A 106,829-nucleotide genomic window follows, 5' to 3' on the forward strand; every position below is an offset into this window, starting at 1 on the left:
TTACAGAATAACTGGCCTATATTCTTCAAAGGCATCAATGTCATAGAAGACAAACACAGATTGAAGAACTGTTTTCAGATTAAAGAAGAACGAAGTACAATTGAGTGGATTTTAGTTTATTCTCAGAGGTTTGCAATCCTCATTACTCTCTGATTCCAGGACATTTCCATCATCCCCCAAAGAAACTCTCAAACTCATTAGCAGTCACTCCCCATCCCCCTCCTCCCAGCCCTGCAACCACTGATCTACTTTCTCTATCTATGGATTTGCCTATTCTGGACATTTCGTATGAACAGAATCATAGAGTATGTGGTCTTTTGCGACTGGCTTCTTTCACTTAGCATGTTTTCATGTTGTAGCATGTGTCAGTACTTTTCTCCTTTTTATGGCCAAATGATGTTACACTGTATAAGATATACCACATTTTGTTTATCCATGCATCAGTTGACAGATTGTTTCCTTTTTTTTCGGATATTATGAACAATGCTGCTATGAACATTTATGTATAAGTATTTGTGGGAACATTTGTTTTCACTTCTCTTGGGTGATCTATCTAGGAGCAGAACTGCTGGGTTTTAAGTTTTTGAACTGCTTTTGGAAGTGGCTACACTATTTCACATTTCCAACAACAATGTATGTTCCAATTTCTCCACATCCTCACCAACATTTTCTATTGCCCATCTTTTTTATTATAGCCATCCTAGTGGGTGTGAAATGGTATCTCATTATGGTTTGACTTGCATCTCTAATGACTGATGACGTTGAGCATCTTTTCATGTGCTTATTGGTCATTTGGATATCTTTGGAGGAACTTCTGTTCAGATCCTTTGTCCATTTTTAAATTGGGTTGTCTTTTTATGGTTGAGTTGTAAGCGTTCTTTTTATATTCTGGATACTAGACTTTTACCAGATACGTAATTGCAAATATTTCCTCTCACTCTGTGAGTGATCTTTTAATTTTCTTGATACTGTCTTTTGATGCACAAAAGTTTTTAATTTTGATGAAGTCCAACGTATCTGTTTCTTCTTTGGTTGCTGTGCTTTAAGTGTCATATCTTAAACCACATATCTATGTAAGAAACCATTGCCTAATCCAAGGTCACAAAGATTTATACCCATGTTTTCTCCTAAGACTTTTTTTTTTTTTTTTTTTTGGCGGTACGCGGGCCTCTCACTGTTGTGGTCTCTCCTGTTGCGGAACACAGGCTCCGGACGTGCAGGCTCAGCGGCCATGGCTCACGGACCCAGCTCCACGGCATATGGGGTCTTCCCGGACCGGGGCACAAACCCGTGTCCCCTGCATCGGCAGGCGGATTCTCAACCACTGCGCCACCAGGGAAGCCCTCTCCTAAGAGTTTTATAGTTTTAGCTTCTTTGGATTTTGAAGGCAAAATTATACCACCTTTGAATGTGCTGCTCCAGCCCACTTGCCTTAAAGAAGCCAGTTTTAAGTGGGGTCCCAGAGCAATAAAACTCTGCAGTGAATCCAGGCTGCAGTACAAGCCACCCTGCCACTTGGGTCTTTTGACACAGCATAGCACTTGAATGTTTTTGGTAAATAAAAATACCAGACAAAGCCCCAGTAGGAAAATCATAGTCTAAATAGGTACAATTTTGGAGCAAAGCCTTGCCCTCTTCTGCTATTAACTTCTACTTTTGAGAAAAAGTTTCTGGTTGGTTACTAAGCCCTGATAGGACCAGATTCTTGGCTGTGAGAAATCTGGTAACTCTATAGACTGGGTGCTCTCTGATCTGCCAAGCCATGAGGTCAGGCGTGTGCAGCAGCATTGTATCCTCAGAGGGTGGTGGTGCACGTACACATGAGAGCAGATTGGAGCAGGTCTAAAAGGCATATGCAAGGTGTATAAGCATATGGCTAGGACTTATTCAACAGCTACTTCTCCTTTGACACCCACTCCTGTTGCATTGCCGCCCCTCCATCAAGCCACACCATGACCTCGTGGAGAGTTTCCTAGGACCAGGTTTGGATAAAGAAAAAGCTCATACCTGGTTTACAGATAGGTCTGTACAAGTGTTGACTGATTTGTGAAGATCCCTTCCAGAATTCCTTCTCCCATATGTACATTTCCTCTCAAGGCTGCCCACTCCAAATCTTACTCCACTATCATTTCTTGCACAACGGTCTTGCTTGAAGCCACCCCAGTGTAGTGAGCTGTAGCTGTTTCTGTCAACAGAAAGCCCCAAGTGGACACAGATGGCACATGACAAAGGCATATTTACCAAAGTATAGCCAAGGCAAAGGCTGGAAGAGTCTCTACTCTGAATGATCTCAGGTACAAGCCTGGCCAATAAAATTTCTGTTCAGAAAACACCTTGAACCAATTAGCTTCTACATGAGTCAGGCATACACCTGGGGTATTTGGTAAATCCACTACTCTCTAGTATTTGACCTTTTTTTAAAAATTGAAGTATAGTTGATTTACAATGTTGTGTTAGTTTCAGGTGTATAGCAAGCATTAGATCTTTTTAATCTATACAATGTTGTGTTAGTTTCAGGTGTATAGCAAGCATTTGATCTTTTTAATCTATATCTTTCTGGTGTATAATTATAACCACAGGCTAAATTAAGCAATTCATCACTTTCACCACAGTATCCTCCTAAAAAAACTATGGTTTTCTACCAAATAGTTTTGTGATCATTGGATTTTTGAGCAATTGTTGGTAAAGGATAGTATTTTAAACACGGTAAAATCGTGACACTCATAAAAATATAAAATAATAATAGGTCAAAGATTTATTTAACTCGTTAACAAATTAGAGGACTAATAAGATATTATAATTGGGTCAAAGGAGAATACAAAGAACCACATATATAAGCAATCGGTAATAATGAACTTACAAATTGATACACAATTGTAAGAACGCAGGGAGAGAAAGAATTCAATTGCATTTCCACCTATCAAACTTTACTTGCATGCCTATGGACAAGAATCATTTGCATTGCCATCGGTTATCTACAGTTTATGAATTTACAAAAGAGCTCAAAGACAAGGAAGGGCTCAGATACTCCATAGAATTAGATGACCCAGCAGGGTGTGTGCAGATAAAGTCTGCCTATTTTTCCACTGAAGACACCCAGTAATCATTTTGCTCCATTTCAATGATTTTCACAGTTTCCCCTACATTGTCTAGTTTAACCTCCTTATTTCACAGATAAAGAAAAGGAGGCCCAAACAGACTCGCAGATATGGAGAACGAACTAGTGGTTACCAGTGGAGAGAGGGAAGGGGGGAGGGGCAAGATACGGGTATGGGGATTAAGAGATACAAGCTACTGTGTTTAAAATAAATAAGCTTCAGGGATATATCGTACAGCACAGGGAACATAGCCAATATTTTATAATAACTATAAATGGAACGTAACCTTTAAAAATTGTGAATCACTATGGTGTACACCTGAAACTTATTTAATATCGTAAATCAACTATGCCTCAGTGGAGTTCCCTGGTGGTCCAGTAGTTATGACTTGGTGCTTTCACTGCCGTGGCCCAGGTTCAATCCCTGGTTGGGGAACTAAGATCCTACAAGCTGTGCCGTACAGCCAAAAATTAAAAAAAAATTTTTTAATTAAAAAAAAAATTATGCCTCAATAAAAAATAAATAAATGATTTTTTGTTTGTTTGTTTGCGGTACGTGGGCCTCTCACTGTTGTGGCCTCTTCTGTTGCGGAGCACAGGCTCCAGACGCGAAGGCTCAGTGGCCATGGCTCACGGGCCCAGCCGCTCCACGGCATGTGGGATCTTCCCGGACCGGGGCACGAACCCGTGTCCCCTGCATCGACAGGTGGACTCTTAACCACTACACCACCAGGGAAGCCCAATAAATGATTTTTTTTTTTTTTTGTTTTTTTTTTTTTTTCTTTTTGCGGTATGTGGGCCTCTCACTGTTGTGGCCTCTCCCGTTGCGGAGCACAGGCTCCGGATGCGCAGGCCCAGCGGCCATGGCTCACGGGCCCAGCCGCTCCGCGGCATATGGGATCCTCCCAGACCGGGGCACGAACCCGTATCCCCTGCATCGGCAGGCGGACTCTTAACCACTGCGCCACCAGGGAGGCCCCCAATAAATGATTTTTAAAAAGAAAAAGAAAAGGAAGCCTCGATGAAAATAGCAGTCATTATAATATGTTTGCCACAAAGAAGGACAATCATGTTGGAAGCACTGGCTTCTCCAGGCAGTGCTGGACCTGTGCTTCTGACCTTATAGCCTCCTTCTGTCACTGTGTTCGTTTATTTCTACATGGACTCTAACCCCTCCCATTGACCTCTTCCTTTTCATTTCCTAATATCATCAGTTAACCAGCCTCCATCTTACTCTGGGTCAGGGTGACAGTCTAGTTTGCCTGGTGACTTCACATAGCTAAGCTCAACCACTGTCATTTTATTTGCCAACTCTGGATAAACCCAAAGCCTTATATCATTGCTGCATTGTGTATATGAATTACTATCTACAGATAAACCTGAGGTTTATGATCAGAAAACAAGAATTGATTTTAATCCCACAAACCAACAGTAGGTTAGCCCTCAGTATCTTTTCACACCTTGCTGGTTTCTCACTTTCTGTTTTCTCTCAAAATAGTTAAACAGAATACAAACCAGCAGGGGTTGCCCACAGTTGTTAGCAGGACTGCTATCTCTCACTGAAACTGACCTGTCAATCCTTCCCTCCCCTTTCCCTACTTTAAAGTCCTCTGCCTCCTATAATACCCTGCTGGGGGCAAAGTCCTTCACAGAGTGGCCAGTGTACAGTACGAACAGAGCCTTGACACATACTGCAGGCTGAAATCAAGAATGGTAGGGACATGAAATGCAAATCAAAACCACAATGAGATATCACCTCATACCTGTCAGAACAGCTATCATCAAAAAGACCATAAATAACAAACGTTGGCACGGATGTAGAGAAAACTTGAAAATCTTGTACACTGTTAGTGGGAATGTAAATTGGTGCAGCCACTGCGGAAAACAGCATGGAGGTTCCTCAAAAGCTAAAATATAACTACCAGGGACTTCCCTGGCAGTCCATTGGTTAAGACTCTGAGCTTCCATTGCAGGGGACATGGGTTCGATCCCTGGTCAGGGAACTAAGATCCTGCATGCTGCACAGTGCGGCCTAAATAAATAAATAAATAAGAACTACCATACGATCCAGCAATTCCACTCCTGAGTATATATCCAAAAAAAATGAAAACACTAATTCGAAAAGATACATGCACCCCAATGTTCATAGCAGCAGTATAGCCAAGATATGGAAGCAACACAAGTGTCTATAAACAGATGAATGGATAAAGAAGATCTGGTATATATATATATATATACAATAGAATACTACTCAGCCATAAAAAAGAATGAAATTCTGCCATTTGCAACAATATGAATGGATCTGGAGGACATTATCCTCAGTGAAATAAGTCAGACAGAGAAAGACAAATACTGTATGTCACCACGTATATGTGAAATCCAAAAAATAAAACAAACTCATCAATATAACTAAACAGAAGCAGACTCACAGATACAGAGAACAAACTAGTGGTTTTTACCAGTGGGGAGAGGGGAGAGAGAGCGAGGCAAGAAGGGGTAGGAGATTAAGAGATACAAACTACTATTTATAAAATACATAAGCCACAAGGATATATTGTATAGCACAGGGAATATAGCCAGTATTTTATAATAACTTTAAATAGAATATAAGCTATAAAAATTTTAAATCACTATATCGTACACCTGAAACTAATATAATATTGTAAATCAACTATACTTCAATTTAAAAAAAATTTTTTTTAATGGTAGGGACATGAAGTAAAGCAAAATTGTCAGGACAGGAAATCAGATAGCAAGCCTTGTCCATTTGCAAGTGCACAGGACAAGGTATATATAGAGAGAGCTGGGTCTGATTTCCCAGCATTTGCTGCAATTGAGCGAGGTCCAGCTGCTGGCAGCGTTTATAAAATACGGCTACAATCACCAAAGGAAGTTAAACAGTAGCCAGGAGCCAGAACAAAGTTACCCACAAGAGAAAATATCTTGATTTATTTCCGTTTGCATTACTTGCTATAAATGGCATGGCCTTGGCCTCCTTGTACTGCCTAAGGAAAGGGATTTGTGGCCCTATTGTTCTTCCTCCTGTTTTATTGATAAATGAAAGGGCAAAGGTGGAAGACATACTCCCAGTTGGCAAAGCTATGAGACTAAACCAGCTGGACTGAGGAGAGACTTGAGATTGGCGTGCACCAGGGTCTCTGGTACTCCGGAGAGAAACAAGTCATAGAGGAGATGTTTCTATATAAAGACAGTGGCTAATCCATGCAACAGATACATCCTTTCAACAGATACAGACTGAATGGAGGAGCAGAGTGAGAGATCACAACCAGTCTCTCTATATGGTTACTTGTGTATGTCGTTCAGTCAAGCTCTTGAAATTCATACTGGAACTGAACCCACCATGTTTAAACTTGACAGTCCAAAGGGAGCTATTATCTTGGTCAGATCACATATTCTCAAAGCAAGCAGTCTTAAAATGCTGAGCCTTAATGTATAACTTGTAATGGGGTGTCACCTAGCGGATGTGGGAAATTTCTGTTTTCAAGTTAGGGGTGTAGGCATGTACACAAATCCCAAAGGTCTAAACTCACGCTAATACACATGTAATGAGAGCCACATATGTGGGAGGTGTGTGGAGAGCCAGGGACCACGAAGGCCATGTCCAAGGCCAATTCTGAGGCTTAGTATGATGAGGTCTTGGAAAAGGTGCAGCAGTGGCTGTGGAAATGGGCAAAGGTTGTAAGAGGCATTTCCCAAGAATGGATGGTGAAAGATGCTTCTAGCTTTTGAACCTGTATGCCTGCAGCCAGGCCGTTCATCTGGTCTAAGGATCTGCTGGACGATCCCAGAGACTCCAATGCACTGAGCCATGTTCTGTGTCCACAGCTCTGAGTTCAGGAACGTTGTAGACCAGGCGGCTTACCTGAGGTCGGGCAGGGTGATGATCAGTCATGCTGAGGGTACGTAAATCAGGTGGCTTACCTGAGGTCGGGCAGGGTGATGATCAGTCATGCTGAGGGTATGTAAATGGTGCCCCACAGTGAAACCCCATAGTGTTTAGCCCCAGGATTGGTGAGGGTCGCCTGGCCCAGCACATACCAGGTTGATACATACACACAGCAGTCTGGGCCCAGGAGGGGGCAGTTGAGCTTCCTGGAGGCTGAATGTGACCCTGGAGACTCAGACGTTCCCATCTGCACCTCACCCCACTACCAGCACACGCACATTTATGGTGAGATTGTTTAGGTTCTGAAGCTTGCACTTCTGTCCATCCCAAAGATTGCTGCTGATTGATTTGTTTTCTGACTGCTTGCTTCCTTATGGATCCCCTAGGTATGTAAAACCTGTTTGATTTACCCAAGGGGGTGACTGGGCTTGACTTTCCTTCCCTCGGAGCCAGGTACTGACACTCATCAATACAGCTGACAAACCCGGGTGAGGAGGTGAGGCTCTAGAAACTCCTATGTGCTGTGGTCAGAACGGCCTCCTCTTCATCATAGAAGGTTCAGGGACATTTAAAACAGTTGCCTAGGGACTTTCCTGGTGGTCCAGTGGTTAGGGTTCTGCCTTCCAATGCAGGGGGCGCGCGTTTGATCCCTGGTTTGGGAATTAAGATTCCCAAAGATTCCACATGCCTCGCGGTGTGGCCAAAATTTAAAAATAAAATAAAAATAAAAATAAATAAAACAGTTGCCTAACTTTACCTCTTAACTGGCAATGGCCGAGCAGTCCTAAACACGAAGAAGGAACTTGAAACAATTCATAACAGGGGTTTACAGGTACTAACCTACTTAGTAAACTGGGCTTTCCCGAAGGCGGCTGGCCTGGAGTGAGAGACAGCAGGTTCTGGAAAGAAAAGTGACCATAAGAGAGAAGTCTTGTTTAATTTACCTAAAGGGTGTCTGCATTTGACTTTTCTTCCATCATCCCCTTCTATTGACAAATTGTGTCTGCACAGCTATCATGCAATGGAAGAGAAGGTGCATGTGTAAAGATGTTGGTTGTAACACTATGAAATAGCAAAAAATTAGAAAATATCTCAGTGATCACCGTGGAGGATTGGTTGTATAAATCAAGACACATCTATACCATGAAATACTAAGTAACCATTAGAGGAAAAGGTAGAGAAAATATATTTCAAAAACATATGAAAAATAATGGTTTTCAAAACATTGGACATCAAGTGATAAAAAACAGTGATCCTTGTGGGAAAAGAAACAAACAGCACTCTTTAACATGGCCTGTATGACCAGGAACAGTCTGGCTCCTCCCTGCCCCGGGGACCTCCCATTGCCCCTCGTTCTCTCTGCTCAAGCCACACTGAACATATGTTCATCCCTTACACTCAGCAGGATCCCTCTCACCACAGGGCCTTTGTACCTGTTCTTCCCTTTACCTTGTTAATTTCTACCTTCAGATCTAGCTTCTTCAGGCTTTCTCTGAGCCTTCTGACTCCCGGGCTAGGTCACATCCCACAAAAAACACTCTCAGCATCGCATCTTTCTGCTCCTTCTACCTCTCATTTGTCATAACATATTATATAACATAATAACAAATATATACAATCAAATGTATATACATACATACAACTCTTTGTTAATATCTATAGCCTCATTGGTTTGTAAATAGACAGGGTCTGTGTTCATTTTCATTCTCCATTGAACTGATACTTTAGCACAGTACATTCCATAACTATTTGTTAAATGTGAAAATCAGTGAATGCAATTCTTATTTGGGGTGACTTTTGAAATATTTAGTAGCAAATATGGCATAGGCACTTTTTATTCAGTACTGGAGTCATCTGTAAACAACCAGCATAACCATATGCATGAACACTAACCATATATCAATATTAGCCCTTACGACATCACAATACCAAAATTTCTAATGCAAACTTACGGTTTCATTCTGAGTTATTACAGGACTTACATGGGACTGTAAATAATGAAATAATAAATTTAAATGACACAAGCAAAAATAAAATCAGATCTATTTGCTTAGTTTCATTTAGAAACGTAAGCAGTTAAGATTAGTTTCAAGGGGCTTCCCTGGTGGCACAGTGGTTGAGAGTCCGCCTGCCGATGCAGGGGACACAGGTTCGTGCCCCGATCCGGGAGGATCCCACATGCCGTGGAGCGGCTGGGCCCGTGAGCCATGGCCGCTGAGACTGCGCGTCCGGAGCCTGTGCTCCGCAGCGGGAGAGGCCACAACAGTGAGAGGCCCGCGTACCGAAAAAAAAAAAAAAAAGATTAGTTTCAGGGACTTCCCTGGTGGCACAGTGGTTACGACTCTACGCTCCAAATGCAGGGGCCCCGGGTTCGATCCCTGGTCCGGGAACTAGATCCCACATGCATGCTGCAACTAAGAGTTTGCATGCCACAACTAAGGAGCCCTCGAGCTGCAACTAAGGAGCCCAAGAGCTGCAACTAAGGAGCCCGCTTGCCACAACTAAGACCCAGCGCAAGCAAATAAATTAATTAATTAAAAAAAAGATTAGTTTCAGCTTTATGTGATATAACACCCAAATTAACAATGAATAGGGGCTTCCCTGGTGGTGCAGTGGTTAAGAATCTGCCTGCCAATGCAGGGGACAAGGGTTCAAGCCCTTGCCGGGAAGATCCCACATGCCATGGAACAACTAAGCCTGTGTGCCACAACTACTGAGCCTGTGCTCTAGAGCCTGTGAGCCACAACTACTGAGCCCACTTGCCACAAGTACTGAAGCCCGCGTGCCTAGAGCTTATGCTCTGCGACAAGAAAAGCCACCGCAATGAGAAGCCTGCACACCGCAACAAAGAGTAGCCCCTGTTCGCCGCAACTAGAGAAAGCCCGTTCGCAGCAGTGAAGACCCAACGCAGCCAAAAATAAATAAATAAAATAAATACATTTTTAAAAAACCAAAAATCAATGAATAAGCCTTGCATGCAACACACAGACAAATGCAGTCTGGAACTGGTATGGAGCGTCTACGATATCATCAGGAATGCAGGCTCTTTAAGCTTTCCACTCTTCTATCCCTCGGACTCTTGTCTTCAGGATCTAAGATAGCTGTTAGAGCTCCAGCCATCACATTTACATTCCAGGCAGCAGGATGGAGAATTGGAAGAAAAAGAAAAAAGAGAAAAAGAAGACATGCAAAAACCTTTTAAAGCAGTAGTCCTGTGACTACACCTAGCTGCCAGGGAGAGTAGGAGAAGGGAGCCTTTGATAAGTGAAAATTATAGATTGTATGACTTTTTTTAATATTCAATGTTTTATTTTTTTATTGGACTATAGCTGATTTACAATGTTGTGTTACCTTCTGCTGTTCAGCAAAGTGAATCAGTTATACATACACAAATATCCACTCTTTTTTTAAATTCTATTCCCATACAGCTCACTACATAGTATTGAGCAGAGTTCCCTGTGCTATACAGTAGGTCCTTTTTAGTTATCTATTTTATACATAGCAATGTGTATATGTCAATCCCAATCTCCCAATTTATCCCTCCCCCCACCACTGACTGTATGACTTTGGAAGATGAACTCATTTGGGGTAGGTGGCTAAGAGTCTCTACTTCAGAAATGTTCACATTTTACATATTTCTAAAAGGTGAGGGGAAACTGCAGTTCTCAGGAACTTAAGAAGTTGATTACCAGGGGTGGGTGGGTGGAAAAGGGTAAAAAGAGAAGATAATGGGAATGGGGAGTGCAGGTGAGGATAGGGCTACAGTTCTCTGAGAATGCCTTTTTTTTTTTTTAATTTTTGGCTGCATGGGTCTTCCTTGCTGCACGTGGGCTTTTCTCTAGTTGCTGCGAGCGGGGGCTACTCTTCGTTGCGGTGTGCGGGTTACTCATTGCACTGGCTTCTCTTGTTGTGAAGCATGGGCTCTAGGCGCACGGGCTTCAGTAGTTGTGGCACTTGGGCTCAGTAGTTGTGGCTCATGGGCTCTAGAGCACAGGCTCAGTAGTCGTGGTGCACGGGTTTAGCTGCTCCGTGGCATGTGGGATCTTCCCCAACCAGAGCTCGAACCTGTGTCCCCTGCATTGGCAGGCGGGTTTTTAACCACTGCGCCACCAGGGAAGTCCACACATGGAATAATTTTTATTTCAAAAAGATAAGGACTGCAGTTGATTAAAACATATTGAACATATAAAAAATATATGAGTTCATATGCCGCGGAGCGGCTGGGCCCGTGAGCCATGGCCGCTGGGCCTGCGCATCCGGAGCCTGTGCTCCGCAACGGGAGAGGCCACAACAGTGAGAGGCCCGCATACTGCAAAAAGAAAAAAATATATATATATATGAGTTCAGAATAATTTTTTAGAAAAGAAATAGTCCTAGAGATTGTTGGGACATAACCTTACTCCTTGGAACATCAATAATTATAGGGAAAGAACTAAGCATTCATCCTACCTTTCCGATATAAACTGAATTTCAGTGTAACCAAATATCACTGTGGACAAGGGAAAGTTTTTCAGTGCAGAAGAAGTCTAGCTAGGGCTAGGACTAAGGTAAGGCAAGGGAGATGCCTAGTGTATAAAATTCACGGAGGCTCTCAGCCCTGATTCTAGTTAACAGAGGCAGGAGTGTCGAAAGTCGAAAATTATTTCAACTATTAGTGAAATAACTGATTAAGGCAGTGGTCATTAGTGCTTCAGAAACCACTAGGAGAAAGGCTGGTAGGAAATGTATAAAAATCAGATTGTCAGGGACTTCCCTGGTGGTGCAGTGGTTAAGAATCCACCTGCCAATGCAGAGGACATGGGTTCAAGCCCTGGTCCGGGAAGATCCCACATGCCACAGAGCAACTAAGCATGTGCGCCACAACTACTGAGCCCAGGTGCTACAACTACTGAGCCCAGGTGCTGCACTACTGAAGCCCACATGCCTAGAGCCCATGCTCCGCAACAAGAGAAGCCACCACAATGAGAAACCCGTGCACTGCAACGAAGAGTAGCCCTCCGCTCGCCCCAACTAGAGAAAAGCCTGCGCACAGCAACGAAGACCCAACGCAGCAAAAAAAAAAAAAAAAAAAAAAAATCAGACTGTCACTATCTGAACCCAAGGATCAATCTTAATGTCACTAAAAATGAGACAGAAAGTATAACATGCCTCCAGACAGTGATGCAAAAAGTACACAGCACCACCTAGGAAAGATTCTCAGGGAAAAGTTTTTTTGAATCATAATATTATCAAGCCTTTAAAACTGATCTCCAGTCCACAGGAAATATTGAGCATAAAGGATGTAGTCCACAAGGAAGCAATATACCAGATCTCAAAGGAGGGATCTTATATTGGACTCTAATTTCATCAACCAGTCAATGAAAGAAAAAATAAAAGGGTAGGGGACTGTTCTAGATTAAGAGAAACATAGGACTTAAAAGACTTAAAAGAAACACAAGAGACATAACCAAATAAAAGAGATCTTGTTTGATCCTGATTCTAAACAGAAATTACAGAAGGAGTATTTTTATACAATAGAGGAAATTTGAGTATGGCTTGGTAATTGAATGATACTAAGGAATTATTTTGAATTGTGTTAGATGTGATAATGGCATTGTGGTTATGCAAGAAAGTATTTGGATATTCCTTTTGGGGCGCATACTGAAGTGTTTAGAAGTGAATGGTATGATGTGTGGGACTTGCTTTAAAATATTCCAGCAACAAAAGCATAAGAAGGGGACAGGGGAGATGAAATAAGTCTATGACGAAATGAAGCTAGGGGATAGACACATAGGATTTGTTATACTTTCAAATAAATTCCACCTATAGTATGTATCCTAGAGAAGCTCTCGTAACAGTGCACATGTCCAAGGGTGGTTCTGCAGCTGTGTTTGTAAAATGAATATTGGAAATGAGTCTGTCAATAAGAGACAAACAGTGATAAAGTGATAAGGGACTGTCCTTTCAGCAGTCCATTCCTGCTCCTCCTGTTTAATAAAATCCTAATTTTATTTATCCCCCACATAAATGTTTTATGGATGCATTGTGATGAATCCAAGGCATAAGTTGGAATCTCTTTTGCCAGTAATTGATCCAGTGGTGGGCAGGCAACCAACTTCACCGAGGAGAACTAAGGGGAGATTTTGGTGAGAGACTTATGGGAAAGATTCACTGTACTTCATTGATTCTAAGACACACACTCTTTCTTTTGTTTCTGAAATTATCAGGCTTCTCACAATCTCTGCCAGATGGCTGCTATGGTGTGTTTGTCGTTCCCCATGTGTGTGCACACTTGATCTGAAAACCTACCATTCGTGACTTCTGGTAAGATCCAGAAAGTGCCAGAATTAAAACCTGCAGAATGGGCCTTCTTGAGACAACAGTGGTGATTCTGTGAGGAGATTGCTGTTCTGCCAGTGTTCCTGAGGGCACAGAAGGTGATGAACACAGACAGGGAAGGCACTGAATTGAAAAGTAATTTAGAGTGGAACTCTGGTGGGAAGACGTTCTGAAAATACCTTAAACAATTTAGTTCATTTCTATTTTCTTGTTTTGTATACTCAGGAGTAATATGTAATTTTAAAAATTTTATGTCTAGGTCTCAAAGAGCTATTTATTTAAACATAAATTCTAAGGGATAAGAAAGCATTAAGTCAGTTTAATTATCAGCACTCTTTTAGTAGTAAATTGATAGGATCTTGGGTTTGATGAAATGTGGTACCTATTTGTTAGAGAATAAGGCTGGAAAAGGAAAATTCTTTTCCCCCTTCCTCCACTTCCTTTGGATACCGCGACAGGCAAGGGTATGATGCTCAGAGCTATGGCCATTATCTTGGGACCACAAGAGGAAGATAGAATCCCAGGGATGCCAAATTGCATCTTGACATTGCTGAGTCACTGACTTAGCAATGGAACAGTCTACCTGCAGATTTCTCATCAGTGAGATATTTAATGCCTTTATTATTTATGAGACTTTTCTTTTTTGGCTGCACTGCGAGGCATGTGGGATCTTAGTTCCCCGACCAGGGACTGAACCCAAGCCCCGTGCGTTGGAAGTGAGGAGTCTTAACCACTGAACTGCCAGGGAAGTCCCTATGAGACTTTTATGTAGGGATCATGCTACAAAAGTATACCTAAGTAATCATCATTTAGTGGAATACTATAAACTATATATGTTGTTTAATATGTATATAATACATTTATAATATGTTTATATAAATATATATTTAAAATAAATATGATATATTATGGATATATACTTCAATCTCAAACATGTAGCATTGAGTTGAAAAAGCAAGTTTCAGGGAATTCGCAGGCAGTCCAGGGGTTAGGACTTGGCGCTTTCACTGCCGTGGCCAGGGTTCAATCCCTGGTTGGGGAACTAAGATCCCGCAAGCCTCATGGTGTGGCAAAAAAAAAATTTTTTTTAATTTATAATTTTTTAAAAAACATTTTATTTTTATTTTTAAAATATTTATTTATTTACTTACTTATTTGTCTGTGCCGGGTCTTAGCTGCAGCACGCGGGATCTTTGTTGCCATGTTCAGGATCTTTTAGTTGCAGTATGCAGGCTCTTAGTTGCGGCATGCGGGATCTTGTCCCCTGACCAGGGATCAAACCCATGCCCCCTGCATTGGGAGTGCAGAGTCTTAACCACTGCACCACCAGGGAAGTCCCTTTTTAATTTTTTTAAATAAAAATATTAAAAAGGAAGTTTCAGAATGATACTGTCAGTGTGATATTTAAAGTTGAATGAATAATAATAAATGTTGTTTATGGGTATATCATGTTTTAAACATGGACTACAAGGACACATACCATCTTCAGAGAAGTGGCTACCTCTGGGAAGAGAGTAAGGGAAATGCAATCAGGAAGGGAATATAAATTGGACTCATCTGTACCAGTAACAGTTTTCAAAAGAAAGATCTGAAGCAAATGTGGTGAACGTTGACATTTGTCAAATCTGAGTGGTAAATAAACTTGTCATAATATATCTGTACTTTTCTGTGTTCTGAAATATCTCATCATGATGATGATAAAATTTTAACTACTCAATTTTCCTATTATTTATAGTTGAATAATCTTTCTGAATTCAGGTTTTAGAGAGTAATAAAAATATGTTTAACATACATATTTTTTCTTCACTTGTAAATTGGAAATGTCCTCAAGGAGAAGGCACCAATGAGTCATTAAAAAAAAAAAAAAAAACACAGGACCGGTGGTCCAGTGGTTAAGACTCCATGCTTCCACGGCAGGGGGCACCAGTTTGATCCCTGGTGGGGAAAGATCCTGCATGCCACAAGTTATGGCCAAAAAAAAAAAAAAAAAAAACCCAAAACCCCCACTCTACTTTGCTGGTTTGACACAGAGTTAGATATTGGTAATGTCTGCACAACTTTGTGAATATATTAAAAACCATGGGGCCTCCCTGGTGGCGCAAGTGGTTGAGAGTCCGCCTGCCGATGCAGGGGATACGGGTTCGTGCCCCGGTCTGGGAGGATCCCATATGCCGCGGAGCGGCTGGGCCCGTGAGCCATGGCCGCTGAGCCTGTGCGTCCGGAGCCTGCGCGTCCGGAGCCTGTGCTCCGCAACGGGGGAGGCCACAACAGTGAGAGGCCCGCATACCGCAAAAAAAAAAAAAAAAAAAAAAAAAAAAAAAACCATGGAATTATATACATTAAAATGGTGAATTGCATGGTATGTGCTTATATCTCAATTTTTTAAATTAGTCATTGTCCAATAACAATAATTTATTATTTTTCACCATTCTGGGAGTTGACTGAGCAGTTTTTCCTTTTCTTTTCTTTTTTTTTTTTTTTTGGCTGCATTGGGTCTTCATTGCTGCGCGCAGACTTTCTCTAGTTGTGGCCAGTAGGGGCTACTTCTCATTGTGGTGGCTTCTCTTGTTGTGGAGCACAGGCTCTAGGCACGCGGGCTTCAGTAGCTGCAGTATGTGGGCTCAGTAGTTGTGGTGCACGGGCTTAGTTGCTCTGCAGCATGTGGGATCTTCCCGGACCACGGATCGAACCTGTGTTCCCTGCATTGGCAGGTGGACTCCCAACCACTGCACCACCAGGGAAGTCCCTGAGCAGTTTTTCTGCTTCATATGATGTTAGCTAGGATCACTCATGTGACTGCATTGAGCTGGCAGCTGGATTGGGCTAGAAGGTTCAAAAAGGCTTCATTCTTATGTCTGGAACCTTGGTGCTGGTTGTCAGTTGGGACATCTTGGCTCCCCTTCTCATGGTCTCGCTCCAGCAGGACAGTCTTAGAGCCTTACAGCATGGTTGCTGAGTACAAGGGAGGAAAAGTGGACACTGCCATGCCTTTCAAGGGCTAGAACCAAAACTGGCTCAGCATCACTTCTGCATTCTGTTGGTTGGAGCAAGTCACAACTCATATTCAAAGGGAGGGGAAGAGCATCAATGTTCATATTGGGATGGGAGGGACTGGTGACAACCATTCTTGGAGACAGTCTTCCACAAGTGGCAAGGACCACATTGGGTTTGAGGCACTGTGGGTACACAGTGGTACCATCACTAGCTGGATGCTAACTGACTCGCCATGGCTGGTGATCAAGCAGAGTCCCACTGAGATTTTCCACCTCCCACTTCTTTTTTTTTAAATAAATTTTTATTTATTTATGTATTTATTTTTGGCTGCATTGGGTCTTCGTTGCTGCGTGCGAGCTTCCTCTAGTTGTGGCGAGAGGGGACTACTCTTTGTTGCGGTGCACAGGCTTCTCATTGCAGTGGCTTCTCTTGTTGCAGAGCAAGGGCTCTAGGCCCTCAGGCTTCAGTAGTTGTGGCGCACGGGCTTAGTTGCTCTGCGGCATGCGGGATCTTGCCGGACCAGGGCTCGAGCCCGTGTCCCCTGCATTGGCAGGCGGATTCTTAATCAATGCGCCACTGGGCAAGTCCCACACCTCCCACGTCTGAATTAACTCTTCTCCCTCCCTGTAAATGAGGGAGAGCTGCCGATATGGAAAGGTGAGAGAAGAGACCCAAGATGTTTTCCACATAGGTGAATTCTAGAACCTTTAAAGCTGAATGTAACAGTTAAGATAATAGTTGCTTACTAGTCTTGTTACTTGGGAAAATGGGTTAACACCTCATTTTCCATATCCGTGAAATGGATAAGGTCCAACAGGTGGGACCACATGTGAGAAAGTGAAAAATGGCTCTGCTGACAAGCCTGGAGACTAAGAGAAAAACAATTCTGCTAGCAGAACACTCCCAGCGGGACATACACTACACTCACAGAGAAGGTTACACCATAATTGTGTTTGGGACAAGACAGAAATGAAGCCCTCCATAAGCACAAAAATGGGGGAACACCTCCTTCTTCTAACATGACTGATGCAGCTCCTTGACCAATGACAACTCTCTAGCCTTGCTTTAATCCTCCTGCCTCCTAGATAGAAACTACTAGATAAAAACTAAGACACTCAATCACTGAATTGTCTGTTTCCCGACTGCCTCCAATCCAAAATTGCCAACCCCTCAACTTCCCTAATCCCTCTTTAAAATCATCCAGGAAAAGCCCAAATTCTCTCAATTTCCTTTTAATTCCTTTTTTATTGAGAGGCTCCTTACAGTGGCAAGATCAATAAACACTGCAGGTGTCTTTTTATGTGGGCTCTAACATACTCATCAAAGACTACTAGAGGGGCTTCCCTGGTGGCACAGTGGTTGAGAGTCCGCCTGACGATGCAGGGGACATGGGTTCGTGCCCCGGTCCGAGAAGATCCCACGTGCCACGGAGCGGCTGGGCCCGTGAGCCATGGCCGCTGAGCCTGTGCTCCGCAACAGGAGAGGCCACAACAGTGAGAGCCCCGCGTACCACAAAAAAAAAAAAAAAAAAAAAAAGGCATACTAGAATATTCATATTGGGCTTATTCAATATAGACAAAATACCCAAATACTCAACAATAAAATGAATACACAAATTACGGTACATTCTCATAATGGAACATTACATAACAATGAGAAACTAATTTCACTCAGTGACATGGATGAATCTTGTAAGGTTGAGCAAAAGAAGCTAGACTCTAAAGAAAATATATTGTAATCCATTTTTATTGAGTTTAAAACTCAATCCAATGGTGTTAGCCATCGGTTAGTAACTACCCTTGTGCAGGGATGGGAGGAGACATGAAGGGGCCTTCTGCATGCAGGTAATGTGTTGTCCTTCCTCTGGGTGCTAGTTATGTGGATATGTTTAGTTGATGAAAATTCAAAAAACTGTGCTTATGCTTTGTGCATTTTCTGTGTATATGTTAATATGAATTTTTTAGAAGGTTTTTTAAAAACATGAGCTACCATGTCAAAGGGACATAGGAGCAAACCTGAAAAGGTTCCCAATTAGCAAAGCTGAAACAATTTGAGCAAGAAAATAATGTAGTATTGGATTATAACCACAATATAAAATAAATGTCCATGTAAAGAAGATGTGGTGTATATATGCAATGGAATAATATTCAGCCATAAAAAGAATGAAATAATGCCATTTGCAGCAACAAGGATGGACCTAGAGATTGTCATACTAAGTGAAGTGAGTCACAGAAAGACAAATATCATATGATATCACTTATATGTGGAATCTAAAATATGACATAAATGAAGTTATTTACAAAACAGAAACATACACACAGACATAGAAAACAAAGTTATGGTTACCAAAGGGGATAGCAGAGGAGGGATAAATTAGGAGTTTGGGATTAGCAGATACAAACTATTATGTATAAAATAGATAAACAGCAAGGCCCTACTGTATAGTACAGGGAACTATATTCAACATCATGTAATAAACCATAATGGAAAAGAATATGAAAAAGAATAAATATATGGATAACTGAATCACTTTTCTGTACACCAGAAACTAACACAACATTGTAAATCAACTATACTTCAATTTAAAAAAATAAATAAACATACATCCATGAGTCCATAAGGACATAAATATATAATTGAATAAGTAACTAAATGGAGAAGAGACAAATCTCCCTTAGAGAAGATAATTTATGCACAGACTCCCCATGGCAGGAGGCAGAGCTTAACACCCCCCACCATTCGACTGTGAGCTACATTTAATGATTCCAAAGAGTAGTGTGTGGAGGTGACTTAAGAGCAGAGAAGCTTAGCAAACACTACCTGAGCCAGGTGATCAAGGTCAACATCATCAGTAAGTCATTCTGTTAGCTCGTACTCTTGATTTGATGTGATGAGAATGGCAAGTCACCTCTGTGGTCTTTCTCCTAAAAACCTGTAACCCTAGTCTAACCATGAAAAACACTGGATACACCCAAATCCAGGTCCATGCTTCAAAAATCTTGACCAGTATTCTTCAAAGCTGTTAAAGTCATCAGGAACAAGGAAAATCTGAGGAGTGATTACAGACTAGAATAGCCTAAGGAGGGAACTCCCTAGCGGTCCAGTGGTTAGGACTTGGATGCTGGCCCAGGTTCGATCCCTGGTCGGAGAGCTAAGATTCTGCGATTCTGCAAGCGGCGCAGCAGGGCGCAAAAAAAAAAAAAAAAAAAAAAAAGCCTAAGGAGACATGAATAATTTAATGTGGTACCTTGGACAAGATGCTGGAACAGAAAAGCGACATTGACTGAAAAAAGTTTTTTTCATTTTTTAAATGTTGAATTTAGTTAATAGTAATGTACCAACCAAAGTTGTTTCTTAGATGTGACGGATGTACCACAATAATGTAATAATTATTCAAGATGATCACAACAGGAGGAACTAGGTGAAGAGTATACAAGAACTCCATGTATCATTTTGCAATTTTCCTGTAAATCTAAAACCTCTAAAATAAAACGTTTCGTTTTGTTTTAAAACGGGGAATTCCAACTGTGCCTTCTCACAGAGCTGTGAGAAATCATTAAAAGTGTACCAGCCAGGGCTTCCCTGGTGGCGCAGTGGTTGAGAGTCCGCCTGCCGATGCAGGGGACGTGGGTTCGTGCCCCGGTCCGGGAAGATCCCACATGCTGCGGAGCAGCTGGGCCCGCGAGCCGTGGCCGCTGAACCTGCGCGTCCGGAGCCTGTGCTCCGCAACAGGAGAGGCCACAACAGTGAGAGGCCCACACACGGCAAAAAAAAAAAAAAAAGTGTACAAGCCAAATGCAAGGCTCAATGCTTACCACATAGATGTCAGGTGTAGTTACTGTGGTTTTATGTAAAATGACGGACAAGAGCTCGGATACTCGAGAATTCTAACCAGGATAAGCACACGGCGAAACTGCACCCAGCCCACCCAACACGCGCGCAGACGCGCGGGTGAGCGCACGTCCGGCCGGGCGCGCGCGCTCACGCCGCAGGGGGCGGTCCGCCGGGGACGCCAGCGTGGGGCGGGGCCAGCTGCAGTTCCCACGCCGGCCGCGGCCCCCGGAAGTAGTGTGTCAGGGGACGCGGCAGGACGGAAACCGTGCATGGCTGGAGGTAGTGGCGCCGCCCGGGGCGGAGACGCTGCTGCTGTTGCTAGACTACGCAAACTAGTCTTCGTCACTTCCTCAGCCCGCCGTCTGCCCACTCCCCAGGCCTTAACCCAGGGGCCCGGAGCCGGGGTGGGCTCAGGGTCGTCCTCCGAGGTCCAGGATAGCGGTCAGCCGGGCAGCTGGAGTGGAGGCCACGCCACCTGCGGGGAAGGACCCGAGCCGAGGCGGGAAGATGGCCGCAGACAAGCCTGCAGGTGAGGCGCCCGCGCCTCGCGCGCTGGGGCGGCGGGACCCGCGGGAGCGGGCAGACCCTATGCTGCGGTGGCGGGGCCCCGGGTGGGGACGAGGGGTGGGGACTCCGGGGAGACTCTAATTGGGGCGTGCATTTCTCTCCCCCATCCCCTCCCTCGGCCGTCGCTACTGTGAGTCTTTGGGCCCAAGGCCCGATAGTTTCTTACCAAGTGCAGTATGAAGCTGCTTCTGGCCGCCTTTGCCCGCCTCTCCGGAATATCTCTGGTTTAAAAAGCTTAAATCTAGGTGGCCGCTTCACAGACTTTTCGACTTCCCACTGAGGAAGGCAGAGCAAGGAAAGTTCACCCCGGAGATGCGGCTACCTTGATGCCCCCGGCTCGGGCTAGGACTCATCTGGGTGATTTCGGCCACATCAGCCTGCCTGTGGTCAGCGACGTCTTGTGTAATTAGCTTTGTAAAAACAACTTATTGAAATAGGCATAACATTATCGTGTATCACTTCGAGCTGTGCTCTCTATAATATCTTGCGTTTCGAACCTCTTTTCCCCTCAAGTTTAATCTCGACGATTTTCTTTATGGATTACTGCTCCATTCCTAGAATCTTCTCCATTGAGGAATATAAAATTCTTTCCTGCCTACTCTGGGACGGTCTGACGTATATTTCCTGTAAGAAAATAATGTTCTCTCTGGCATCCATCCAGGTTTTGTTGGAAGGAACTTAAATGACAGAGCTTAGAAGTGGTCAACAGTTAGACTTTTTACAGTAAAATTAATTTTTTTTAAAAAGGAAAAGAAAATCTCAATGTGCTCTAAGTTTTTTATTAGGTCCTGATCTCAATAACTGACGAACTTGATTTGAAATTAAAGTGAGCCAAGCCTAATACAGGTACAGATGAATGAAATTGTCAGAGCATCTCGTCAGTAATCTTACTAAGAAGAAAAACAAGAGAAAAGGTTTAGAAAGTGAGGCTAAACCTTTAGAGGGCGCTAGAGAATTTTAGGTAGACTGGTCAGGGAAAGCCTCTGGTGAGGTGATATTTGAGCAGACACCCCAATGAAATGAAGGGGTGAGCCATACTGAATGAGGAGGGATGGGTGGGAGAAAGTTCCAGGCAGGGAATAAGCATGGCCTATCCAAGGCTGGACCAAGAGGACCAACATATTCCATCTTAGTTTACGACATTGTCTCTCCCCCAGGTTTACCATTTCTATTCACCCGTACCATTGCACTTGCCTGGAATGACCTTTTTAGGCCTAAAACCTATGTCATTTTCAAGTCCTACCTCAGTCATAAAGCATTCTTCTACTTATTCATTCGTTCATAAAAATTGAGTGCCAGGCACTGCCTTGGATATTAAAGAAATGGATATGATACACTCCCTGCTTTTGAAGACCTGCTATTCAGTCTGTTAGAGTCAGCCCTATTATAGTGGCACTCCCATTTGGGAAGAGCTGTGTAATATATGTAGTAGAAGAATAAGGTCCAGAGTGATTTGGGGCCTATTTCTTTGATTGGTTTATGCTTATAGGCCACAATGTAGGAAATTTCCTACCTAGATAATAAGGTGGAATTTGTATTAAGTAGATGCGTGTTTAGTGTGGCCCCCATGAATCTCTCCACTCCTCCTCTCCATCCCCATTTCAAGTGCTGTTGTTCTGGCCTTTATCTCTCTCTTTTTTTTTTTTTTTTTTTTATTGGAGTATAGTTGCTTTACAATGTTGTGTTAGTTTCTGCTGTACAGCAAAGTGAATCAGCTATACGTATACATCTGGCCTTTATCTCTTGATGGGGTCTGTTTCACATTGAGCATCCTTCTGAATGGTTTTGTCTCTTCCTATCCAGTCCATTCTCACTGCTGCATTTTCACTTTATTTCTAAAACACTATTTACCATTCCTTGCCTATAAACTTTCTAAGACTGTGCCATTTTTTGTGCATCAGAGCCTCACTCCTTAATGTCATTTGTGAGGCTCTTTACAGTCTTTTTCCATCTGATACTTCTATATCATCACATCTAGCTCTTCACACCAGAAATGATTCTTAGAAAGTATCATGTTCTTTTGAGTTTCTGAGCGGTAACGCCCTTCTTTCTCTTCTGTATCTGGTGAACATGCTTCTCATTCAAAATCTAGTTTATATGCTGCTTCAACTACAAGCTCCTGAGCCCAAGACCCTTTTCATGGAGCTTGTTCTTCATTAGGTAAGAAAGAGGCCCATGAAAGGACTTAAGAAGGTAAGTGGCCTGATCACACTGACTGTGGTAGAGAATGGATTTTTTTTTTTTTTTTTTTGGCCTCACCTCTTGGCCTTTAGATCTTAGTTCCTCGATCAGGGATCAAACCTGTGCCCCCTGCAGTGGAAGCGTGTAGTCTTAACCACTGGACCACCAGTGAAGTCCAAGGATGGATTTAAATGAAACAAGACTAGAAGCTCAGAAACTAGCTGAGACCATCTAATGTTGTGATATTAATTTATCCATTAAATATTCACCAATAGCCTGCTCTGCCAGACACTGCGAAGTCTCTGTCCATGAGGAGCTTGTAATGTAGTATGAAAGGCAGATAAACGTAAACAAAGTAAGAAGTAATTCAGATTTCAAGCTGTGATAAATATTGTGAAGAAAAGAAAAAACGAGTAAAAGGATAGAGGATAACTGAGAGCAGGGACCCTACTTTGAGTGGATTGGTTAGAGAAGGAAGGGCTCTCTTAGAGGTGACATTTGAACAGTGTCCTTGCTCCTTGGGAAAGGTTCTGAGTTAAGCCTCAGTTTCTTCATTTGTAAAATGGGGGTCCTAATAATCTTCTTATTTATTCCTAATAGCTTTCTAATTTATTTACCTCCCCAGGTTACAGCTTGTGAGGATCAGCTGAGGTGAGGTGTATGTTTTAGCCCACATCCTCTGGGAAGTAGAACTCGATTAAGGTGTTCACTTTTTGGAAGGTGCAAGCCCAGGATAGTGAAGGTGAGGGAGAGAAGGAAGGCAAAGGAAGATGAACTACACTACAGCCCTAGCTACTGTTCCACCGTGACCTGTGAAGAGACGTAGCAGGTCATTTGCATATGGGACTTCTCTGTAAGGTTTTCGAGGAGAAATTACACTTCAGAATAGTCCATATGAGAGAGAAAGAAGGGATGATTTATTTGTCCAGCTTTCTCCCATTTCCTGTTTCCAGTTGGTCAAGACTCACCTCCTGGAGAATTAATTTACCTGTGCTTCTAGGTTACGTGGCTTCTTAGTGATTGATCAGCCAGCAGTTCTCACACCCTGATTTGTATTTCAACCAAATCATAAAGGGAGGGGGTTCCCATCCGCCCTGATCCCATCCTCCCTTTGTGATTCAAAGATAAACATTGAAGGGGCAGTTGAAAGTTCCAAGGTTCGTGTCCCTATGTAACATAAAAGTGGTGTGAAACACCAGCAATATTTTAGGGTGATTTATTTGACTTTACTTTTGATAGTTATTTGAAAGGAGAAAGTGGCTGGAGTTAGGATGCAAAATCCTAGATTTGAATTTATCTGAGAATTTGGACTATGAGGATGGCAGTAGTAGGCTTAATAGGAAAAGGTTGATGACATTATGAATATGGGAAAGACAAGACCAGATGAGTAATATGAAATCGGGAGAAGAGTACTTGAAGATGGCTTTGAAATTTTGAGCCAGGATGACTGTAAAAATGGTAGGAAGGGGCTTCCCTGGTGGCGCAGTGGTTGAGAGTCCGCCTGCCGATGCAGGGGACACAGGTTTGTGCCCCGGTCCGGGAGGATCCCACATGCCGTGGAGCGGCTGGGCCCGTGAGCCATGGCTGCTGAGCCTGCGCGTCCGGAGCCTGTGCTCCGCAACGGGAGAGGCCGCAACAGTGAGAGGCCCGCGTACCGCAAAAAAAAAAAAAAAAAAGTTTTAAGGTTGTAGTTAAAATGAAATATATTAAATTATTTAAGGTAGTTATAATTTTGTTTGAAGGTGTAAGTGAAATCAAACATTCATCACAGCCCTTTAAAATGAAAACTCCAGATAGAGTAAGATGTCGACGTTGAATGTAAAAGTTTGAGGAAAATCTAGTCATTTTGAACTTGTAAATTGATAAGTGTTAATATTTGAAAACTAGAGTAAATCTCTTCTCCATGCATAAAAACTACTCTCAGATATGAAAATAAAAACAGTCATCAGCACTGGTAGCGTTCTGCTTTGCCTGTCTTTCCCAAAGTGTGCTGATATTCTTGAAGTTTGGTATTCTGTTCTTTGTTTCTGCACTGCTGGACAGGGTGCTCAAGTCTATAGCATTGCTGGTTACATGTTAGTCCTCTGAGCTGTGGAGAAATCGGCCATCGTATGTAGGGCTTTGCTAAGGCAGGTGTACTTGGTCATGTGATAGAAAACCACACGTGAGGTGTGTGAACCTTAGCTGGATGGTGGCTTTAGTAAACCTGAATTCTTTTTCTTTGAAATGGCATCCTCATTTAAACTTTTCCTTCACAAAGGCATCAACACTATTTTGCGAGAGTAGCAGTAGATTTCCTTAGGCCTGCATTTCTGTTACTTTGGGGAAATTTTTCTTTTCTTGAACATCATTGGAGCTGTATTTTGAAAAGTGTAGCTTGTGTGGAAGATCCTCCAATCAGATTTTTTTTAAAATAAATTTATTTGTTTTATTTATTTATTTTTGGCTGTGTTGGGTCTTCCTTGCTGTGCATGGGCTTTCTCTAGTTGCAGCAAGAAGGGGCTACTCTTCATTGTGGTGTGTGGGCTTCTCATTGCAGTGGCTTCTCTTGTTGTGGAGCATGGGCTGTAGGCGCGTGGGCTTCAGTAGTTGTGGCTCACAGGCTCAGCAGTCGTGGCTCACGGGCTCAGTAGTCGTGGCTCACGGGCTCTAGAGCGCAGGCTCAGTAGTTGTGACGCACGGGCCTAGTTGCTCCCCAGCACATGAGATCTTCCCAGACCAGGGCTCAAACCCATGTACCCCGCATTGGCAGGTGGATTCTTAACCACTGCCACCAGGGAAGCCCCTCCAATCAAATTTGAATTAACATTCTGTGTTGGAATGTGTCTGGGCTTTCCATTAACTGACTTTTTCCAGTTTTGGAAAAGCAATGTGTTTCTTTTCTACTTAGTTTAAACCTAATTGTTTGGTTAGAAATGAAGCCTGTTGGCTTAAAAAGCGTCAAAGTCTGTGCGCCGAAGAGCTCTGTTCGCCTAGATGGTCAGCCCTGTTCATTAGGCCAGAGTAGAAGGAAGGTCAGGCTTATGGATGAATGGTCATATACTCTTTTTTTTTTTTTTTTTTTCTTTTTGCGGTATGTGGGCCTCTCACTGTTGTGGCCTCCCCAGCTGCGGAGCACAGGCTCCGGATGCGCAGGCCCAGCGGCCATGGCTCACGGGCCCAGCCGCTCCGCGGCATATGGGATCCTCCCAGACCGGGGCACGAACCCGTATCCCCTGCATCGGCAGGCGGACTCTTAACCACTGCGCCACCAGGGAGGCCCCATATACTCTTTCAGTTGGCAATAGAGACTATTTTTGGACAAATAAAGACACGTTGTGGAATTATGTGCAGCCTCTTTCTGGTAAGAAGTCAGTAGTTACCAAGAAAATGAATGTTTTAAAGACTGATTGTGAAAATAATACCTGTTCCTTGCAGAAAACTTGAAAAGCGCAGAAAGATAAGGAAAATAGGAATAGTAATCCTATTGGAGTGGAGTTTTTTTCCCCTAGTTTTATCTTGAAGTAAAAGAATGTAGGTAAAATAATAGCTGGTTAACATGTAAAAGGCTGTTTACTGAGCTCAGTTCTCTAAAATGTCTATTTCAGAGACTCTTAGAGTCTAGCTCATCCTTAGAGTCTAGCTTATTAAAGTTGGCTTCTTTCCTTATTTGGAAGATTTTAGGAGACTTTTACAGTTCCTAGAGAATAATGATAGCAGTGGCCACATAAGCCAATCTGCTTCTGGTGGAAAGCAGAAGCTTAAACTCTTCAGCGCCTTGGTGAATTGTTGGGTGTTTCCCTCTGCCTTGTATTTATAATCACAATTTATAAATGACAGTTGGGCCAAGAAGTCCCATTAAAGAATGTCATCTAATTTAGAGAGGCTATATTTTAGAAGAAGCTATGGAGATAACTTGATGGCAAACTAAGAATTTTGGGCATTTGGTTTAAATTTAGTGTACTTCTTTATGAGGGGAGATAAAGTTTTTAAACTCTTTAGGTTTCCTAAAAAATTTCAAAGAATTTACGTTCATTGTTAAAATTTTACGGTGAATATACCTAGAGTTGAGGTTCTGTCTCAATCTAAACTCATACCTGGCTTTCTGGGGTCCTGAAATCCTGTGTCCCCATTTTTACACATTTTAAAGAAAATGGTCCTTACTGTTATCGTGCACCTGAAAGTTTTGCAAAGCAAGTGTATTGTGTAAACAGTTGAGTTAACAGTAACTCACTGTTATTGGCTTTCTAAAGAAAAAGCTGTTTGACAGGGTCCTCTTAAACCAATGAGCTCTCTCACTGGTTTAAACTATTAAACTGTTAGTTTAAACTATTAGTTTTTGTCCTCCCTGTTACGAATCAATTCTTATTTATTTGTATGCAAAAGTGGAAATGAAATACTAATTTATCTAACTTTAATTATCAGAGGTAACACTTCTAATAAACCCCAATGCCAGGGACTTCACTGGTGGTCCAGTGGTAAAGAATCCGTCCTGCAATGCAAGGGACGCAGGTTTGATCCCTGGTCAGGGAACTAAGATCCCACATGCTGCGGGGCAACTAAGCCCATGCGCCGTAACTACTGAGGTGGCACACCTCAACCAGAGAGCCTGCGTGCCTCAAACTACAGAGTGCTCATGCTCTGGAGCCCACGCGCCACAACTACAGAGCTCATGCACCCTAGAGGCCGTGCACCACAACTAGAGAAGAGAAAACCCGCACACCACAACTAGAGAGGAGCTCACGTGCTGCAGTGAAAAGATCCCACATGCCACAATAAAGATCTCGCATGCTGCAACTGAGACCCAACGCAGGCAAAAATAAAAATAAATAAATAAATAAATAAATAAAATATTTAAAAAACCCACTGTGAATAAAATTTACCTCTAAAAAAACAAAAACACCCCAAAAAACCCCAAATACCAGAATACCGTTTTTTTTGTAGGGCAGATCTAAGTCTTAGATAAGTTCACTTAAGCACAAGTTATATTTTGTTTTTAAGTGTAAGTGGTGATTCTCAAGAGTATTGTAATAATAGGGGTTTTGCAGTGATCTGTGGAGCTGTTCACACTAAATCTAATTTCATTGTTTATTTGTATGTTTAAAGTGCAGAAATAAGTATTTTATTAAAAAAAACAAACAGGGGCTTCCCTGGTGGCACAGTGGTTGAGAATCTGCCTGCCAATGCAGGGGACAGGGGTTCGAGCCCTGGTCTGGGAAGATCCCACATGCCGCGGAGCAACTAGCCCCGTGAGCCGCAATTACTGAGCCTGCGCGTCTGGAGCCTGTGCTCCGCAACAAGAAAGGCCGCGATAGTCAGAGGCCTGCGCACCGCAATGAGGAGTGGCCCCCACTTGCCGCAACTAGAGAAAGCCCTCGCACAGAAACGAAGACCCAACACAGCCAAAAATAAATAAATAAAATTTAAAAAACAAACAAACAAACAAAAAACCACAATGGAATCCTTAGTTGTTCTGTCAAAGGAAAGGGGGAAGGAAGCTCATATTTAGTTAAGAGAGTTAGATGGTCAAGGGGAGACCAGACTGAAGATGTGACTGATTCCAAGACGTATGTTTTCATTATACCATGATGTCATCTTGACAGAGGGAAATTGGGGGTCTTTGCTTACTGCTTATATGTGCCAGGCCAGGGCTTCCCAAAGTCAGCTCTACTGAGGGCTCATTCGTTGAAATGATCCTGGAAAACAGGTTTCTAGGCAGTTATCAAAAAATGCTCACATCATAAGTGTACATACAGTTTAATGAATTCTCACACACCCAGAAGCACCCCCCACTCTCCACCCCATGCATCTTGCAGTCACTAGACTCCTGGAGGTAACCCCTTATCTGAATTCTAAAACCTTGTATTAGTTTTAGGCAGGCATTTAAAACTAAAACTTAAAAAAAAAAAGTAACCCATGTAAATTATAAAAATTTAAACAAGTGTTGTCAAATGCAAGTTTATGTGCCTGAAGCACAGTGAGGCCAAACAAACCAAAATGTCAGAGTTTGGAGCAGGGAAAGGTTTACTGCAGGGCCAAGCAAGGAGATTGGGTGGCTTGTATTTAAAAAACCCAAACTCCCTGATGGTTTTTGGAAAAAAGTTTTTAATAGGCAAAATTTGGGGTGAGGGCTGCAGGGTGTGTGGCTTTCTTCTGATTGGTTGGTAGTGAGGTAACAAGGTGGTGTCCAGGAATCTTGTGCTCAGCCTGAAGTTACTATCCTCCACCTGTGTGGGGGCCTTAGTTCCTGCAGAAGAACTCAAGAGATGTGTTATATATATTCCTTGAGGAGGAACCAGTACTCTGCACTATTGTTTCTTGACTGCTCCACCTTTGTTTCTGCATTCCCTCCCTTCTCTAATTACTGTTTGAATCTGCCCTTTGGTACTCAGGAAAGGTCTAGGAGCCTGAAGCTTTTTTCTACAAAGAAGAAAATGGGGTGGGAGGGGTGTTTGGAAGGGTTTTTCTATTCAGGAGGGCCCCACAGACAGGGTCCTGCTCAGTTTCACGATTGAGAAGAATAGGAAGGGAAGTAAAATCTCTCCCTCTTCCATCCCACTCCCTGAAGGTAATCACCGAGTTTGATGTATATCCTTCCAAAGTTTATTCTGTACATATTCAGAAGTACATATCTATGTATATATCTTTACAAAACATGAAGTTCAGTTGTATAATACTGTTTTCAGGACTTCCCTGGTGGCGCAGTGGTTAAGAATCCACCTGCCGGGCTTCCCTGGTGGCGCAGTGGTTAAGAGTCTGCCTGCCAATGCAGGGGACACGGCTTCGAGCCCTGGTCTAGGAAGATCCCACATGCCGCGGAGCAACTAAGCCCGTGTGCCACAACTGCTGAGCTGCGCTCTAGAGTCCGTGAGCCTCAACTACTGAAGCCCTCACGCCTAGAGCCTGTGCTCCACAGCAAGAGAAGCCACTGCAATGAGAAGCCCGCGCACCTCAATGAAGAGTAGCCCACGCTCGCCACAACTAGAGAAAGCCCGTGCGCAGCAACAAAGACCCAACTCAGCCAAAAATAAATAAATAAGGAAGGAAGGAAGGAATCTACCTGCCAATGCAGGGGACACGGGTTCGATCCCTGGTCCGGGAAGATCCCACATGCCGCGGAGCAACTAAACCCGTGCACCACAGCTACTGAGCCCGCTAGCCACAACTACTGAGCCCACGCTCCTAGAGTCCATGCCCCACAACAAGAGAAGCTACTGCAATGAGAAGCCCGCACACCGCAATGAAGAGTAGCCCCCACTTCCCGCAACTAGAGAAAGCCTGCCTGCAGCAACGAAGACCCAATGCAGCCAAAAATTAATTAATTAAAAAAAAAACTGTTTGCAATCTGTTCCTTTAAGATGTTGAAGATATTTTTCCATGTCAACACATGTAGGCTCAACTTCTTTAGCAGTTGTTTAGTGTGCCATTGTATTCCTATACCATGCTTCAGTTAGCAATTTTTTTTAAATTGGAATATATAGTTAGCAATTTCTTAACTGAGGGATATTTAAGGATATCTCTAGTTGTGTTATTTCTAGACATTCACTTTTATAAATAGTGCTGCAGTGAGCATCTTTGTGTATTTGTAGAGTGAATACCTAGAAGTGGGATTGTTTGGTCAAGGCTATTTATATAGACAGGTATTGGCAATTCCTCACCAGGATTGTCTTAACCAGTTTACGCTCAGACCCAACAGGTGTTGTCCTTGAGTAGTTTAAGACTTGGTTCAGCTGAGATTTTTATGTTTATTTTTTAAATTTAAAAAATCTAATTTTTAAAAGAGTAAATTGGGTAGAAATTGTGAATATTAGAATGTACATTGACAGTTCTGTTAAGGAAGCTTTAAAAAAAATTTTTTTTTTTGGCTGTGTCGGGTGTTAGTTGCAGCACACAGGATCTTTTCATCGTGGTGCACGGCCTCTTTGTTGGGCGCATGGGCTTCTCTCTAGTTGTGGCATGCAGGCTTCTCTAGTTGTGGCACACGGGCTCCAGAGCGTGTGGGTTCAGTAGTTGCAGCGTATGGGCTCTCTAGTTGTGGGGTGCGGGCTTAGTTGCCCTGCAGCATGTGAGATCTTAGTTCCCCAACCAGGGATTGAACCCATGTTCCCTGCATTGGAAGGCAGTTTCTTAACCACTGGACCACCAGGGAAGTCCCAAGGAAGCTTTTTAAATGTATTAATCTTGGCTTTTGGATTTCTTTGCCTGGAAATTACCTATGAGTTCTTATCAATGTAGTTTTCTCATTGTTAAATGTTGCTGTGTTCCAACTGGATTATAAACTTTTTGAAGGCATTGTATATGTATTTATAATCTCCTTGTGTCTGCAGGGCCTGGCATATTTTCTTGAATATGTAGGATTTTTGGTATATGGCTGGGGGACAGATCTAATATTTTTAAGAGAACACAATATTCTCAGCCTGAATGACCTGACGGACAGAGCTGTAATCCTTACATAAGGATTTCCACAGCAAAAGGAAACATTTCTTAAGTTTTCGAAGGAATGGCTTCTTCCTCACTTATGACACTAATAGCCATTGTGGTTGAGAGAGGTCTAACTTTGGCAACTTCATTAGGAAGAAGACAATTAAGAAGAAAACTAGGGACACATTCACTGCATTACTGTTATTTCTAAAGAACTATAAAACTTGTGTGTTTGCAGATCAGGGATCAGAGAAACATGAAGGGACAGGTCAGTCCTCTGGGATCACTGATCAAGAGAAGGAGTTGTCCACCAGTGCTTTCCAGGCTTTCACAGTAAGAAGTGGTTTCTCTTAATCTGTTCCATTTTTAGTAACTGTCAAGCATGAATATTTTCACAGTGAATTTTTTAATTTATAATTTTTGTTCTGTACTAATTCAAGAGTTTTAAGTTTATAGAGTAGGTTTAGGTTTAAAATTTTTTTTTAATTATAGAGTTTAAATATGGTGAAAGGAATGGGAGTAATTTGAGCCATTTCCAAATTTTTGTGTTTCCATAAACATATTTTAACTGTCATAATGTTGTTTTTAAGTCTCTTAAATTTAGATTTGTAAATATGTGAGTCAGTCTTTTCATTTTACTGCTCTCTTCAGTTCTCTTCCTTGACTGTACTTTAAAATGGAACCCCAAAAGTTTATTGTCAAAACTTTAACTTCTCTGACATTAAACGATATGAAAGAAAACATTATTTGATTATCAAGTTACATACATGTAAGTGGAAGAACTTGATACTTGGGTATTCCAAGCATACTAGAAATTAAAATTTGGAGTAATTAATCATATTACCTTTCTTGGCTAGCCTTGGCTATTATACCTTGCTAGCAATATGTACTAATATATATTATATCTAATTATAATATATATTATATATAGGTATATTACATACCCATATATGTGTGTGTGTGTGTGTCTTGTAGATATAATGCACATGTATCACTGTTAGAGTTTCATTCTTAGGAAATAAATATCCACAATTTTTTTTTCAGTTTTATTGAGATATAATTGACATATCACAGTTTCTTAATTGGCATGACTCTTACTTCAACTAGTGACTTTAATTAGTATATTTAGGGGAATTATATCTGTCTTTGTAAGAATTTTTAAGTAAAGATCAATGAAATATATTTGGAAATGAATGTATAGTTCTTAAAGTTGGTGTGTAATTTTGTTTGTTTTTGTTTTAGGCTGGAAATTATGATGTCTGTCTGCAACATCTTGCCTGCCTACAAGATATAAACAAAGACGATTATAAAATAATTTTGAATACAGCAGTAGCTGAGTTTTTCAAAAGTAACCAGACAACAACAGATAGTTTAAGACAGACACTTAACCAGCTGAAGAATCAGGTGATACATAAATGAATTTCATTATAAAAATATTGTGGTGCTGTCTAGATTGTGAAATAAAGTTAGTTAAGTAAAATTAATTTCACTTCCTATCTGATATTAATAGCATAATTTCTAATATAAAACATTTGTTGGTATTAATTTTATTTGTATAAAATTCTTATTCCAGGAAATGAAAGGTATGTTGTGTGATTTTATTTTCTATTGGTTTTTTTTTTTTGGCTGCATTGGGTCTTTGTTGCTGCGCACAGGCTTTCTCTAGTTGAGGCAAGCGGGGGCTACTCTTTGTTGAGGTGCACAGGCTTCTCATTGTCGTGGCTTCTCTTGTTGCAGAGCACAGGCTTTAGGTGCTCAGGCTTCAGTAGTTGTGGCACATGGGCTCAGTAGTTGTGGCTTGCGGGCTCTAGAATGCAGGCTCAGTAGTTGTGGCGCATGGGCTTAGTTGCTCCGCGGCACGTGCAATCTTCCCAGACCAGGGCTCAAACCCGTGTCCTCTGCATTGGCAGGCGGATTCTTAACCACTGCGCCACCAGGGAAGTCTTTCTATGGGGTTTTGAACTTGAACAGAATAAGCTAATACACAAAATTTGAATGAGCTTTGGAGTTTTGAGAAAGAATTAAAATAGAAATATATGAGAAGAGTAGCTGCCGAGATTTTATCTTATTTATAACTGCAAAGATCTGATCATTAATAATAGTGTCAAACTGTTTTAGCATTTCGGATTAGGAGATGATTAACTGATCAAATAGAAGATATTCTGATTTATATATGGTTTGGGACTTGCCTTGGTCATTGGGCATAACAGCATCGCAAGGGTAGACCTTTGATATTCAAGAGGGCTAATAGCAGACCTTTAGTGCTTACTGTGTAACAAGACCTTACGTAACTAAGAACCTCGTATAGGACATCTCACTTATTCTTCCCAGTAGTCCTGTGAAGTAGCTACTATATTTTTTCTCATTTTACAGATGGGAAAGCTGAGGTACAGATGGCTTGGATAAATTGTCGAAAGACACAAAGCTTTTAAGTAATAAGAGCTACATGAACCCAGTTCTGTTTGTGTTTTTAGTTACTGCTTCATGCTGTACAAGGTCTTGAGACCTTTTTGAGCCCCCGTCCTGGATTCAAGAGTACCACCATACTGTGGAAGCATTACCTAAAATGTGACATGGTTAGAAATAAGAGACCCCTTCAGGCTCTTCATGACTTTATAGGAGTAAAGTAATTTTTCAACCCTATTAAAATTCATCAATGAAAAGGAGAATAATAGCCAACATTTATTAAATGGTTATTACTTGATTCCATATTTCATATTAAGTGCTTTTTATGTCATATCTCATATAATCCTCACATTCAACCCTTGTGGTAGGTATTTGTTATCTCAATTTTTATTTTTTTTTATATTGTATTTATTTATTTGGCTGCATTGGGTCTTAGTTGTGGCATGCAGGATCTTGGTTGCAGTATGCGGGATCTTTCCTTGCGGCACACAGGCTTTCTACTTGCAGCACATGGGCTCTCTAGTTGTGGTGCACAGGCTCCAGAGCACGCGGCTTCAGTAGTTGCAGCGTGAGGTTTTAGTTGCCCCTCGGCATGTGGGATATTAGTTTCCCGACCAGGGATCGAACCCGTTTCCCTTGCACTGGAAGGCTGATTCTTAACCAGTGGACCAGCAGGGAAGTCCCCTATCTCAATTTTAAACTGAGGTTTAGAGGGCCTACTAATTTTAATTTTTACAGCTAGGAAGGGGAGAAGCAGGATTTGAACCAGACCTTCTGACTCTTGAGCCTCTTCTCATAACTGCCTCAGTCTTTGTAAATGTGTATGTCATCACATTACATCATTGCTCTAGTCTTATTAACCATGATTTATCTGGAGCTCCAGAATCAAAGGAAAGATGATGTTTGCTGATGTCTAGTACTTGTGCCCTACAACCCCATAGACAGTTTATTGCAGGGGACATTAATTTGGGCTTTGAGTACAAGTTCATCCTGAAAACTTTTTTTAGAATAAGAGGCTCCTGGGGACTTCCCTGGTGGCACAGTGGTTAAGAATCCGCCTGCCAGTGTAGGGGACACGGGTTCGATCCCTGGTCCAGGAAGATCCCACATCCCGCAGAGCAAGTAAGCCCGTGTGCCACAACTACTGAGCCTGCTCTGTAGAGCCAGAGAGCCACAACTTACTAAGCCCGTGTGCCACAACTACTGAAGCCCATGCACCTAGAGCCCATGCTCCACTATAAGAGAAGCCACCACAATGAGAAGCCCATGCACCGCAACGAAGAGTAGCCCCCGCTTGCCGCAACTAGAGAAACCCTGCACGCAGCAATGGAGACCCAGTGCGTCCAAAAATAAATAAAATAATTAATTAGTTAAAAAAAAATAAAGAATAAGAGGCTCCTGCAAACTTCCTGTTAAGCCAAGACAACTGTTTTTTGAAATCCTTTCATCAGCCTTTCTTCTTTTTTTTTTTTAATTTTTGGCTGCATTTGTTGCTGCTTGTGGGCTTTCTCCAGTTGCACCAGGCGGGGGCTACTCTTTGTTGTGGTGTGCGGGCTTCTCATTGCGGTGGCTTCTCTTGTTGTGGAGCACAGGCTCTAGGCATGTGGCCTCAGTAGTTGTGGCACATGGGCTTAGTTGCTCCGCGGCATGTGGGATCTTCCTGGACCAGGGATCAAACCTGTGTCCCCTGCATGGGCAGGCGAATTCTTAACCACTGCACCACCAGGGAAGTCCCAGCCTTTATTCTTAATAAGATTTGTTCAGTAACTAACACACACACACACACACACAACCCCAGTGCCTTCCAACTCTCTTGAGTTTCCTACAAGTGTTTGTACTTGTGTCTCCTTGCTTTCTGTAAATCATACTTCTGTTCAGTAACATGTTCTGGGCATAATGACACACCTTGTCAATCTATTCCACTTTCAGTGACTTTTTATCTCATTTAGTGAGTAGTTTTTGTTCTGGCTGGAGCAATTACTAGATTATTTTGGTGAATAAGTTCAACCTTTGCTGAAACCAAAACTCCTTAATTTGTCCAAAACCCCTTTTTCTCGCTGAGAATTATCCCTTTCTTAGCTTATTCTCTCTTCATTGCATAACTACCTAGAAGTGTTATCTTTCTTTGGAAATTGAGTTTTCTCTATTTAAAGAGACTATTTTTAATCACTTGAAGATAGAGACTTGATAAGTGAAAATTATAAAGACCCCAAACTCATTGAGATGCACATGCTATTAGCTAGCTAGGACCAATTGTTAACAATTGAACCCTCCTGTCAGGCTCACCACATGGGTGATTGAAATCTGCAGAAGTCTGATTACAAATCACTATGTATCATGAACTTTCTGTTTCTTATCATTAGCTAGACCAAGGTTGTTAAGTCCCTGTACAGTTGAACCTGGAGGTCCACGGGGGTTTGATTCCGGGACCCCCCCCACCGTGGTAGCAAAATCCACAGTTCAAGTCCCTTATATAAAATGGCATAATATTTTTTTTTTTTTGCGGTATGTGGGCCTCTCACTGCTGTGGCCTCCCCCATTGCGGAGCACAGGCTCCGGACGCGCAGGCTCAGCGGCCATGGCTCACGGGCCCAGCCGCTCCGCGGCATATGGGATCCTCCCAGACCGGGGCACGAACCCGTATCCCCTGCATCGGCAGGCGGACTCTCAACCACTTGCGCCACCAGGGAGGCCCCAAATGGCATAATATTTTGATATAACCTACACGCATCTTCCTATCTTCCTGTATACTTTAAATCATCTCTAGATTATTTATAATACCTAATACAATGTAAATGCTATGTAAATAGTTGCCAGCGCACAGCAAATTCAAATTTTGCTTTTAGGAACTTTATGGAATTTTTTCCCCCAAGTGTTTTCAATCTGTGGTTGGTTGAATCCACAGATGTGGAACCTGTGGATACAGAGGGCCAACTGCATGTCAAAATTCCACTGCTTAATTTAGGAAAATGTCAGTCTTAGAATTAATTACTTAACATTCCTCATTAATTTATTGCCGTCTTTGTGGTGGCAAAGAAAGATAAATTTTAATACAGGTAGAATTCCATTTTAATGTGTTCCATGGGATTACAGAATGGTTGTAAAACTTGATAAAAATTTAAAAGCCTGTTACAGAAAGTGGGTATACAGATAGTCATTAGCTTTAAAATGCTAAGTGTTGTGACTTTTCTTCTTTTGGTATTGGATGTGGATGTTAGGGTTCTAGTAAAGCCATTAAAAGCTGATTTTCACCACCATGTGTGACAAAGTGTATTTTTGTTGTTCATTACTTTGAAAAATCTTTTTTTTTTAATTGTGAGAATAAAACCTGAACATAATAGGAAAATCAGAAAATATACTTTCTAGCCATATGACCTCAGGCAAGATAATTAAGCTATTTTTCGCTTGTTTCCTTATTTATAAAAAGGAAATGATAATATCTATGTCCTTGAGGTATGAGAAGGATTAAATGAGGTATTCTCTGTAAAGGGTTTAATGTAGCAGGCCTGGCACATAGTTAAATAGTATTATTTGTTAATGTTTAAATTTACTTTGGTTTTTACAAAATGGAATCAAGCTTATTATATGTACCTCATAACATCCTCATAGGAAAGGTCGTTTTGAGTTTTGCCCACTCCCTATGTAGCCTCTTGCTACGTGAGGCTGGAAAGTGGGAATCCAACTCAGAAGCCACACTGGCTTTTAGAAAGCATTGAGGATACCTTCACAGTGGCAAGGAAGAGACTCGCCTTGCCTTGGGCGAGGTACTTAATAAAGTCCCATCAGAATGTTTTACTTAGCAGAATTTTATATGAATGAAATAATTTTTAGTATGTGAGAGTAATTAAAATCTAGAGGTCCTATTAAAAATGTGGAAAATTTTAGAGTAAGAAATGTTGGCCTGTGTTCCTGTTTATTCATTTAGATTCTTTCACTTTTGCTCTTTAGTACTGTTAGAACATAATCCCTGTTGATTGTTTAATAGGTGCACTCGGCCGTTGAAGAAATGGATGGATTAGATGATGTTGAAAACAGTATGTTGTATTACAATCAAGCAGTCATCCTGTATCATCTCCGGCAGTATACAGAAGCCATATCCATTGGTGAAAAACTTTATCAGTTCATAGAACCTTTTGGTATGTTATCTGTCAAATCAGAAATTTGCCTATCTTCTCATACCTGTGAAGGTCTCTGATACTTTTATCTAGATAATAACCTGAATCAGAATTACATGTGAGTGTTCAAAGAAAGAAAACAAGCTGTGTCGAGTTTTCTTAATGGTTAGAAAAAATAAAAATTATATCACTTTTAGATGAATCCAGGTTTTCCTTTAATATCCCAGTTACCCCCACCCCAGTTTTTGATGATAACCGTTAGAAATGCTATTTCTAATTGAAAAGATTTACTGATTTTTTTTCTTTGATGTTTAAACACTACCTCAGTGTACTTGATCCTTTCTTTCTTAAGTAGTGTATTAAGGAAGGAGTGTTTTGGAATGTTAGGGGACAATGTAGTATTTTATTTTGTATATTGCCTAATTGAAATTTTTGTGGGTAATCATAGAGTAGATAGTATAGAACACAATTAGCTTTTTTGTTAACTAGCTTACAATTACTAACCTCAAGTGAGAGTAGTAAGACAAGTAAGGGCAAAGAAAGGAGAGGGAGCAAATAAAGCAGCAAAGCTGGACCCAGGAAATGTTTGAGGGGGCCGTTGGTTTCCAGCCTGCAAGCAATCAGATTTCAATTTTCTTTTTCTCCATGGCTCCTTTCTTTTAAATTCAAAACACTGGGGCGAATTCCTGATTTATAAACCCCTTATTGCTGTTATGGTCACCACGGGACGGGTGGTGGTCTGTACTTGCTCTGGTGCTTTGGGAAGGTCCCAGGGTCCCTTGTGCTGACGGCTGGCTGGAGAGCTCTCACTGTGGCTCCAGGGAGACCTTTTCTGGGTGCTCTTCTGCCCCTCAGCCCTGAGGGTGCAGTGGCTGACAGACTAGGCAGGAGACATCAGTGGTGAAGGATTGTGTGCTAGAGACCAGTTCCTTTCCCCTGTAAAGCTGGAAATCAGTTATACTTCTAGGATGGCACAGATGTGCTTTTGCTAGAAAGCTGGTTTTTAGAATTTCCAGAACAGTTAATGAAATGAAGTTCATCTTTACTATGGCTGAGCAGAATATAGCAACCAACTAGTCAGTTTTTAGATCCACTTTTCCTCCTTCTTTGAAAACCTTTTTTTTTTTTAAACTTTATTACTTGGCTCTTCATACAACGTAAATTTATTGAGCATACCCTATGGAGCAGACACTGTTCTAGGGTCTGAAGATAATACAGTGAATGAAAGAGAAAGTCTTTACCCTCATTAAGCTTATGTTCTAATGGCAGAAAGAGGCAATACGATAAATACATATGGCGAGGTAGTTAAATGCTACAAAGAAAGGCTAAAATTGGGTAAGAGAATTGACTGGGGATGTTATTTTTAGATAAGGTAATTGAGGAAGGCCTGGGATAAGACAGTATTTGAGAGAGGCTTGAATGAAGAGAAGAGGTGAGCCATGCAGCTGGGGGAAAGCATCACAGCCAGAGGTAATAGTGCGTGCAGAGGCCCTGTGGTGAGCGTGGTCCTGGCACGTGAGAGGAGCAGCAGGAGTGCTGTGGTGACTGGAGCGAGGTGGGAGCACAGGGTTAGCATTTTAGCCTAGGGAAGGACTCACTCTTTTTCAGGTGTGGTGGGCAGCCCTTGGAGATGTGTGACCTTTGCACGTCAACTGCACTGACTTTAGTTCTAAATGGATTCTACTCTGACTGCTGTGTAAGAGCGAGAATGGAATCAGGAAGACTTGTTAGGAGGCTCTTAAGGGCTTTTGAAATGTTCAGTTCTTGATTATAGCAGCCTTCTTTTAGACCCTTTCCATTTATCTTCTCTTTTGAAAGGAAAGGAAAATACTGTTATGTCATATACCAGATTAACCCTCCTCTCTTCGCTGGGCTCTTCTTCCTTTGAAGTTCTTGTCTTTATATTTTCCTCTTGGCTGTTTCAATTTTCTGGTATACTCCAGTCCACACCTTGTTTCTTTTGTGTCTGTAATCACCCTGTTTCTTTTCCTCATCTCTGTGCCTAGAAAGGAAGTCTTTTTCCTAGAGTCATAGACCTTTTTAGAGTTAGAAGGAACCTCAGGGGATTGCCTGGTCCACCCCCTGCCTTCAGGCATGTGAAGTATTCTCCCCATTTTACAGGTCAGCCAGCTGAGGTCTAAGTAGTTAAGTGATGTGCAGAGGCTGCACATCTATTAAGTAGCCAAGCAGGCACTGGAACTAGGGTTTCCTTCCATCTAAAGTAACACTCCTCATTTCATGTGCTGGTATTTGGTAGATATCTTGCCAAAGGAATTTCAGACAGTAGAATCCCTGATATGAGAGGCCTTGAGATGCCTAATAGAATGACATTGTCACTTCCATCCACAGCTCTAGGTAATAAACATTCCTTTAAGTCAAGACTCAGGCTTTGCTTTTAGAGCTTTTCTGTGGGGAATGGTCTGAGATACTTGCTTCACTTTGGATTGTGACTTTTCTTTTCATGTTTTTTCCCCCCAGAAGAAAAATTTGCCCAAGCAGTGTGTTTTTTGCTCGTAGACCTGTATATATTAACCTACCAAGCTGAGAAAGCTTTACATCTTCTTGCTGTTCTAGAAAAAATGATTTCACAGGGCAACAATAACAAAAATGGAAAGAATGAGGTGAGTGTTCTGAGGTGATCAGACTAAAGTGTAAAGTATGATTAATATTTATGGTTATTAAATATTATTTTAACAGCTTCATTAAAATATAATTTACATACACAAAATTTATCATTTTAAAGTGTACCATTCAGTGGTTTTTAGTATACTCACAGAATTGTGCAACCATTACCACTATATAATTTCATCACTCAGGAAAGAAACCCTGTACCTGTTAGCAGTGATTCCCTTTCCCTCCTTCCCTCAGCCTCTGGCCACCACTAGTTTACTTTTCTATCTCTGTGGATTTGCCTCTTGTGGACGTTTCATATAAATGCAGTCATACACTATGTGACCTTTTGTGATTGGCCTCTGGTATATTATTTTCAGTTTACCATGTGTAGCCTGTAGCATTCCCTTTTCATGTATTTCATTCCTTTTTATGGCCAAATAATATTCCGTTATGTAGATATGCCACATTTTTTAATCCATTCATCAGCTGATGAATGTTGGGTTGTTTTGCTCTTTTGTGTGTTACAAGTAATGCTTCTATGAACACTGATGTACAAATTTTTGTGGGGGCATATGTTTTCAATTCTCTTGGGTGTGTATTTAAGAGTGGAATTGCTGGATCATTTGGTAACTCTATGTTTAATTTTCGGAGGAACTACCAGACTGTTTTCCAAAGTAGCTGCACTATTTTATATTCCTACCAGCAACTTTTGAGGGTTCCAGTTTCTCCACATTCTCACTAGCCCTTACCCGTCTTTTAAAAATTGTAACCATCCGTGGGCCTCCCTGGTGGCGCAGTGGTTGAGAGTCCGCCTGCCGATGCAGGGGACACGGGTTCGTGCCCCGATCCCAGAGGATCCCACATGCCGCGGAGCGGCTGGGCCCGCGAGCCATGGCCGCGGGGCCTGTGTGTCCGGAGCCTGTGCTCCGCAACGGGAGAGGCCACGGCAGTGAGAGGCCCGCGTACAGCAAAAAAAAAAAAAAAAAAAAAAAACAAAAATTGTAACCATCCTAATGGGTATGAAGTAGTACCTCATAATAGTTTTGATTTCCCTAATGACCAAGGATATATGTTCACATCTTTTCATGTGTGAGATATTAGTTTTACAGAACGTGAAGATTAGAATGAAGACAACAAAATTCCATAATCTGGGAAAATTTCATCATTAAAGTTCTTCAAAAAGAGGACATATTTATTACAATTAAGCTTCACCACGTTCTGGAGACACTTGGTGTAAATTAAGAATACATCTTCGTTCTTGTGTTTTTCATTTTGCTTATGCTTCTGGCCGCCAAGGGATGATCCTTCTTTCTTCCTCTTCCTGCTTCTTTGTTGAAAAAGGAGTGTTTGTAGAAAACAGATTATCAATACATTTCTTTCTGCCTGTATAAGTTCTTGAGGTTTAAAAATAAACATTTAGCATTACTTTTTACAAGTGTGTGTATCTGAGAGTTCAGTTAAATAATCTTAGCATTATTCCCAAACACTGTTGTGTAGTAAAATATTTCATTTTTATATTCAGTACTTGTAATAGTTGATGAAATATAACTCATTTCAGCAGATGCTGTGTGCTCTATGAGGTGGTACTAAGGTGACAAAAATGAAAACACTGCAGCTGTTGCTTTTCAAGGAACTCACGTCTGTGGGAAGAGAAAGATGGAGCAAAATCTGTTCATGACAAGGAGGAAGGAGGTTAGGGAACGTTTCAGAGCAGTTTGGATGTTTGATTTGAGCCTTGAAAGATGTAACAGTTCAACAAGTCAGAAGAGGAAAGATGGAGCAGGATGACCATCCTGGTAGAGTAGAGAGTACAGAAGGAGTGAGAGTGGTGTGTGGGAGGATTTCTGGTAATCTGACCTGGGGAGTACCTGAGGAATGTGATGGAGATCATTGGGGTGAGATTGGCAGCTCAAATATGGGTCAGATCGTGAAGGACTTTGAATACCTTGCTAGGTATTTAGGGTATGATGTTGTTGGCAGTGTTGATACCAGAGAAAGTTTTGTTTTGTTTTGTTTTTTAATTTATTTACTTATTCGGCTGCGCCGGGTCTTAGTTGTGGCACTCATTATCTTCGTTGCTGCATGCAAATTCCTAGTTGTAGCATGTGGGATCTAGTTCCCTGACCAGGGATAGAACCCAGGCACCCTGCATTGGGAGTGTGGAGTCTTAGCCACTGGACCAGCAGGGAAGTCCCCAGAGAAAGTTTTTAAAGAGGGAATGACATGATCTATTGTGGGTTGCAGAAAGACAATCTGAGTTCTGACCAAGTAATATCCAGGCTTTTTTTTTTTTTTTTTAATATATTTATTTATTTATTTTTGGCTGCATTGGGTCTTCGTTGCTGCGCTCGGGCTTTCTCCAGTTGCGGCGAACGGGGGCTTCTCTTTGTTGCAGTGCTTGGGCTTCTCACTGAGGTGGCTTCTCTTGTTGCGGAGCATGGGCTCTAGAACACGCGGGCTTCAGTAGTTGTGGCACGCAGGCTCTAGAGCACAGGCTCAGCAGTTGTGACACACAGGCTTAGTTGCTCCACCGCATGTGGGATCTTCCCAGACCAGGGATCGAACCTGTGTCCCCTGCATTGGCAGGCGGATTCTTAACCACTGTGCCACCAGGGAAGTCCAATATCCAGGCTTTTTAAACCCAGCCCATCACTATACTAAACTATGAGCCTCTTATAAGTAGAGTTTCTTGTCACCCACTCCAAACTATTTTTTTTTAATTTATTGGAGTATAGTTGCTTTACAATGTTGTGTTAGTTTCTGCTGTACTGTAAAGTGAATCAGTTATACGTGTACATATATATCCACTCTTTTTTAGATTTCCTTCCCATTTAGGTCACCACAGAGCATTGAGTAGCGTTCCCTGTGCTAAACAGTAGGTTCTCATTAGTTATCTGTTTTATATATAGTGGTGTATATATGTCAATCCCAGTCTCCCAATTCCTCCCACCCCCCCGTTCCCTGCTTGGTAACCATAAGTTTGTTCTCTACATCTGTGAGCCGCTCCAAACAATTAAACCTGAATCTCTGGGACCTGGGATTCCGAATTTTGAAAATGTTCTCTAGGTGATTCAGATTAGCTCACTTGGAAATCAGTGATTTCAATTATGGTCAAAAATAATTTTGATTAACTTTGTTTCACCACCCTACAGACTGGTAATAACAGCAACAAAGATGGGTCTAATCATAAAGCTGAAAGTGGAGCTCTAATAGAAGCTGCGAAGTCAAAGATACATCAGGTAGTATAAATTTTAAGAGAAGTTATATGTGACATGTATTTACTAGTAGTTATGAATGATGAAGAATGTGATAGATCATTGAGAGCAGTAAATAATTCAAGGCATGTATGTTTATTTGGCTTTGAAGTATTACAGTTTAGAAGCACATTTATCCTTCTAAATATATTTTGCTCAAGATGATAATGCAATGTCATTTCTTTTACTTCTCTATAGAAAATTGAGAGAAATGGCCTGGGAATGTATTGGATGATAAAAATCGGTTTGTAGAATTTTAAAATTCATTGTTAGTTAGCCATATGCAGTTAAGAATTAATAGGATTTTTGCTTGGAACTTAGTTATAAATTTCATCCTGCCATGTTTTAGTTTTTAAAAGTATATTCCAAGAGTACAATAAAAATAGATTATTTAAGATAATTTTAAACTCGCTTTTGCAAGTAACTGGTATAACTGTTGTGGACAGATTGGGTTTAATTTTCTTAACTAGAAAGTAGAATTGCTTCAGCATCTGTAAATCCACTACAGTTCCTACATACTAACGTTTTTCCTTTGACAGTATAAAGTAAGAGCGTATATCCAAATGAAGTCCCTGAAGGCATGCAAAAGGGAAATCAAGTCTGTCATGAACACAGCTGGGAATGTAAGTTTCTTCTTGAGTTTTCTCTTTTTTTTTCAATTAGCAGCTTTTATGTCCTAAATTTTCTTATTTGGACAATAGGTATTTTCAGTTTTAAATAATTTATCACAGTCTATTATAGTGTATATATACTGCCAGCTGTAACCCTTTATACTGAGTTGTGAAGTAGTTATCATACTGTGTCTATAATTTAACATCGTACTTTTCTCACTTAAAATTATAACAAGCATTTCCCTTTGGTATATAGCCTTCAAAACCACCATTTTGAATAGCTGTCCAGAATTCTTTGAGTGGTTTATCACAATTCACTTAAACACTTACTGTTATTAGACACTTCAGGATTTTTTTAGATTATACTCAAAACATTTATTGAAGATAAACAGTTTGGTTGTAGCCCAAACCTGCCCCTTCCAAATGATCTTTGGCTTGACAATACCTTCAGTTTGATTAGTGCCAGAGTACCTGAGTTATAATTACTCCTTCATTTCCCTCCACCCCATCCCTCCACTAATAAGTAATTTTTTTAAAGACAGTAGAGGGAAGAGACAGATATGTTTAGGAAAACTGTTAATTGAAAGTGCGAAATCATAAAGAGATACGGTTTATAGAAGGAATAGTTCAGGAAAATTGACTCTAGAAATCTCAGGCAGGATCCAGATTGGCCACTGGGTCAGTTTTACTCAAGTGATTTTTGAGAACAGTTGTTGCCTAGACCTGAAGGGTAGACTTGAGGCTAAGAGGGAAAGGCTTAAGTATAAGTAGCCAGCCAGCCGTTATCAAACCTTTTTTGGGAGAAAAGACATGATTCCCTTCCTTAAAGGATGCCATCGTCAGAGGGGAGAGACAAACAGGAAAATAAATAATTGTTAGTCATACCCAAATCAGGGAAAACTTCAGGAGGAAGTTTTAGGAGAAGCAAAAGGTGGTCTGTGATCTAAAGCATGATTTTTGTAACAGCAAGATTAGCCCTTGAAAATAAGGAATTCTGTTAGGGAATTTTTCCATTCATAAAATGACACTTTTTTCCCCCACTTGGAAAAGCATTTGATTATCTGTACTTCTTTGGGTTCTAATGGAGGTGTATTTATATCCTAAAAAATAAGGGAGATCACCAGTCTCTATAATAACCATTAAAATGAAGGACTTAGTTTCTGCTGTTAAATTGGCTTTCAATTAATAGTGTAATAGATGAAGACAGTCAGTGGATATTTTGCAGACTGTATTCTTACTCATATATGTTGTATGTATTTTTTTAGGTAGACCTTTAATAATTCAGTTTGTAAAGTGCTCTCTGCCAGGTTTCATTGTTTTAGATTGTGAGAGCGATGGAAAGCTCAGAGACCATAGTTTTTGTGACCGTGGCTTAAGTGACTCATGTAAGCTCTTGACCACATGCCGGTGCAACAGTCTGATTATGATCTCACATTAGGCATCTGAGCACAAACTGTAAGAAACTTATGTTTTCTTTACAGTCTGCACCCTCCCTGTTTCTTAAAAGCAATTTTGAGTACTTAAGAGGCAATTATCGAAAAGCTGTGAAGCTGTTGAATAGTTCAAACATTGCTGAGCATCCAGGATTCATGAAAACAGGTAAAAGAAAATTGTGAAGTTTTGGTATTTTCTTCCTGACTCTTGTGCCTTGTTCCTTGGTTTTTTCCCCTAGACTGCTCTTCAGAGTGATTTTTGCTAATTTTTTAAATGAAAATGTTTTATTACTGCTGCTTCAGAAAATTCCTGGTATTTTATTACTCATTTCCATTTTAAAAGAAGCCTCCCTTCTTATTTTACTTTTCTTTCACTTCATATGCTCTTTCTATCATTTTGTTTTTAATACCAGCTTAGAAATTATGTCTAGGGCATAAGGTCCTTGGTCTTTTGCTTTCTGAAATGAGTCCTTTTAAGGAAATGAGATCATAATGTTTTTACTTTTCCCTTCTCTCCCATAAAAGCAGTGAATAATATGATAGTAAAATGAAAGGTAGAATTTGTAGCTGTCATTTAAGTTCATATCATTGCTGTTTTATGGGGAAGAAGGAAAATCAGTTTATTCAAGAAATGAGAAACTATTTTTTTTTAAGATTTTTTTTTTTAACGTGAACCATTTTTAAAATCTCTATTGGGACTTCCATGGTGGCGCAGTGGTTAGGAATCCGCCTGCCAATTCAGGGGACACGGGTTCAAGCCCTAGTCCAGGAAGATCCCACATGCCGCAGAGCAGCTAAGCTTGTGTGCCACAAATATTGAGCCTGCGCTCTAGAGCCTGCATGCCACAACTACTGAGCCCGCGTGCCACAACTACTGAAGTCCGTGTGCCCTAGAGCCTGTGCTTTGCAACAAGAGAAGCCACCACAATGAGAAGCTCGCACACCGCAATGAAGAGTAACCCTCGCTCGCCGCAACTAGAGAAAGCCCACACACAGCAATGAAGACCCAACACAGCCATAAATAAATAAATAAATAAATAAATTTTCCCTTTTTTTTTGTTTGGCGGTACGCGGGCCTGTCACTGCTGTGGCCTCTCCTGTTGCGGAGCACAGGCTCCGGATGCGCAGGCTCAGCGGCCATGGCTCATGGGCCTAGCCGCTCCGCGGCATGTGGGATCTTCCCGGACTGGGGCACGAACCCGCGTCCCCTGCATCAGCAGGTGGACTCTCAACCACTACGCCACCATTTCTTTTTTAAAAAAGAAATCTAATTAAAGTCTCTATTGAATTTGCTACAATATTGCTTCTGTTTTATGTTTTGGTTTTTGGCCACGAGTCATGTGGGATCTTGGCTCCCCAACCAGGGATCGAACCCACACCCCCTGCATTAGAAGGCAAAGTCTTTAACCACTGGACCACCAGGGAAGTCCCCAAGGTTAAACTATTGAAAATATTTTGTACCAAGTTCAGAATGCAAAGAATTAATATGTTTGTTTCATTTGAGATTCTATTCAGACCAATGCACAGAACACACATGCAAACATACTCAAGCCTTCCCACATTCATTCACCCCTTCAATTCAGTGGAGTCACAGAGGATAGAGAAAGTCCGTTTTTTCCATTATAATTCTCTTGGGTACTCCATTTGTTCTGAGTACCCATTTCTGATTCTGTTAAATTTTTATTTTTCATGTTTTTATTGTCATAGTTTCCCCTCAGAGACCCTCTAACACCCAAACTGGAACGGTCTCTCAGACTATAAAGGTAGTATATACATTGCAGAAATTTTACTTAGAATTGTCTTGACACAGATTTCAGAATTTCAGATATTGTCAGTCTTTAAAATGGAGCAGGACATGTAGTTGACTAGTCAACAGTTATGATAATCTAATAGGATAGATTTTACATATAGTTATATACTTTAATGTATTGATATTTTTCATAGTATTAATTTTAAAATCTTTAATTTGCTTCCCACACATAAAATTCAGTGTTTGCTGCTGATAAAATAGGCTTATTAGAGAAGATTTGGGAATAGAATTTCTCCTAAATTGTTCATAATGCCACTCGCCAGAAGCAGCCTCCTTTAAAACATATTAGTGTATTTCTTACTCTTTTTTCCTCAGCCTAGTTTTTTTTCTTTCTTAAATATTCTCATTGTTTAATTTTAAAACATATCAGAGGCCAACCTTTAGTTTTTAGCATTGAATGAATATTCTGATTATTAATTTTATCAATCTAGTTGGGTGTTTTATATCATTGAGGACAAGACAGACTACCAGTAAATTGTTTTGGAATGTTCGGGAAACCATTTAGAAAAAGAAACAATGTAGAAAAACCTGGATTTCTTTCATTACACCAAAATAAAATCTAGAGAGATGCAGGATTATAATGTAAAAAGAAAATCATAAAAACAGCAAAAGAAAACTTGGATGAATATTTTATTTTGTGGTGGGGAAGCCTCGATTAAACATTATCCAAAATCTAAGAACCATACAGTTTAGAAAAGATTACTAAATTTGACCACATAAAAATGTAAAACTTTTGGGCTTCCCTGGTGGCGCAGTGGTTGAGAGTCCACCTGCCAATGCAGGGGACATGGGTTCGTGCCCCGGTCCAGGAAGATCCCACATGCCGCGGAGCGGCTGGGCCCGTGAGCCATGGCCGCTGAGCCTGCGTGTCTGGAGCCTGTGCTCCGCAATGGGAGAGGCCACAACAGTGAGAGGCCCGCGTACCGCAAAAAAAAAAAAATGTAAAACTTTTTATGATTGAAAACATAAGCACACACACACACTCTGAACCAAGTCACAAGACAAATGACAAACTGGCAGTGGAGGGAAATAATTGAAACAGATGTGACAGAAGGTTTCTATAACATACACACTCGCAGGTAACCAATAGGAAAAACATCTGTAACCAAATTTTTTAAATGGGTAAAGAGCAGGAAGAGGCAAGTGTACAGGATAAGAAATACAAACGCCCAACACACATGGGAAGATAGATGCTCAGCCATAGTCATATTTAAAGGAGTGTGAACGGAAAGAAGAGTGGAGACTTAGAGTTGAACAAAGCAAAGCAGGATTTTACATGTTCTGTTTACATACACTTGCTATTCTTCACTTAATATATTTTGACTGTTTCTGTAGCTTGCTGCATTCCTTCCAGTTTGTACATAATATTTTGTTGTGTGGATGCAGTGCATACATATTATGTTACTAATAAATACTTCTTGTCCTTTGCATTTTTGTATCATTTGCCTATGATTATTAAAAGTTAAATCAGAAGAAAAAACTAAACAGGCTAACAAAATCAATATGCAGGATTGATTTATAACGTTCAATAAGAGATTTTAAGAGAAAAGGAGTTTACAGAATTTTCAGATGTTTCCTAAATTTCAAATGCCTTGTAAACTGTTCTGTAAGGACTGAGTAGAATTGCACATATAATTAACTCTTGCTCGCTAAGCCTGATTCTTGTATGATGTGTATCAACAATAAAATGTGTGGATAAACTTATGTATGTTTTTCTCAGGTGAATGCTTGAGGTGCATGTTCTGGAATAATCTTGGTTGTATTCATTTTGCCATGAGCAAGCACAATTTGGGAATTTTCTACTTTAAAAAGGCTCTGCAGGAGAACGACAACGTCTGTGCACAGCTCAGTGCAGGTAGCACTGATCCAGGTAAGCCCATTAAAGCGGGACATTTTATATTTTACTACTTGAGGAAAATATGATTTTAAAGAGCAAGCATCTGGTTATAAAATGCATGCCATGTGTTCTTACATACACTTAACACTGATCCTGCCCAAAAATTTGACTCTGGGGATTTTTAGTAGATGTTGCTCCTTTGAGTAATAATTAAAGAAGTTTAAGCTACATTCACTTTTTCATGGATTTGAAAGTCAGTAATCCCATATGGTAACGCTATAAAGCAAAATATTTTGCTGAGATTTCTTGACTGTGCCAAACTAGTTTTATTCTAGCTTCCTTTCAGGGTTTCAAATGTGATACTGTTGACAGCACCTAACAATCTTTAAGCAAATTCCTGGAGTTTATTCCTTTAATATTCATAGGATGTGGATCCTTGATCTGAAATGCTTAAAATCAGGCAATTATTTAGCTTTTTAAAATATTTAAATTTTTTTTAATTTTTAAAAAATTATTTATTATTTTAAAAAATATTTATGTATTTATTTATTTGTCTGCGCCTGGTCTTAGTTGCAGCACACGGGATCTTTGCTGCCTCGTGTGGGCTCTCAGTTGCGGCATGCAGGATCTAGTTCCCTGCCCAGGGATCGAACCCAGGCCTCCGGCATTGGGAGCACGGAGTCTTAACCACTGGACCACCAGGGAAGTTCCGCTTTTTAAAATATTTTAAAGACTATTTAATTGATGGAAAATGTATCCCAAAAATCACAGTCTCTTTTTTTCTTTTTCTTTTTTTTTTTTTTTTTTGTGGCCACGCCACTCGGCTTGTGGGATCTTAGTTCCCTGACCAGGGATCAAACCTGGGCCCCAACAGTGAAAGTGCCAGGTCCTAACCACTGGATTGCCAGGGAATTCCCTAGTCTCATTTTATTATGGCCTGCAAAAGTTAGAATAAGTGAGTGGGACTTCCCTGGTGGCACAGTGGTTAGGAATCTGCCTGCCAATGCAGGGGACACGGGTTCGATCCCTGGTTCGGGAAGATCCCACACACGGCGGAGCAACTAAGCCCGTGCACCGCAACTACTGAGCCTGCACTCTAGAGCCCGCGAGCCACAACTACTGAGCCCACGAGCCACAACAACTGAGTCTGCGCACCTAGATCCTGTGCTCCTCAACAAGAGAAGCCACCGCAGTGAGAAGCCCACGCACCGCAACGAAGAGTAGCCCCCGCTCGCCGCAACTAGGGAAAGCCCGTGTGCAGCAGCCAAGACCCAACGCAGCCAAAAATAAATAAATAATTTAAAAAAAAAAAAAGAATAAGTGAGTGAACAATAGTCATTGTAGGTATAGTACATAAATTTTTTATTTCCGTGGTAAAGTTCCCTAACACCCCAAGATTAACTGAATGCTTCTGGTTAAGAAAACACATAATGATAACATGGCTAACTGAACTGAAAGTGAAAAAGAGTGGAATCTTCTTGCAGGCTCTAAAAGTGTGGAAAGGTAGTGTAAGGTTCAGTGGAGTAAGAGTGGGTCTTTGCCTTCCTGGAACATTGTTGCCTGAGGAGCTGGTAATGAGAAGACACATCTCTGGCCCCACAAGCACAGACAACTGAGATGCCTCTGGAGGATATTTGTGGGGTTGGGGATGGAGATCATCATTGTGGTGAGAGCTGTTTACAACTTCAAATTGGGGATTGGGGTCATTGGTGTCAAAAAGGCAGTAGTTGAGTACTTTGTGGAATAAATGTTTTCAGTGGAGCTGTTATTTTAAATCTGATGATTCTCATCTGCTTTTTATCATCAGGCAAAAAATTTTCAGGAAGACCCATGTGTACATTACTAACCAACAAGAGGTATGAGTTGCTGTATAACTGTGGGATTCAGCTGCTTCACATTGGAAGGCCTCTTGCTGCATTTGAGTGTCTGATTGAAGCTGTTCAGGTTTACCATGCAAACCCCCGCCTCTGGCTGCGGCTGGCTGAGTGCTGCATTGCTGCCAATAAGGGGGTGAGTCTGTCTTTTTGAACCCCCACCCCACCCCAACTTGTTGCATAGAGAGCAATAAATACTTGGTAACATAAAGACCTCCTCCCCTTTTTAACTCTCAGGGAATTTGTAAAGATAGTCTTCTGTTCTTTATCAGTTGGACAAAACTTAGTTTCACGAAGTCATGTGTTCACTTTCTAACTCTTGGTGAGCACAGCAACATGTGTCAGCAGTCACGTTGAAAAGTTGAAGCCATTAAGAAGGTCATATCTGTTGAAACAGTGGTCTGCGAGCTGCTGGGGCAGGGGCCACGCCATCAGCTGGTGTGAGAGTGGTGTGTGCGCCCAGTGATTAAAGGAGGGCTGCTGATAACGCAGTGAGTGTGGAAAGAACCACATTATGCTGTGCTTCCTCCAGTGCCTGCAGGGTTTACTTTTGATTCAGTAAATGTTGTCCAGTTAGTGGATTACCAGGCTGTTTCTCTCTGACATGTGTTCATCCACGGTGGCCGTGAGAAATAGGCCAGTTTACAGTAGTGTCCATGCCTAGATTATCTCCAAACTGCAGTTGGTGAAAGCCTTTTGAATCTCAAGTGGGGAGGGGTCAGTGGGAGGTAGGGGAAAGACAGGTTGTATCAGAATCACCAGATGTCTGTACCACCCCATTTCCTAGCCACCCCCTACCCCCCGCCGTTGCGGGGCTCAGGCTCATCAGGTCTGTGGAGGTGGGGGGTATGGCATCCTGAGGTTTTGGCTGGCATGCTTGCCATAGGTGATAACACTTCCTGAAAAGCAACTACAGGAACTAAAGGGATTAAAGAGGTGTGTTTGCCTGGCAGTTTTCACACTTGATACTTAAAGTAGTTTATGATTTGAGTATGCCACTGGGGGAAGAGATGAATGTTATCTTTGAGGCTTTAATGGTTTATTTCATTGTCCCTTTTAAGGGACAACATTCTTACTAGATAATTCTTAAATTAGCTGATAAACAACTCTAGGCAGAATTTACACTTTTTTAAAACAAAAGAATCTGTAGAAATTGCTTATTCTGTTTAATGTGATGAATTTAATCAGTGTTGGAGGCCTTAGTAAGGTTTAACATTTTCTGTTAAAATTACTTATTTTTAGAAATAGTACTTTTAGGATTGTCTTTCTTCTGTGGATTTCATTCTGAAGGTTTTTTCCTCCCGTTTTTTCTAGAAAGTTCTAAATTTGTAACTTTTAAACGATGGTAAAGATGACTTGGTTGCCATAACTTGGTGGATACCAGAACACTCACAGTCTGTGCTACTAATAGGAAATTTGCTATAAATAATTATCTGTTTATCTTTGTGCTTCTCCTCTTTCTAAAACCTGAGGTGGGGAACTCCCTGGCTGTCCAGTTCTTTCACTACCAAGGGCCCAGTTTCAGTCCCTGGTTGGGAAACTAAGATCCTGCAAGCTGTGCACAGCACGGCCAAAAAAAAAAAAAAAAAAAAGATTGAGAAAAATAAAGTAAAATAAAACCTGAGGTGACCGAAAAGGCAGTAAAAACAACCCCAAAATACACTTGAGGAAAATCCCAACAGGAGAAATTTTGAACTCCAAATAAAATTTCGTAACATTTATTTACTCAGGACAAAAGGGATGCTGAACAGAGCAGTTTGTACCTTCCAAAATAAATTCATTTTTTAATAAACAGAACCAATTTAATTATTAAATTGGTGATGCCAAAGAGGTCATTTTGTCCTCATTATCTGATGCATGTTGTTTCAGACCTCTTCTGGCAGATGCAGGGTTTATGTTTACCTGGTCAGTGTATGATATATAAGAAAAGATTTGCTAGATAAAAAACATAGACTCAGGGACTTCCCTGGTGGCGCAGTGGTTAAGAATCCGCCTACCAATGCAGGGGACCACGGGTTCAATCCCTGGTCCGGGAAAATCCCACATGCTGCGGAGCAGTTAAGCCTGTGTGCCACAACTACTGAGCCTGTGCTCTCGAGCCCGCAAGCCACAGCTACTGAGCCCGCACACCACAGCTACGGAAGCCCACGTGCCTAGGGCCCGTGGTCCACAACAAGAGAAGCCACCACAATGAGAAGCTCGCATACTGCAATGAAGAGTAACCCCCGCTTGCCGCAACTAGAGAAAGCCTGCACGCAGCAACGAAGACCCAAGGCAAGGCTACTTAGGACTTCCTGGTGGTCTAGTGGTTAAGAATCCACCTTCCAAAGCAGGGGACACAGGTTCAGTTCCTGGTCGGGGAACTAAGATCTCACATGCAGGGCAACTAAGCCCACGTGCCGCAACTATGCCGCAACAGAAATCCCACGTGCCACAGCTAAGACCCAATGCAGCCAAATTCATTCATTCATTCATTAAAAATAGTAGAATTTCCTTCCTTCTAAAAAAAAAAAGAGAGAAGGCTACTTAAAAAATCACCATGGGGCTTTCCTGGTGGCGCAGTGGTTGAGAGTCCGCCTGCCGGTGCAGGGGACACGGGTTCGAGCCCTGGTCTGGGAAGATCCCACATGCCGCGGAGCGGTTAGGCCCGTGAGCCATGGCCACTGAGTCTGCACGTCCGGAGCCTGTGCTCCGCAACGGGAGAGGCCACAACAGTGAGAGGCCCACGTACCGCAAAAAAAAAAAAAACACCATGAACCATTTACTTTTCTGAAACTGTGCCGTTTATTTTTCTGAGTTCTGAAACTCGTATTTCTTGAGTGCAGTTCCTACTGCCAAGATACTATAAAATTGCAAATACTTTAATTACATATCATTATTTTACATTAAGACTGTTCTGGGGGCTTCCCTGGTGGCGCAGTGGTTAAGAATCTGCCCGCCAATACAAGGGACACGGGTTCGAGCCCTAGCCCTGGAAGATCCCACATGCCACAGAGCAACTAAGCCCGTGTGCCACAACTGCTGAGCCTGAGCTCTAGAGCCCGCAAGCCACAACTACTGAGCCCACGTGCCACAACTACTGAAGCCTGCACGCCTAGAGCCTGTGCTCTGCAACAGGAGAAGCCACGACAATGAGAAGCCCACGCGCCTCAACGAAGACCCAACACAGCAATGAAGGGAGGGAGGGAGGGAGGGAGGGAGGGAGGGAGGAAGGAAGGAAAGAAAGAAAGAAAGACTGAAAGACTTCTGGCACACTTTTTTGGCTACTGATCTGTTATTGAAGCTATGGTATATTATTGTGGATTTTTAGTTCCATCCAGATCTAGCCGTCTGATCAGCTTCTACAGCCTTAAGGATCAGGGAAGAGAGTATGGACAAACCATCACAAATTTATCACCCCACCAGGAAAAAAGGTCAGAAGAGAAGGCCTTCCAATCATGGTTCAGAATATCCACTCTTTCTTATTTTTCACTAATGTTCCTTAGCCACCTCCTCAAGACAAAATAGTTCCAGTCAGTTTTATTGTATTTTTTGTGTTACGTAATACTTTCTTTCTAAAATGAATCTACAAGTGAATCCTTGTTTTGTTAAAAGTCATACATATATGGAAGTACAACTATATGAAAGTTCAGTTATGGAGCAAGAAGTAATAAATAGTACAGAAACATTTGTGTTTAGAGATGGACTTTTTGCAGGGCAGAGTTTATCTCTGCAAGTTCCTATGAATTGGCTCCAGTTTGTTCCTGTGTATGAGAATCTGCAGGACTTTACAAAATGCAGGTAAATCGGAGACTTAGAGTGAAGGGGGAAGATAAAGGAAATTGGCACCACCAGTCTCCTGTAGTGAGATGATGTATTGTAGTGAAATATCAAAAAAAAAAAAAACTATGTATATGTGTAAGTAGCTTTTACTATTTTCAGTTTAATGTTTACAGGGCTTTAGAATTTTAATTTTCTAGAAGGTAAGAATTGTGCCCATGTAAATTTTGACATATATAGCTTGTTAGTGTGTATATATTGTTGACACTTTAATTAATACTTTCAATTAAGAAGGAAAAGATCCGTGTTTTATAGGAAGTGTAGCTGCTTCCCTTCTCTTGTTCACTGTGTTTCTGTGGCTTTTATTTTCCTTACTCTGACATCAACGTGCCCATCACATGCAGCATGGTGCCTGGGGCACAGAATGGTCCAAATAAATCATTCTAAGTAAATGCTTGAGTCATTCTTTTTTTTCTTTAATACATTCTTTTTTTATATATATTCTTTTCCATTATGGTTTATCATAGGATACTGAATGTAGTTCTCTGTGCTGTGCTATATAGTAGGACCTTGTTAGTTGAGTCATTCTTTTTTTTTTGGACGCACCTTGTGGCATGTGGGATCTTAGTTCCCTGACCAGGGATCGAACCCACACCCCCTGCAGTGGAAGCACAGAGTCCCACTTGAGTCATTCTTGAATTGCTTTTTTTCCTCAGAACTACCTCAGACGTTATACTAATAAAGTGTAGTGTATATTGCAGACTTTCAGACTCATGTACTCTTCTCTTCACTACCAGACATTTCCTGTATCACCCAAAACTCCACATTGATCGTAAGAATCTTAAGGATCTTAAGAATTTTCTTAGAGTAATTGTAAAAGGTACTGGATTATTTTTCATACCCCATCTTACAATTCCATTAAATTAATTGGAAATTATTTGTATTTTGTAGACTTCTGAACAAGAAACTAAAGGTCTTCCAAGTAAAAAAGGAATTGTACAGTCTATTGTTGGTCAAGGCTATCATCGGAAAATAGTTCTGGCATCACAGTCCATACAAAATACTGTATATAAGTAAGTATTTTGCTAAGAGAAAGTGTATAATAATATTTCATAGTAATGTTATGTATAAAAAATATGCTTAGGAATTACTTCATAGGAGGAGCCACTTTGTAATTAGATTTTATTGCTACTTCAAGAAATAGACTCCTAGGGAGGGGATATGGAAACATATGTATATGTATAACTGATTAAATTTGTTATAAAGCAAAAAAAAAAAAAAAATTAAAAATTAAAAAAATTTAAAAAAATTAAAAAAAAAAAAAGAAATAGACTCCTATACATAGGTATGTGGTGAATGTTATTTGACATATGATTTTGGTTTATTACATCCATGGGTGCTGAAATTGTTGATGCCCTAAGAAACCCTGGTCTATTCAGTGCCATTATTCAGAATGTCCAGAAGAGGGCATCTTGATGTTTCCTTTTTATATAGTTTATCATTGATACTTTTCATTTAGTTATTTTTATTTTCTCATAGTCCCTAAAGCTAATTCTTAGTATCAGGAGAAAAAAGTACTAACACATATATAAACAAAAGTATTATAAAGCTGTCACTTGTAGAACTACTTTCCAATTGAACAACTTTTAAATATGAACATCTTTATGTTTTACAAAGATTCCAATTTGGAGTTGCTCTTATTTCTAAAGCAGTAGGCTTTGTAAGAAACTTGCTCCTTTTTTTTCTTTTCCCAAAAATAAAATTGTTCACTACCATTTAAAAGTTTTCCCAAAGTTTTAAAAAAGTATCTGGCACACAATATTTTGCTCTTAATTTATTTCAACAATAATGCAGATTTCTTTCAAAAGACAAGTTAAAGCATCACTTTCCTACAGTTTCAAAATTGTTACTACTTTTCACTTTTTTCCCCCTAATAAAGCTGACTTAGTTTGATATATAAAACCAATAGGAAGTTATATAAAATCTCAACAAAGTTATAAGACAGATAACACTGCTTTTTCAAAATGTGTAAATAAGGTATTTCCAAAAGCAAACATCAACCAAAACAAGGCTCAAATGTGAAAAATCTACTTTCTTCCCTTCTTTACAGTTCTGACTGTACCTGTCCTGGCCTTCACTACAATTTTCCTTGTCTATAACTCCTTTGTTAGTTTAACATTGACGTTGCAGATATCCTTCAGGATATCAGGGCTCCTAGCCTCAGTCCCATTCCTATAGACACAATGTGGTGTCTAATGTATATACTTGCAATCTATTATTTATACTTTTTATATCTTATACACAGACATACCTCCTTTTACTGCACTTTGCTGTATTGAGCTTTGCAGATGTTCCTTTTTTTGTTTTTTACAAACAAGGTTTGTGGCAACCCTGCATAGGGCAAGTCTGTTGGTGCCATTTTTCCAACAACAACTGCTCACTTTGTGTCTCTGTGTCACATTCTGGTAATTCTTGGAATATTTCAAACATTTTCGTAATTATTTGGTATGGTGATCTGTGATCAGTGGTCATCAATGGTACTATTGCAAAAAGATTATGACTCGCTGAAGGCTTATGATGGTTAGCATTTTTTTTAACAATTAAGTATTTTTTAAGGTATGTACATTGTTTTTTTAGACATAATGCTATTGCAAACTTAATAGACCACAGGGTAGTGTAAGCATAACTTATATATCCACTGGGAAACCAGAAAATTCATGTGACTTGTTTTATTGCAATCTTTGCTTTATTGTGGTGGTCTGGAACCGAACCTGTGATATCTCCAAGGTATGCCCGTATAATATTTAGGATTTGGGTTCTTTAGCATTCTCTCATAACTGCTTATATTAAAATTTCTATCTCTTAGATGGCAAAGTTTTTATTTACAGTTATATTGGTTTTATTCCTGATAATAGAAAAGTTTTATTTATTGTTTTTGTTTTCTCAGCTAACTTGGTTTTGTTCTTTTAGTGATGGACAGTCTTCAGCCATTCCTGTAGCCAGTATGGAGTTTGCAGCCATTTGTCTCAGAAATGCCTTGTTGCTGCTACCTGAAGAACAGCAAGATCCAAAGCAGGAAAATGGGTCTAAAAATAGTAATCAATTGGGTGGCAACACAGAGAGCAGCGAAAGCAGTGACACTTGCAGGTATTCTGACCCCTTTGACCTCCCTTGGTGAAATCTTTAGGACTTCATTAGTCAGCCTCTGTCTTGTAGTTGAATTCCTGAAATCTGCACCCTGAATTTCCAAAGTTCTCTGTTTTGAGTAATAAGAAAGGAAAGTATGAATGTTTAAGTATTTCTGGAAGAGAGAAATAAGGTGAAACCTAAGTGAGGAAAGAACCTTAAACGAGACAAGTTGAAAGTCACAGCTTTTTACGGCCAGGAGGAATCACTGCAAGAAATCCGGTTGCTGTCAGAGATGACTTTTTTTTTTTTTTTACTTTTATTAAAATAAATACTTAAGTCCCTAAAACTTCTCTTTTCTTACTATCTTCTGCCTTTTCTCTTAACATACTGTAAACCACTGACCTCCAGAACATTTCTATACATTTCTGGTTTCCTACTATCAATTAAATATTATGCCAATCTATAGAAATTGGGAGAGTTTATCTAGTAATAAAACAAACACCATTATATGTAGAGAGTTCTTTTTACACATGGCACCTTTAAACTCAAGTCTTCCATCTCAGCATTTTTTCTTGATTATAGTAGAAAAACATGTTTATTATAGAAAATTTGAAACAAAATTGTGGAATGTTTTTTCCTCCATCAAGGGGTTATGCTTTACTATACTTAGTAAAAGACAGAAGAATGAGAAATGTCTGAAAATACTAGAGTGGTTTCCTTTGTATAGTAGAGATATTTTTTCTGTTAGAGACTTTTTAAAGCCGTATCATGTACTGGGAAAAAGAAACTCATATGCAGTGTAGCTTTAACATGTTAGTGATACCAAGTTACTATGCATTTTTCAGTGTTTTGGTTCTTTTACACTTTTTTCATAAAAAGTTGCATGGGAGTGGGTATAGGGAAACAAAATTTTACATTTAATTGTTTATTCGTGTGCTTCATAATTAGCAGTCTATCTTTATTTTAGCAGTAAAAGCCACGATGGAGATAAATGCATTCCAGCTCCACCTTCTTCCCCATTGAGAAAACAGGAATTAGAAAACTTAAAGTGAGTATCTAAACAAAATTAGCATTGTATCTATTAAGTAAGCACATTGTTTATCTCCTTTATTTTGTTAATGTTATGAATTATGTTGATTAAATGTCAAATATTAAACCAACTTTTCAATCTTGTGACTAAACCATACCAGTCAGGATTTATTACCTTTTTTATAAATTGTTGGATTGGATCTGTTAATATTTTGTGAGGAATATTTGCTTCTGTGTTCACGAGGAAGGGTGGTCCATGCTTTTCTTTCTTAAGGTGTCTTGGTTAGGTTTTAGTTTCAGAGTTATGCTGAACATATGAGCGAGTTGGGAAATGCTTCTTCCTCTGTTCTCTGAAAGAGTTTATATAAGATAGGTATTGCTCCTTCCTCAAACGTTTGATAGAATTCACCAGTGAAACCCATCTGGCCTAGGTTTTCTTTGCGGGAAAGTTTCGATAATGAATTCAAGTTCTTCAATCGATGAGTGCTCTTCAGATTTTCTATTTCATCTGTGTCAGTTTGGTTAAGTTATATTTTTGTCTGTGTAGATTATAAGCCCCATTATTTTTGCTTTGAACAGTCATATATATGTTAAAAGGAACAGAGTAGTCTTTTATGTTTAGCCACATGAGTACCATTTCCTCATGATTCTAGTTTTTATATAAGATAGCAAGCATTTCCCTTCCGTCTGAAGATCTCCCTTCTGCATTTCTAATAGTACAGGTCTTTGTTTTCCTAAGGTTTTGTGTTTTTTTGTTTGTTTTTTCTTTTTTAAATCTAGAATTATCTTTATTTCATCTTCATTCTTGTAGGATGTTTTCACTGAATACAGCATTTTAGGTTTTGTTTTTGTTTTCTTTTCAGTCAGCTCTTTCAGGATGTCCCTGCATTATCTTCTGGCCTCCACTGTCTGATCACAGCCATTGTATTGTAGGTGCCATTTTTCTGTCAACATAGATTGTCTTTGTTTTTCAGCAGTTAGACTATGATGAGTCTAAGTGTGATTTTCTTTTTTTTTCCGTACGTGGGCCTCTCACTGTTGTGGCCTCTCCCCTTGCGGAGCACAGGCTCCGGATGCGCAGGCTCAGCAGCCATGGCACACGGGCCCAGCCGCTCCGCGGCATGTGGGATCTTCCCGGACTGGGGCATGAACCCGTGTCCCCTGCATCGGCAGGCGGACTCTCAACCACTGCGCCACCAGGGAAGCCCTAAGTGTGATTTTCTTTGTTTTTAATCTTCCTTGGGGTTATCTGACTTTCTTAAGTCTATAAATTTATCTTTCAACAAATTTGGGATATTTTGACCATGATTTTTTCATATTTTGGAAGTAGGATTGATTAATGGTTCAGCATTACTTTTAAGAATGATTTCAATAATAGGACTTCAAATTAAAATGGAAAGAAAACCATCATTGCTTATTTTTTCACCTATTAAGTTGCAAAAAGTGACAAGAGTATAGTTAAGACATTTATATATTGCAGGTAGCATTGCAGCTATTTTATTCACGTTTTTTCCAACAAACATTCTTGTGCTAGTTGCAGGGGATTCAGAGGTAAAAGAAAAAGCACTGCCCTCAAAAGCAGATGGCAAACACTTAGGAGAAAATTATATTACTTAGTAGATTAGCTACTAGGTGGTGAGATTCGGGGCATCTTTTCTTCTTATGATAATTTGATCACCCTGATAAGTGGAAAATGACCTCACTTTAAAATTTTGCATTTCTTTCAGTCCATTCAAGGTGCTTAGTCTGATGCCAAGGTTTATTGATCACCTATATTACTTTTTCTGTGAACCTCCTGTTTGTAGGATTTACCATTTTCGTATTGGGTTTTTCATCCTTTTTGTTTTTATAAGAGTTTTTCTATATTAAAGAAATTGGCCTTTATCATTTGTCTTGTAACATTGTTTCTGGTATTTAGTTTAGTTTTGTTTTGTTTTGGCTGCACTGGATCTTCATTGTGGTGCACGGGCTCAGTAGTTGTGGTGCACAGGCTTAGTTGCAGTATACAGGATCTTAGTTCCCCGACCAGGAATCGAACCTGGGCCCCCCGCATTGGGAGCACGGAGTCTTAACCTCTGGACCACCAGGGAAGTCCCTCCAGTATTTTGTAAAGCAGAGTTTCATTTATTAAGTATCATATTTATCAATCTTTACTTTTTTTTTCCATTTTGTGCAATGTTTGGAAAGGCCTTCTTGCCTCTAAGATTTAAAAAATAATTTAGCCATGTTTTCTAGCACTTTTACTGATACACTATCACAACCACCAATCTAAATTTTTGTTTTATCTAGAATTTATTTTATATAAACAAATAAGGTATGGCTCTATCCATAATTGTATAATTTTTCATAGTATAGTTCATTTGATTAACGTCATTTAACTTTCCAAATAAATCTTGGAACAGAGCTATAAAATGCTAAGATTTGTGTCTAAACAGTTTAAAATTACATTTTTATAAAATAACGTACATATATGTCTGTTGGCATAAAAAAAAGTCTGGAGGGATCGATGTCAGAACCTTCCTAGTAGTGGGATAACTGATGATTTTTATCTTCTTACTGGATATCTGTTTCTTCCAACTTTTAAAAAATGAAGTAACTTCATTAATCTTAGTGAATCCCTTTGGAGGAAAGACTGGCCAGCAGATGTGCCCTTTTCTGGTCATGTATTGTCAGGTCAGTGTGTTCATGGCACTGCATTGCTGTCAACGAGCTCAGGGCTCCAGGCACCCTGTTCAGCAAAACAGCAGCTTTTTATCTATTTTATTCTGTCAGATTCCTACTTTGCAGTAATAACCTTTCTTTCCTGGGTTTTATGTATGTGTATATTCCCACTGTATCCTATTGTCAGGAGGAAAGCATTAATCTTCTGATTATATGGAGGAAAATCTAAAATCTCAAATTTAGTTAGAAATGAGGAGTTGGTCATATAAGGTTTTTTTTGTTTGTTTGTTTGTTTGTTTGTTTAAGATTTAAATCAGGTATTTGCTCAGATTTTGGAACTATTTTAGGCTAAGCTTTTTTTTTTTAAGATGTTGGGGGTAGGAGTTTTAGTAATTTATTTATTATTTATTTTTGCTGTGTTGGGTCTTCGCCTCTGTACGAGGGCCTCCTCTAGTTGTGGCAAGCGGGGGCCACTCTTCATCGCGGTGCGCGGGCCTCCCACCATCGCGGCCCCTCTTGTTGTGGAGCACAGGCTCCAGACGCACAGGCTCAGCAGCTGTGGCCCACGGGCCCAGTTGCTCCACGGCATGTGGGATCCTCCCAGACCAGGGCTCGAACCCGTGTCCCCTGCATCTGCAGGCAGACTCTCAACCACTGCGCCACCAGGGAAGCCCCATATAAGGTTTTGAAAGCAGTGTTTTGATTTTTTAAAACTTGACAACAGTAATTGTTTTTTTCAATAACCTTCAGTTATATTAAAATTTCTTGAATTCTTATTTCTTGTTTGAGTCATAAGATAGCAAGAAAATAAAAAAATACTATGACAAATTACTGGTGAAACAATGGCAAAAAAAAAACATACAAAAGAATATTGTGGGACTTCCCTGGTGACGCAATGGTTAAGAATCTGCCTGCCAATGCAGGGGACACAGGTTCAATCCCTGGTCCAGGAAGATCCCACATGCCACAGAGCAACTAAGCCCATGCACCACAATTACTGAGCCTGCATTCTAGAGCCTGCAAGCCACAGCTACTGAGCCCACATGCCACAATTACTGAAGCCCACACACCCTAGAGCCTGCGCACCACAACTGCTGAGCCTGCATGCTGCAACTACTGAAGCCTGAGTGCCTAGAGCCGGTGCTCCGCAACAAGAGAAGCCACCACAATGAGAAGCTTGCGCACGGCAACAAAGAGTAGCTCCCACTCGCCACAACTAGAGAAAGCCCACGTACAGCAATGAAGACCCAATGCAGCCAAAAATAAATTAAAAAAATTTTTTTTAATTCCATTTTATTTCACTCCACAGCAATATTTTTTTTCTTTCTTTTTTTTTTTTTTTTTTGGCTGCGTTGGGTCTTCATTGCTGCCCACAGGCTTTCTCTAGTTGTGGCGAGCGGGGGCTACTCTTCATTGTGGTGCGCAGGCTTCTCATGGTAGCTTCTCTTGTTGCGGAGCGTGGGCTTTAGGCGTGCAGGCTTCAGTAGTTGTGGCATGAGGGCTCTAGGGTGCACAGGCTTCAGTAGTTGTGGCGTGTGGGCTCAGTAGCTGTGGCTCGTGGGCTCTAGAGCACAGGCTCAGTAGTTGTGGTGCACAAGCTTAGTTGCTCTGAGGCATGTGGGATCTTCCCAGACCATAGCTTGAACCCGTGTCCCCTGCATTGGCAGGAGGATTCTTAACCACTGCGCCACAGGGGAAGTCCCTAAAATGGAATTTAAAAAAAAACAGTCAAATTTGGGGATTCCCTGGCTGTCCAGTGATTAGGAATCTGCCCTTCCACTGCAAGGGGCACAGGTTCGATCCCTGGTCATGGAACTAACATCCCACATGGCACGGGCAAAAAAAGAAAAAAATCAAATTCCAACCATATAACTAAAATAAACTCACTATGCTAGATTTTCATCCGAGTGGAAATGTGTAAAAACAGAGCAAGTTAAGTAAAGCTAAACTGGGTTTGGTATAAAGTGAGCTGATGGGAAGGGGTGGATTGTAAATTTCAGCCAGGACCATATTTGGGAAAATGCTTTAATTTGCCCAAAAAATGTACCATTTCTTCCCCAATATGCCTGATATTTTCTATGCATTTCTCTGTTTATGGAGCCACCTGCATTTTATAGCTATCTCCGGGTTCATCTATCTTTAATAGGTTATTTTATATGGTAAAAATACAAGTAAGACAAAAGGTTCTGCAGTGTGAAGTGAATATTGGCCAGTCCCAGTCCTCTGCTTCCTCTCCCTTGAGGGGCAACTGCTGACCAGTTTCCTATGTGTCCTTCCAGTGAGATTTCTCATTATCATCCCAGTATATGTATATATGGGAATTTTACACTACAGCTGCAGAGTTCCACACTGCTCTATACCTTACTTTTTGCATTTGACAATATGTCTTTAGAGATTGTTCTATTTCAGTACAGAGCTCTGTTTCATTCTTTCTAATGGGTGCATAGAATTGCATTATATGGATATGACAGTTTATTTAACACTGATTTATATTTAGCTATTTATAATGTTTTCAGTCTCGGCTATTACAAATAATGCTGCAGTGAATATCACTGTGCACAGTTTTTAAGGGGAATCCTTAATGATGAAGGTATTTGAAACGATATTTAAGGTTAACTTAATTTTTACAAATATATTTAAATGAATACTAATCTTAGGGTTGCTTTATGTATGCATATGCAATTTAAGAAGTTTATGATTCCACACTGGTTGAACAGCTGCAGAGTTGTGTAATTTAACTTTACCTTCTGTAAGTGGCATTAAAGAGAAGGGTATGTGCAGGGTGGCATACCTCCTCTCAAAGAGTTTTGTGCCTTTCACAACTCTTTTCTTTCCACACACCCTAGTAGGAGGATTGGTGGTTTTCAGAGGAGATAAAACTACTTCCCTATTTTTGTGGAAAGGGGCAAAGGGTCTCCATAGGGAATTCCGTCATCATAAAGTGAGGTAAAGATGGGTTTGCTGATATATATTAACCTTTTTTTCTTATGGAGCAGATGGGAGAAGGGAAATGGAACAAGACAGAAGGAGCCTTAGGGTAGATTTATAAAAAGAACCGCTCCACAGGACAGTAGTAATGGTAATGTGGAGACAAATGGTGTGGGGGAAGGAGTCGTAAAAGATTTGTGTCGTAATTTTCAAAGCTATAAAAGCTCCCAGCGCAGTTGGGTGTGTTAAAGGGCAGTTCCCTGGCAGGAGCCAGCTGTCTTCTACAGAAAGGGGTCTGAGCACAGTGGTTCTCCGTTGAGATCCTGGAATTCTTAGAGATTTCATCCATTTCTGACCTGAATTCCTTTATGTGACTGGAAATGTGTGTGACTAGTGTATAGTTTAGTTTTTATGGACTATTATATTTGACCCCTCTGCTCTATAATACCCAAGACACCAGTGCAAAACCTCATTTCCTATTTCCAGCATAACTAATATGCTGTAAATTATCATGACTGTTCTAATGGCCACTTCTTAGCATATGGTTCAGAGCTTCTTGACTATTTTTTTTTTCATTTGTATGTAAAAGAAGATGGGGCCAAAAAAAATTCATTCTGAGTTACAAGTATGTTTTCAGAAGGCATAGGACACCTGAAGCAATTATGAGATTCTGTATTAAAATCAAGGTAGCTTTCAGAAAAATATTCTCACAATTAAAACAGAAATGTGTCCTCCAAACAGGAAAATGTCTCAGAAATCAACTAAATAGTTTAATTGTGAGGCTCAGATGAACTTAGAGATACTGATATAATGGATGAAGGAAAGCATATGTATAATGACACTGTGAGAATATTGCTTCAGTTCCTGAACCAGCTAAAGCTCTGCAAAGCCATTGGTTTCATTCAATTAAGAAAACACACACAGGGACTTCCCTGGTGGCGCAGTGGTTAAGAATCCGCCTGCCAGTGCAGGGGACACGGGTTTGAGCCCTGGTCCAGGAAGATCCCACATGCCGCGGAGCAACTAAGCCCGTGTGCCACAACTACTGAGCTCGCGTGCCACAACTACGGGAACCCACGTGCCTAGAGCCTGTGCTCGGCAACAAGAGAAGCCACTGCAATGAGAAGCCCACACACTACAACGAAGAGTAGCCCCCGCGCACCATAACTAAAGGCTGTGCACAGCAACGAAGACCCAACACAGCCAAAAATAAAATAAATAAATAAATTTATTTAAAAAAAAAAAAAAAAAGAAAAAACACACACACTCTGTAGCCTTGAGTTAAATAAATGCAATGACTTTAAATTTTTAAAATAGAAGATTGTATTTCTAGGTTTTGTCTAAGAGAAATGAGAACTTGTCCATACAAAAATTTCATAGCAGCTTTACTTGTGATAGACAAAAAGTAGAAATATCCCAGTCATGCATCAGTGGGAGAATGGATAACTAAGTTACAGGGCAGGAATTCCCTGGCAGTCCAGTGGTCAGGAATTCACGTTTCCACTGCAGGAGGCACAAGTTCGATCCCTGGTCAGGGAACTAAATCCCACATGCCCCGCAGTGCAACCAAAATTTTTTAAAAAGTTAAAAAAAATAAAGAATAAAAAATATATTGCAGGCAACTCCATGTATTGGAATGCTACTCAGCTGTAAATAGGAACAAGCTGCTGATGCACAAGTCAACATGATATGAAACTCAAAACATTTCGTGTTTCTTTTTTTACTCAATATAAGGTACATGCTGTATGATTTTATTTATACTATTTATACGACAGGCAAAACTATACAAAACTAACTTACGTTCACAGAAATCAGGTGAACAGTGGTTGGGGAACTGACTGGAAGGAATATTTCTCGGGTGAAAGAAATACTCTGTATCTTAATTGGGCTGGTGGCTACTTGTGTATATTCAAACTTATCAAACTGTACAGTTAAAATGATGTATTTTAAGGTATAAAAATTATACCTAACTTAAAAATTTTAAGGTATTTTGAAATTTTTCAAAATTAATATAATTTTAAATATATTATTTGGGGAAATATAATTTAACCACTAATGATTGATAAATGGTCAGTTTCTCTAACATATATGTCACTTATGGGGTGATATGACATGGAAAACTTGGTTTCTTGACAACAACAAAAAAAACCTTTCTTTGTATTTTACATGTATTCCTTAGACCCTAAGGCCGCAGTGTCCGGTACCAGAACCACTCATCACATGTGGCCCCTGAGCACATGAGACGTGGCTGGTGAAAGGTCAGATGTAGGACACACACTGTATTTCAAAACTTTAAAAAATGTAATATATGTCAGTAATTTTTTATATTGACTGTATGTTGAAATGATATATTGGATTAATTTAAATCTATTAAAATTAATTTCACCCGTTTCTGCTTTTTTTAATGTGTCTACTAGAAAATATAAAATTACGCCCATGGCCCCAATTATATTTCTGTTGGACAATGCTGCCTCTAAGGTTTTAGAACTGTTTGAAGTGTTTGTATTTGTTGATACATGGTTTCTACAAATGTGTAATATTGTTCCTATGCCAGTTTTCTCACATGCCACAAAATATAGCTGAATATCTCTTCTGAAAAATTTGTCTTTAAAAGGCCTAAGGTCCAAATGAATCTTAGAATGTAGAAGCATGTGTGGGATTGATATGTTTGTTGGCCATTTGCTTTGATTTAAATATTAATGTTGCCACATGCATTTGGGAGATAATGATTGTCATATAGTGATTGGTTATAAGGATGTACTTTTTTTTTTTTAATAAATTTATTTATTTATTTTTGGCTACATTGGGTCTTCGTTGCTGTGCCCGGGCTTTCTCTAGTTCCGGCGAGCGGGGGCTACTCTTCGTTGCGGTGCACAGGCTTCTCGTTGCAGTGGCTTCTGTTGTGGAGCACGGGCTCTAGGCACGTGGGCTTCTGTAGTTGTGGCTCACGGGCTCTAGAGCGCAGGCTCAGTAGTTGTGGCGCACGGGCTTTAGTTGTTCCACGGCATGTGGGATCTTCCCGGACCAGGGATCAAACCCATGTCCCCTGAATTGGCAGGTGGCTTCTTAACCACTGTGCCACCAGGGAAGTCCCAAGGATGTACTTCTAATATTTTTTTTTAAGTCAAACATTTATTGACTGTCACTCATATCTTATATTTTTAAAACAGCTTTATTGAGATATAATTCACACATACCATACAATTCACCCATTTAAAGTGTACCATCCAGTGTTTTTTAGTATATTCACAGCATTGTGCAGTCATCAGCACAGTCAATTTTAGAGCATTTTCATCACCTCAAAATGAAACCTTGCACCCTTTAGCTGTGACCCCTTTATCTCCAGTCTACTCCCCAGCCTTAATCTACTTTCTTTCTTTATAGATTTCACTGTTTGGGACCTTCCTATGAATGGGATCATATAATACATGGGCTTTTATGACTGACCTCTTCCACTTAGGATAGTGTTTTCAAGATTTATCCAAGTTGTAGTCTGTATCAGTACTTCATTCCTTTTTATTGCTGAATAATATTCCATTGTATGTATATACTACATTTTGTCTATCCATTCATTGATAGACATTTGGATTGTTTCCATCTTTAGGCTATTAAGAATAATGCTGGGCTTCCCTGGTGGCGCAGTGGTTGGGAGTCTACCTGCCAATGCAGGGGACACTGGTTCGTGCCCCGGTCCGGGAAGATCCCACATGCCGCGGAGTGGCTGGGCCCGTGAGCCATGGTCGCTGAGCCTGCGTGTCCAGAGCCTGTGCTCCGCAACGGGAGAGGCCACAACAGTGAGAGGCCCGCGTACCGCAAAAAAAAAAAAAAAAAAAAAGAATAATGCTGCTGTAAACATTCATGTACAAGTTTTTGTGTAGACATACGTTTTTCTTTTTCTTGGGTGTATACCTAGAAGTAGAATTGCTGGGTCCTATGGTAACTGTCTAATCATTTGAGGAATTACCAGGCTGTTTTGTAAAGTGGCTGCACCATATTACAATCCTACCAGCAGTGTAGGAGGGTTGCAGTTTCTTCACATCCTCACCAACACTTGTTATTCATCTTTTTGAATATACGTTGTAGTGGATATGAAGTGGTATCTCACTGTGGCTTTGATTTGCATTTCCCTGAAGACTAATGATGTCAAGCATCTTTTCCTGTGCTTATTGGACATTTGTATCTCTTCCTTTAGAGAAATGTGTATTGAGATCCAAGACCCTTATCAGATATATGACTTGCAAATATTTTCTCCCATTCTGTCGGCTGTCTTTTCACTTTTTTGGAGGTGTCCTTGAATCGCAAATATTTTTCATTTTGATGAAGTTCAATTTATGTTTTATTCTTTTATTGGTCGTGCTTTTCATGTCATATCTGAGAATCCTCTTCCAAATTCAAGGTCGTGAGGTTTACCCCTATATTTTCATCTAAGAGTTTTATAATTTTAGCACTTAAGTTGAGGTCTTTGATTCATTTTGAGTTAATTTTTGTATACAGTATGAGGTAAGAGTTCAACTTATTCTTTTGCATACTAGTGGTATCTTATGATAAAGAAATAAGTTCATAGGATTAGTCACATACTAACATTTTAGGGAATTCCCTGGTGGTCCAGTGCTTAGGACTCGGTGCTTTCACTGCGTGGCCCGGGTTCAATCCCCAGTTGGGAAACTATGACCCTGCAAGCCAAGTGGCGCAACCAAAAAATTTTTTTTCATTGTCGCATAGTGTTTTAATAACTGTCATGGATATGTACGAAGTCTTATATGTTGCATAATATAGGACATCTTTGTTATTCATTCTGAGATTGTGATATTAGCAAACTTTTAGTTTCTAAAACTAAATTGGAGGCTTCTCTAGAACCTGGAAAAGAGTATAACAACTAGAAAAGGGTAGGAAATAACACTGGGGCCACAACTACTGAAGCCCACGTGCCTAGAGCCCGTGCTCCACAACAGAAGCCACTGCAACGAGAAGCCTGCGCACCGCAACGAAGAGTAGCCCCCGCTCACTGGAACTAGAGAAAGCCCGGGCGCAGCAACGAAGACCCAATGTAGCCAAAAATAAATAAATAAATTAATTAATTAATTATTTTTAAAAAAAGTACATCCTTATAACCAATCACTATATGACAATCATTATCTCCCAAATGCATGTGGCAACATTAATATTTAAATCAAAGCAAATGGCCAACATATCAATCCCACACATGCTTCTACATTCTAAGATTCATTTGGACCTTAGGCCTTTTAAAGACAAATTTTTCAGAAGAGATATTCAGCTAAATTTTGTGGCATGTGAGAAAACTGGCATAGGAACAATATTACACATTTGTAGAAACCATGTATCAACAAATACAAACACTTCAAACAGTTCTAAAACCTTAGAGGCAGCATTGTCCAACAGAAATATAATTGGGGCCATGGGCGTAATTTTATATTTTCTAGTAGACACATTAAAAAAAGCAGAAACGGGTGAAATTAATTTTAATAGATTTAAATTAATCCAATATATCATTTCAACATACAGTCAATATAAAAAATTACTGACATATATTACATTTTTTAAAGTTTTGAAATACAGTGTGTGTCCTACATCTGACCTTTCACCAGCCACGTCTCATGTGCTCAGGGGCCACATGTGATGAGTGGTTCTGGTACCGGACACTGCGGCCTTAGGGTCTAAGGAATACATGTAAAATACGTGGGGCATACAAGATAAAAATGAAATTTCAGTTTGTCTTTTTTTTAAATAAGAGGCTCAAAATGGATAAAAGGAAATGTTCAGACCAAATTTAATTAGGCCCAGTTATTCCACAGGTATAAATTATGGAACCTTAATTAGTTCTTTTAGACTCTGATGTGACACTCAGTGAATTATTTCCCATTCAGTTAAAAGGGACCTCCCTTGGGCCAGTGTTTATAAAAGAAGATGAGTCAAACAAATGGTTGATAACATTAATATTACAGGCAGTTTTAGTGTACTTAAGGAATCATATTTCTTTTGGTCTTACACAAGTGGTTCTGTTATAGCTCATGAGACATTCCTACAACAGGTTTATAGCTAATAATCTTTTGAATCTCATATTGCTCTTGCTAGAGACTTGACCCCATTTCAGTCTTACAGCTGTGTCTGGTCCTACTGAAACTTTTTTATCTAATAACTCTGCCAAAGCGGGAACCTGCCCATGTGACATATCCTTCACCTTATCAGCAGTTTGGGTTCACATCGGCATGATTCACACCTGAGTCCCAGGACCCCATTCAGCTGAACTGATGATCACATTGATCACAAGCCAGGGTTAGGATAATTCTTCAGTGGTCTCCCACTCTGAAAAAACCCCACAGGGCTCCTGCTGACATTAAACAAATCATTTAACCCCTTTGGGCCTTTCATTCCTCTTCTGTCAAATTGGATTGCATGATCTTAAGGTCCTGTCCATGTATAAAATGCAATGTCTGTGACTGTTGCATTTTATTTGCCACCAGGGGTAAGACTGGGTTCCTTGAGATGCTAGATTTGGTTGAGGAGGAAAACTTCTTCAGCTTCTTTGAGCTGGGCTTATATTAGTGTTGGATTTGGGGTGTGTTTGTCAGTAAGATTCTTTTTGCACAGAACTGTTATTAGAAAGCAAAATGTTAAAAAAAAAAAAAGCAAAGTGTTTACAGAAGACATGAAGTGAAAAACTTATCTAATTTAACTTTTTAATTTTCTTGAATTGGAAGTTGACAGGTTTAACATTTTCTAGATTTTTGTAGCTAAATGGGAACAGCTTGTATATTTTTTTTAAATTTTAAAATCCAGTACCGGGCTTCCCTGGTGGTGCAGTGGTTGGGAGTCCGCCTGCCGATGCAGGGGACACGGGTTCGTGCCCCGGTCCCGGAGGATCCCACGTGCCGCGGAGCGGCTGGGCCCGCGGGCCATGGCCGCGGAGCCTGTGTGTCCGGAGCCTGTGCTCCGCAACGGGAGAGGCCGCAGCAGTGAGAGGCCCGCGTACAGCACAAAAAAAAAAAAAAAAAAAATCCAGTACCATGTTCAGGTTATTGGAAAAAATTCTTTATAGGATTTTTTTAAGCCAGTTTTTCAAATAACATTTGCCATGAAGTTACTTTGAATTTATTTTCCTTTGACCGATGGTGACTGACTGGATTTACCCCCATTTTAGCCTCTTTTGATATGGGTTGAGCTATTTCAGACACTTGGTTCATTTCACTCACAGAATATATGGCTTGACAAATTTTAATGCCCAGTCTTAACATAGCTTGTTGCTATAGTTTGGTCCTTTAAGGACAATTATTTCCCCATTTCTCTTTCTTCTTCTTCATCTTTTTGTTCCTTTCTTTTCCAAGGGTTGGCATTCTGTGGACCTAAAACCAGCTCCTCCAGCATGTGGAGGAGAGGGTGGGGCTGTGTCAGATCCGCCGCAGTGGTGGGGAGAAGCTAGCGTGTCCTTTCCCTTGAGGTATAGTTCTTCCAGTCTGATGAACTGTCAGATCCACTGAGTGGCTGGTAAAGCAGATTGGACAGTGACTCAAGGAAGTAAGAAAGTAGTGGGGCAGGCTGGTGGGTGGGGGTCAATATTTTAAGTAGCAGCTATCAGAAGTAAAGTGATTTCTCCAGAGGCTCAGTAGAGACAGCCGTGCGTGTTTCTACTGTGAGTGGTCTGCAGGAATTATGTAGAGTGGAGTGTTGTTTTCTAAGAGGAAAAGGAGGATGAGTGAGAGGGTGGTGAGAGATGAGTTAGGGTGGGTTGGAAGGCACTCTGAGAAGAGGAGCATAAATGCCCCAAAGTTTTGCATTCACATATTCAAGTATTTTTTAATAGGAGGCTTGTATTACTAGTATAAATCTTTCACCCTGTTCTAATTTGATATGGTATCTTATGGGGAAAGAGGTAAAAGCTAAGGAAAACAAGATTTTTACCTTATACATAATTATAGTTGGGAAACAGAATCCTGCTGCAAATCTTACATGACTGATTTCTGGACCCAAAGTGGGCTTGACAGTGGGATGGAGCAGTAATAGCCCCCCTACTGTCAGGAGAGGCCGGGGCAGGCTTTTCCCAGCAAGCCTGCCCGAGGTGAGACCTGTCCTAGACTCTAGGACCTAGAGTGTGCAGGGTGACTCCCCTGTGTTTGGGAGCCGGGAAGGAGCTGGCCTGGTCAGCAGGGTGGCCTGCCAGCAGGACAGGTGGGGGTCTGGGTGCCTGGAGAAGTAAATCTAAAATGTTGAAAGCTGTGGTCTTCAGTGATTACCTGTTGAGAAATTGCTCTCGTCTTTGTGTAGGAAACAAAAGATGCAGGCTTCTGCTTTTAAGGAGCTATGTTTTACCCTGGCCTTTGGCAAAGTCACAGATGAAAACGGATATTAAATTGTATGACTGCCATGAGCTGATGATGGTGGTCTTGGGCCTCTGGAGACTTAGGCCTTTAAACGTCATTCTTTGTCTTCATAATGCATATCTGGCTGATGAATGAATGTTTATTGCCATTTAAAAATAAAACTACAAATAAACCAAAAGAGGAAATTAAGTCACCTAATCTCACCACACAGAGCTAACCACTGAAGTGCTCCTGAAAATGGGAGATAATTAGCCAGTGCCTCCGTCCTGTGGGCCCTGGAGTCTTCCATCAGGGAGAGGACTCCCCCCGGGGCCGTGGCTACAGGGTAGCTTTGCTAAGTGAAGACAGCTCTTGGAGACACAAGGATGACAGTCGTCTTGTCAGGAAAATCCCTTTGGAAATAACACTACTTGCCTGCTCTTAAATTACTCTCTTCTATGAACAGGGTTCAGATTTTACATTAGGTGCTCAGTAACAAAATTTAAACTTGTAATGTTTCAATTAAATTCTGTTTTCTTCCTTTTTAAAAAGACAGATTACATATGCGTGCATAGTTATGTATGCATTAGGGAAATCATAATGTAATCTTTTCTTTCTACTTTATTTTTAGGGCCGTCTTATGAATTGACAGAGAAGCAGTGTGATAGGATGGGAAGAACTGTGAACTGAGAGTCCACAGTGTTGCCTGTTAGTCCAGACTTTAATTACATACTCTAAGCGAGTGAATATATTTAATCACTTTGGATCTCAGTTTCTACACTGATATAAAACAAGGACCCACAGTGGGCCATCTTCTAGCCCTTATCATCATAACCTAAGGCCATAAATACCAATTTCCTTGTGCCAGTCTACTTTTCTGTGTTGTTAGGAGTTGAGGGGCTGCTTTTCGTTTAGTAGATAATTTTCTAAGGTTCCAGCAACCAGGAGTGAGCCAGTAAGGAGGAAACAGCAGGCTGCTTCTGATTTTGCCTGGCTGTGCTTTTACCAGAGGGGCATTTCTGGTCAGAGGATTTCAGAGTGTTAGAAAACTCTGTGTTTGTTGCCAGGATGGTTACATTCTTCCTTAGACTGAAATTACAACCCAAGTGCACTTCATGATATACATATGTATTGTAATTTGTAAACATAACTCAAAACCCTGCATCTAAGTCAGGTCATTTGTGGTCGGCCATTCAGACCTCATTTCTATTTGACAAGGGTTTATTTTAAGATTGCTTTGTGGAGCGGTTGTTTAACATTCAAATGATCTATTAGTGTCAAGTCTTTGGCTAGACTTGTTTTAAATGAGCTGCCCCTTAAGTAGAAAACAAAACAGAAATTTAGGTTTCCAACCCAACCTAGCAAAATTGGTGTAACTTAAAATTTTTTATCTTCACATGTATTTATTCAGCCTGTTTTTTTTCTTGAATACTCATTTAGGATAATAGTACCTATGTGAATGAAATTCTTTTAGTTACCCTTGATACTGTTGCTTAGCAAGACCTATAGACTTCTTAATAGTTTCAGAGGAGAACACTTTACAGTAAGCTGAGCTAAATGGATTTTTTGTATTTCTTAGAGTCGCAAATGTGCTTCCATAGCATTTCTAGGATGTTAAAAGAAATGTTCTATGGAAGTAAGTTCTCACTGGGCCATTAACTATATTCTCTTTTTACAGGCTAAATATATATTGTAACTCTCTTTGGTTATTTTGTTGGAGATGGGATGGAAGCTAAAGATGATTTAGGTAAAGAGCTAAACTGAGCCTCAGCTGGTAGTTTACACATCATTCTAATTCTTACCATTAGTACCATGGCTTCCTCTCTCCTTTCCTGGTGTCCAGATTGCCACAGCTATAATTAGGGAGTTTAACAAATATCATCATTGTCACTTTGTAACTCAGGTCTTCAGCCCTTGCCTTTTGTGTTCCAGGTGCTCCATACTCGCCTGTAGTGCTTACGTGGCTCTGGCTTTGGGTGATAACCTTATGGCTTTGAATCATGCAGATAAACTTCTTCAGCAGCCCAAGCTGTCAGGATCCCTGAAGTAAGTGTGACTTGCCTGTGTGTCCCTGGTTTGTTTTCTTTGGAGGGTTTCCGTTAGTTTGTGATGCATATTGCTTCTTTTACTCCCCCAGTGGAAAGTTATCTTAGGGAAAGCAAAAAGTTTTTCTTAATTTGGTAATTGTGTGTTTGGTAGTGAAATTTTTTTCACTTGTTGCACCTCAAGGGTTATTGGAAATGGCATTTGCTGTTCTGAGCATTGGGAAGCAGAATCTTTGGGCTCTGTAGTGTCCACTGCTGGGTCTGACTGGAGCATGTTATCACATATGAGCTCCCAAACAAGCCGAGTCCTCAGGGAGAAGACCCACACAAAAAGGAGTTTGGTCAACAGGATAAATCTGCTTTGAAGAATGAAATTAAAGTAGACAAATAAGAATTTAAAAATATTTTTCCAGACTACTGTACCATTTCCTGAGTACATGAGTTTTATTTAAACTCTTCAGATGCCTTTTCAATATAAGTGTCATTGTCATTCTAAAATTTTTCTAAAGCACATCATCTTTTCTTTTATGGAAATTGAGGAAGATGCAGCATTCTTTGAATCTTTGTATGATGCTGATGCTAGAAATTTTACCCAAGACCACAAGTACTCTGCATAGCATTAGGACAGTTGTTTTTTCATTCATCCTGTGGGTATATAGTTATAATTTCCAAAATATGTTCTTTTGCCTTTTAGCGCCCTTTGTTTGTAACATGCAACATTCAGAACTGTGAGATCGTACTCTGAGGAACAATTCTATAAATGTTTAATTATTTTTGTCGTTTAAAAAAATATTGCTTTATACAAGCATCTAAAATTAACATTGATTAAGGTTGTTTCAGGTCAGTGTTCCCCAAACATGCCTTGTGTTTTATTATTTTTTGTTTTTTTCATGCTTTGTGTTAAAAAAAAAAAAATTAAAAGAGCATCCAGGAACATAGGAGACTTTGTCACAATTCAAGTGTGAGCGCTCCTGCTTGCCTGTGAGAAAACCTTGTCTAATATGCAGGCCTGGAGGGTCCTGAGCTGGAGGTCAGGGTGGTCGCGTTACCTCTCAGGCGCCTTCCCTCCTTCCCGTGGCCCAGCCCCGTGAAATACCAGTCAGGAACATCAGCCTGAGCCCCACTGGACATGCGCTGCTCAGATGTGGTGTGCATGTCCGTCAGTAGAGCAGAGTTGTGTGTGTGTTTTTTCTTTTTAACAAAAATGAAACACGAATCCTCTCTGCTTTTTTTAATCCTCTGGCTGACATTGTGATCACTATTCTCAAATAATCCCAGTTAGATTCTTTAGTTGGCATTTATTGGAGGGTTTTTAACCTCATTTATCAACGTCTTCCCTCTGAACGTCAAAACAATAAAATTCTTAGATTTTATGATTTCTTAGCCAACCCTGAGGGGTTGGCCAAGCCATGTCTGATAACTTCATCTTTAATTCTCTTAACTATTCTATCCTATGCATTGGTTTCTAATTACTGGCCAGACCACTATCTTTCCAGTGAGGATGAGCATTTTCTGCCCGTGGCAGCCCAGATACCACAGCAGCTTTACCCAGCTGCTTGTTGCCTTCCACACACCTCATCTGGAGTTCTGGGCTCTGAGTGTCATGAAGGCATTTAATTTGGCTTAAAAAAATTTTTAAGTAAATTCACAGAAAACAATTTGAAGTAGTTCTTTGAATTTGTGTGTTTGTGTTTTATAATGATTATTGGCTTATAGATACTGCTTTAATGAAGTTTTTAAAAATATCTTATTTCAAAATACATTTGAGGTTACTGATTTTTTTTAAAGCTGTCATTTCTTTTAGGGTATGTGGTGGGGAAGCAAAATAGAAGGGCATTACAGCTCCTGCTAGTTAGAAGAAAGAAATTGCTTAATAAAGAAATAGCTCTTGAGTGATTAATGTGCATAAATCCCAGAAAATGGTCAAACTGAAAAGAGCCTAAGATTTGAGGACCCAAGATCCATGTGGACAGACTCAGTTGGGACAGGCCAACTAAAGGAGGTGAGAACTGAGCTGGCCTTTAAAAGGAGTTGGATTTTGGCCTGGCTTTGCACCCCAGGAGGCAAGGCCACAGGGAGCACAGTGGGGTGTCCCACCCAGGACACTGTGTCTGGTGGGAACAGAAGAATCTTTGGGGGAGTGAGAATGTTGACTAAGTACAGGAAAGTGGGACCAAATTGTGGAGAGCTTTAAATCTATAAGTTTAGCTTTGTTTGTCTTATTTTGTTCTCAAGTAGAAAAAGTCATTAAGATTTTGAGCAAGGGTGTAATACGGCTGAGGCTGTTTTAAATTTTGAAAAATCAATCAGATGATCATGGGGAAAATGGCTCAAAGGAAGACACTGGAAGAAGCAAGCTGTTGTAAACCTGGGGAAAGCACATCTGCCCAACATCAGTGGACATAAAATAGACGATGTGAAAAGGAGGACACCTTTGGAATAGAAGTAAAGCTGATCCAACCCAGATCTGGTCTGGCGTCCCGGTGCCTTTTGACTGTTCCAGCAGCAGAGGCTGGAGGACCCTAATTCTTTTCTTTTTTTCTTTCTCTCTTTCTTTTCTTTTGCTGTGCTGAGCAGCTTTCGGGATCTCAGTTTGCCGACCAGGGATTGAACCCTGGTATAGCAGTCAAAGCCCAGAATCCTAACCACTAGGCCGCCAGGGAACTAACTCCCTGGAGGACCCTAATTCTGATCCTCCACTCCCGGGGAATCCGTGCTCAGATCTGCCTCTTATTTTAGAACTTCATTACCTTCTTATGTTATTTTCTGTATAAACAGAACAGCGTAAATTTGCCAACTTTATTTTATTTTATTTTAAATTTTTATTGAAATATAGTTGATTTACTGCCAACTTTAAACTGCTCTCTCTTTTTTAAAATTTATTTATTTTGGCTGTGTTGGGTCTTTGTTGCTGTGCGTGGGCTTTCTCTAGTTGCGGCGAGTGGGAGCTACTCTTCGTTGCGGTGTGTGGGCTTCTCATTGTCGTGGCTTCTCTTGTTGCGGAGCACAGGCTCTAGGCACGCAGGCTTCAGGAGTTGTGGCACGTGGGCTCAGTAGTTGTGGCTTGTGGGCTCTAGAGCTCAGGCTCAGTAGTTGTGGCGCATGGGCTTAGTTGCTCCACAGCATGTGGGATCTTCGCAGGCCAGGGCTTGAACCTGTGTCCCTTGCATTGGCAGGCAGATTCTTAACTGCTGTGCCACTAGGGAAGCCCCTAAACTGCTCTCTTAATTGATATGTCATTTGTTCTTACTTAGCGAACATAAAATTATTGTATATTTAAGATATTTTTGAAGAGATAAAATTTAAATGACTCTTAATCAATTCAGTTATAAACTTAAGGATTTCAATTGAAAGACTTGAAATATGTGAAACACACATACACCAAATTCTATTATACTTGGGTATTTTTGTGATGACCTACTTTTCAGTTTGGAATCTGGTTGGTTTTTTTTTTTTTTCATTTTAGGTTTCTGGGCCATTTATATGCTGCAGAAGCCCTCATCTCTCTGGACAGAATCTCTGATGCTATTACTCATTTGAACCCGGAGAATGTCACTGATGTCTCCTTAGGGATCTCTTCAAATGAGCAGGACCAAGGTTAATGAGGACACATTTGATCAGAACTATTCACCATTTCCACTGCCTTTCCGTTGTAACTCAGGATGTGTGGAAATTTAAGAGCACGGTTGTAAGGGAAGGGAGTTTTAGGTCGGCACTGTACGGTTTTGGCTGTACTTACTTTATACTAATTGTTTGCTGAGGAGACCTAGGAGTTGATAATCACATGGTCTAAATTCTAACTTTTGAAAGGCTGATAGTGTTAGAACAGTTTGTTTTTGATTCTTATATTTTTCTCTTCAGAGGGATTCCACAATCCAGGGGAGAGTAAAAGTATCGCATTCAAAAGTCAGTTTTAAATCATGGCTAAGTTTTTGAGGGAGTGAGACTAGTTTTCACTTTATTCAGGGTTATTTCTCAGGCCGTGGTGGTGGTGGTAGGTAGAATTCTCATATCTTTTATTAGAACCTCTACTACATGAAAAGGAAATACTGTGGTAGATTGCTTTAATATTAAGATTTCCATTTCATAAAGAAAATTAGGTTTTTAGAAAATAAACTCTGTTGTCCGACCCCCTCAGATTTATTTTCATTTCTTTGTAGGATCAGACAAAGGTGAAAATGAAGCAATGGAATCCTGTAAGTAAGACGTTTTGTAAAGACTTAAGTAGCCTGGCCGGCTTCCCAAAGACTCACCCTTGAGCCTCTGCGTCCTTCCTTTGTCCGCCTGAGGAGTAGAGCTAGGCTTTATTCTGGGCAGCTTTTCGGGCAGTAGAGGGGGTTACGCCCTGGCCCGTGGCCTGGCCTCTTCACATGTGTTTGGTCTTCTCCCCAGCTGGGAAGCGGGCCCCTCAGTGCTACCCCAGTTCCGTCAACTCAGCCCGGACCGTGATGCTGTTCAACCTGGGCAGCGCCTACTGCCTGAGGAGCGAGTATGACAAAGCCCGGAAGTGTCTCCACCAGGTGAGGCTGGGCCAGTGCCAGACCATCTTGCGAGGCAGCCAGCAGAGGGTTTGGAGTTTCTAGGCTCTGTTATTTTGTTTGAGGCTTCTGATCAGTTTGTTAAACTTTGGAATATTACTCCTCCAGACATGTTCTTGGAAGGTACACAACTGATTGTTGTTGCAAATGAATCTAGGCACCTAATGGAGAGTTTTCCTGAAGATTTTAATCATTGAAATTTCAAAAGATTGGAAACCATCTAAATAAGGGCTCACAAAAATTAATAATGGTGTGTCCATATAGTTGAACACAATGCAGCTGAAAACCCTATATACTAAAATGGTAACATATCCAAGACATATTAAGTGAAAAGAACAAGATGCAAAACAGTTTTTATATAATCCTGTATATGCAGAAAAGATCTCCAAATGAACACACCACAAACTGTTAACATTGGCTGTAGGGCTGGCAAGATAAGTACTGTGTAGATGGAGCACTGAAATGGGAAACTTTTCACTGGATACTCATATGCTTTTTAGCTTTGAATCGTATGAATCTCTGTCCACTCAAAAAGTTAAATTACAAATACATCTTTTAAGAAGAAGGGTTCACAAAGTCAGTACCAAAGAAACTCCATATACAATAAAGAAAGCTCCTGGCAATGTGTAACTAAAATAGACCTCTGACTTCTACCACTGAGAGGGGCCTCATCAGCAGGTCTCAAGGAAGGTTCTGATTGGGCCTCTTTAGGTCACCTGCCCATCCCTGGACTGATCATGGGCAGGGACCCATACCTGTAGTAGGAGAACAGGTACTGCCATTGGCAGCCCCAGAGGAGTTTCCCAGAATTGGAAAGGGATAATTCCTCAGAAGGATATTAATTCAGGACTTCCCTGGCAGTCCAGTGGTTAAGACTCCACGCTTCCAATGCAAGGGGCGTGGGCTCGATCCCTGGTCGGGGAACTAAGATCCCACATGCCGTGCAGCACGGCCAAAAGAGTTAAAAAAAAAAAAAAATTAGGGGGAAGAAAAGGGTATTAATTCAGCACATGTACTTCAGGGCTAAGCCAAGGGAATAAGACAGTAGTAAATAAGTGGACATGATACAACCTTGCCCCCACGGACCTTACAGTTAGATGTCTTCCTAAAAAGGGAATTGCAAGACCAGGGGTTATGCAGAATTTTCAGACTTGTAATATAGTAAGTTTGTGCCAGGGACTTCCCTGGTGGCACAATGGTTAAGAATCCGCCTGCCAATGCAGGGGACACAGGTTCGAGCCCTGGTCTGGGAAGATCCCACATGCTGCGGAGCAACTAAGTTCATGCGCCACAACTGCTAAGCCTGCGCTCTAGAGCCTGTGAGCCACTGAAGCCCATGTGCCTAGAGCCTGTGCTCCGCCACAAGAGAAGCCACCGCAGTAAGAAGCCTGCGCACCGCAATGAAGAGTAGCCCCCACTTGCCATAACTAGAGAAAGCCCGCGTGCAGCAACTAAGACCCAACGCAGCCATAAATAAATAAATTTATTAAAAAAGAAAAAAAAAAGTTTGTGCCAGATGGTGTATTCACCAGCAGCACATAAGAGAACCCACATCCCCATATGTTTGCCAGAGTAACTGAAACTGAAATTAAACCTATTCTCAGGAGGTAAGGCAGCTTCCTATGAAGGTGACCTTGTTGTGTCTAGAAGTGAAGATTTACCACGTGGAAAATAACCATGAGTGATATTTAGTCGACTTAGTGGCATCTGGTCAGCATTTCTGATCTAAAATCAGCAAAGTGAAGTGATGGACTGTCCAGGGAACACGTTTGATCTTATCTAGGAGTTGAGTGCAGGAGTTAAACGGGAAGAGTTAAAATGTTGCACTGTTCTCCGTGGCAAGGCTGGGCTGTTGAACAGCCCTTTGGAAAGTGCCCCTGGACCTCAAGGCCTGCAGCACACAGGCTTTGGATGTGAAGTTGCAGTGTGTACACTGTAGCTCAGGTTCTTGTGCAGCAGGTGGCCATGGCGGCAGCCACGCTGGGAGAGACAGATGGGGTCAGGCCTGGTTTGGGGTCTGAAGGGGGTTTTGTTTTGGTCCCTTGGTTTTTAGGTTAATCCAGTGGCTGGACCTTGTTAATGGGGAGGCCCACCATGCCTGGGAGGGAGAACAATGATGTGTGAAGAGTTGGAAAGGGCTCAAGTAGAGGTTTCCTAGGTTGCCTGCCCACCACTAACCATTATGAACAGCCAGTAAGCAAAATACCATTCTGTCATAAAGTTGTTGCCATTGAGTTCTTGTATTTTAGAAAAGGCTGCAGTCAGTGCAAAGAACAATAGATGACCTGTGTTAACTAGCCAGTTGGAAGGAAAATGGAGATTTTAATATCCACAAAATGATGTAAAGGTGGTCTTGCCTATTTAAAGCTAGGCCAAAAGTATAAAATCTCATTTTTTGAACTGAGCTGTGGTATATCGGTGATGTGGTAGGAGGAATAAAAAGCCTCCTTCCTTCATTCACGAGGAACCTGGGAGCATGTGCTCTGGACGAGAACCACCACTAGTCTGAGATTTCTTCTAATGCTGCCCGGACCCGACCTTGTGACCGTTTCTGGTCCCCCAGATGTCTCCCACACTCACCCCGTGGCCTGCACTGCCTTGCCTCCCCGCTTTCTGCCTCTCAGGTATCCACCCCTTGGAGGACAGAGACAGGCTTCCCTTGCCCAAAAGCTCTGCATTCGAAGAAACTCTTCTCTCTCTTCGTATTCATACTACGTTCACTTTCCTCTCTCCCTAACAATAAATTTGTTTGGATTACTGTTAGTTATTTGCATGCTGTTTATATCAGGGTAAGTCCCTGTCTTACACCCACCTTTGGTCAATAAATATTTGTAAAGGACACTTTCTGATTAGATTAAGGGAAGACGCAAAGCAGTCTGGAAGCATGAGCACCTGAACCTAGATGAGGGAATACAAGTTGATGGTAAGACGCGGAAGAGGCTGCGGCCCAGAGGGGCCCAGACTGAGGGAATAAACCTACAATCTCAGCACCTTCAACCAGAACAGGACTAAATCAGAAAACGGCAGGCTGGTGTTATGGCTCTCAGATCTAGGAAATGACAGCATGTTGCCTAAACAATTTTATTTGACTAAATTGTACTATTTCAGTCCTTAAGAATGGAGACATTGAACATGCTTTTTTTTTTTTTTTTTTTTTGGCTGCGATGGGTCTTCGTTGCTGCACGCGGGCTTTCTCTAATTGTGGAGAGCTGGGGCTACTCTTGGTTGTGGCACGCGGGCTTCTCATTATGGTGGCTTCTCTTGTTGCGGAGCACGGGCTATAGGCACGCGGGCTTCATTAGTTGCAGCACACAGGCTTCAGTAGTTGCGGAATGTGGGCTCAGTGGTTGCAGCCCATGGGCCCTAGGGCACGCGGGCTTCAATAGTTGTGGTGCGTGGGCTCGGCTGCTCTGCGGCATGTGGGATCTTTCCAGACCAGGGATCGAACCCACATCCCCTGCATTGGCAGGTGGATTCTTAACTACTGCGCCACCAGGGAAGTCCTGAACATGCTTAGTGGTATATTTTTTTTATATTTCCAGCCTTTTAAGTTTGAATTCTTATTCCTGACATTGGGAATTTGCAGCTTACAATACTAAACTGTTACTTAGGGAAAAAAAATAGACATGCAGATTTGGATAGAGGTGCAACTGTGTCTGGTGAAGAACTACCAGCAGACCTGGATGGCTGACTGGAGTGCAGAGTCAGGAGTGTCTGATCACCCATCTCAAAACCAAATACAGCCAAGAGATAGAAGAAAACCAAGAGGGAAGGAAAGCTTTCTACTATTAAGAACTCATTATGGATTAGGCAAGGGAAGATAAATATTTAACTAAAAATAACATGTCTAGTTTAATCGAGAGGGATCAAGACAAAGACAGCTGGACTTCCGTGGTGGTCTAGTGGTTAAGAATCCACCTGCCAGTGCAGGGGATACGGGTTCGATCCCTGGTCTAGGAAGATCCCACATGCCGCAGAGCAACTACTGAGCCTGCGCCACAACTACTGAGCCTGCGCTCTAAGGCCTGCGTTCTGCAACTAGTGAAGCTCGTGTGCCTACAGCCCATGCTCTGCCACAAGAGAAGCCACCGCAAAGAGAAGCCATGCTCTGCAACAGAGTAGCCCCCACTCGCCACAACCAGAGAAAGACCGCTTGCAGCAATGAAAACCCAGCGCAGCCAAAAACATAAATATTTAAATTAGATTAAATAAAAAATAAAAGAGTTATAATGAAGTAGCTTTAAAAAAAAAAAACGACAAAGACAGCTGAGGACCATCTGAGCAGAACTGTAGTGTCCCAGTGAGCTTGAGTAAGTTTGCTAATTTGTCATTGGTAGGTTGACATTCCTTTATTTTTTTTTTGACATTACTTGGAGTTTGTATCTTAAGCTATCAGTTTTTCATGGGTCTCTCTTTTGTTCTGAGCAAAGGCGGCCTCAATGATCCATCCTAAAGAGGTGCCCCCTGAAGCCATCCTGCTGGCCGTCTACCTTGAGCTGCAGAATGGTGAGTGATTCTTCTCTTGAGTTAGGACTGGAGCCCTGCAAAGAGCCCGAGATTTTTGGTGTCTGCTTTTTCTCTTTGAAATTTAAGAGGTATTACCCATCAAGTTCTGCTAAACAAAAATGTAGCGAGGGAGTTTTTGGTATCTTGCAAATTCCTACTTCTTGCAGGTTAAGCATATTTCCTTTTATCTGTGAAAATGGAGAATAGCATAACTTCTGACAATTATAATTAATCTCTACTAATTAACCTTTCTCTTAGGCATCCAAATGACTCTAATTGAGAACCTGAGTCAGAATGCTGTGGGTTTGAGTTGTATACCTTAGTGTTTTAAACAAAGGTGTCCTTAATGAGTTTTACAGTAAGCCAGTTCCTGCTGAGAATTTTTTATTCAGACCTAAATCCAGGTCATGCCTCTGGGGCATATACAACCTCCAGGATGTAGCTTACTGGAAGAAAGGCTGTGGGCCCTACATAAGAGAAGGCGTGCAGTAGAAAAGGAGAGCTGAATGGGGGAAATGAGAGGGGACAGAAGTTTTAAGAGTTCTTAGTCATACCCCCTTGCTGAAATCCTTCCAAGGCTCCCCTCTTTTTATAGCTGAAGAAGGAGCATTAAGTGCCTGGCACCCAGCAGGCCTTGTCCTCCTAAAAGGTGTGGTAGGGTTAGTGCATGGTCTTAGAGCCCTTCTTTTGCACGATCCACCTGTAGACAAGTTCTCAAACTGGACTCCACCTTAGAAGCAGTGTAAAGCTTTTAAAAATCCCGTCACCCAGGTCACACACGAAATTTCTTATATCAGAATTTCTGGGGATGGTGCAGCGGGCATTACATGATTCCAGTGTACAGCAAAGGTTGCAGACCACTGCTTTTCTCCATCACCTTTTACCCCCTTGCGGGATTCTAACGGCTTGCTTTGTATGTGGTGGTATTGTTATATGCTTTTTTTGTGATGGGAAGTGTTTTTATAGGTAATACCCAGCTGGCCTTACAGATCATCAAAAGGAATCAGCTGCTACCTGCAGTGAAAACACTCTCTGAAATGAGAAAGAAGCCAGTGTTCCAGCCTGTCCACCCGATCCAGCCCATCCAAATGCCGGCGTTCACTGTACAGAGGAAGTGATATTTTGCTCTTGGAAAACTGTTACCTGAGACCCAGGGGAGTATTTGCAGGCCTTTTTAGTTGTATCACAGCAAAATGAATAAAAGATAGATGGTAAAGGATACTAGTTTTGAAGACACAATTTTGAAGTGATTCTAATCCCTGATTTTTTTTGCCGGAAGCTTACATCAAATTAAGGATTCACAGCTCATTTTCATCGGTTATCCTTTCATCTTTGCTAGACTATTATTTTTGAGCCATTATGTGATATATCTATGTCATAGGCAATTAAAACACACTCTTACCAGAACAGTCTTGTATAATACATTTTGTCTTTCTTGCAACGGTTAGAGTATTTTGGTGTCTGAGATTTAGTGTTAACGTTTTAAAAATGGAGAGAACGGTATGAGCAGGAGATGAGTAGCCAGTCCAGAAGCCGATCAGAGGGGAGGGGAGGGGAGGGGAGGCTGGTGTGTTGAACGCCTAGTTAGGACTAAAAGGGCCAGAAAATGCATAATAAAACCCATAGGGCTAGTCAAATTGGGTTGAGAAGAGATGACTGATCTGATAGGAATCAATCATTTGCTTAAAAATTACAGATGAAGACAAACAGAGTTGAGGGCACTGGTCTCGTTCACCCTCCTGTACCCATAGGCAGAAGCACAGGTTCTGGACCCTGTTAGCAGGGAGTTCAAGGTTCATTGCTAACCCCTTTGGAAATGCAAACAGGAACTTAAAAGCTTCTTTCCAAGACAGGTATGTGTTGCAGGATTGACATGGCCAAAATTTGTCCATAGGGTCGATACACTAACTGTAAGTAGGAAAAAAAAAACACACTACAGGCTTGCTTTAGAAAAACTGGGTGACTCCTAGTCAAGAGCACATTTGGTAGATTCATCAGAGCTTGCCGTTTAGGATCATCCCTTGCTGTCAACATCTCTTCAGTTCCCAGCTTTGGAGAACAAGTTCAGATAGGGAAACACACTCGCTGAATCTACATGGTTACTCAGTTTCACAACTGGAGAGGGGAGTGTTTGGATAAGCACATGAATTTATCTGAAACTTTATCTGAATCATTCTGTTGCTGATATCAAACAGTTTAGTTAGGGATCTACACAAGAACTGAGTATTTGTGATGTGACTAGACATTGCCCACAGATGACTCAGAAAGGGAGCAATTCTTCTTTCACTTGAACACGGGATGGATGTGCACAAGGGCTCGACTGCTCTTTTGCCACGTTGCAGTTTTATATACAGAGTAGATTCTTCCCAGGAGGATACAGGAAACAGAGGTGGCCTAGCTCCCTTGGGCCTCTCGAAGGCTTTTCCAAATGGGATGGGAGTAGGACCCGTAAGCTGCACTGGTGCTGGTCCAAGTCTGCAGGTGCTGCTTTCCCAAGCTCCAGACAAGCAGCAGCACCGTGGGACCCCCTTGTGTGCTGCAGGGTGGTAGCATTGCTTAGCCAGGGCATTTCCTGGACAGTGTCCACATGCTTCATAAACTGCTGGGAACCCACAGGGTCTTGGGCAGTGTATGGTGGTAGAAGGCCTGTAATTGTACTCGAGGGCAGTACATCTTTGGAGAAATCTCAAAAAAATTAGAACTTTCCCTGCTTGCGGGTTGGTTTGGGGGCAAAGCAGGAATAGCTATGAGGCAGATTAGGCCCCACGTTGCTGTGTTAAATAATACTCTTGGCTGCACGTAGCACAAAATGGATCCGTGATTTAAACAAAGGTAGTTTTTCTCTCACTTGAGAAGGTGGTACGTAGGCAGCTGGTGGCCTTTGCTCTAGTGCTCAGTGATGCCATCAGGGACTCAGCTCTGTTTTTCTCACACCACTGTCTTTAGCATTTGGGCTTTTGTCCCCGTGGTCACGGGATGTTCGAGCATTACATCTGCACTGAAGGCAAGAAGAAGAGGGCAAAGGCAGCCTATCGTGACAGGAGACCATCAGGAACAAAGTTTTCCCAGAAACCCCCAGCAGACCTCGGCTTCCCTCTCCTTTGTAGGGCAAATCATGTAGCTATCCTTAGCTGCCGGTGCTGGGACAGCCCTGCACATCTTACGGGGAAGCCAGTGAAGTGTTTTCCCAAATGGAGAACTCTATATATGATGTGTTGTCAAATTATGATCCCAGCAGCCCAGCTTTGCCTTCCACAGTGGCCCTTGGCAGATCTGGGCACAATACATGTAAGCTCTTCACCTCTGTGACTTGTCATATGGAGTCCATCAGCCAGATGGCTTCTCCCACCTGTTTTTCCTGCCCCAATCCGTTAGCATCACGTCTGCTAACAGAGATAATCCTAACTGTACTGAGAAGGTTTAGGTTCCACGTCCCTGAAGTTTTTCCTAGCTGTCCCAGTTTCTCCCCCGCCTTTGTGTCCCTTGATCATACCTTTTCTTCTATGGTATATGGTATTCTGTAGTTTAACAGGTGCAGGTGCTCAAAGGGTGGTGTCATATCTGATGGGGTTGTGAATTCTGAGACGAGCCTCGTTAGCTTCTGTTCAGGCTCCATCACCAGCAAAATGGGGCAAAATTCACTGCATGGGTCCCTTCACAGACCCAGAGAGAACGTGATTTTGAGTGTCCCCAGAACTCCAAGGCATGAACCCTCAGAAGAGCTGGAGTAGTCTTTCATTTTGCCCAGGCCCTTACCCCACCAGATGACACCCCTGCGGAGCCAGCGCCTTCAGGGGCCTCTCCTGCCCCGCCTGCACCCCAACCCCACTCTCAGAACAACACAACTGCTGTTCCCACCATGCAGAACCCCTTATCGACTAAAGCTGGGAGCTCTGCCCCTTACCCAACCCAAATGACTTGATCGCTCTCGAGGCTTCTGATGGGTTTGCACAATGAGGCTAATTTTCCTCAGGGCCTCGTGTGAAGATTAAGACGAGATGATGAATGCAGAGGGCACCGGGTGGGCATTCACTACAGGTGAGTTCACGTACCCTCCTGTTGCCCAGAGGACCTGCTCAGCCCAGTCACCCTCGACACTGCCTTCCTTTCAGCCTTGCCTCTCTCAGGCTCCCATCCAGCCCCCTTCTTGGAAGCCACCTGGAGGAAGGTGACTGACGACAGTGTGGACCCTGGAGCCAGATTCTTGGACTGGCTTCAAATCTCAGCTCTCTCACTGGGACAAGCTTGATGCGGAACAAGTTATTTTGCTTCTTTGTGCCTCAGTTTCTTCAACTGTAAAAGGAGGACACTGACAGTACCTACCTCACAGGCTTGGAATGAGGTTTAAGGTCCTGGACGTGGTTGTTGCGGTATATGAACTCCAAATATATAAAGGGGAACTCTATAATTTTTTACAGTATAATATAAGGGATAACCAAAGCAGAAACTGCTTTCTGAGCCACTGACACTGTAGAGTTGGGTGGTAGAGAGCAGGGGGACTCCTCCAGGTAAATGGCTGTCTCCTTCACTCTGGATACGTCCAGTGTCTGGGCTGTAGGAGTTGTTCGGTAGATACTGGCATCCTGTGTTCTCAGCCCATTCTTACCTGCCTCACCCAGGCCCTCATCCTTGGATGACAAGAGGTCTCTTCCCCACCCTCTCCTCCTCACCTCGGCCTGTGGCCTGTGACTGCCTGCAGCACAGCCCTGACTCCCGCTGGGGGCCTCTTCATGGTATCTGCTCCCCTTTTCCTACTGAGCTGCTGTTGATCCCTCCCTTACACCCCATGTGTTATCCAAATTGGAATCTGCTGTCTCCCAAAAATGGTCACCATTTCCCATCCCTAGGACTTTGCTTCAGCCTCCTCCACTCCCTAGAACTTCATTCCAGTTTCAGTGTGTACACATCCTGGCTGTCTCACACTAACTCCCAAGGAGATACCTGTTACAAACCAAGTCTTCATTCATTCCACATGTGCTTACTGGAGGCGTGTTCCGGGTTGGTGAGCTTTTCACAGAGCCCCGTGGTAACCTGGCAGATCTTCAGGCTCAGTCTATGATCTGTTCTTTGTCATCTGTTTCCTTCCCCTTCCTGGATTGTGAATACTTTGAAGACAGGGCTGTGCATTATACAGTGTGTGGATTGTTCTAGATAAACAATAAAGTCTGCAGAACAGAACTTTGGGTGCTTTCTTTCTAGGTCTGGCAGTGTCACAGGAACTACTTCTTTCAAGGTGGGGATGGCTTATTAACATAATCCCAGGGTTCACGGGGCCTCAGCATCCTTGACCCTCTGAGCCTCATCAAGTGAGTTAAATACTGACCCAGGATGGGTGGGTTACTGGTCAGACTCAGCTGGCCCAGCCTAAAGTAACCAAACCTATACCTACACACAGCAAGCAGTTTGCACACTCGGCTTCCCTTCCTCCCTGGGAAGAACCGGGCCGAAGTGCAGGCCCTGGGGTGGGAGTGGGAGTGCCCGGGGGGGAGGGGAGGCAGCGAAGTTCATTAGTCCCCTCATTTGGGGCAAAGGGGATCCGTGTGGTGACAAACAATCGTCCTGGAGGATTTAGGCGGATTTGGCCAAGTGTCCCTGTGGGCCCCAAGCCTCGTCCTAATCCCGTCCACATTTCTGGCTACTTAGGATCGCATTAAATGTCAAAGCCAGCGTTTAGGGAAATATCTACATTTCGTATGCATCGCCCTAGTCAAAAGAAAAGCTGGAGCGAACCTTCGAGCAATTGGCGCGAGAGCCGCTCTGTGTGGTCCGGAGGGTGAATGGAGGCGGGGGGGCGGCGCCCTCGCGGCCTCCCCGCCCAGGAATGCGGGCTTTTCACATGTAGAAAATGCTAACGCTTTGTTCCAGCCTCGGCCTCCCGGAGGTACGGAGGCGCCCGACCGGATTGTCACTGCTGCATTTGCATGTGGGCGCCCCGTCCCTGTCCCCACCCCCAACGCTCCCTTCCCCTCCCCCCAGCACGGCTTTCCTGGGGGCTTCTGAGACTGGGTGAGGGAAGGCCGCCTGCAAATGTCCTCTGCCATCACTGAGTCCCCGCTAAAGCCACAGGTAGCTATTCTGGAATTCTCTGAATGAATATCCTTTCCCCTGAGGCACCAGGCAGGTGAATTTTTTTACTCCAATTTCAAGGTGTTATTTTACACTTTAAGTTATATGACACAATTTATTCCATCGAGGAAGATCAAGGTGTTGTATGAACCATCCTGCAGTCCCGTTTCACACTACTGTTCTTGTGGCAAGAACCCTGCTTTTGATGTGACACTGCATGGGCCCCAAAGTAACCATTGTGCGGCTCATCCTCCGAGGGAGCAGCCGAGAGCCCTCAGGTGGCGGGGGGGAGGGAAGAGTCCAAAGGGTTAAGCGGGGCCGGTGGTCCCGCGGGCGGGCCTCGGGGCCCAGAGCGCCACCTGCCGGTAGCAGTGTCGGCGCAGTGAACCAGCCCCCGAGGAGCTGAGACAGTGCCGACCCGGGGGACCCCTCGTTCCCGGCGAGACTCCACGTTTACCAGCTCGGAAAGCCACTCCATCCGAGGGCACCACGCGTTAGCTCTGGCCGACACCCGGGGCCCCAGAGATGCAGGAGGAAAAACGAGATCCGGCTCAACATACTGTTTCCTCCGATCGCCACAGTGTTTCTTTAATTACATTCCTTTTCATTTTACTAATTTTCTTATATTTATTGTATTAGCTTTATTTATTATTTTAGTTATTTCCTTTTATTTCGTTTTTATTTCGCTTATTCCACTTCGTTATTTTACTTGATTATTTCATTTCATATTCATTTTGTTTTACTACTTTTATTTCATTACTTAATTTCGTTTATTGTGCTTTGTTTTTATATTCTCTATTATTTTATTTTATTTTATTCATTTTATCTCATTGATTCATTTCATTTGTTTTTATTTTCTCTTATTTTACTTTATTTGTGATTGAAGGGAAAAGATGGATATCTTTTTCATCCTATTCTAAGGTTTATGTATTTTCCTGCCTCTGAGTTTTGAGAAATAGTGAAAATGAATACAATCTCAGCTAATTATTCAGGGTGTTTGTCTAATCTCCACAACTAAATTGGAAGCACCTGAAAGTCAGGGACAAGGTTTGATGTCATAATTGGACCAGGGAAATGTGTTCACCAAAAGCCATTAATAAATATTTCTCCAGCTGACACAATGTGAAACGCTCGTTGCATGTCCAGTCCATCAGATATTTAAACTCCATCAAGGTACCTTCTCTGGATAGCTGCCTCTAGAGCTCCAAGCCAACATGAGGATGGGAGACAAGGACCCAAGAATTCAAACAAACTTCATGGAGGAAGTGTCACTTCAGGTGGGCAGGTAGAGGGAGGGGGCAGGAGACAACTACAGGTGATTGGACCATAGGGGGCATGTTACAGATAAGACTAGGAAAGAAGTTCCTGTGGTGTCACACTGCGGTGGGTCTCAACTGCTAGAGGGAGAGTGGTCTGTAATTTGAGGTAGGCAAGGGGGTCATTGTCAGGGAAGTCTCAGCTCTCAGACACTATGGTTCTTTGGGTTCCATGGAGGCCATAGCGCTTGTGACCCACCCACCCCCAAAGACCCTGTACATATGGTGTAAGTAATTTCAGAGAAAGGGAGAATGAGTCACTATTTATTTGCTATTAATTGTCTGGAAAGCACTATGAATTGCATTTCTGAATTTTCACCTTATCATCCCTCAACCTTTTATTCTGAAAAAGATTAAATTTATGGAAAATATGAAAAAGTGGTTTAGTGAACACCTTTATACCCTAGATCCACCAGTTAGCACTTTGCTAACATTTGCTTTAGCTTCCTCTCTTTCTCTCTCTTTCTCCCCTACACACACTACACACACATACACCTCTCCTCTCTCTCTCTCTCTCTCTCTCTCTCTCTCTCTGTCTCCTTCTCTCTCTATTTTTCAAATGAACTTTTGAGAGTAAACTGCAGACAGGATGATACTTCACCACTGAATACTTAAGCCTGTATCTCTAAGAAGAGGGCCATTCTCTGCAAAACCATAATAATTTTATTATAATAATTGTCTTTAATAAGTCACAGTACATATTTCAATTTTCTCAGTTGTCCTCAAAATGCCCTTTGTTGCTGTTTTTCCACATCAGGATCCTGCATTTCATTTGGTTGTCCTAAGTCCTCTTTAATTCAGAACATTCCCCCAAACTTTATGGTCACTCATGACATTGATGGCTTTGAGGGTTCCAGGCCATGGTCTTGGAGAAGTTTCCTCCATCTGGATTTATCTGATTATTTTTTGATGACTACATGCATCTTTATGAGGAGGGGGCCCATTGCTTCCGTTCCTGACACCTCCTCCCCCCAGCTGAAGGACCTCTCCTCAGAAGCCTAGACCCTGGTTTCTTAAATGTTCTGCTCTTGCTACCCTGTCTGTTGAGGTTCCAATACCCCTATCCTTACACCACGCCCAAAACAACCCAAAAAGGAAAGCACCAAGACATCCAAGTTTCCCTTTCTAAAAATGGAACTCTTCCTGGATTGAGAAACTCAACTTTGTATTGCTGTTTAATGATTGTAGCTTTCATTAGCACTGAGCACTGGAAAGGGAAGGATCTGGGAGGTATGGGAAGTGGTTGCAGACCCAGGGCCGTGGCCAAGATGCTGGTTGGAGGAAACCTACTGGAATCAGAAGTACCACGGTGGTAAGAAGGGGTTGGCCCGGCTTCCCACAGTGGTTAAGAATCCGCCTGCCAGTGCAGGGGACACAGGTTCGAGCCCTGGTCCAGGAAGATCCCACATGCTGCGGAGCAACTAAGCCCGTGAGCCACAACTACTGAGCCTGTGCTCTAGAGCCCGTGCTGCACAACAAGAAGCCACTGCAATGAGAAGCACGACGAAGGGTATCCCCTGCTTGCCGCAACTAGAGAAAGCCCACATGCAGCAACAAAGACCCAACGCGGCCAAAAATAATTAATAAATAAATAAACAAACAAACAAACAAATAAATGAGTTGAAAAGAGAAAAAAAAAAAAAGAAGGGGTCGGCCATGTCTATTCATGCCTGACCCGCATATGGTGAAACACAGGGTGGACAGCAGTCCTGAGTTGGGGGTTAATCCATCTGCAGGTGGGAACAGGTCTTTGGGGACCTCCACTCACATAGGGCTTTTAGAACTGGCATGAGTGGGAGGGGCAGAAAGAAAGAAGCCTCCTTTCAGTCCTTGGACCTCGTGGCTCCCGTTGCCACAGTCAGTAGTAGGGCCAAGGGGCCTGCGTGGACAAGAAAAAACAAACAAACAAACACAAATTCCAGTCTTGTACCAGCTTACTATTAGTAACAAAGTTTATTTACCTAATTAAATCCAATCTAATCTTTTTTTTTTTTTTTTTTTTTTTTTTCTTTTTGCGGTATGCGGGCCTCTCACTGTTGTGGCCTGTCCCGTTGCGGAGCACAGGCTCCGGATGCGCAGGCCCAGCGGCCATGGCTCACGGGCCCAGCCGCTCCGCGGCATATGGGATCCTCCCAGACCGGGGCACGAACCCGTATCCCCTGCACCGGCAGGCGGACTCTTAACCACTGCGCCACCAGGGAGGCCCAATCCAATCTAATCTTAATCGCTCCTGACAACTTACAAAATTCTTCTCTCAAAGTTCCCTTTTTTCACAAACGTTTTATCACTTTTTGTATCCGTATGATTTATCCCTTATTTTCCCCCCATCCAGAAACAAACAGCTCTAGGACAAAATTATTATCATCATTTTTCCTCAACAAAAATATCTCCATTCTTTATACCTTCCCTCGCCGATGACAAATATCCTACTTGCTTTACACACTGAAATGCTTCCCTTATCATTTTTAGTAGCTTTAATTACATATTACAATTTTTAACCCTTAAAAGCCTTAACAAAACCAAGAAACAAGTAATTGAACTATTATACCAGCATTCACTGACTGGCAAACTTATGAATATATTCTATAACCTCTAAAAACTTACATTTTTCTCATATCATAATTACTCTTTAATGTGGTACAAGATACATATTTAATAAACCCAAATACCTTTTGAAATTCTACTAATTAACCCAAGGCTGAAGTCTCAGTCAGGCAAAGTGGGCTTTGTTTATATTTTAAGGACATGATGAGAGTTAACTTCAAGCTTTCTCCTAGGCATATTTTTGTTCTCTCGGGGTCAGAATTCTGAAAACAGTATTTTATCAAACTAGCTTTCTCTAAGTGTACTTCCCAACACAAACGGTCCTCGACGTCAGACACACATCAGAACCAACTGGCAAAATGCCCCAATAGCACTTCGCGCTCAAAAGAGAAGTGTGCCGGGTGCGCAGCACTGGACTTACTTGATCTTGGAGCTCCTCAGCTCGTTCGGAGGCATCTTTCCGTTTCACCAAGGAAAAGCGTACATTGGCAGCCAGTGCCAAGCAGGGGAGAAACAGGGAGGAGCCCCGAAACAACTGGTTTGGGCAGCCGCTAGGAATGCCCCCGCCAAACCCCTCTCAGGGCAGGGCCAGTGAGCCACGACCAGGAGGCTCCTCGCAGCCATCCCAACGCGTCTTCATGCCGGCTGCCCTGCTCAGGAAAACCCGGGAGCCAGATATCGCGAGAGCCCAGCCCCACGCTGGGAACCAAAATCTGTTAGCAAAAGTAGGTCCAGCTGCCCGCTGCTCAAAAGCCAATAAAGAGACAAGGCTGGTGGAAAGGAAAGCTTGCTTTATTTTGGAGGCCGGAAACCCAGGAGGACAGGCAGACTCCTGTCCAAAGGCCACTCCCCCCACTGACAATCAGTGGGCAAGAGCTTTTATAGAGTGAGGGAGGGGGCTAGATGCAGAAACAGCACAGTCAGCTCTGACAGTCATCTTGAAATTGGTCATCGGTGGTCTGGACACCATCATCTTTTTTTTTTTTTGAATTTTTGAATTTTATTTATTTTTAATGCAGCAGGTTCTTATTAGTTATCTATTTTATATATATTAGTGTTTATATGTCAATCCCAATCTCCCAATTCATCCCACCACAACCACCACCACCCCACCACCAGCACTCTCCCCCCTTGGTGTCCATACATTTGTTCTCTACACCTGTGTCTCTATTTCTGCCCTGCAAACCGATTCATCTGTACCATCTTTCTAGGTTCCACATATATGCATTAATATACGATATTTGTTTTTCTCTTTCTGACTTACTTCACTCTGTATGACAGTCTCTAGATCCATCCACGTCTCTACAAATGACTGTTTCGTTCCTTTTATGGCTGAGTAATATTCCATTGTATATATGTACCACATCTTCTTTATCCATTCATCTGTTGATGGGCATTTAGGTTGCTTCCACGACCTGGCTATTGTAAATAGTGCTGCAATGAATATTGGAGTGCATGTGTCTTTTTGAATTATGGTTTTCTCAGGGTATATGCCCAGTAGTGGGATTGCTGGGTCATATGGTAATTCTATTTGTAGTTTTTTAAGGAACCTCCATACTGTTCTCCATAGTGGCTGTATCAATTTACATTCCCACCAACAGTGCAAGAGGGTTCCCTTTTCTCCACACCCTCTTCAGCATTTGTTGTTTGTAGATTTTCTGATGATGCCCATTCTAACTGGTGTGAGGTGATACCTCATTGTAGTTTTGATTTGCATTTCTCGAATAATTAGTGATGTTGAGCAGCTTTTCATGTGCTTCTTGGCCATCTGTATGTCTTCTTAGGAGAAATGTCTATTTAGGTCTTCTGCCCATTTTTGGATTGGGTTGTTTGTTTTTTTAATATTGAGCTGCATGAGCTGTTTATATATTTTGGAGATTAATCCTTTGTCCGTTGATTCGTTTGCAAATATTTTCTCCTATTCTGAAGGTTGTCTTTTCGTCTTTATTATAGTTTCCTTTGCTGTGCAAAAGCTTTTAAGTTTCATTAGGTCCCATTTGTTTATTTTTGTTTTTATTTCCATTACTCTAGGAGGTGGGTCAAAAAAGTTCTTGCTGTGATTTGTCAAAGAGTGTTCTTCCTGTTTTCCTCTAAGAGTTTTATAGTGTCCGGTCTTACATTTAGGTCTCGAATCCATTTTGAGTTTATTTTTGTGTATGGTGTTAGGGAGTGTTCTAATTTCATTCTTTTACATGTAGCTGTCCAGTTTTCCCAGCACCACTTATTGAAGAGACTGTCTTTTCTCCATTGTATATCCTTGCCTCCTTTGTCATAGATTAGTTGACCATAAGGTGCGTTGACCACCATCGTCTTGATTGTTTTAAGTACAGTTAATTTTCAGCTCCAGGGTCGGTTTGTAACCATTTCCTTGAGGCCAGTTCTTGGAATTGTGGCAGCTTATGTCATGGATACAGTCTGGTCATCATGTAGTTAGCTTCTTCCACCTAGTGGGGGTTTCAGTATCTATAAGGCAGCTGTAGATAATATTCTGAGCCATATCTTATAGATATGGCTCAGAATATTATCTATAGTCCCTTGAGAAGGAACTAAAGGTCCTTGACTCTGCTTACTGACTAATCTATTATTATTTAGTCTTGCTGGACTGTTTTCCTTTGTTTCTGCATTTTCTCACTTCTCAGATTAAATTTATTCTTTGGCTAAAGTTTTTCCATAGACAAAAGGCAGGCTGGAGAATTCCCTGGCAGTCCAGTGGTTAGGACTCCATGCTTCCAATGCAGGGGGCGCAGGTTCAGTCACTGGTCGGGGAACTAAGATCCCACACGCTGTGCAGTGCAGCCAAAAAAAAAAAAGGCAGGCTGAGGACATGGGGGGCAAGGATCATAGGGTCCTGCTCTGGTTTAGGACCTTCCTCTCAGGGAAAGGGCCTCACTTGGCTGCCCCTTGCTTGGAGCCTCTGACTTTTCCAGGCCTTCTCTCTCAGAGAAGGAAATAGGTGTTTTCTTCCTTTCTGGCCTTTCCCAAGAACAGTGTGAAAACCCCTGAAAAACCCAACAGTGGCTAGGAATTCCCTGGTGGTCCAGTGGTTAGGGCTCAGTGCTTTCACTGCTGTTCCCCGGTTTGGATCCCTAGTCAGGGACCTAAGATCCCACAAGCTGCGTGGCATGGCAAAAAACAAAAAGAATAGAGTGGCTTTGTGGATCAGGAATCTGAGGTCACTAGCAGCCCCTCATTTGGCCTCAGTCAGCCTCTCAGAGGCCTTAGAAGTGGAGTGGCTGTAGGCTAGCCTGGTACTTCTGTGATAATTGTCCTCTCCACTTGATGTCACAATGTTTTATAGAACTCTGAGTATGGGTTGTCTTACCCATCTGTCTGTCTATTCATCTATCTATGTATCTATCTATCTTTAACTCAAGTCCAGACCAGGCTGATGAGGAAAATAGTGGGCAGGATTCTTCTGGGAGGAAATAACAAGCTTTGGTCCCTCATCCATGGATTCATGCAGTAAAATTCATACAGCAAACGGGTTCAAGTCCTCTGGAAACCGGCTTGAGCCAGAAACAGCTATGGACGGTTGGGATTGAGGCCAGAATTCGGGAGAGAAAGTCTAGACTTTTCTTGTTATAGTCTTTTGTATTTTGGGAATTTCAACTATGTTTAGTTGTTCAAAAAAATTTTTAAAGGAAGCAAGGGGACAAATAAGAGGAGCCCCCCTGCCCATTGAAGGCAGGAGCCTTAAATATGAGAGGCAACCAGTTGGAGCCCAGAAAGCCCTGGTGGTTGGCTTCCCTTCGTAGGCCATCCAGGTTTTCCTTAGCTGAGAAGGAAAAGGGAATTTCATTTTCTTTATCTTTCCTTTTTTTCTTTCTTGGCCGCGCTGCACAGCATACAGGATCTTGTTTCCCCAACCAGGGATCCAACCCATGCCCCCCCAGCTGTGGAAGCACGGAGTCCTAAACACTGGACCGCCCGGGAATTCTTAAGGGGTTTCTTCATTATGATCCAAAATAGAGATGAGTTTAGGGTGCTGCATGGCTGGACTTTCTAACCTTCAGAATCCCACTCTGCTCAAGAAAGGCCTTAATTAGGTCGAGCGGCCCTAACTTGACCTGCAGAGCCAGTGTCGCTCTTTTTAGAGGGTGATCCTACTGAATTAAAATTCAATTAATCTAACTTTAAGGGCAAGAAAGACGATTTGTGAAAAATCATTAAACAGCACATAAAACCCTTTGAGGAAGGGGGAATACAAGTACAGCCTGGCTTTTGTTAAGATACTTTGGGGCCAATGAGTTAACTTTTTTGAGGAATTTTAACAAGATAGCGGTCAAAGTGGAATTTGTTCGTGTCGTTTATTTAAGGTTTTACAAGGCCCTGCAAAGAGTCCTCCCCTGAGTCTGGACAAGAAGAGGGTTTGGTAACAATGTGGTGAGAGGTGAAATCTTAGGGGGCATTTTGAAACCTGTGAGGAAACCAAACAACTGGCCTGAATGCTTCAAAAATGTCAGGTCCTAGGAATACCTGGCAGTCCATTGGTTAGGACTCCGGGTTTCCATTGCAGGGGGTATGGGTTCGATCCCTGGTCTGGGAACTAAGATCCCCCATGCTGCACGGCGTGGCCAAAAAAAAGAAAAAGAAAAAAAGTCAGGTCCTGAAAAACAAAGGAGGGCTAGGGGACTGCCCTGATTAAAGAGGATTGGAGAGACAGGACCATGGACGGCGGCCTGTGATCCCAGACTCGGTCCTGGGAAGGGAAAAACAAATGTGCCTGGAAAGGACATAATTGAGACAACTGGTGAAATGTGAATACAGTCTGTGGATTAGATAGTAGTCTTGTAGCAATGCTAAACTTCCTGATTTAGATACTGTACTTTGGTTACATAAGATAATGTTTGTATTCTTAGGAAAGGCACAGGAAGTGATTAGGAATAGAGAAGGGCATTGTACCCCCTCCCAAATGGTTCAGAAAAACAATTTTTAATCTATATACGTATTTTATTTAATAGATATCTGGGGCTTCCCTGGTGGCGCAGTGGTTGAGAGTCCGCCTGCCGATGCAGGGGATGCGGGTTTATGCCCTGGTCTGGGAAGATCCCACGTGCCGCGGAGCGGCTGGGCCCGTAAGCCATGGCCGCTGAGCCTGTGTGTCCGGAGCCTGTGCTCTGCAATGGGAGAGGCCACAACAGTGAGAGGCCCGTGCACCGCAAAAAAAAAAAAAAAGATATCCGTATTTTATACATAGCTACACATATAACATATATACATATACAATATATATATATATATTATATACTATGTACATATTATATGTATATAATAATACATATATATGGGGAGGAAGAGAGGGAGTGATCATGAAAATGGGGAAAAGGTTAACCTTTAGGTATTCTGGGTGAAGAACAGATGGGAGTTCTTTATATTATTGTAATTTTTCTCTACATTTAAAATTATTTCAAAATACAAACTTAGCAAAAATAAAAATCAGTAAAACTAAATAAATTAAGAAGAGATAAAAGCTAAGGAAGGAAGGAAGGAAGGAAGGAAAAAGGAAGGCAGAGAGGAAAAGAAGGAAGGAAGGAAGAAAAGGTGTGGTACTAAAGGAAATAGACACAATGTTCATGTCTGATGGCAACATTTATTGGTTTCCTCCTGCCTGAAAAAAGCCCTAAAATAGGTACCAACAGGCTGCACAAGAAATAGGAACCTCCTAAGAGAGGCTTGTAACTACACTGGGAAGACTGAAGGCATTTGCCTACAGTCACTGAAAATCCATGGTCATCCATGCGTCCAGAGCCAGCATCCAACCAAGAGTCCCTGAGGGCCACCAGTGCCCAGACCACAGCTGATGTCTTAGCCCCGCCTCCAAGGAGCTAGCAGTTGTATATGGGAGACAGACATGTAACATGACTGCAGTGTGGTTTGCCAAGAACCGGGACAGCAGCAGGAATATGGGAGTTTGCTTCTCGGTCTGGGGAGGAAACCAGCCAGAAATTACTTACTCCCCAGGTGGGACACTTGAAGTAGGTTTTGAAGACTGAGTAGGAATTTTTCAGTCAAGGGAAGTTGTGAGCGATGGTAGAGGGGCCAGTCTGCTGAGCACAGAGGTGGGAGACAGGATGCAATACTGAGCGATTTGTCAGCAAGTGATTTTTTATTGAGCCAAGGCCACAGGCTGGAGGCTGGACAGGTGAGTCATTGGTGACAGGCTTAGAGGAGGCCACGGGTTCTGAGCTGGGGTTGGAGCAGGGATTGCCTCGGATATGCAGAAACCACATTTTGCACACAGATGGAGGGAATGTCTGGTACAAAAGTGCAGAGGTCAGGAATGAGCAAATCCCAAGGTGAAGGTCTGGTAAACACCTTGGAGCCTGGGAGTCTGCCCCAGGTGGGGCTGGGCAAGGTGTTTGCCACTCACTGGAGCCTGCACACTTGCACTTGAGTCCTCAGCCTAGAGTGCCATGGTCAGGGGCAATCCAGCAAAACAGAAATGGCTTCACATATTTATAACAGAGGGAATTAAATGGAGAGTTTTGATTGGACAGGTGATAGAACCCAGAGGTCAGCTAGAGCGGGAAGCTGCTACCACATCTCGCCTGGGTGGAGGATCAAAGGAGGGGATGGAGTTATCAGAACCCAGGAGTCCCCTGCTGGAAGCTGAAATCACGGCAGGCCTGGAGATGGAGCCAGGAAGAGATGCAATCATGGCTGGAGACTGGAGTTGCAACCCAAGGCAGAGAGGGTGATGGGGAGAAACCCCTGGCCTTTCCCTTCTTCCAGTTCTCTAATCAGCTGCCCACCTCCTATTGGCCAAACCCAGCCAGAAGACAGCTGACTCAGGAACCTGGGGAGTAGGGCTGCAAGGATCAGGCCCTCTGAGACTCAGAACGGAGCTGGGAAGGGCAGGGAACAGATCTGAGGGCACACAGGTCCCAAAGCAGCCCGGTCAGGACATCTCCAGGAATTGTTTTCTGTCCTACACATAAGTTGCACATTTTTAGTGCCATGATCAGAATAAACTCATTCAATCCCCCAGCATTCTGTAGCTCAAGAAATGGTATCACCATGTATCCAACTGCCCAGGCCAAAAATTTTGGAATCATCCCCACTCCCACCTCTTGATTTTTATCATTCTCTCATCCAAGCCATCAGCACATCTTACTGGCTCTACTTTCAAAATATAGTGTATTTCATTAATCTGAATAGGCACATTTTTTCATATGGTAATAATGGTATATGCTCCAGTTATCCACTGCTGCTTTACAAATGATTCCAAAATGTAGTTGTGTAAACAACGACCATTTTACTATGCTCACAGATTACATGGGTCTGGAATTCAGACAAGGTACAGCAGAGGTTGTTTGTGTCAGCTTCACGATGTCTGAAATCTCAGCTGGGAAGACCTGAATGGCTGGAGTGACTCTAAGGGTTTGAGGGTAGAATCATCTAGAGAGGACTTCACACACGTGTCTGGTTCCTTGGCTGGGATGATATGAATAGTTGGAGCTCTCTGGATTTCTATCTATTTATCCATCCATCCAGCTATCTATCTATTCATCATCTACCATCTATCTGTCTATCTATCCATCCATCTATCTATCTATCATCTACCATCTGTCCACGTATCTGTCTGTCTCTCCATCCATCATTATAAATGTTCAGGACCTCTCCACATGGCCCCTCTATTACAGAAGCTCAGGGTTTCCGGGGTGAGTGTCCCACTGAGCGAGGTCTTGTCACAATGTTGTGTTAGTTTCAGGTGTACAGCAAAGTGATTCAGAGATATATATATATATACATATTCTTTTTATATATTCTTTTTCAGATTCATTTCCATTATAGGTTATTACAAGATATTGAATATAGTTCCCTGTGCTATACAGTAGGACCTTGTTGTTTATCTATTTTATATAAAGTTGTGTGTATCTGTTAATCCCAAATTCCCAAATTGCTAGCATCTATTTTTATCCCAATTTTATAGAAAAGGAAAACAAGGCCTAGAGAAAGACTTTTTAGATACAATAACAAAAGCACAATCCCTAGAAGAATAAACTGACATGGCTCTAGCTTCTTCAGCATTCTACTACTAAATTCAAGCACTGGTCCTTGGGTGTCTGACCTCGATGTTCTAGTTTACACAGTGTCTTTAGAGAATTCTGTGCACTGGCCACTGTGATGGAACCATTGGGCCAGGAATGCTCTGAGTTTATTAGTAGTGATTCTGCCAAAGTTGATGCTGTAACATGAGTATGTAAATGTCAAAAATTTAGCAAAAGTCTTAGTCTACATATCGCAGACAGTTTTGTCAGCATATTTTGTAGCCTTGAAGTCCTCAGTGGCAAGTTTCTTCTGATATGTTCTAATTCCAGTGTTTTAACCCTTTTCATCTTTAATGCTAAGACTTGTCTGCTAGAGGGCTTTATTCTTTAAAACTCCTTTTGTTTTCTGCAGAACTATGTGTGGTTAACAAAACGGATTCTTCTTCCGCTTTAATATTTGATAGCTTACATCTAAAGGGAATTCTCAGGCTTCCCTGGTGGCGCAGTGGTTGAGAGTCCGCCTGCCAATGCAGGGGACACGGGTTCGTGCCCCGGTCTGGGAAGATCCCACATGCCGCGGAGTGGCTGGGCCCATGAGCCATGGTTGCTGGGCCTGCGTGTCCGGAGCCTGTGCTCCGCAACGGGAGAGGCCACAACAGTGAGAGGCCCGCGTAGTGCAAAAAAAAAAAAAAAAAAAAGAATCCACCTGCCAGTGCAGGGGACATGGGTTCAAGCCCTGGTCCGGGAAGATCTCACATGCTGTGGAGCAACTAAGCCCGTGCGCCACAACTACTGAACCACAAGCCACAGCTACTGAAGCTGGCGCGCCTAGAGCCCATGCTCTGCAACAAGAGAAGCCACTGCATTGAGAAGCCCGCGCACTGCAAGGAAGAGTATCCCCCACTCGCCACAACTAGAGAAAGCCCACACGCAGCAACGAAGACCCAACGCAGCCAAAAATAAATAAGTTAAATAAAATAAATTAAAATAAATAAAGGGAATTCTCCATATATAAAACCCATAGCTTTTGAAGATACGGAAAATGGCATCTTTCCGATTTCTAGAAAACAGGAACCCTCTTTACTCTCTCTCTTTTTTTCTTTTTGGTTTATTATTTATTTATTCATTTTTGGCTGCGTTGGGTCTTTGCGGCTTGCAGGCTCTTCGTTGTAGTGCGCAGGCTTCTCTCTAGTTGTGTGGTGTGTGGGTTTTCTCTTCTCTAGTTGTGGAAGGCAGGCTCCAGGGGACGTGGGCTCTGTAGTTGTGGCCCATGGGCTCCAGAGTGTGTGGGATCTGTAGTTTGCAGCACGCGGGCTCTAGTTGAGGCGTGGGAGCTCAGTAGTCATGGCGTGGGCTTTGTTGCCCTGCGGCATGTGGGATCTTAGTTCCCCAGTGAGGGATCGAACCTGCGTCACTCTTTGTTGCGGTGTGTGGGCTTCTCATGGCGGTGGCTTCTCTTGTTGTGGAGCATAGGCTCTAGGTGCATGGGCTTCAGTAGTTGAGGCACATGCGCTCAGTAGTTGTAGCTCCCAGGCTCTAGAGAGCAGGCTCAGTAGTTGTGGCGCACTGGCATCCTTGCTCCACGGCATGTGGGATCTTCCCGGTCCACGGCTCAAACCCGTGTCCCCTGCATTGGCAGGCGGATTCTTAACCACTGCACCACCAGGGAAGCCCCCTCTTTACTCTTATGGACCTCATTTCAATATACCATTTACAGTTTGACAGAATTGTATAATTTAATATTTCCTGGTACTGTAGTTTACATTTATTTACAGATTTTTTTGTACTGTGTGATTTAAAATTTTTGTTCCTTGCTATGATCCATGTTTATTTAGTAGAGCACTTATAAACACAAATTAAGTTTTTTGGTCTGATTGCACTACATTAAATATTTTAATGCAGTTCTGATTTTTGACTGGACTAAAATAAGCTGTGGGGCTTCCCTGGTGGCGTAGTGGTTAAGAATCTGCCTGCCGGGCCTCCCTGGTGGCACAGTGGTTGAGAGTCCGCCTGCCGATGCAGGGGATACGGGTTCGTGCCCCGGTCTGGGAGGATCCCATATGCCGCGGAGCGGCTGGGCCCGTGAGCCATGGCCGCTGGGCCTGCGCATCCGGAGCCTGTGCTCCGCAACGGGAGAGGCCACAACAGTGAGAGGCCCACATACCGCAAAAAGAAAAAAAAAGAATCTGCCTGCCAAATGCAAGGGACATGGGTTCGAGCCCTGGCCCGGGAAGATCCCACATGCCGCAGAGCAACAAAGCCCGTGCGCCACAACTACTGAGCCTGAGCTCTAGAGCCCGCGAGCCACAACTACTGAGCCCACGTGCCACAACTACTGCAGCCTGTGCACCTAGAGCCCATGCTCCGCAACAAGAGAAGCCATGACAATGAGAAGCCCGCGCATCGCAATGAAGAGTAGCCCCCACTCGCCGCAACTAAAAGAAAGCCCGTGCGCAGCAACGAAGACACAACACAGCCAAAAATAAATAATTAAATAAATTTAAATAAATAAATAAATAAAATAAGCTGTGTCTTAATGTATGTGATGAACACATGAAACTTTAATCCATGAGGTCCCCTTTTTTGCTCTGTATGTCAAACGTGCTAGTTCTTTGGTGTATGTGTAAGATTTAATGGTTCCATTGTGTTACTTGACTGTGATATTTTGGAGAAAAATTCCCAGCTATAACGTTGTGGATGGTAGTTCTCACTGGATGCTAGACTTTTCAAAACCACTCTTCTTTTAATAAATTTTGCTGTGAAAACTGTTAAAAGAACAATAAATTGATAAATTGAACTTCATCAAAATATAAAATTTATTCAAAAGGAAATGAAAACACAGGCTACAGACTGAGAGAAAAATCTTTGCAAAGCATGTATCTGAAAAAGGACTCATATCCAGAATATATAAAGAACTCTCAAATAGTAAGACAGCAAACAACCCAATTTAAAAAAGGCAAAATCTATGAACAGACACTGCACCAGGGACTTCCCTGGTGGTCCAATGGTTAAGAATCTTCCTTCCAATGCAAGGGATACAAGTTCGATCCCTGGTCAGGGAACTAAGATCCCACACGCCGCAGGGTAACTAAGCCCAGGCACTCTGGAGCCCACATGTCACAACTAGAGAGAAGCCCGTGCGCTGCAAGAAAGATCCTGCCTGCCGCAACTAAGACCCGACGCAGCCAAATAAATAAATAAATATTTTTTAAAAAGACCCTACATCAGGGCTTCCCTGGTGGCGCAGTGGTTGGGAGTCCGCCTGCCGATGCAGGGGACACGGGTTCGTGCCCCGGTCCGGGAAGATCGCACATGCCGCGGAGTGGCTGGGCCTGTGAGCCATGGGCGCTGAGTCTGCGTGTCCGGAGCCTGTGCTCCGCAACGGGAGAGGCCACAACAGTGAGAGGCCCGCGTACAGCAAAAAAAAAAAAAAAAAAAAAAAAAAAAAAGACCCTACATCAAAGAAGATCTATGATTTGTAAATAAACACATGAAAAGACGTTAGACATCAGAGAAATGAAAATTAAAACCACAATGAGATACCACCATACAACTATAAGAGTGGCTAAAATTAAATAAAAAAACATAACTGACTATACAAAGTTTGGTGAGGATGTAGACAAAACTGAACTCTCATACACTGCTAGTAGGAATGTAAAATGGTACAACCACTATTTAAAACCACACCTGCCATGTGATCCAGCCATTTAATGAATAGGCATTTTTCCAAGAGAAAAGATATACGTGTCCAAAGAAAGATTTGTACATGAATGGTCAGAGCAACCTTATTTTTCTTTTTTTTAATCTTTATTGAATTTGTTACAATATTGCTTCTGTTTTATGTTTTGGTTTTTCGGCTGCAAGGCATGTGGAATCTTAGCTCCCCGACCAGGGATCAAGCCTGCACCCGCTGCATTGGAAGGCAGTCTTAACCACTGGACCGCCAGGGAAGTCCCAGAGCAACCTTATTTGTAATAGTCAAAACTTGAAAACAAACCCAAATGACCCATCAACCCAAATGATCCCTCAAACGGGTAAATCAGCAAATTGCAGTACATCCATACCATGGAATACTACTCAGCAATATGAAGAAAGGAATTACTGCTCCACGCAACACCATGGATTAATCACAAAGTAATTATGCTGTGTGAAAGAAGCCAGAGCCCCACCACCCGAAAAAAAGTACATATTGTACAAAAGAATACATATTATATGGTTCCATTTATGTAAAACTCTAGAAAATGCCAACGGATCTATAGTGACAGAAAGCAATGAGCAATTGCCTGGGGAGAGGTTACATGGAGGGTTTATCAAGGGGTCCAAGAAAACTTTTGGGGGTGAGATGTATTCATTCTCTTGGTGTGGTGATATCCATATATCCAAACTTATCAAACTGTATACTTTATTATTTATTTATTTTTGGCTCCATTGGGTCTTCGTTGCTGCGCGCGGGCTTTCTCTAGTTGTGGTGAGCGGGGGCTGCTCTTCATTGTGGTGCGCAAGCTTCTCATTGTGATGGCTTCTCTTGTTGCAGAGCACGGGCTCTAGGTGCGTGGGCTTCAGGAGTTGTGGCACGTGGGCTCAGTAGTTGTGGCTCATGGGTTCTAGAGCACAGGCTCAGTAGTTATGGTACGCGGGCTTAGTTGCTCCGTGGCATGTGGGATCTTCCCGGACCAGGGCTCGAACCCGTGTCCCCTGCATTGGCAAGCGGGTTCTTAACCACTGTACCACCAGGGAAGTCCTCAAACTGT

The 106,829-nt window shown here is 41.9% G+C and overlaps 1 protein-coding gene across 3 annotated transcripts; it reads left to right on the forward strand.

Annotated features, from left to right (window-relative positions):
* Positions 1 to 20,396: 20,396 nt before the first annotated feature.
* Positions 20,397 to 85,562, forward strand: CNOT10 (CCR4-NOT transcription complex subunit 10). Of its 3 annotated transcripts, none has more exons than XM_060110333.1 (19): positions 20,397 to 20,679; positions 31,537 to 31,631; positions 32,541 to 32,702; positions 37,690 to 37,840; positions 40,298 to 40,440; positions 43,585 to 43,671; positions 44,226 to 44,309; positions 45,779 to 45,896; positions 49,261 to 49,410; positions 51,185 to 51,387; positions 55,962 to 56,083; positions 57,981 to 58,157; positions 59,107 to 59,187; positions 75,005 to 75,118; positions 78,584 to 78,714; positions 79,278 to 79,313; positions 79,510 to 79,637; positions 84,086 to 84,161; positions 85,128 to 85,562. In XM_060110333.1, exons 1-19 carry the CDS (start codon positions 20,658 to 20,660, stop codon positions 85,277 to 85,279), a joined length of 2,232 nt encoding a protein of 743 aa, XP_059966316.1. In that variant the 5' UTR covers positions 20,397 to 20,657; the 3' UTR covers positions 85,280 to 85,562. The 3 variants fall into 3 exon arrangements, with proteins under 3 accessions (XP_059966316.1, XP_059966317.1, XP_059966318.1); XM_060110334.1 differs by having other exon boundaries at positions 59,110 to 59,187; XM_060110335.1 differs by having other exon boundaries at positions 20,397 to 20,591.
* The last annotated feature ends 21,267 nt before the right edge of the window (positions 85,563 to 106,829 follow it).

The sequence above is a fragment of the Mesoplodon densirostris genome, chromosome 10, assembly GCF_025265405.1.
Source record: "Mesoplodon densirostris isolate mMesDen1 chromosome 10, mMesDen1 primary haplotype, whole genome shotgun sequence".
Taxonomy (NCBI): domain Eukaryota; kingdom Metazoa; phylum Chordata; class Mammalia; order Artiodactyla; family Ziphiidae; genus Mesoplodon; species Mesoplodon densirostris.

Bases quoted from the DNA above. Each gene is read 5' to 3' on its own strand.
- CNOT10 (XM_060110335.1), top strand. From the start codon at position 20,420: ATGGCTGGAGGTAGTGGCGCCGCCCGGGGCGGAGACGCTGCTGCTGTT. The intron at 32,703-37,689 runs GTGATACATAAA...ATTGTTTAATAG, and splicing joins TTAACCAGCTGAAGAATCAG to GTGCACTCGGCCGTTGAAGA. The intron at 58,158-59,106 runs GTATTCTGACCC...TCTTTATTTTAG, and splicing joins GAAAGCAGTGACACTTGCAG to CAGTAAAAGCCACGATGGAG.